Raw genomic sequence first — 109,906 nt, 5'->3', positions numbered from 1 at the left:
CGCTGACCCCTGCCTCAAATGAAGAGACCTGAACGGGAAGGGAGACACAGAACTCAGAAATAGGGGGTGGGTGCTGATCAGCACTGCTGGGATTTGAAACCCTGAATGTTGCTGTTCTTTATAATGTATAAATACAGCGTAGTGTGATGGGGCCTTTGGCGGGAAGTTCCCTGCTTCGTGCAAACGAATAAAACACAGAAATCCCTCGGGGTGGTGTGAAAATTGAAGGCACCAGGACCAGCCCGTGATGGGAACAACACAGGTCTAACACAGCCCCCGGGGAGGAAAGAAGAGGCTGAGCAGAGTGAGGCTTTTTTCAAAATCAGTAAAACTTTATTCTATTTCCATTCTTTGCCATTAACAGAAAAAAAAAAATTGGAGAAAGCAATGTTTTGTTTTACAAAGATAATGCATCTCCCAGAGAAGAAAACCCTAAATTGAGAATAGAGGTAACATGAAAAAAAAAAAAAACCAAAAAAAAAAAAAGGGGGGGGGGGGGGGGGGGGGGGAAATGAACCAAAGGAAAAAAAAACAAACCAAACCAAACCAAAAAAAAAAAAAAAAAAAAAAAAAGACCAAAAAAACGAAAAGCCAAACCACAGTACTGCCCTCTATTCCGAAAAGTAACTCCTGATCTTTTTGGTTAAAGTAATACTTAGACCAATCATTCAGTTTTCTTGCTAGATAAAGTGTGACTGAGGAAATGGAGGAGGGGGGGCAGGGGAGGGGGAAAAAAAAAAAAAACCACAGAAAAACGCAAAACAAAACAAAAACCAAAAACAAAAAAAAAAAAGAAAAAAAAACCAAAAAAAAAAGCACACAGACATCAACTATTCACCTTGATGAAAGTCTCAATACAGCTATGGAAAGCCTAAGTATTTATTCTCTTACAGTACACTGGGTGCCGGCTGCAAAAAGAACAAAAAAAAAATGTATCCACTTCAGGCACAACTTCTTTCTTTTTAAATTTAAATCAGTAAAAGAAACTGGGTTTAGAAGCTGCAGTGTTCTAAGCAGCAGCAGATTTGTGCATTGTTTTAAATATATTTAAATTACCACACTGATGGCACACCTCAGCCTTATGAAATTCTGCACTGTCTGTTCCAGAACACTACAAAATCCACCGACCCTGGGAGAGACTTGCACCGAGCTCTAAGGGCTGGCTAAAGGAGTCAAGTTAAATGAACTAGGAAAACACTGTAACATTTGGCCATCAACTCCAGGTATCCGAATGTCTGCGGAGATCTGATAGAAACTGAACTTATTCCACCCTCACATGGTCCTCAGAATTTGAGCAGAGTGAGCTGAAGTGAGTCTTTCCTTCCACTTGGGAAGGAAGATAATGCAACTGAGCACTAAGGCATAATAAACCTTGGCCAAAAACAAGGATAAAGCATAATAACTGTAGTGCAGAATTCCACAAGGTCTGCCCGAGCAGAGCTGTCTATGTTTACTCACAGAGGCAATGGAGATTGCAGTTACCAGTTGCGTTAAATGCACCATTCAAAACAAGCTTCTAAAATGTGATACTATAAGGCGCCACCTTAAAGTTCTCCAGAATGCAACTGTGCAGAAATTTAAAATGGTTTCGTAAATTTAATTTTAAACATAACATGAGAAGGTGTTAAAACTGGTGGAATAGCTTCTGAGAATTTGGAGGAAGGGGTGAACAGGGAGATATTCAGTACCCTTCGCCAGCCCCACCGCGCGGCCCAACGTCGCCGTGGGGTTGGGATCAGTCTATAACACCAGCCTGGCGGATCTTTCTCTCTGCACCAAATCCCTGCAAGGAAAACAGAACAAACTCTGAGCTCCAGCATCGCACAGTCATGCAATCATTTCCACTGGAAAAGGGCTTGAAGATCATCAAGTCCAACCGTGAACCTGGCACTGCCACTGGGCTTTGAGGCAGAGCCTGGGCTGTTCCACCCAAGCAGCACCTTTCTAATTAGTCATGTTTGTCTTCAGAAACAGAGACAAAAACAAAACAGGTTCTGTGGGGTGTTCTTTGTAGTCCAAAACACCGCAGAGATCCCAGACACTTTTCTCCTGCTTATCAAGAAGTGGCAGAACGTTGTGTGAAAGTCACATCTAGGTAAATGGACTTCACTTGCTACCTCTGAGGTTTATAACTGAAGAGCAAACTAAGACAGCCAAGACAAACCACGACAGAAGGGCTCCAACACAGGCAGCAGTGGGTTGCTTCTCTCCTGTGTGCTCCTCTGAAAGCACAGCGTGACACAGGGCACAGCACTGTGCACAAACACAACCCACCCTGACACGGCAGAGCACGCTGCACAACAGGCACCAGGTGCCGACAGAGGCAGCAGCGCTGTGCTCCTGAGAGAGGCAGCAGTGCTGTGCTGTGCTGTGCTCCTGAGAGAGGCAGCAGCGCTGTGCTGTGCTCCTCAGAGAGGCAGCAGCGCTGTGCTGTGCTCCTCAGAGAGGCAGCAGCGCTGTGCTGTGCTCCTCAGAGAGGCAGCAGCGCTGTGCTGTGCTCCTCAGAGAGGCAGCAGTGCTGTGCTGCGCTGCTCAGAGAGGCAGCAGCGCTGTGCTGTGCTCCTCAGAGAGGCAGCAGCGCTGTGCTGTGCTCCTCAGAGAGGCAGCAGCGCTGTGCTGTGCTCCTCAGAGAGGCAGCAGCGCTGTGCTGTGCTCCTCAGAGGCAGCAGCGCTGTGCTGTGCTCCTCAGAGAGGCAGCAGCGCTGTGCTGTGCTCCTCAGAGAGGCAGCAGCGCTGTGCTGTGCTCTTCAGAGAGGCAGCAGCGCTGTGCTGTGCTCCTCAGAGAGGCAGCAGCGCTGTGCTGTGCTCCTCAGAGAGGCAGCAGCGCTGTGCTGTGCTCCTCAGAGAGGCAGCAGCGCTGTGCTGTGCTCCTCAGAGAGGCAGCAGCGCTGTGCTGTGCTGCTCAGAGAGGCAGCAGCGCTGTGCTGTGCTCCTCAGAGAGGCAGCAGCGCTGTGCTGTGCTCCTCAGAGAGGCAGCAGTGCTGTGCTGCGCTGCGCTGCTCAGAGAGGCAGCAGCGCTGTGCTGCGCTCCTCAGAGAGGCAGCAGCGCTGTGCTGTGCTCCTGTGAGGCAGCAGCGCTGTGCTGTGCTCCTCAGAGAGGCAGCAGCGCTGTGCTGTGCTCCTCAGAGAGGCAGCAGCGCTGTGCTGTGCTCCTCAGAGAGGCAGCAGCGCTGTGCTGTGCTCCTGTGAGGCAGCAGCGCTGTGCTGTGCTCCTCAGAGAGGCAGCAGCGCTGTGCTGTGCTCCTCAGAGAGGCAGCAGCGCTGTGCTGTGCTCCTCAGAGAGGCAGCAGCGCTGTGCTGTGCTCCTCAGAGAGGCAGCAGCGCTGTGCTGTGCTCCTCAGAGAGGCAGCAGCGCTGTTCCCAGCCCTGCAGTGCTGCTGCCCCGCTGTCAGTACCTTTGAGTTGTCGGGGCCGCGGGGCTGGCGGAGCACCGTGAGCCGCGGGGCGTTGGCATCGTCCAGGTTGATGCTCTTTAAACGGTTCACGAGTCTATCGGGACGCGGAGCAGCCACGGCCTTGGCGCCTTCGCTGCAAGAGAGCACACGCAGGGCAGGGTCAGCCCCGGGCTGGGCAAGGCGGCCCAGGCCTTCACAGGCCTTGAGCATGGTCACCCACCGCAGTTCCAGGCTGCAGAACGGGTGCTGTGTGACAGCAGGCACGGCTGGTGGCCTGGCCCTGCCCCAAACCTTGCTGTCCACACTGCACTAGCAGGAGCTCAGTGCTCTCCAGAGGGTGTTCTTTAGGGAGCAGAGGTCTTGTATTTACTCTCATGCACACCTAACCAGTGTTTCCTGCATTTCTACTGCCCAGAGAAGCTGTGGCTGCCCCTGGATCCCTGGAAGTGTCCAAGGCCAGGCAGGAATTGAGACTTGGAGCAACCTGGGATAGTGGAAGGTGTTCCTGCCCAGGGCAGGGGTGGAACGAGATGGTTTTTTAAGTTCCCTTCCAACCCAACCCATTCTGTGACTCTGTAATTTAACTGAAATAATGAAGGCTTGCAAGTTGCCAGCATATCATGGCAGAGCATTAACATCTCTGAAGATGATGGCGACACAGAATTTTGAGACAAGAACATTAGCTTTCTCTTACTGCTAAAGTGCTATCCCAAGCTTAAACAAAATACAAATTATGCAGTTTTCAAGTGTATATATATTTCAAGTTTTCAAGTGTATATATAGTTAAAAAAAGACCTCAAACCCATCTCTTGTAAGAAATGCCATGCCAAAAAGAAGAGGCTCTGAAACACAAGTTTTCTATTTAAAAATTAAAGCTGCTCCTCAAGAAAGAGGTGGCAGCACTGTGGAGTGTGCTGCACCCACACAGGAAAGCATCGGTTTCCTTATCATTAACTTCCACTTGCAAGGCTGTATCCAAATTCCTGCTACAGGGGGAGTTTAAGAATAGGTTCAGAAGAGAACAAGGCATCTGTAATTAGGAAGAGCTGGGAGTGCTGCTGCTGCCTGCACTGGATCCCCTGGAAGAGCTGGGAGCGCTCAGGTGCGGCTCTCCCTGCAGGCAGCTGCAACCCAGAGCTCCTGTTCCAGGAACATGCAGCTGAGGCAGGCCCAGCCTGCAGGGCTCTGCTGGGATGCAGACACCGTGCCAGGGTCAATCCCTTCAACCCCAAAGGCTCACCAGACACGCCACACGTTACAGGCACTGCATTTTCCTGTGCGCTGGTTCAGGATTACGGAGAACTCCACTTCATCCCCAGCCTGGAGCTCCACACCATCCTGGACTTCTTTGACGTGGAAGAAGAGCTTTTTGCTGTCACCAACTTCATAGTTAATGAAACCAAACTGAAAAGCAACACATCACAAGGTTATTGATTTGCTCTGCATCCGGACAGATGCAGTAATTTACTTGACACTGGAGTTTAACTACCTTTAAATAAAACTTCAAAACTTTGGTGCCTAATGGAAGCGGAAATGCAATTTCTGCAGTAATCAAAACATTCTGTCTGGAAACAACACTTCTGGAAATCCAGGCATTCTTCCTGGCATTGTAAAGTCACATTTAAATCCTGAAGTCTATAGAACAAGTTCTGAAAATTGCCCCCAAGTCCTGGCAGCTGTATTAAACACAGAACAGCAGTGCCCCGAGCTCTGAGACTCCATCCTGAAGTTACAAATCAGCAACCACTCCGACCTGTCACTGGGGTAAGAAGCCATTTATTTCTATTTTCCATCCTACTCATGTATAAACCAGGAATACTCATCCAGCCTCTCCATTAATGACTGGAGATTAGTGCTGTATGGTATCTGTGAAAACAGAAAGTGTTTGCAGTATTTAACTTTTTAATCATTCCAAAATGCAATGAGGGCACAGATCAGCATTTCCATTTCAGGTGAGCTGTAATCACTGGCTGCTTAATGCTGTCAAGAAGCTTCTTCCAGAAGCAACGTACGTGCATGTTTTGTTTGTTTTTCTGAACGTTTTTTAAATACTCTGTGCAGCAGAAATCAGTCAGAGTAATTTCTAGGACATCTCAACCCCAAATCTTCAGAATTATCTGCTACCTAGCAGCTCTGATGGTTCAGCACCAAACCAGGCTCTGAGCTCACCTTTACTCAAGTCACACCAATTGCATAACCTGGGTTACCACACCTGCTCCCTAGAGCTGGAGTCCAGAGCGATCTGTTTGGGCACAACTCCCTGAATTCCAGTGCTGAAGTGCTTCTCAGCTGCTCAGTGCCAGCTGGGGCAGTTATTTCCCATCCCCTGGTGCTCACAGTGCCTCACCTGGTCCTTGACGCACTCCACGGTGGCCCTGCGGAACGGGGTGATGTTCACAGCCATCGTCTGCCCGTTCTGACCCAGCACACACAGCTGGAACTTTACTGTCTCCCCCTTCTGCAGGCAGTCACCTTTGTTTGCCATGCCAACAATTCCAAAGGGATAGACCTCTCCTTTCATCTCACCTAAGGGGGAAAGTAGGAGACAGAACTGAGAGGCCTTTGCCACCTGATTTCAGATTTCCAGTATTATAAATGCTGCTTTTACAGTCAGCTTAGCAGTGTGGATGCATTCTGTACCGTGAATAAAATCATCAACAGCTCTATTTACAGTGCATTCAACTCGTGCACTTGTGAAAAGAACACTTAATTAAAAGGAATCAATCTTACCATCCTCCATGACTTCAATCATGCCCTGGTACTCTGTCTGTGTGGGATCTACACTCCTCAAGGGACGAATTACTTTACCAGAGTAAACAGTTGGATCAGCTTCTTCAGTGATACCATTCACTGAAAAGAGACAGAATAGAAGAATAGAATGTTTTAATCATAATTTGTTTTAAAACTGATTTAACTAAGTGATTCAGACTGACCAAAAATCAACATTTTGCACTGCATGACACCAAATCAAAATCACACTGACATTTCATATGTGGAGTAGAAAATTTTTTCTCAAGAAACTTAAGGTCAGGAAGCTTGAAAAGCAATTAAAAGTGTTTCACTTCTCTTCCACTGCCTTCCCTACTCATATTAATCATCAATAATCTTGAAGTATGCATTCCTCCCACCCCCAAATCCTTAATACCCTCCCTCACCTGCCCTGCTCCTGCCACCTTTCCCCTGAGAGGTACAGCACAGTGCAGGTACTGATCTGGCCAGTGCTGCCTCTCCTGTAACCCCCAAGCGAGGAGGGCTGAGGACACTAAAGGTCCACAGAACTGCTGCTGTGCACAGAACTGTTGGTCTGTGCTTGTCTGTTCTCTGCAAACACAGGCAGCAGCTTTCAGGGAACCAATGACCACCCCACACTGAGCATCTTCTGCTCTCAGCTCCAATTGTAAATGGATCATTAACAAACTTTACCCCTCAGCACACGCCAAGAGCCCTGCAGGCAGAAAGCACCAGGTACAGCCTTACCTGCATGTGTTTTGTTTACTTTCTCTGCACTAACTTTGTTTCCTTTGCCTTTTGACAAGCTGTATTCCACAGTGTCTCCAAGTTCCAGGCTATCGATATCACCACAATATTCACTACAGGAACAGAATGATAAACAGTTCTCTTTTATTTACATGACAGTAGAGATGCTCACCCAACATCCACGTCAGTTATTGGAAATTATTTCAATCCCTCATCACTTCACAAGGAATCTCCATTGAGGAAAGTGAGCATTTACAAATATGTAACACAACTGGATTTCTTGGCCTGGGAATTAGAGGCACAGAACACCAGCACTGCTGACTAACAGAAAAGCCTGAACCAGTCCAGCAGAGATGACAAAACTGGAGATACCTAAGCATATATATATATATATATATATATATTCTACGTGTGTGTGTAAAGTGCAAATGGATTCAACCCTCAACCCAACAGAACTCCACACCCTCCCACTCCCCCCAGACAGACACACAGTCAAATAATGAAACTGCCATTCACCTGTAGTGGAAGAAGATCTCCTTATCATGATTGGCTGTTTCAATAAACCCAAAGTTATCTTTCAGGGCTGCCACGTATCCCAAGAGCCTCTTGGAGCTGTAGTTACGTCCCAGCATCCTGACAGAAACAGCCGTCTGCAGCCCGGTTCTCTTCACTTCACACACACAGAACTCAACCTGGTAGAGAGATGGGGATCAATACCAGACAGAAAAATGCAAATCAAACCACGACCATCAACAAAAAAACCCCACCCAAACTAATTTTGAAGCAGTGCAGCTCTGCAGCAGCACCAGGGCTCTCCAGGAAAGCCATTTCCTTGTCACTGTGTTCCCAAAACCACGTCAGTCGTTGACATTTCCTACATTCCAGGGAGCAGCACCACACCTGGGATACCTGCAAGGCAAGCCAGCCCCCAGCACTCAGCTTTTCACCCCTCAAACACGAGAGCCTTTCTCTCCCTAGAGATCACCTCCTTTCCCTACACTGCTCACCAGGGGCCCACAGTGGGATGTGCCTCACTTCACACATTCTGGTTTTTAGAGACAATAACCAGTAACTAGAATGGCTCCTGAGGGTTTTGCTGCTCTTCCCAATCTCCAAGCTTTTCCCCTTTCCATTGTCTCTCAGGCTAATATGCTCAGGAGGGAATATTCTCCCTCTTCAATATCCATCTTGGTCTCTATGCTAATTAACTTCCTCTTGACAAGGAGTGCTCACTTAGTGATAAAAATTCTTTGTTTAAAAAGCATCATTTACACAGTAAGACACTATTTCCATCTATATACCACCAGCTTGGAGGGTATTTTTCACTTACAGAAGATTGACTCCTTTAAACACAACATTCCAGGTGGTATCACAGAGATGCCTTGTCCTCAGTTTGTTCCAAGTAAAGGCAAAGAGGAGCTCACATCCCCACAATGCCCAGAACAGCATTTCCCAAGAGTACACTTAATTCTCTTACCTTATCTCCTATCTGGGGATTAGTAGATCCTTCCACATCCTTGGCCTGGTAAGGAATGGTCAGTTTTACTCCACAGTCATCATACACAATTATTCCATCCTCAGCTTCCTGAAAACAAGAGGTCAGAATTCAGCAATCAGTGTCTCTTTATGAAGAGTTTCCTACACACAGTTCAAGCACAGCTCATTGGATTCTCAGTGGTTTTGCAATAACTGCTCAAAACCAAACCAAACTCTGGGGAAGGAGCTTGAAATTGTAACAGACAGTATTTTAAAAGGCAATGAAAGTATTGCCACCAGTTCCAGGAAGCTTTTATTGGAACTTTGAAGTACTCTGGCATTGATTCAAAACAGCAGAACAAAATAATAAGAGATTCCCCTCATGAAACTTAATCTTAAATAATTCTATCTAAAATCTTACGTAGTGGGACTCTCCATCAAGTTCCTGGAAATTATCCTCAACAATATGATCATTAATGACTATTAACAATACTTTTATTATCTTGTTCAGAGCAGCTGGTTTTCACTGACTGCTCACATCAGCTGTAGTTCACATCGATACAGAGTGAACAGTGCTCCAAACCCAGCTGAATTAGAGATTTTAAGGAAGCAGCCTCAGTCTGCAATGGCAGGAATGCAGAAGGGAGATTCACAAGCAGAAGAGCAGCATTACCTTCTCTTTGCCTTTATTTGGGCTAGTGGCTTTGGCTGGAGTGGCTTCTTTGTCTATAGTGCCCACAAAGCGATGTTCTGACTGGGTGTGGAAGGAAACCGTGCCCTTGGGAAGCTTTTTAATCCTTATGGCGTGGTTCCTTTGGGCAGACAGCATATCCTGGGAAAGAAATCCATCAGGTTACAGACAGACTGTGCATCATTTCTTTAAATGCTGAGATTTTATAGGAGTTTTAACCCCACTTACAGGAACGACGGTGAACTCTACTTCATCAGAAATATGGAGCTGATTTCCATCCATGATCTCACTGAAGTGGAAGAACATCCGAGCATCCCTGTCCACACACTTAATGAAGCCAAAGCCATCCCTCATTGCTGCAATCACACCCTGGAACAGCCAAACCAACAATTACAGTTTAATCCCTGGTGGGTGACAGCTGTCTGCAGCTGCTCCACGTGTCAGGACTGGGCAGGAGGGCCTGAATCCTGGGAAAACACTTGGTTTAAGCAATGTCCTTCCTTGCAAACCCTGGTCAACCTGAAATGCAGACAAGTTCTTCCCACCTCATTCCTAAAGTTAACTCGTGATGAAGAGTGAAGGATATTAATTTAAGCCACTACCAAGGACTGAAGTTAAAGAACCTGCCAGTACCACAACACAAAGAACACAGTGGGGCAGCTCTACAAACATTTATCATCTACAGGAGCGTATAAAACATATAAACACACACTAAATGTACAACCATCTAGAAAAACAGGAAATAAAATCAGTGTTCAGAGGAAAGTTTTAGAGAATAACCATCAGATTTCCAGTCACAAACTAAGGAATTATAAAGAAGCTGTTAAACAAGACTCCCATGCCCGTGGGTGTGTGTTATGGGAACACACTCCCATGTGACAGGAGTTTAGTGGCCTTCCTGATAACCACTAGAAATGGAATGCTGAGTGATAAACAGAACATACTGACAAAAACCCAAACCCTAGTGCCAGATCCTGCCAGAACTAAGGCACAATTCATCAACATACTGCCTTCAACCCAGTTAATACAGAGTGTAGCAAGTCTCAGGACAAGCTCAGAGGATCTGAATGACAGTGCAAAGGTACCTTCCACCTTTAGGAACATTCTTCTGTTAAACAGCTTCCACAAACCCCAGCAATCCAACCAACTTTCCTAGAAGCTGCCAGCACTTATCACGCCCATGACAGCTCAACTCAGGCAGGTGTACGTAGCCAGAGCAGAAATACAAGAAGTCTATAGGATAGGAACCCAACATCTCAAAGGATGAAATCAAAACTCAGGGTTTTTTAAAGCCAAGGGACAATAATCCACAGCACACTGATGTGACAAGACTGTAACTGCACCCCAAATTGCAAAGCAAAGCTACAGTCTAGTTGGAACAGAATCAACATTCCAAGTTCCAGGAATGAAAGATATTCTGTAATACTCGTTAGCACATCCATCTTAGTCCCTGTAATCCACAAAGAGTTTCTTGTACTGAGAGAACTCTGCTCTTTACCATCATTCTGCTTGACCCTCAGATAGAGATTGGCCAAAAAACTGGAAATACAAAAGTTGCTCACAGTCTCTCCTCCAATTATTTACACTTTTCACTACCTGAACCAGGGTAGTGCCAGGATCTTTCAGTTTTCCTAAGGCAGATGAGTAGTTACATCTTTAGACTCCAGTATGTGAATTTAAAACTGGCAATTCAAGACTACATTACTTCTGTCTCCTACAACCAGCCAGCAATCCCATCTAAGAGGGCCAGTTAAGGTGTAATTTCCTAATATAATTTCATTTAAATGTTAAAAAAAGCTAGGATTTTATTCTTTTAAGGCAAAGATGCAGAGCATTAATTCTGAATTTTCTACTTTCCTTGCACCCCAGGCCCGAGAGCAGGATTTCAGAGCAGGCAACGGAAGACACGAGTGATTTTTCTATCTATTGTAGACAGCCCCCAACTCATGCTTTAGTTTCACTTCCCCTCAAGAATTAGAAATGTTTAGAGACAGATACTTGCCATTTCTCTGGTTTCATTAGTAAACTGGAAAGTGTTGGGGAGAACCTCAATGTTGGTGGCGCGCTCCAGTTTGTCGCGCCTGTCCGTGGAAATGTTGAACCGAACGTGGTCACTCTCCAGCAAGGTCACCTTGGATTTTGTATCCTTGTCTCCAAAGGGAAGCTCTTTAGGAATCACGAAGTCCACTTTGATGCGGCCGGGTAACGGATCGCTCTGGGGACACAAAAGCCAGGGGAAAGCTGAGTTCACCTGCAAGCTCAGCACAGCTGCCAACGGCTCCCGCCAAATCCTGCTGGACTCAGGCTCTGCTCCACTTCCACCACTCCTCATCTGCAATTTGCCCAATGCAAGGTGGCTTTTGGGGCTGTTGGTCAGCCTGGAAGTTTTTTAAGTCCCAGCCATGTCCTGCCAATGGAATTCTCTCTATTTTAAGAACGAAATTTATAACCGTATTTTAACACTCCTAAAAGGGAAGTTCTTTCTTATTAAGTCTTCGAAACACCCCAAACCTTCCCACACTAACAGAGACTCACCTAAATCCTTAGTGGAAGTGCTCAAGAACACTCCTTCAAGTCAAACATTACAGCCCAAAAGCCTCATTAATTGTTAATGCTCACAAGAATCCATAGATCTGGCTTATCCCAGCAAATATTTTTCCCTTTTTCCTGTGTCTTTCACTTTAAGGGTATGTCCTAACCCCACAAAAACTTATAGCAAGCATTTGAAACATTAAAGAAAACAGACTCCATCATGTACCACTACCCTAACTCTTTCCCTTTGGATTTGAAATGAAGAAAAAAAGAGTAAATCTTTAGTGTGACATGATGCTTATTCAGCAAACAGGTACTGGGAAATGGGAACCACCATTTGACCAGAATGCAATACAATCAAACCAGGATTACACAAAGTTATTTAACTACTGAAACTCACCTGGTTTTTGCTGGGTACTTTTGGAATTACTTTGGTTACAGTTCCTTCAAAATGTTCAATGCTGATATCTTCAAAAATGACAGTTCCTTGAGGCAGCAGTCTAACATCTGTTGCAACTTCTTTACCCTAAGAGCACAAAATCAGTCAAACACCCAAAGAGAAGAGAGAAAGTAACAGACATTTCCCAATGAACCGCAAGGAACCTCCTCCCCCCTTTTTTGAAGCTGGGGAAAGCAGAGAGCTGTGCAGTTATTCCCCAGGACCTTGGCTTCCGTTTTACTGGATTTCGTCTTACATTTCTGTCTTTGATTGTAAACTCCACATCATCACCAGGCTGTAAGGTTTCTAGGTCACCTTTAAATTCACTATAATGAAAGAATATCTCCTTCACGACATCACCTCTCTCAATAAATCCAAAGGCTTCCTGTGAACAGAATAAAAAAGGTATTTAATTGTCCATTATTGGAACATAACAATAAAACATTTGACAGGTTCTGTTAAACACAAAACAGACTCTGAATTCCAGCATAGCACTTACAGGTGTACACAGCTGACTGCCACAAGAAATAAAGAAACAGAAATAAATGGAACTTTCTTTGTTAAGAAGAGCAACAGTATCAAAGACGTGTTTAAACCAGTTCACACAATTTACACCCACAGCCCAAGCTGTTAACAGCTTTAACATTAGTTTGAACAGCACTCTACAAAACAGCATTTCATTTTCAAAGTAAAGTTAAAATCACTTACTTTCATGGCACAGACTACTCCTTGACAGCGGGCTTGTTTCTTTTTTAATAGCATAATGTTACGAGCACTTACAGCACCAGTACTAGAGAAAAATAAAAACAAAGTGTAAACTCAAAACTGAAACAAAAATTAAGATTGTATTTCATATAACAGTTCTTGGAATAGGTATAAATTCTGCTTAACTACTAAATTAAAATACGAAGCCAGAAAAGCAGTACCAACTTACTGTTTATTTGTATCAATTATAAAGTTTATTTTATCTCCTGTTTCCAGCTGTACATTTCCTTCAACATCCTCTGGGGTGTAAGTCAGGTAAAATACTTCCTGTAAATTAACATTAACTAAAGTTACTCTATTTGTAGAATAGTTGTTCCAAAGAAAGATGAGCACAATTTTAATAACAGTATCTGTTTAATTTAGTGAGAAAAACAAAAAGAACAAACATGGCATGCAAAACATTCTTTTTCCATCGTGCTGTTTTGGAGAGTATGTAACAAGCAGATTAACTTGTAAGGTTTTGTACATGACGACCTTTAAAGGCCAATTTCTAAATGTTAAAATTCAAGCTAAAGATACATGAACTTCATCAAGTTTAGAAGAGAACATCTATCTGGCTCTAGGAAGTTCTCCACAGATACAAGCAAGCAAACTGTCTAAATAACATTATTTTTTGTAGCAATTACCAAAGCATGCTCTTTTTTTGGCCAAAAACTGCACAGTTCAGTGCAGCGTCAATTGTCTACATTAAACTGCTTTTTTTGTTGTTGTTTTTTTTTTTTTTTTTCTAATAGACCACAGTGATGGATCAGTGAAGAGTTCAAGTAAAATACACAAGCTTTACCCCATTACGTTCGTAGCAAACACTCCCTGTTGGACTTTGACCCGGGGCAGCTGGAGATTTACTCTCTAAATTGTGAGGAACAGCACACACAACCTACCAGTCAAAAAAAAAAAAAAAAAAAATCCATTGCTAGTCATTTCAGGAGTGGCATTGTTGTACACAAAATGAATCTCAGTATCCTCCACTATACACTCAGCAGGGAATGCCACACTGCAACTTTTCAATCTCACAGAACCCCTCTTGGCTCTAAGGAGTGTTTGGAGCCAAGTAAGAGGCTGAATTGAGCCAGAGTAAAGTGAAACTCTGAATTTTTACCAGAGCACACTGAAATATATTTCAGTGTAATTATACTGAAGGTAGTTAATATCCATGCTAAATTAACCCAGTTTTCTGTACTGGAGTAAAGGATGGGAATGATGCAGGTATAGAAAATAGGCACTAACTTGTCCATTTATTCGTTCTTCAGGTAATATTTCTGGTTTTATCTTCACCAGTTTAATAGCAATGGGTTTTCCAGTTCGGCGATCAGAAGACACTTCAAACTCAACATCATCTGCAAGACAACCAAACATTGCAACGCTGTCAGAGTTCTGGCTGGGACTGGGGTTTTTTACATTAATCACTAAATGGATGAGTTTAATTCACTGCTTGTAGCCAAACACAATCACGTACAACGCAGGTCCTTTTGTTACCAAGGAAGAACAAACGATTTGCAAAACTTTTCTGGTTATTCTGCTTATTATCTCCTGTTGCCCATGAACTAGTCTGGTGTAATTCCACAGCAATTCCCTCCCCCTGCCTTGTTTGCTGTACAGCAGACTCCACACTGAAGTTCAGACAACACAACAAAGGCCAGGAAACAGTTTAGAAACTTCACTCTCACGGTAGTTATCAGCATGAAGCTGCAGCCTCCTCATGCCGAAAAAAACTTGGCTAAAAATCCTCAAACTAATTCAAAACAAAGAAATAGGGAGCACAAGAGGCAAATTCTCCCACAGTCTGTGTACTTGCCTCCATCTCAGCTAGCCAAGTTTGACCTAACACTGCACCTTCTCCTTTTCCACAAGTTTGTACCACAGGCCGCACAAAGCGCTGGGAAGGGCTCCCTCCAGGAGCAGCGAATCATTCACTGCTTTAGCCCCAGAAGCAGCAGAGGGTATTTCCTGACAAGTGAGACACTGGTGCCAAAGCTCAGGTACCTCCTACTTTGAGCTCCTGCAGGTTGCCGTTGTACTGGGAGCAGTGGAAGAAGAGCCGGGCCTGCCGCTCCGAGCACTGGATGAAGCCGTACGAGGTCAGCAGCTTCTCGATGACCCCGGTCTCGCGCAGCGCTGCCGAAGTACCGTTGGGGTACCCGTTGTGTCCATTGTTGTGGAGCAGGTTTGGATCAAAGCTCATCTGGGCCGCACAAAGCACAGGCAAAGAACAGCACTGAGCGACAGCTTCCTCCCTTCGCGTCCCCGCAACGCAGTAACACGAAGAGCTTGTGTGAGTTACTGACCCTTAAGTTCGTTTTTAGGTTTTACTCTGTTCTTAAAGCAGAGTTAAAACCAGCAAAAGAGCTGAGCTTTTTTAACACGGTAATTCTTAATATTTATACAGGCAACGTATTTATAAAACAAGCCAGATTTGTAGCACCAAAACAAAGCTTGCTCAGAACAAAACAGAGTTCTGGCATTTTTCAAGTATTACACCTCAAAGTACTCCCACATTCACTGTTTCACACCAGAGCCTGAAAACATCTGAAGTATCTGCTCTTCCAAATTAAACAGGCGATTAGGAAAATGCAACAGTTCTGAATCGACACAATTAAGTTCAAATCCCTGCATAGTTTCTCCCTAGTTCATGAGTCCAGTCTTTCATACTAAAAAGTGGTATTAAGTAATTAAACAGTTTTGCACAGTTATGGAATTAATAACCGGAATTTAACATTCCTGTGGCATAGAAGCTCAAGAGCTAGAAAGACATAGAAAATTTGAAAATAGCACTAAAGGTGTAATGAACTGCTCAACTAACTGACATCTCTTAAAATATTTTATTTTACGGGGTGTTTTTTCTTTTCAAGTCACAGATTCACCCTTGAAACATTCTCAATTCCTTTATCAACTCATTGGCTTTTTTGATGTACAAGTCTCCTTTTTAAAGCAGGGCATTTGGACTTAAAGGTTAGCAATTAAATCAGATGAAATGTATTACACCTCACTAAACACTGCAATTCAAGAGAGACAACTGAAGCGACCCTCTTCCCTCCAGTCAATATGCATCTTAAAATATACAGGATTATTTGTTAGTTTCCAGAGGTTTTAATTTGGAAACAGAATGAGATCGTATCGGTTCTCTGCTTTCTTGCTGCAACAAGCAGAGAGATTAAAAATTACTCAGCAACGTGTTTAGTGGAGATAAAAAGACACCTGAGCAACTTGTAAAAGGGTCATGTTTCTCATTTTAACACAGCCAGTGAGTTACTCAATGTATTAGAAGGCACAGCATTCTTATTCTGGTGTTTGGAAATCAGTTTAAAAGTGATCAAAGAGCACCAAAAACCACCTGCTGTGAAGTTCTTGGGCAGAAATCTTTGGTCTTGGAGACCGACATTAAAAAAATAAATTGGAAACAAGCACACAGAGTAAAGATTGACAGTATTTTACCTCCAAGAGGAGGAGGTCTTGTCCCCTCTTCTGGTTCAGACCCACATGGGGTAGATGCAGATGAAGAAAAACACAAATAACAGAAGGTGGGGGAGTGATTTGAGGGGGCAAAAGGATCCCAGGACACTGTGTAATGGTCTCCATCCCAGAGCACTGGTCAGCACTTCCACAGCACAGTGGTACCGCCCAAAGCTCTCTAAGAATTCACTGAACTGCTAAATCTGCTGTGATATCACTTCTGGAACACGCATTGCTTATTTCCTTGCTCTACATCTCACTTTTCTTTCCCTTAAAAAATTAGTAACAATCTCTTAAGTTCAATCAATGCTGCTCTCTTATTCTTAACCAACCAATCTGCAATAAGTGGCACGGAACAATCTCTTTAACATGCTCAAGACATGAAATACTGCCATGCCAGAAAATAATGAATCAGAAACAATTAGAGACCCCATTAGAGACACACAGAGAACTCCAGCCCATCCCTCCTCAAAAGCCTCTTGCCAACAAAGGCAGCCATGGCTTTGTCCAGTCCTGGACACCTCCAAGCACTGAGGTTCCACCACCTTTCTGGGGTACCTGCTGCCTCAACAAAGATCTCTTTCTCCTCCTGTCCAGCCTAAGATGCTCGAAGGACAAAAGCCACAACAGTCACATCTTTTTTATGCACTGGATTATGTTTAAAGGACGCAATTTCCGAGGATTTAACAAAAAGCACTTGATAAAGCTGCTAAGTATATTGACTAGCTCCTGTCAGCATCATCCCAAGATAACAATCCTCATCTTTTGTGGAAGGCAACCCCAGGACACTCCACACAAGAAAATGTCCTTGTGGGAACACAACAACTAAAGTGTTTTAAGCTATCCTAGAGTTTGAAATACTTTTCAAAAATAAACTGGTCCTGCAAGTAGGGTGGCTGGGGGAAGAGAAAATGATATGTTATTATACCTTCTCCCAGGAGAATTACAGGCCAGAGCATTAACCCGTTCTGGAAGCTGGAATGAGCCTGCCAAAGGCTTCTGTGAGTCACCAAATGGCCACCTCACCTCCGATAAAGGGGAACAACAAACAGACATCCTGCCTCAAACATGAGCTAAAGGTACACCAGAGAGAGAAAATGACAAAAATCTAGCTTAAAACTCAGCTCAGAATAGCCTCTCTTAGGGTTAGAAAGCCACAGAGCTTCACCCCCTGCTCAGACCACCACTGCATGACGTGGTTTGAACAGTCTGAGTTTAAAGGAGCATTAGCAGCACAGCACAAAGAACTCCTCATCAATCCTCTAAAGCCTGACAACTTCAGTTCAAACAAAGATCCCTCAGGTGGCACTAAAATTTGCTGAACAAAGATACTATAAAGTATCAGCAGCTTTTCCAGATAATTGTCAAATTCCTACATCTTCTAACTGGAATATGAAATATTAACCCCACCAAAAAAAAAACCATTTAGAGGAAGGGAAAAAAAAAAACAACCCTGTGCTGTAAGATTAACAGACTAAAGATAGGTTATTTGAGGAAAGAGATTGGAACCAGAAACTTACTGCTACTAGAAGAAAGAAACACCAATAATCAGCTCTCGAGGGTTATAAATATTGTGTAATAGAACTACATTGCTGGTACTATGAATTCACCATACTAAATTAACATAACAGCAAAGAGTCATGGAACCACTGAATGGTTTGGGTGGGAAGGGGCCTAAAGATCAGTGTGTTCCACCTCCTGCCATGGGCAGCGACAGCTTCCACCATCCCAGGTTGCTCCAAGCCCTTTCCAGCCCAGCCTTGGGCACTTCCAGGGATCCAGGGGCAGTCACAGCTGCTCTGGGCACCCTGTGCCAGGGCCTCACTATTAAATGAATTTATTATTAAGAAAAAAAACCCTAACCAACCCAACCCCTTTCTGTTAAAAACTTAGTAAGAACCAAGTTCAAAAAATACACATATAACTTTCTCCACCATGTGCACCAACCTCGCAGTGATATTCAAATATTGCACTTTCAGTAGTATTTGCCGATTCTTCTGTTTCAGCACAAGTTTCTAAGGATGAAGACTGCTATTATTTTAAAAAAGGGAACAAAAGGAAGAGAGACAAAAAAGAGAAAGAAAAAGATAGCAAAAGAAGGTGATCTATCAAGCTCTAGAGAATACAAGTGCTGCTGCCCTGGGCAGTTTCACTACAGCACTGGAGAAAACAAAGACTACTATAGCAGCGTCGGGACGTGCTCTTTTGAAGCTGTTGAGTAGGCACAAACTTCTTGTTTCAGATCAAGCCTTGTATCTTCTTCAGTGTAAGTTGCCTCTTCTTTGGTCTTGAGTTGTTACAATGTGGTATACTTATATTCTTTTCCTGATCTGAACTTGAAGCAGCAGTTTCAGGTGGTAAATTCTGTTCTGTTCCACTTCATACTGGAGAAAGGAGAAAGACACACACACTAAGTATCACTTTGAAGGAAATTCTCATCAAATCACAGAACGGATTGGTTTGCAAGGGACAATAAAGACCATCTACTTCCAAACGCCCTCACACATCAGTTCGAGGTCTTACTAGCAACAGGTGCATTTCCTCTACCTTAATACAGTAGGTTTAATCCACGAAAAGCAGGTTTACAGACATATTTGGCATTCCCACTTCCAGTTTTATTTTCCAAAAGACTGGTAGACTCCAAGCCAGTGGGTTGGCATTTCCAATTTTGAACTCTTCAGACACATTTAGGCATCTCAGGGAAGGTCCCCGTGTGTACCATTAAAACACAACTTCATTTTGATCCTTAGGATTTGACCCATTAGCAAGCCTTAGTCCTGCTATCAATAACTTTGTAGGGGTGCTTATTAAATGATGCCATAATTTATATAAGTGCTCACACACAACCTCAGAGGGGCAACAGGATGTATATACACATGGGATTAAAATTTCCTGATTACTTCTGTTCCAAAGATTAAGTTAAAGACTAGTGATACTTGAAACACGTTTAGAATTGTAAAAATATTAACAAACTACTCAAGGGTACAGACGCTGCATGTAAAATAACACAGAGCCATTCTCTCGACTTCTGAAATGGCTTTTGCAAAATGTTGATTACATGAGATGATATTTGTGTAGCTAACACCAGGGAGAAGCCTTTCTTCACCAGCAACTGGTTAGGAGCTAATTCCCTCCTAAAGTTTTCCAGTGCCACTTTGTCTTTTCATGAAAAAAGCAGTTTCAGCAAACTGCCACCTACCACACAAAACCTTACTGAAATAGAAGCCTTCCTTGAGAAGAAAGCAAGTTTTGAGTTTGTTGCTTATCCAGTAGGTAGGGGGAAAAAAAAAGGGGAGGATATTTTTGTGGACAAAAGCGGGTGAGAAGCAACACAGCTCTGACCTCACAGATACACTGGCAGTCCTGCAGTAATCTAATGGTATGAAGCATCAGAAAACAACTCTCCCCCAAATCATTCCAGAAGATCCACGCCAAAAGAGAAAAAATATGGACAAAGCCTATTTCTCCAGTGTAGCAGGAAAGTGAATTTCACAACTTATACTGAGCTTTGAGTACCCTCTGGTGATTTGAGTCAGTCTAAGTGACTGAAACCTGAATACAAAGACACTTCAAACTCTCACCCTCACCCCAGTGAAAATGCTGAGTGAAGGCAGCTATTGCAAGAAGCCCAAGCATGCAAACTCATCTCCAGTTTTACAGAAGTTTGTATTTCAGTGATTTCCCCCAGCTGAAGCACCTCCTTCAGCCACCACTGAGAATTTCCAGCTGAAATGAGTTTTGCTGTCAGACCATTAAACACATGTGAAATAGATTGACTAAACTGGGTGAAGGCTGGTCACCCAGTTTGTGAATCTGGTGTGAAAGATTTGCCCTGAAAGATTCGATTATAAAATAACATAAATCAGAAAACACAAAGCTATGGCAAAGATAACAGTATCACTGCTTTTCCCTCACCCCAGCATTACACTGGGGCAACTGTTACCACAATCTCTTTCAGGACAGTGTTATTTTGGGGCAGCATTTCAGCTCTCAAATGAGCACACTGCATCCCAGGAACTGCACAGACACACTTGGAATCCTCTCACGTACTTCTCTCTCATTTAATTAGACTGATATTATTAGAGCTCTCCTAGAGATGTAACTCATATCATATTACATTTATCATTTTTCTGGCCATAAAATATATCACTTTTTCATTCAATAATCAAAACACTTCATCTGATCAAGTAAGACTAAAGCTGATTTTATCAGTCATGGGAGTAAAGGCATAAACCTTTCCATTAAAACCCAATCTGATTAGATAAGAAGATGGGTTTACTACACTTAAGTTCTTAGGAAAAAAAAAAAAGCTCTTCAAGAAAACATAACTCAAGCAAAAAGAAATCTCACTGTGCTCATCTGCCTCAAATTCTTTACTTTTTAATTCAGCTACTATAAATACTCCTCCAAATGGTAAACACCCTGAGCAGCTGCCCAGCTCCCAAGTCTCACTGCCTCCTGCATTTGTGTGTTTACAGCTGAAAGGTTTAATGCAAAGACAGGGAAGAGCTGGGCCCTGCTCTTGAGGTTTTTCATGTGCAGATCTTGCTAAATGACAGCAGGTCACATGAAGCTGTTCAGAGCCAGCAAGCACCTACAGAGCCCCACATGGAACCTGCCCGATGACAGCATTGTTCTGCTTCCCATTTTCTTCACAAAAAGAGGCAACTGCAAGGACATGCATTCTGTGGATCAGAGCACGTGTTTCCAGAAACAGCCCTCTATGACGTGACCAAGGTACAATTTAATAAAGATTAAACTTCGTCTTTTTAGTGGGCACGTACGACACAGATCCGTGGAGATCGGGCTCCTCCATCTCTTTTCAGATGGATTTTGGAAAGCAGCGCTGAGCACCGGCTCTTGGGCACCCCAGCCAGCACGTGACAGCTATGAGACGAGCCACCACCACAGCAGTGAAGTCCTTTTCATGTCAGGAAAATATATATGTATGGGGGGAAAAAAGCATTAAAGAACCACCAAGGACATCTGTAAAGAACGTGTGGAGAAAACCCCCCAAAAAGTCGTTAAAAGAAAAATCGGGATTTTTTAATTGTTGTGTAGTGCGGAGACGAGCCCCGCGCTGGATATCGGTGCGGACAGCAGAGAACCGGCCCCGGACCGACGGAGCCGCCCAGGCCCGGTCCCTCCCGCGGCCCCGCTCGCTGCGCTGCACCAAGATGGAGGCGGCGGAGCGAGGGGCGGCCGCGCCGAGGGGCGGCGCCGGGGCCGCCGCCAGCGGGGCCGCCGTGCGCGGGGGCGGGCGGCTCCGGCCGGTGACAGCGCCAGGGCCGCGCGGGCAGGACGGGCCGGGGGGAGCGCCCGGCCCGCACACAAAGGGGGGCGATGGCGGCCGCTCCCCGCACACAAAGGGCCGCGGCCGCGCTGCGCCGGGCGGGGCCGCGCGCGGCACGCCGGGAGCCGCCGCCGCCCCTCCGCCCGCACGGCCCCGCCGCCCGCCGGGGCCCGGAGCCCCCGCGGCGCCGCCCCCTCCCGGCGCGGCCCGTAAGCCCCGGCGGCTCCCATCCCGGACGGCCGGTCCCAGCGCGGTCTCGTCCGCCGCGGCCCCCGGAGCCCCGCGGAGCGCACCCCGCGCCCCGCGGCCGCCGCTCCATCCCCGCACCGCCGGCCTAGTAGGCCGCAGCCCCCCCAACCACCCCCCCCACAACGCCGCGCGCAACCCCGGCGGGGCTCCCGGCGCTGCGCCCCGGTGCGGGCGGAGATGCACGGGCGCGGGTCCCGCGGCGCCCGGAGCCCGCCGGGGCGGGCGAGGGTGGCGGCGGCGCCCGGCCCGCACTCACCCCAACAGCTCAGCGCCCCCGCTCCAGCGCCGCCATGAGCAGCACGGCACGGCACGTAGGAGAGAAATCACGGCGCTCTCGCGAGAGCCGCCCGCGGACGGGGGGGGGCGGGGGAGAAGGGGCGGGGCCGCGCGTGCGCGCCCGGAGCCCGGCGGGTGGCGCTCGCGGGCACGCGCCAGAGGGCATTGGGGGGGCGCAGAGGGTGGCAGCGCCCCCTTGCGGCCCCGGGAGGGAGAAACGGCTGAGGGGAGACACGAAACCCTGGGAGGGGAGAGGGGGAACCTCGAAAAAGGGGAGAGAAGCACAGGGAGGAGAGAGAGAACCCCGGCTGATGGCACAGAGCCCCGGCCGAAGGGCAGAGAACCCCGACTGAGGGAGGGAGAGCTTGGCCAGGGCAGCGGGCGCTCCAGGCCCTCAGTGCTGGGCAGGCAGAGCTCGAGGGAAGGACTCGAGCGTCGCACTCGCTGAGGCTCCCACTGAGCTGAAGGATCGAAGGATCAGGGGTAGACGCTTTGCGGACAAGACAGAGCATTTCCAGCCCTGAAGCTCCAGTCCAGTTTCCACACAAGTGGATCAAGTTCTGAAAATGCCCAGCAGCCCTCGGGAACCACGTACAACCGGCCATTCACAATCACAGATTCCAGCTCCAGAATGGGACAGGAGCAAAAGGAACACGGAGCTGTAGCAGAGGTGTTTAGGGTGGATATCGGGGAAAGGTTCCTCCCCAGAGGGTGCTGGGCACTGCCCAGGCTCCCCAGGGAATGGGCACAGCCCTGAGGCTGCCAGAGCTCCAGGAGAGTTTGGACACCGCTCCAGGGATTGTTGGGGTCGGATTGTTGGGGTCGGATTGTTGGGGTGTCTGTGCAGGGACAGGGGTTGGACAGGGGTGGGTCCCTTCCAACACAGGATATTCTGTGAACATATTTGAACTTCCCTTGCCAATTTTCTCCTGCTACTAATTAACAACAAACTCATTCAAAGCAACTGCACTTTAGTTTCTGGTTTTTTCTGGCTGCCCAGCAAGGACCCAGTCGGAGGGATGTTACTCTGCACTGAGAGAGTGAAGATAAAAATGCATCAGGCATTCCAGATGATGTCAATTTAAAAAAGAGAAAATCCAACATTTTGGTCATTGTAGTATTTCACTCAGGTGCAAAAAGGTTGGGAATATATAGAATACATGGAATTCCCCCAGCGCTCACAAAACAGAAAACACTTGAGAAAGTATTTCCCATTGGGCTTTTTTATTCCCTCCTGAACAATTTCTAATAGAAAAGGATTGTATACAAGAGCACTCCTGTACAGAAATCCCTTATATGTACCAGTCTTGATGGGTATTCCAAATGTTCACAACGTCTCCAGCGTTCACTGTCTCTCAGTAAGCACAGCAACTAGTCACCTTCTGCATCTATCAGAAGTCTCACTTGGGAAAAAGTGGCATTAAAAATTTAAGCTAATAGTGGAAATGAGATGTTTACCATTCTTGGAAGATTATTCTTTGATCACAGGTAGGACAGAAATCTTTTATATAAAAGTGTAATTAAAAATACCACCCTACTGAGAAACTCCACTGCATCTCTAATTCCACTCAACACAGGACCTGCAGTAACTATGGAACACGTGTCACCAGACTCACCTGTGACATTAAAATTCTGTGTGTATGGGGGTGGTTTGGTTTGGTTTTGAGGCAGACCTGAACTCCCTCTGCCCGAACCCAAACCTGTGGGAGGCCAAAGAGCTTTCTTTGATCCGCAGGTGCTGCGCTCTGGCAGGCTCTGAGCACACCAACAGAGCAGGGCTGACTGGGAACTGGGAGCACTGGGAAGGCTGGGACAGATCTCTTTATCAAAAACGATTAATCCTTCAAAAATGTGCACGTCAGGAAGGGTCGTTAACTTCAACCTTCACCCCTAAAACAAGGTAAAGTTTGCTCTGAACAGGAGTGACTCCTTCAAGTGCTCTGCTGTTCTCTCAGCCGCTCTCAGCAGCGGCCAGGTGACAAAGTCAGGCCAGGCAGCCACTCTGTCACCCACTCTGCAGAGCCCAGCTGCCCTGTGCAGCCAGAGCAAACCACATCCCTGCCTCTCACACTCTGCTTTCTCAATCATCTCCTATTCCTTCTATCAAGCACAATAATCACAACCCGCATTATGGTCTCTAGCTACAGACAAGGTGGATTTCAGAGCCACCTGCACAGCTGGAATTATTAACTAAAGCTCATAAAAAATAACAAAGGGAGAGGAAACGAACCATCACAAGGGAGGACACATCAAATACTTCAGTGTTAAGCATCCGAGTGCTGCGGGTACTAAGACAGGGAAGGCTGCAAGTTTTTGCCATCAACACTTCAGAAAAATGCAGAGAAAACAGCCCACACATTTCAAAAGATAAAACAAATATACAAGGAAACACCTGAAACAACAAATCCTTGTCAGGTAGTTTCGTAACAGTCTCTGAAGGCTTGGATATGAGGTTTTTGTAGCCTAGGCTTCACAGTCTGGCAGATCTTCTCTCCCCACCTCGAAGGACTCTTTGCTAATCGACAGCAGCTCACGCAGCTCCTTGTTTTCAAGCTGCAAAATCAACATTTTTGCTGAAACAGAAATGAGCTAATTCACAACTAAAGGACTATCACAGAAAGGTGCTAATTTGTAGTTAAAAGATGCTAATCTTTAAACAGTCCAACTACATCACAGATACATAAAGTCTGTACATTACAGTTTGTAATGGAAGCATTAATACAGTGCTGGCAAACCGGAACCACATAATTTAAAGCTTATCTTCTTCTGGCTTTATTTATTTATATAGCTAGATATATAAACAATACATGAAGGGCTTGAAAATAAACAATCATGTTCTGCATTTCCTGACCCCATCCCCTAATTTTAAGTGTTGTAAGTCCTTGACACAAACACAGAAAATCCAGAGGAAGTCTAGAAACCCCCAAAGCTCGATTTATCTTCAGCAACTGGCTCTGTTCTTACCTCCAACTGAGCCAGTTTCTCCTGAACTTTAAAGAACTGCTCATCATCCACTTGAACAGCTTTTCTCATCACCGCGCCCATCTCACATATTCTGTCTATTTGACTTTCAATTTCCTGAAAGACATAAAATTAATACAATCATTAAGTTCAGGCAAAAGCAACAGTCATAAAATTTATCCCTTCTAAATCACTTACTTCCATTTTGCTGATTTTGGATTCTCTTTCTGTTTTGAATTTTAATCCTTTCCTCCCAAGCACTTGCAAGCCTTTCTACCTTGTATACTTAAGGATAACAACTTGTACCTTTTATCCTTTATCAGCAGTCCTTTATCAGTAAAAACAGTGAATAGAGACAGCAGCCAGCAAGATAAGGAAACCTGACTTAAAGGGAAATCATTTCAAGTGTGGCAAAGTCTGAGATAGCAGATTCAGGTTCATGTGAACATGATTAGTAGGCAGCAAATTTTATATTGCTTTATTAGAAAAGCCTGACTGAATTTATAAAGACACCAAAAATAAAAGCAGAGAAGATTTCAAGTGTGGAGTAAACACCCTAATCTCAGAAAGACATCACACAATAAAACTAAAGCAAGTAAGACCAGAGCCTCCTGAGGCAGAATTTACAGAATCTGTCTAGACACAGCAATAATCCTCGGGAAGATGCATTTTGCTGAAGCTCAAGAAATCACATGGAGTAAACACTGACAAATTCCAATATGGTGCAACAGCTCCTGCTTGAAGAGCAACACAGCAAATAACATGACAGGGTGGAGTCTCTTTAAATGCTCCTACTTGTTCTAGTGCCTCTGGAAGACAAATGTTTCACAAAGCAGAAAATTCAGTTTGGAACTCCATTATTCAGAAAGTATGTTAACAAATCAGAGCATCCAGAAGAGAGCTGGAGAACACAAAAGACTTCTGGGAATAAAGAATATTATTTTTCTGAACTATTATTTTTATAAACAGGAAGCTGGTTATACTAAGAATATAACTCTTTTAAAGACATTAAAAGTTTGTTACCGTTCTCCAAATGGTGGGGACGAAAAAAACTCAAGGACTTAATCTGAAGTACAGAAGACTTTGCCTAGGGATTTCCCTCACAGGGTTCCTTCAGAGCCTTTTTGGCTTCGCATTGTCAAGTTTTGTTCAAATGCAAAACCTTGATAAACAGCAATTCATGCACTCAGGGAGGCACTGGAAACCAAACGTAGCTACACCACTTACCTTCAGAGGAGTTAAGCAACCCAGAAAAGAGAACCAGTGAGCTGCCACATATCAGTGCAAAGAAACACATGAGAAGAGCTAGGCTGGCTCCACTTCCAATGAAAAAACTACAAGATCTGAGATGGCACCAGGCTGAACCAGCCTGCTGTTTTCTTATCAGATAAAAATGCATTTTAAAAAATGCTTAACACAATTCCTAGATTTTAAATGGAAATTTAACGTTATTCTATTGTTAATAGATACCAAAATATTAAACAGGCAGCAGCTAGCAGCAGCCACATCTCAGAGTTCTGAAGCCACTGAGCCCAATGTGTACAAAGGGACCCTTTAAACCACAGAGTATCTGGATTTAAAAACACTAAGGAGAGAAATATCTTAAGAACTAAACATGTACAGCTCACAGAGTTTAGGAGGCTTTTTTGCCCTTTGTTACAGCTACTGAACACGAATGACAACAACTTGGACATCTTTGATTTTACTACAGGGGATCAGATACACTAAATTTAACCCAGGGAAGTCACCACCTGGTTGAAAGAAAAAGCTGTGAAGGGGTTGTGCCTTTCAGTGCCCTCTGGGACAGCTGTTACAACCTGGGTGCTCTGAAAGGAACAGAGGGGAAAACACCAGCAAAGAGAGTCAGGATTTGGGAAAAAAAAAATGTATTTTGGAACACAGACATTGCAGGAACAGAAACAAAGATTGCATGACAGCGAGCAGGGGACAAGCGGTCTTGAGCACTCTCCTGTCCCCATCCCATCTTACCCCAGAATTAGCCTGATGCACTTTCAAGACTGGTTCTGCCTCTTCACGTTTTCTCCCTTCCAGCAGCTGTAACATCTGCTTCCTGTACTTGCTCATGATGAGTTCTAGCGCATCCTGGTGCTCCTCCAGTGAGACCCAGAGCTCTGCAGAACACGGCACGTCACGGCCACGACCGGCAGCCGGAGCGGGAGCCCCGAGGGCTGGCTGGGTACCAGCGGCCCCATCGCTCCCCGCTCCTGGCGCTGCGGCGGGGCTGCCTGGATCCCCTCGGCCGAGGAGACTCCCGGACCCGGGGCCCCTCGGCACATCCCCCGCCAGGATCCGCCCCCGACTCCCAGCACCGCCCCCGGCTGCTCTCACCCCTGTTCTCCTGCTGCAGGTCGCGGATCTGCGTGTTCTCCTGCGCCAGCACCACGTGCGGCCGCAGCCGGGACGGGTCGGGTGGCTCCGCCGCGGGGCCCGGGCCCTGCGAGGAGACGCGGGGGTCGGTGCGGCCGCCTCGGGCCTACCGAGACACGGGGGTCGGTCCGTCCGCCCCGCCCGGGCCCTGCCGAGACGCGGGGGTCGGTGCGGCCGCGCTCACCTGGTCGGCGCAGCCCGCGCCCGCCTCCCGCATGGCGGCCACGCGCCGGTGCAGCACGGCCGACTGGTCGATGAGCGACTCGGCCGCCGTGTCGTGCTCCTTCAGCCGTTCCAGCAGCGTCCGCGCGTCCGTCAGGATCTTATCGATGGTGCAGCTCATGGCGGGCGGCGCTGCTCAGCCCCGCGGCGGGCCCATGCCCCTCGCGGCCCCGCCGCCGCTCTCCCCTCTCGGCCCCGCTCCGGCCCCGCCGCCGGGCGCGGGCGGACGCGAACCCGCGGGGCCGGGACGCCGCTTCCGCCCGCGGCCACAGCGCCGCCAGTGCGCAGGCGCGGGCCGGCGCGAGCCCGCCGAGCTGCCAAGGGCTCGCCTGGCGGCGCCAGAGCGCCACGGCCGGGCCGGGGGGCGTGGCCCGGGGCGTGGCTGAAGGGCAAGCGGGCGGGGCCAGGGGCGGGGCCAGGGCTGCCCCAGCGGTGCCGCGGGGAGCTCGGAGCCCTGGGGCCGTCGCTGGTTTGGGGGGTTTGTTTGGGGCGAGGGGACACCGGGGTCCTCCGGAACACAGCGTCCCAAAGCCGCCTGCCCCAGGTGGATGTGCCCCCCACCACGAGCCGCCCACGCCGCGGTCCCGCGTGTCCGAGCCCCCCGTGCCCCGAGAGCCCGGGCGCGGCCGCAGCGGCCCGGCCCCAGCACGGTCGGGGGAGCCCGGGACAAGGCCGGCTCCGAGCGGGCGCTGCTCGGCACGGGCTGTTTGCGGAGGGCCCGCGGCCCTGACCCCGGGTCCCGCTTATCTCTGCGGCTGCTCCCTCCCAGCGCGATCAATCCCGGCTGGGATCTGCGGGGCTCCCATCTTATCTGATCCTGCTGTTTGTCCCTTTCAACAGTAAACATCCGCCACTCAAAATAACAAGCTGTGCAATGCTGACTCGCTGCTTTGATTCTTATTTGCTAACTGAAGCTCCTGTGGGTGATCCGCACTGTCCTTGAGGCTTTCTGCCACAAAGCTTTGTTCAGTAGCAGCATTAACTTCATTAACACTTTACATAACACTTCATTAACAATGTTTTCAACAATAATATTTTAGCAGGACTGCCTTTGATTTGAATCATCTTTCAAGTTTAAATCCCTACTCGCACAGACACATGAGAAAACTCCAGGATGCTTTATTAGATGAAGGTTCTTTATGATCCCAGAGATAATCAAGCCTGATGGAGAAGTGCTGAACGAGATAATTTTATAAAAGCAACAGCCTCAAAATATGTGCACAATGCAAAAGAGAACAGGATGCGCAGCTGCAGTTGGAATATTTCATCAGAATCAGATTAATTAGTAAAGTATGAGAGCTATTCTGCAAATCTGGGAAATGTAATCCTTCGACTAGTTTGGAAACAAAAGTCCAGACCATGGTTATAGCATACTTCACCTTCTGGTCCTTCCCTATTTTTCATCTTATTAGAGAATACTAGGAAGTTAAGATAATTTATCAGAATTCCTTTTTCCTAATAGGCAAGTCATGAACACTTGGAAAACTGATAAATATTGCTGTGTGGACAATCCTGGTTTTGGAACAAGCTGGATAAAGATTGTCCTGTCCCAAAATGGACGCATCATCTTTAAGCCATAGGCAGTGCTGGTTTCCCCTGTCCCACTCTCACATCCTCACATGACCCCTCGTGCAGCTCAGCACCTGCTGCTGCCTCCCTCTGCTCCCATTCCCAGCTCTGTGCCTGCCTCCAAAGCCTCTCCCAGAGCAGCCGTTTCCACAGAGCCTCTGGCCAGGCTCACAGAGCAGGCCTGACAGCTCCATGGAATGAGCTCTGGGTGCCAGAGCCATCTTTCCCTTTTTCACTTTATCCAACATTTCTGTGAAACCAAACTTGCAGTCCCTCAGGTTCCACTTAATTCAGGCACTCAACGAGCCATTAAGAGATATGGCACTGGGAATTCCAGTTGACATCGGTAGGAGATGAGCTGAGGGAGCCCATGGTCTGGGCAGGGTGAAGGATCATTTCACCTCTGCAGGAGCTACACTGGGATGTGTCTGAACTGCGGGTCTGTTCTGCTCTTGTGTTTATAATTACGATTTAACACTCACTTCTCCCTGGTGTCAGAGGTGCCATCCTGGCCTTCCCTGCTAATAGGGACAAGCAGGGGTAGGTGAGGGCCAGCACTGCTGTACCAGACTGTCATTTCAAGATCAATTTATTTCCTCTGTGGCTTTCTGGCTTCCAGGAATAAAATTCCAGGATGAGGGAGATGAGAGTCTACGACACCACTGCCACACTGCACTGAGCCCATGCTCCCACTTGGGGGTGGGGCTCAGCCCCTCTCCAGCAGATCTGGACATGGAATCATTTGTCCAGCTCCAAGGGACAGCAGAGTGAGTTTCTGTGGCGCCAGGACACTGAGCGGATCCCAGCAGGACAAAGCTCCTTGGTTTAAATCCTGGGAATGCTTTTCACCAAAACTTCGAGTGTGTAGCAACAGAGCTTAAACAAATCAACAGATGAGCATTTCTGAGTAGGGGTGCCTTGTAATTCCTTTGGCTTATCGCATCAATTCTGTGTAAACTAAATAGAATGTATAAATTTGGCCTCTCAAACTTTTTAGTGTTTAACTTCGATTTGATTAAACACTTATGTGTGTGTACAAAGTGAAAAATGGGGTTACAAGAGGTTAATGTTTTAATGCTTTTAATAACTCTTAACCACATGGCTGTATTTTGTCAAACAGAACACAGGGTTGTTGTAGCAGAAGTGAAGGCTGGATAGCAGAGTACTGGGACACTCAGAACAACAACGCTGCTGCAGAGCCCAAACTGCTTCCAGGCCATCTTTGGAAAATCAGAAATAGTATTTCTGTGGTGGGATAAACGCATAACAGTTCTGAGTGCAGCTGAGGAGGCTCTTGCTAACAGCAGGAAAATCACAAGGAAAGAAATCTGGATGGACCAAAAGTGAACAAAATTGCCCAGAGGACAGGAACACCTCCCCTATGGATACAGGCTGAGAGAGCAGGGGCTGTTCATCCAGGAGAGGACAAAGTTGTGTGGAGACCTCACAGCCCTTTCCAGGGTCTGAAGGGGCTACAGAGAAGCTGGAGAGGGACCCCTCATCAGGAACTGGAGGGACATGACAAGGGGAAATGGGTTCAAGCTGAAAGAGCCGAAATTCAAGTTATATATTGGTAAGGAATTCTTCTCTGTGAGGGTGGTGAGGCCCTGGCACAGGGTGCCCAGAGAAGCTGTGGCTGCCCCTGGATCCCTGGAAGTGTCCAAGGCCAGGCTGGGCAGGGCTTGGAGCAGCCTGGGATAGTGGGAAGTGCCCCTGCCATGACAGGGGGTGGAACAGGATGGGATTTAAGGTCTCTTCACACCCAAACCATTCTGGGATTCTATGAACAGACTGGTATCAAATGGCAACCTCTGTGACAGATGGAGTGACATCTAGATATTGGAAGTAGAGAAGAGAATAAAAGGCAAATTTCTAGGAAACTTCTTGGATTTTCAGTAAAATTATATTAATTTTAAGTGTGATCAGCACAGATAGAAACATTGTGGCTAAATGTCTGAAAGCTTAAGTCTCTCATGGTGATGAAGCGGGGCACAAGCTTTTTAAAAATGGAATGTCACAATTCTCATTTCCATTACAAGCCCTTCCTTCAAACCCAACTATTTCAGCAGCTATAGCTGTTTAAAAAGCAAACCAGCCCCATGTCTTACCACACACCCCAACACTTTCTGACTGCTTACTTTTAAAATTAAGTGGTAGTGTTCAGACAGCTCTCAGCTACTGTCACAGTTTCACTGGTATGGCCTTCAACAAAAGTGTAGCTCAGAGACTCACAGGCCAGGAGCCCAAAGGAATCCTGCTCTTGCACTTCCCAGCCCATACTTCAAGGTAGATTAACGTGGCATAATGCAGAGTTGTCCTGTGGCAAAAATTACTACCAAGAAACTCAGTCTTATTGTTCATCCTAATTATCTTGCTTTGATAAATCTTGAGGAGTCACCCACTGCACTGCAGCACTCACATTTATGAGTCTAATATTCTTTCTACTGTTAAAACAAATGTCCTCAAGATGGAATCCAGGCTGGAAAAAAGGAAAAACATTATCATTGATAAATGAATACATCCAGTTAGTTCAGTCTCTCAGCAGCAAGACCACTTCTGACAAAATGCTGAGCAAGGGATTCCACAATAATTATTTTATAATGCTTAATACTGAGTGTCAAGATGTGCTTTATGGAAATCAGGTCTTGGCTTCCCTTTGCTGTACCTACAAACAAAGGTCACTGCAGTGCCTGTAGTTGAGTATTCTCTGTGAACGACCAACTCTTGAGATTGTAATCAGACTTGATTGATAGCTTTGCTTTCTTCCACATTGTGCCTTGCTGGAGCATTTTATTAGCAAATCTTGGTTTTCCAGCCAAGGGGAAACAGATTTGGCAGAGGGTACTGAAAGGGGGAGGTGTCAGGGTACCCAGGAACTTTGTGAAGGTTGAATGGATAGGTTTATTGTACCTACTCTACCTTCAGGCGCTGCAGATTAATCTCAAGAGAATAAAAAGGAGAAACAGCAACACTTTGTGGGCTGTCCTGAGGTTTTCAGGTGAGTTTAAGGCAGCGTGGCTCTTGGACTGAAATTTGACATAATGTTTAGTTTTTCAAGATTGGCCTTACCAAGCCTGTAAGAAAATGCAAGGTGAAACTATCCAACAACTTCATGATTAAGAAAAAAATCAGTCTTAAAAAGATCAAACCTGTTCTTCCTCTCTGGTCTGATACTTCATCATTTAATCCCATGAAAGCATGTAAGAACTTAACAAGAACTTCCATCTTCTGAGTTATTTCTCGTCCAATTTGATCGTGAGGATTTATCTGATACATTTGATGCAAAACAAAGAGTGTTTCTGTTATCTCACACCAATGAACACTTCTCTGCAGTGCTAAATGGGAGCTGTTCACTGTGCCAGGTAACACCAACAGGCAAAATCGGTACTCACCAGGCTTTGTACTGCTTCCCACCCGGGACTGAGAGGTTCATCCTCACCCATGAAGAACAATCCCAACAGTGTCAGCATTCCCAAATCTTTGGGAGATCTATAAATAACAGAAGAGAGGGGGAACAGAAAACTGGTGTTTTTTTCATGAGTTCCTCAACAAATTGGACAGGAAATCCGTGGTCTCAGATCACAAAACATTTGGCATGAATGTGTCTGCCAGTGTATTTTATGCCTCTGAACCATTTTATTTCTCTGATACAAAAATAGGTAAAGATTAGATTAGATAATTTTGATATATGGTCTGTATTGTTAACGTTCATCTTTCTTTAATGTTGCTCAGAGCAGTTTACCAACAAGAGAGGTTTAATCCATTAATTAAATAATCATTATTTTAATATAACCTTTAACTCACATAGAACAACAATTACTGTAATTAGCAATTAGTTTTCTGAGGGCTTTAGTCGTTTAGTATTTGACTCTTGCTTTCATCATTTAATGATTTACAGTAATGAGCTGGAACATCAGTATTTTGTACTGAAATGGCCAAAATAGTTGTCCAGGCATCCTTGCCCTCATGTGACAGATCTCAGATGCCTTGGGGAGAAGTTAGCCAAGAGCAATAGACAATGCCATCACTTCTGCTTCAGTTCTACTGAAAAACAACAACAAAGTGGCTGCTGTGCCTTGCAGTCAGGGCTCAGTAGCTCTTGGAGGACTTACTTTGCTGAGATTCTGCCCTTTGTTTGAGTTTTGTTTGACAAATGCTTTATAAATGAACAGAAGAGGTGGTTTATGTTTCATTAATGAGGCTGATAGTGGTTAATTACTGAAGTTACGTAAACAATCCAATACCAGATCAAGCCAAACGGGTCATTTATGTAGAGAAGATCCAGCTGGAGTAGATGCGATTTCCTTTAACTATTCAGATACCAAAGGAGTCACAGACATCTGAAATCTCCAGTCCAGTTGAACAAAGAATTGTGCTGAACTTGAAAACGGGTTCTCTCAGCAGGTATGGACCCAGGGAAGCTCTTCCTTCAGCTTCCTCACCCACCAGACTCTTGGAGGCAGCTGCCCAATCTCCACGGGGATTCTGCTGCCCACAACTCCCAGTTTGCGGTGGTGGCAGTGAGGCTGCACAAGTGCTGCAGCAGTGTCCAGGTCAGCCTGCTGTCACCAGATCTGCTTGTTTTCTGTGGAAAACGTGTATCCCTTATTCCCCACTTCAGTGCCACTTCTGGATGTCGGCTCATGGCATGAACTCCTTCAGCTCCTATTTTCAGGCTGTATCTACGAGTGACACTTTGTTTACTTACCGCTAAGAAAACAAGCTCGGAGTCTGGCATAATTTCCTTTGCCACTGAAGTGGCTCTGGGCATGTTGCTGACCAGAGACTTCAGCAGTGTTTTAAAATATTGATGCATGTATAGAAAAATAACAGAAAACAAAGCTGGAAGAAAGCTTAAAAGTCCTTTACAAGAAGTCCTCTTTACAAATCGACTCAGAGAAAACAATTTTTGAATTCAATCTGGTTGCCCAAACTGGTCTTCAAAACAGCCAGCGGAGACTGTACAAGGAACTCACTCCAGTGCTATTTTTACTACAGTAATTGTTTTCTCTAGTTTGTAATTTAAATCTCCCTTACTCCTAAATAACCTTTCTGGGTTTTGATTATTTATAAGCATGGAAGAGAGTTTATTTTCCTCATCTTTGCAGCAGTATTTTAGGTGACTCAAGTGTGCCCTCCAGTCTCTCATTTTTGTCATGCTAAGTTTTGAATAGGAACAGTGATTTCTTAAAATAATGTAAATATCTGTATTTACATAAATATATGTATTTAGCCAGTCACCTGGTCTGAATCGCTTCATGATTATGCAAAATAGTTTCATTACTACAGTGTGGGAGTTAATTAACCTTGGGCTAATACTTAATTACTGCAATTCATTTCTACTACAACTATGTTTTATATAGTTATTTTATGAACTTATTAATATACTGATTTTAGAAACTGAATTTACCCTGAATCCAGCAAGCTTTATAAACTGAGTAGAATGGGGATCTTATGCTTTTTAAAAACATGGGCTCCAGGCTTAAGTCCCCTGGAGTCAACAGGCTCTAAATATGCACATCCTACAGCTAATTTGAACAGCTTATCAGTAAGGTTCCTTCTATCAGAAAAAATGCTAAAAATAAAAGTCAGTAGCATTTAAAAGCCAGCCACAATATTTCACAGACCTCTGCTTGTTTTTCCAACTTTCATGAGAAGGCTGGATGAAAAAGTCAATGGGATATTGTGAAAGAGATACTTCTGGGAAAAAAATAAATTGTTTTTATCAATTGTAAAACCTTCAGTTTTACTATTCAAGTTTTTTTTGACAATTTGGCAAGTTTCTGTATGAGGCTGCTATTACCAGAAAGATAAGTGCTGATGATAATTAAACTTAGAACATCATTATCTTCATCTCTGCCGCATAATCGCTGTGCTCCAGCCCCCGATCACCACACACGATCAATGCAGGACATCTGAAAACTTAAAAAACCCGTAATGTGCTCAAATAACATTTATCAGTCAATGCTGTTTGTTCTTGAACGACTCAACCATTCCACTCCACAGACAGATTACTAAATGGCACATGGAAATTAGCAGCCTTAGGGCTGCTCGTCTCTGGAGCCCGTGGAATATAAATGTGTCCCTCCTTCGAAGGGGGATGGCAGTGTATCCATGAAAACCTACTGTCCCAAAAGAGTATTTTAAGTGACTTTGCTGTAAGTTACCCAACAGGAAATTGTATTTTCCTTTTCCCATCTCATTCCACGCAGCATCCAACAGAAGCAGTTTTTCCTGAGCTGAATGGATAATCAGTCTTACACAGAAGGCAGGTGAGCTCCTCCTGGAATGATATTTGCAACCTGCTGGGAGCACTGGAACAGCATGATACCGAACAAGGAAATTCCCTATCCAAGAGGTCATATCTACCCAGGAAACAAAGAAAACATCAAATTGCAATATTAATTCATTAGAAGGTACTAGTAATGGAAATGCTCGGGGTTTTAAGAAGGAAATTTTGCTGAGTTACTGGCAACATGAACTTAAGTTCATTGAGGTTGCCAATGAACTGAACGTGAGCCTGGTGTGTGCTGCATCACCACAGGGGTGTCTGGATCAGAACACGGAGGACAAGGTAAGTGTTTGGTGTTTGGAGGTCCTGGCCTGATCCACCCTTTCCAAATCAAATTACTATGTCACGTAAAAATCTCCAAATAACACTACTGCAACATTTTCCCCGCTTGGGAATTGAACGTTTTCCATCACCGCCCCGACATGTCACCGTGGAGCAATCAAAATGGGAGAATTTCAAATTCTAGCAAGAAAGCAGAATCTTTCTGCCGGGCAGGGAGGACTCTGGGAAGCAGTGACGTGAGGGTCCCCATGGCCTCTGTCCCTGATGACCCAGTTCTGCTGTGATTTATGTGGGCTCGCAGCTGCCCTTGCTCCGACCCCAGAGGAGCTGTGTGGGAAGTTGGTGTCTCGGAGCCGCAGCGTGGCTCTGCCGAGTGTCTGGAGCCCGGGGTGTGCACACAGCTGATAAATAGGGAAAGGCCTGCTTGGCTCCAGCTGGAGCAGAGCTGGGACCGGCGCTGCAGCCCCACGGACCCCGTGGAGAGGAGAGGAGCTCCCTGCAGCCACCGTGAGTATTTAATTCCCTTCTCTGCATGCTCTGCGGTTATAACTTGCTGCTCAAGGCAGACATCAAGGTGCTGTGTGAAAGTGTTCCAGGTGTTGGGCTTTTTTCTTCTTTTTCGCCTTTTCTTCTTTCTTTTTAAACATCCGACTAAATGAAAACGGCAAGCATGCGCTTTTAAATCTGGGATTCTGCTGCCAAGGGTTTGTTCCAACAGTACTTCATTTGACACACAGAGTGAAGAAAAACAACTTTTAAATTCAATTATTTGTTTCCCTTCCCGAAAGTACCCGGAAAACTGTGAGTTTCAAACAATCTCTAACCTCTTATTTTTCATTGTATAAAAATTATGCCTTTGAAATAATTATTGATGGAATAACAATTCCAAAGGAAAATTTTAAGATACTTGCAATGCAGTTCATTGGTGAAATAAGCCAGTTCCTATTATGGTTATCATATGACCAGAAAGGAACACATTTAATAAGAAGAAAAGTGGAATTTCTTCAAAGAGCAACTTTGAGGAACTTCTTGGCACATTAAAATGAGGAGGAGCAGAAAAACCTTTAATAATGCATGTAAGCTGCATACAGGATCAATCAAGTGATCCTACAATTTCCCCTGCAAAGTCATTCTTTAATTAAGCAGAGATTACTGAATTGCTTGAGTGAAATTGAATAGATCAGCTGGCATCACACCCACTTGGCACTGATTATGCTCAGTTTTTTGGTGTTTTTTTCAGGTTTTGGTTAAATTTTCAAATTAAAAAAAAAAAAAAAAAAACAAGCTTTGCCTTCCAGCTGCAAGCAAAGTACAGTGATTAAACCCAAGCCTGAAACATGCTGAGTTCCCCTACGTGACCACTAACGTGCCCCAAGGTGTGCTAAGTAGATGGTGAAGACATTCAGCCAGAGTTCCTAAAATTCCCTGTAAACAAGAAATTTCCCCATGACTCAACTGTCAAAATATTTACGATAGCAGCTAAAGCACTGTCAGTACCGACCTCTGAAAGGGCTCCCTGTGGCCCTGCTCCATGAGGGATGTTTTGCATCCCAATAAATTTGATAAGTTGATGATATGTTGCTTTATGATATGGGGTTTTATAGCAATAAAAATGATAAACCCCACATCTTTCACCATAAATAGAAATAAATACATGTACAGTTCAGATGCTAATCTGAATGTGTACATTCTATTTATGGTTCTACATTATTTTATCAATCAATGGCTTTTTCTTTTCTTTTTTTCTTTAGTGGATTCCATTTTTGATAAATGGTCAAGTCCTTCGGTTGGGACTAAGAACTAAATTTCTGCGTGAGGTGGATAACCAAGCCCTTGAATCAACATGATCTGGTTTATACTGAATGTTTGTAGTTCAGAAGATGAGCACTGGCAAAACTGAGCCTGTAAAAGCACAACATTTTCAAATGTGCTTAAGCCACCTTGAGTGTAGGTCAGCTCTTCCAAAAAACACCTGGTCAGGACTTCACACATGAAAATGCCCAGTAGAAGAATGAAAAGCAGGAACAGCGCCCGCTTTATGCAGATGGCGTTTTCTGTCAGCTCAGTCTGTGTGACTGAGGACTGAGCTTGTGATGCTACAAAATATGTTTTAACAAATTCATCTTTTGTTCCCAGTTATTTCCACTTTTCAGGCTAAAGATCTTTCTGCATTCTCTCTGGGAATGTATTTAGGTTTTTGCTTCCTCTGAAAGCACTCATGCACAAACATGAGGTTATGCTGGGAATACACGGAAAAGAGAAAAAAGGGCCCAAAACATTTTGTTTTGGGAAAGGTGCAGCTGCAACTGCCCCAAACATCCAAATCCATTGCTCCATTCTTATTTCAACTTTGTTCCAGTTACTGCTTTGGACATTACACCTGGGCATGTCTGGTACCCTCTGTCAGGAGCTTCACCGTGCTGGGCACGTGCAGAATTCCCGTGCCTGGCGAAGGGTTAACGAGTGTCTGTGTGGGCTGGGGAAGAACCCCGAAGGTCATGGCTCAGTCCCATGAGGTGTGAGGGGTCTGGGATGGTCACAGAGCCTTGGGGAGAGCAGCACATGGATCACGGAATCCCTGGGACTGCTGCAGTTTGGAGGAGGCCTCCTGGCTGCTGCCTCACTCACCAAGGGGGAGGCAAAGGTTGGAAAACACGATTCCCACAGTCACTCATAAATAATCCAAACTTGCCTGGCCTAGGAAATGAAGTTCCTTCCTTACATATCTTATTCTCTTTTTTTTTTTTTTTTTCTTTTTTTGCTTTAAAAAGCCCGGTGCTTTGTTTGATCAGAAGAACAAGCTGCTTGTCAACTCTAAATTCTCAAATGTCAGAAAATGAAACTCTTAATGTTTATGCATGTCTCATTCTAAGACAGTAGAGCATTCCTCAGATAACCATTGGATTTACTATTCCCACTGTTCTAACATCCTCCTAAATTAAGATTTCAGTTTACAAAGTCTCAGTCTAAGCTGGAAATTTTGTAGGTGCAAGTAGTTACTGTTATTAGCCATAAAAATCAATAAGAAGGGCTGAATCCTTTCTCCTACAATACCTAAGCTGAGGAAACTTTGCCTAAGGAAAATCTGCTTCCAAGACTTAGAACGTTTAAGCAATCGACCACCTTACATTTGGTACTTCCTACTCCCAATATACTGTTTTTATTAGACTGGATCGTTGTAAAATTTTTATCTACTATTCCATTATGACTTTTATTTAAAGAAACCACGGGAATTCAGAAACACATTTCTTCAGCAAACACACATTTTTGGGAAAAAATGTAGACTTTGCTCAGGCCAAATTGATCTAACTGATAAGACCTCATGATTCAGTGACTTATTTTGCTCTCAAACAAATATTTACTAGCAGAGATAACAAACCCCCAGCATTCCAGCCTCACTGCATCCTTTCACCTTCTGCTGACAACACAAAGCGAAAGTGGTCAGCCCCAAAGCTCTGTCCTGTTTGGGGGAAGGGATGTGTGTTTTTCCAGTCAGGACTTCAGATTCCCTGGGGTCATCCATTCATTGTCTCAGCTGCAGCAAGGTTCAGGTATAGCCCAAACCCCTTCCTTCAGGGAAGGTCTTTAAACCCAACTTGCTGTAAATTCAGCAGAGAATCCTGTTGCAGGAGTTGGATTTGCTGTATTTTCCAAATCCTTCCGTGCCTTTTTCATCTTTTCTATCCCTCCTGTCTGCTCAGGGAAAGCCTGTGAGTAGTTCATGGGCAAGTTTTCTCTTACAGCCCTTGCTCAGTGGGCATCAGGCTCAGCAAAGGTTTAACCTGTGGCCACATCCCACTCATGCAAGGAGACAAGGGTGCAAAAAAAATATTCCTACTTACTCCTCTAATGGCTACTCTGTTAGCTCTCAGTTCTGAGCAATACCAGAGGTTTGCTGTAGATGCGTAAACTCAAACCCAGCTCGTGCCCCTGTCCATACACTTTTTTTTTCTAAAACTTTTTAAAGAGCTTTTAGAGCACACTTTTTCAGAACCTCTCTCTAAATTTGAATTTTTAAGTCAAATGACTGAAAAATGAGGTAAGTTTTGAACTCCAAGCACAGCAGCTCTCAGTGCACTTTCTTACTGGGAATGTCAGTGAAACCAGCCAGGAGCCCAGGCTCCCTCAATGACCAAGGGACAGTGGAAAGCTCTTTAGAGGCAGCACATCCTATAGAAAATCGATATTTTGGTCTTCACTGAAAGCTTTACACCATTAAAGGAACACAGGAAGTGTAATTCAGGCAGTGCTTAAGCAAGGCAAAGTTGAGTTTTACTGCATAAACGAGTACTTACATGTCCAAGAACAGATATTCCATGCTGGCCCTTCTGTGTTATTTTCCTTGCTTCAACTCTGCACAAAAAGTGAATGAAACAAACTCATTAAAAGCCCATCTTTGTGCACAAGCCCCACGTCTACACTAGAGCAAATGCTCCAATTCATGCCCAAAGCAAGTTAATTCTATCCAGCGAAGCTACTTTTAACCTTTTCTGTACTAGAGACTTTACCAGTGATTAATCCAATTCCCCAACGTGGTTTTGCGTAAAACTCAGAGCAAAACATTTCTAACTATAACTCAGAAATTTAGGAAAGAGTTTTACCCTGAATCTGTAATATCACAACACTCTAACATTTTGTAGCCTCATTGAGGGTGCTGTGTGACTTCACACAGACATCTGATTTTCTTATGATCTGAAAACTCTGCCGTATTCTGGAGTTTTCTGGCTCTGTGTCTAACCTTACCCCGCAATTCTTTCCCATGGGATGTTTTCCTTCCTTTCCCCATTCCCCAGGTTGCTGTTTAAAGGCTGACCTCAGGGCAGAGTGGATGAAGCAGTGCAGCTGGGAGCAGAGCATGGCCAACACGTTTGTCACCGTCCCTGACGGGTACGGCCTTCCCGAGCCCATCCAGTACTACGGTGAGTAAAGCAAGTTTTATACTCTGGAAATACGGCAAAATGAACTCCTGTGGGAATTTATTTTTTCCCTTCATTTTAATTTATCTTTAAAACACTCGAAAGCTTTTACCAAGCTCATACTGAAAGTCTATTGAAATCTATTATTGTGTGCTCATACAGACTTTTGAGCACAATGTGATTATTTTGACTGAGCATTCCATATGAACATCCCCAGTACTCTCTCTCTTTGACCTGCATGGAGAAGACACATGTTTTATTACAGTATTCCAGATATATTATAAATCGATAATGCCTGTTCTATATCTTATGTAACTATAATTGCAATAACTAATTTGATTCTGGAAGACTAAAGGCAGGACCCAAAGCCCACTAAAAGGAAAAAAAAAAACAACCCTCCAAACTGTTTTAAAAAATCTTTCCAATTTGTTTTTATAGAGATTTTAATAATCTCAAAGGAAGAATGAAACACGATGCATGTTGCACAGGCTTTCTTCGGTATAGCTGTGTGTATTTAAGGGAGGCCAGATAAAATTAAAACTCAACAGACAGAAAGGCAGGAAGAAACACTCTTTTTAATTCTGTACCTACCTTTTACTAAACTAAAATCTCATAACTGTAAAGACATGTGGGAAAATACTAAACAAAACAAATCTCTGCTTTTTACTCATCCGAAGTTCAATTTTAAGACTCTTGTCACAGTAATTTTTAGCCCATAATTTCTACGCAATTTTTCTTCGACCCTTGTGCAACATTTTCTAAATGACGCCTGAGATATGTATCAGTGACAAACATTTCATTCGTTAAAAAATTCATTTCTGGGAAATATTTGACTGTAGTGTGGACAACTAATAAAAACAACCTCTAAGTGTAAGATCTGAAGGCAGCTGTGCCAACAGTTGGCAAGCGATATTCAATTATCTACTAACACTAATCCAGTGGTACTTACATGATATTGCCCAAACCATTACTGAGCCATTTTTGCTACATTTAATATTTCACCTAAGAACATTACAGGTTTAAATTTAAATAGAATGCATCAGATTGCCCCTCTGAAAATGTGTTCCTCGAATATTTATGCTACTATATTTATAAAATATTTTTAAACTTTGGAGCAGCTGATTCCGAGATATTCTCCAGGCTTTTATTCCACTTTCGGTTTCCCCCGGAACAGATGTTTTACCAGAGCACATCAACTACCAGCTGCAGGAGGCGGATTTCCAGGCTGCCCCGTACTGCCAGTACTCAGCAGTGCCAGTGCCAGCCCTGCAGCCCCAGCCTGCCCCGAGCCCCTACGGCTCCTACAGCCTGGACCCCCCGTACGGCGACGGGCCCTGCGTTGGCAGCAGCTGCGAGCTCAGCAAGGGCCCCTTCCTGGCTCCCCACGTGGAGGACGGGGGGTACCAGGGGCTCAAGAGGCCCAGGTTGAACCACTCGGTGAGGCTGAAGGGGCAGGAGGAGCTGTGCGTGGTGTGTGGGGACAAGGCCTCGGGATACCACTACAACGCACTGACCTGCGAGGGCTGCAAAGGTGAGCGAGGACACGGGGCCTCGGTGCAACCGGCCACAGCTGGCATTGAGGCAAAGGGATTTGGCTGGGCTTTGAGCTGCTGTTACTACAGTGGCTTTGAATTTATCTAATGAACCCCCTATCTAACATGCTTCACTTACTCCAAATTCACATTTTTACAACATTCTTTGAGGAAATATTTTCATAGTCTGTATTTAATACGAGCACTTCAGGCATCTCATTTTTGCACTGATGACTTGCTAGAATAGCGTCAGCGTAGGCAGGTGCTGGTTTGCTCATGAACATTCCTTAGATATTTACTTCAGTGTTATTAATTTCACTTACTATTAAAATTGAATAAAAGCAAGTAGTAATTACTTGCCAATTGTATTTTAACTTGTTGGTACGGGAGCTGTTTCAGAGAGGCAGCTCTGACCTGTGCTCCCTGTGACCAGGCACAGGACTTGAGGGAAGGGCTGGAGCTGTGTCAGGGAGTTTAGGTCGGAGACCAAGGAAGTTTCTTCCCCCAGAGGGTGCTGGGGCACTGCCCAGGCTCCCCAGGGAATGGGCAGGGCCCCAAGGAGCGTTTGAACACTGCTCTCAGGGATGCACAGGGTGGGATTGTTGGGGTGCATGTGCAGGGCCAGGGGATGGACTTGGTGATTTTTGTGGGTCCCTTCCAAATCAGCATATTCTGTGATTCTACATATGGAAAATGTCAGTTTATATCAGTCAGAAAGAACCAGACATAACTTTTTTAAAAAGAGATTTAAAATCAAGGTAAAGCTTCCATTTAAAAAACCCAACCATTCAAACCCAGAGGACACTTTTAAATCCCTGTGAGAAAAAGCTCCTTAGACTGCTCCAGCCATCACCTGGTGCTCGTTCCCAGGCTTCTTCCGGCGCAGCATCACCAAGAACGCCGTGTACCGCTGCAAGAGCGGGGGGCACTGCGAGATGGACATGTACATGAGGAGAAAGTGCCAGGAGTGCCGCCTCAAGAAGTGCAGAGCTGTGGGAATGCTGGCAGAATGTAAGTGCTGGATTCTTTACTAATCACCGCAGATAAAACCTTCTCCAAAGTCAATCCCTTCCCAGTGATACTGGTCTAAGCTTCATTTGGCTGTAGGAAAATTAACTTTGGGGATGGTGGCACCATCTTGGTGTGCAGAAGCCAGCAATGCTGGGGAAGTTTCCCCTCACCTTAAGGGAACTGTTGCTCAAAGACAGTACAAGGAAAAAAAAAGGAAGTACTAACAGAAGCTAAATATCCTGAGCCTTGTCAAGACAGCAGTGAGCAGATCATATGAGCTTTAGGGCTTGAGGGAAAAAAAAAAAAATGGCATGATGGGCTTTGATGAAAAATTCTGATGCCTGTGTGTCACAGAGCCACAAGGACAAAGATGATTTCAGACCCTCAGGCCTTTGGTGGCTACTGAACATCAGCTCACCTGATAGGAAACACACGGCCATATTCTCTAGGAAACACAGTTCATTATAGGCAATAGCTTCTGTGGTGCAAGACTGGAGTTATCTCTAATAAAAGTGATGACTTCATGCTGTAATTAATTTAAAATACAAGCATTGATGGCCACTTCACACCTCACAGGTTTGCTGACTGAAGTCCAGTGCAAGTCAAAGCGACTCAGGAAGAATTTCAAGCAGAAGAGCAGTTTCCTTTGCAACATAAAGCTGGAAGATGAGGGACTGAATAGTAAGCAAGTATCATCTACAACAAGATCCGGAAAAGTGGTATATTTTTCTATTTAAAATATCTCTTTTTATCACTTATTTGTACTACAAGTCATTGTGACTTCACTGGTTTCTTTTTTTTAGCAGATCCCAGAGAAGATGGAACTTACTCCAGGAGAACATCAGCTTCTTGACCACATTGTAGCAGCACACCAAAAATACACAATTCCCCTTGAGGAAGCCAAGAAGTTTGTAGGTATCCAGCACACCCAGCCTGCATTGCTAAGTCATTGCTGTCAGGTATCTTGGCTACATCCAATGTCCAAACGCTCTTTTGTGCAGCTACACGAAACTGCAAGTCCCGAGGAAAGTTTCCTCCACCTGTCTGAGACAGCCGTTGTCCATGTCCAGGTGTTGGTGGATTTCACAAAAAGACTCCCAGGTGAGTTTCTTCCTTTGGGGAACATTAGAGCAACCAAATCAAACCGATGGCATGAACCAGAGAAAAATACAGGATTTTAAGAAAATGCTTTAAACTGATTATTTCGTTACTTCTAACTTGCCATTTACGTGTCATGGGAACAACCTAGAAGCTTTCAGTTCAAAACTTTGCTATGATTAGATTTCTTCTCCATTTCTGAGATGGAGACATTTTCTGGAAGCACATGGACCTCAAAATACCACCTTGAGGGAATTACTATCTCACCACATTCTCTGAGATCCAGTTGAGTCTGCAATTTATCATAATCACCAAAGGAAAAAGCAGATGTTCCTTCAAAGGAAAAGGCAGCACAGAAGGGACTAACCAGGTGTTCTTATTCATATTTTCCTTTGATAAAGAACAAGGGAACAAGCACTTAAATTCACTGCATTTCAGCGTAAAGTTGACAAAGTAACATTTGACAGGGAGGGTGGTAACTTTTCTTTGTAAAACTCACTGACAAAGGTCAATCACCATATCTAAAGCAGGTATTTGATGTAATTTAGCATCTCTGTGGGGCAGAGCTGAAGGAAGGGGTGAGCTGTCTGTTTTCTTGTCTTAGATATCCTGCTTTGATCAGGTTTAAGGAAAGAAATCACTGAAATATTTTTGCTCTTGTATTACAAGTGCAGACAATGAGCTTGTCAAAAGATGGATACAACTTCTAAAAAGAAAATAATATAATAATGAAAGTAGTATCCACAGTAACTAAACAATGCAGCAAATTTTTCACGTGTTAGGCCATGTGATATTTATCAGATATTAGGAAGAATGTTTTGATAACATCTTGCTTAATCCCCAAATTTTTACTTGTATCTTCCTGCGAATCTTTTAACACAGAAAACTGCTCCCTCCTTTTTTTTTTTTTTTTTTTTTTTTTTTTTTTTTTTTTTTTTTTTTTTTTTTTTTTTTTTTGATTGTCTAACCTGCAAACTAGCAAGAAAGATCTCAAGACTTTAGCACACGCATCATAAATTATGGTTCCTCCTTTCCAGTAAAGGCACTTATTAAAAAAAAAAATATATTTTTTCCATGTCATGTTGGGGGCTTAAAGGGAGCCCCAGTCTTCCCTGATTCTGAACATGCACCTTTCTCTGCAGGGTTTGAGAGTTTAGCCAGTGAGGACCAGATTGCTCTGCTGAAAGGGTCCACAGTGGAGGCGATGTTCTTGAGATCAGCCCAAATTTACAACCAAAGAATGAGTGAGTGCCAGCCATCAACCAGTGAAAGTAGGTCTGAAATACCTGACTTGCATCATTGTGGGGTTGGGTGGATAATATCAGCTATATTAATTACATTTTATATGTTGTGTCAAATTTAACACAAGAGACTTTGACCAATAAAAATGCTACCAAAGAACTTGGAGCCAGATGCCAAAAAGGATTTTATACCTTCATGGGTCTGTGAAAAATTCACACATTTTCAGCAATGACACAGACAGTTATTTAAGATCACTCTAAGCTTGACTGGGAACTGTCATCTCCCTTGTTCCAGGTCATGTAAGACTTTCTGATCACGGGACATGTTGTCATGTTCAAAACCTTGATAAAAACAGTATTTATTCCATGGAAATGTGTCATAATAAAGACAGGCCAACTTCTACTACTTCCACAGGTAATGAAGGTCTCAGAATCTAAATACTGTGAATCTTTTGCTTTACTGGCTCTGTTTTTATTGCACCGAGCTACACAGTCCCTATGGCCATTGCTCCAGCTCCTTTCCTCTCTTCCTCTCTTCTCCTCTCCCTTTCCTTCTCCTCTCCCTCTCCCTTGAGCTGCTCTGGCATTACCTCCTCAGGCACTACACACTGGCATTACATCCTCATGGCAGGAAGAGATGTGTTCAGGACTTCTTATATCCCTTGAGTTATATATACATTCAAAGCTCCACAGTACAACTGCCATAAAACTTTCGTTATTATTTTAGCAATTAACATTCTTTTCACAAAGTTAGTTAACTATTTCATGCAATGGAACAGCCCTGAGCCTTAAAAGATTCACTGAATCACAGAATCATGGAAGGGATGATGTTGGAAGGGGTAACAGTGGGTCACCTGGTGTCACCCTCCAGCAGGGTCACCCCAGAGCACATGGCACCGGCTCGTGTCCAAATGGGTCTGGAATATCCCCAGTGTGGGAGACTCCACTCCCTTTCTGGGCAATCTGTTCCCTCACAGGACGGAACCCCTTCCTCATGTTCAGGTGGAACTTCCTGAGCATCAGTCCCTGCCAGTTCCTCTGGTGCCATTGCTGATCCCTGCTCAGAGCCCATCCCTGCAGACAGGGCTAAAGGCCCCTCTCACCCGGGGCTCCTCTCAAGGCTGAACAGCTCCAGCTCCCTCAGCCTTTCACAGAATCATGGAATCACTTAGCTCGGAAAAGTCCTCTAAGATCACGGGGTCCAACCATTCACCATTTCCTCATAAGAGAGCTGCCCCAGTCCCCTCATGACCTCCACAGCCTTGGCTGGATCTGCTCCAGGAGCTCCATGTCCCCTGTCCTGGGGTGCCCAGAGGTGGACACCGTGATCCAGGTGGATCCAGGGAGGGTCACCTCACACACCTCATGCAAAGATGATTTGCAACTGTTTCAGCACTGAAATAACATCCTCATCATTCTGCCTTTTTTTTTTTTTTTTTTTTTTTAACCAAAAAATGTTGCTTTTTTTCCCACTTTCAAGGCATAACTGAGGAGTTCATCACCGCCCTGTTCTACTTCTACAGAACCATGGGGGAACTCAAAGTGACCGAGACCGAATACGCTCTGCTCGTAGCAACAACAGTGTTCTTTTCAGGTAAGTTGGGAAGGTGACGACGAGCTGTCACTTGCCCCGGGGGACCTCCCGTTTGTCCCCTCAGGGGCCGCGGCGCCGACCGGACCCTGAGGGGCGGCGGCGCCCAGAGCATCCCGCTCACCCCGCTCTCCGTTCCGCCGCTCTCCCGCAGACCGCCCGCTGCTGAGGGACAAGCGCCACGTGGAGGAGCTGCAGGAGCCGCTGCTGGGGATCCTGTACAAGCACTCGAAGCTGCAGCACCCACGGGATCCGCAGCGCTTCGCGCGGCTGCTGGGCCGCCTCACGGAGCTGCGCTCGCTCCGCCACGCCCACGCGGGGGCGCTGCGCGCGCGGGACCCGCGCCTGGCCGCGCCGCTGCGCGACCTGTGGGACCTCCACTAGGCGGCGCCAACGCCGCCGGCCCGCGCGCCCCTTCCCACCTCGGGCGCGCGCCGTCGTTTCCCGCCCTTTTCGCCCTCCCTCAGCGGCCGTGCTGAGGTGTCGGTGCCGGTGTCAGTACAAGCCTTGGCGTCGGTACCAAGTGTCAGGGCCGGTGCTGGCATCGGTTTGGGTGCTACGCTCAGTGCCGGTGTAGGGGGTAGCGGCGATGTCGGTACGAGCGTTGATGTCGGTACCGGTGTCGGTGCTGGTATCGGTTTGGTGCCACGCTCAGTGCCGGCATCACTGGTGGCATCGATGGCGGTGCCAGTGCTGGTGCTGGTTGTCGCTGCTGGTGTCATTGTTGGTGCCGGTACCGGTACCGGTGCTGGTGTCGGTACCGGCGTTGGTGCTGGTGTTGGTTTCGGTGCCGGTACCCGTACTGGCAGCGATGTCGGTGCTAGTGCCAAGTGTTGGTGTCGCCGCTTTTCTCTGGGCCCACCGAGAAAAAACCCGCTCACGCTGCTCGTGCGGCTGCTCGCAGGGCCTGCAGCCAAAGCCCGGCGAGCGCTGGGGCCGCTCAATGTCAATGTCATCCTGTCAATGGTGCCACTGGCTGCCCCCGCGCTGGGGCTCGGAGACACCGACAGGAACACGGGGACAGAGCTGGGAGCCCCCAGGCAGAGTCTCCTGAACCGAGCACACACATCCCGCCCCATCCCTGGAAGTGTCCAAGGCCAGGCTGGACAAGACCTGCAGCAAGCTGGGATAGAGGAAAGTGTCCCTGTCCATGGCAGGGGGTGGATGAGCTTCAAGGTCCCTTCCAACACAACCCATTCCATGGGTCTGTGGGTGTGTGAAATTCACTGAACTCATCTCTCTGCAGACTGCCAAGATTGGTGCTGGAGAGAACACCTTTGACTTTGATTTCGAAGACTTCTGTTGTTATTCTCCATCAAGACTGAAGGAAATCATCATCTTGATCATCTGCTCTGTGTTGTAACTGCACATCACTGATGATAAATCCACGTTTGATGTGGGTGAATCAGCAGTGAGCAGTGCCCCACTTGGATGCTTGCACTGGCTTTGAAGTCCTGCTTACACCAGACCAAATGTGCAGTGAAAACGTTCTGTCACCACACTGAGTTATGTGAATTAACCAAATTATTGTTTCATGTTGAGGTTCCTTATGCAGTATGTTTAGATTCAAATGTGATATTCTGACGGGAGATGAGTTACACTATTTATCCTATTTTTTGTGACTTGAAAACTGTGTAAAATGGCATTTTCATACTAAAACATAGTCAGATGTGGTGTTTAGAACTACCCACGAGAGTAAAGAAAAAAATAAATATCAACTACTGGACTTTAAAGAAATCGTTTTGCTTCCTGAATCCTTTATCATGCACCTGTGCACAGACAGGCAGCAGCCAATGAGTTCTCCTCATGAGAACCTTCCACTCTGGCCACAGCCTATAAAGCAAACTACAAAACACCAGGGGCGTGAAAAGCCACTGTGAAGTACGAAATAAGTGAGTTCCAAAGCCATTACCAATTTTGGTAATTTTGAAAATTGCAGGCAGTTGATTTATTAATTAAAAATCCTATTTTCACGTTAGCTGTCATTTTTTTTTTCCTTATGGATTTTATAACCCTTCTTTACAAATCTACCCATAGGAAATCTAACTCTTAAGTTTGTGCAGGGGTTAACAAATGCCCAGGTGAGGATTTAAATTTTCCATTCACTCCCTGTACTGTGGCAAAATCACTGATTCACATAAAATGAAAGTAAATTTTACCTTGCACATTCTTTAATATTTTTTAATATTGTCATCTTTCATTTCTTATTGTCATGAGTAGTCTAACATTTTCATAGTTGTAAATGTTAAATAGAGTTTCACTGTTTTTTAAAAAATACGTTGATCACAATCACTTCATAGTTCAGATATGATTTCACAGCAAGTAAAACTTTGCTCTGAAGCAGATGAAGAAGTCAGCTATGCATAAACTCTGCTTATCTAAAATCTTAGGGCCTCTTAATTTGTTCACAAACAGTTCCTGAAGCATTATTCAATGGATATTTCAAGGCTTAATAAGAAGGCAAAGGGGAATAATAATTCTCTGTTTCCTGTTTACAGCTGAATCACTTAGAGGAGATATTTGTGATTCAGGGAACAGACAAACCTTTAAAAATGAAGGGGTTTTTTTGTGTGTATGTGTGTGGTTTTTTGTTTCTTTTTTTAAGTGCCTGGGAAGTCTGTAAATTTTAATCAGAATAAGATTTAGGCACTTAAATATCTTTGTGAAACTGGCTCTGAATAGTCTGTTGAAAGGTAGAAGGATTGAAGTCCAAGTATTCTTTGGAAAAATGAAATAGATTATCCCAATTGCACTGTCTGGCTTTATTTTATCTATAAAACATTATTTTAGTGGAGCGGTTTCCTCAAGAATTTAATTCTTCTCACATTGTCTTCACCAACATTTTCCTGCCTCAGTACAACTCAGCAAAGCTCTTTTTTTTCAGTAGCTTCTGTGCTTCCCAGATACAAAATGTTGTTTGCTGCCACAAAATGGAACTTATTTCTTGCCATTCTCCTACTGATTTTCACGACCCTGAGGACAGAATTTCTCCTCCTTGTCCTGCAACGTCTGTTCATGCAGACACAGCAGGTGCACAAAGATTTAAACTTTGGCTCCTAATCATGTACGTAAGCTTGCGTCTGTGGAAAAGAATTTATTCCTGTGATGTTTCTAAGAGATAAATAGGTATTTATAACTTTATTAATTAAATAGCATTTGAGGTTAAATGTTGGGATTTGTTTTAATAGAATATAGAAACAATGAATGGGTTGTACTCAAAACTCTACAAAGAGCCTGAGAAGATCAAGCAGTGGAAATTGACTGTGGAATCAGAACTAAACCAGAAAGAAACTGCAAGAAAATAGAAAGGTTATTGAAGCACAGCATAAAGCTATTCAAGAACTGCAGGCCAGGATTGTACAGCATACATTGAATAGATAAAGAGAAAATGCTTCTTGATTTAGCACGACAATATTACTAATACAACTAAATATTAAAGAATGTTGCAAGTTTATTTTTGCATTGAGAAAATGATTATTCTGAGCAGAGGTGTGCACCTGTCCTGTGTGAATGTGTGGATGAAGAACCTGCAAGTGTTTCAGTTGCTGGTAAATTATTGTTTATTTCCTGCAAAAGATGACTTGGCATGGAATACCAGATAAAACAGACTTCTGATGAACGAAATTACTTTTCCATGCGAGATTTGAAAAACAAAAGTGTACTTCTAGTATATTTTTCAATAATGATGTGGTTTCCTATTTGTTCCCTGTGAAATTAGTTTGAAAACAAAAAACTCGGTTTGACTGGAAGATGAGATATGTGAAAAGAGAGATCTCTTGAAAGAGTAAGTAATACAGACAAACTTTTTTTTTTGTGAAACATTTTTTGTGCTGTGAACTGTGCTGGTGTAAACAGGTATGTTCTAACTGTTAAATTGTAAAGGTCATTACATTGTTAATCTTCAGGCCCATGAAGTTTGTGCATTCCTGTGACACATTTTATGGGGGTTTTCTCTCTTTTAGAAGCAACACTTTGAGATTTCAAGGAAACCTGTAGTCACTTCACAGAGAAGTCCAGCAAATGTAAATGCTCTTTAATTCTGCTTTTAATTCTGTTGGAATTTGTGTATTGGTTTTGGGAAACTTTCCCAAAACTTAATCAATATTTGCCTAGGACCAACCACCTTATTCAACTCGAATGTCTGGTCATCAGACACAGGGAAAAATGAAAGTAGAATCTGTCCTTTTCCCTTCATTATCATATTATTCTCATTCTGTTAGATTTCAGCTCTGACCATAAAGAGTGATGAAAAAGATGATTAAATGAGCCATCAAGGCCCAGCTGCAGGACTCACAATATCAGTTTGCTGACTTAATAGAATCAAAAAGTAAGAGCTCACATTGCTATAGTAAAATGTAATTGTTTATAGAGGTATAGAAAACAGGATCATGATAATTTTACTCTGTTACTAGTCAGCAGCAGAATTTCGGGGATTGCAGGCCCTGTTTTTGTCTGGAACAGACAAATGATGTTGGGTTCAGGACTGGCAGGGTAATTTTTAGGAGAAGTCAAGCAGTGAGAACTTTTGAAGCTTACAAGAGGAAAAGACATTACTTGACATTACAAGACATTGCACATTTACAGTCGGGTGCCGCTGAGGAAATTTACTTTTCAGAACCTGATTTTCAATATTTTAAGCAATTTATATGACAAAGAATTATAGAATATAATGCAAGTACATTTGATCTTTGTTAAAATCTATGCATATATATAATATTACATTTTAGTAGCATTTTTTAGTAAATATCCTATTTTTCTTAAACATACATATGAAGTTGAAAATTCAGTTCTGAAAAGACAGATATTGAGCATTTGCCTCTCCTATTCTAATGCTTGTCTTGGTGCTCATAAAATACTCAAATGACAAGTTGGCATCATTTGTCCATCGTGGTTTTATTGAGCACAGGAAATTTCAAAATTTTCAGCCTTTTATTTCATTAGTACACAGTGTTGGGGGGTTTTACTCTGAAGGTGAACTTTTAAAATTAAGGTTCCAATCCCTGTTAACACCCAGTACTTTAGAGTTAACGTCTGTACTGCATAATCCTGAGAGATTCAGCAAGAGTCTCAAACTCTGTGGCAGCCCTGTGCGAAGAGAGGCCTTTCCCCAGCAAGGGAGCCCAAATCCCTCTCTTTGGTCTGTTTTCTTTGCTGTTAAATGCACAGCACCTTCTAGTGACAGTGTGGGTTGGAACCTGCTCTGTCTGGGATGCAATTCTGGAAGGGTGACAAAACTTGATGCCATATTACAGGTTATTTCCACTCAAGCTTATTTTGACAACTCGAGAAAACTCACATGTTCTATCTTAGCTGAATGGGAAGAATGTAACCACAGCCAGAATTTAAAACTCCCCTACAGGGAACACATGTACAGGCATTCCCAGGGACATGTAATTGCCACTCCACACCACTGAAAGTATTTTCCCAGCGGTGTTTACAAATCTGTGTTGTCTAAAGCTGCAAAGACAGAGCGTGCAAAATAGAACGTGGAAAATAAGAACAAATCTGCAGAAATCTCACTGTAAGGACTCACCCAGGAGTGACAAGTTGGATGCAGTGTGCCTTGCTTCTACCGGAGCATCTTGGTGAGGAAGAGTTCCTGAGGAAAACCAGCTTTCTCTTTTCCTTCCTTACAGCCATTTTAACTTTGAGTTGGAATCTGAGAGTGGTTCTCCGCTGGGAGGAATTCACCAGGCAGGTCCTAGGTCACACCTGGGGCAGAGTTTTACCTTTAGCACTCTTATGATGCTGGGTTGGTACCGTTCATCCTTGACAATACTGCCCGAGGCTCTGGGTTGTCTTTGGTGATGGTTTGTTGCTGCTTTTTTTTTTTTTTGGTTTGGCTTTGCCCTCAGTGCAGTGATTGTGTATCTCAGGCTAGCAGAAATATCTAGCACTTTCCAAAGAAATGAAACCAAATCCAAAGGGCCCTATTGTCTCCGAGCCGAACAGCAAATAGGATTATGAAGTATTTTCAGACCATAAATGGAGATTGCTGGCATATGATATGCAACAAAGAGATTTGCTGTTTTAATCTGGGCTTGATAGGAAATGCTGCAGCTAATCCTAGGAAAGAAAAAGAAGAGCAGACTGTGAATCTATACATTTCAGAGATGAGAGCTGTGTTTTGGGCTGTTACAGAGACTGGAAATAGGCAGATTAGCTTTGAAAATTCAGCAGCCACAGGCTGTTTAAATGCAAAACCTGGCAAAAACACTTGTTTCTATGGCAGCATATCAGGATCTTATTTCCTTTTATCAGTGGAGGGCTGCAACTGGATGGAGTTGGAAATAATTCCTCTACCAGAATACTCATCTTTCAGAACCTGATTGATTTTGCCTATTTTTCATCAGCAGAGCTTCCAATTATTGGTTGTTTGCAAGTGTGGACATGTTTTTACTTTACTATCTACAGTTGCATATTTCATGGAAATAAGAGTGACCCTGCTCTGTAAGTAACCTGCTCATGAGATCACAATGTTTTCTTTGTGTTGTACCACTACCAGGGGCAGAGTGAGTAGGAATCACATCTGATAACTTCTCATTGTTCCTTCTTTTATTTTAGGCATTAGTCAGTGACAGAGAATCCTATTAAATTAGCTACATATGAGCTTCTGGTATGCACAGAATTTCTGTAGCCCATTACGGAGACTCCTGGGGAATGAACCCAGGGTTTTTATAATTACTAAATTCTATTTACAGATATCACTTGAAGCACTTCCTGTATAACATCAGCACACCATCGTTCACTTAATGAAAGAGTAAAATCACTGATGTCAGGGAATGGATTGGTTTGGTTAACAGAAAGGTTAAAGATAAATAATTAACAGTGTAACTGGCTGTTCCAGAACAGGGCTGCAAAGCTGGGCTATAAAAGCACATTAAAAATTTCTATCACTGTGTCTCTGCAGGTCAGCAGGAGGGCAACCAAAGAAACGGATCCATAAGCATCAGACTGTGGATGATGGATTTTAGGAAACTGTATGGAAGAAGCCTCAGGCACTCACAAATTGTGACACTGGACTTCGTTGTCCTGCCACAGTCTTTTGTCTTGCTGCTCCCTGTAGCTTGTGGGATCTCACTCCCATCAGAGAGGTCAGTAGTGAATGAGGTCCATGGTCATATCCAGGACAATTCAGAATGTTTTTTACCAGCTTGATAGTTTGTGTAAATTACTGAGGATACGTGAATACCACCCTTTCGATGGGCAGGATAACGGTGCCAGCAAGGGAAAGGCAGCAGTCACATTGGTCCCAAGCTCCACCCAGAGTGATTCCTTGCCCTTCCAGATAAATGAATTTTCATCCTTAATACCTGGTCAGGTATTTCTCCCGTGCACTGGGGTGTTCAGAGGCTGGGTAAAAACATTGCAGTGAAAAAAGGCAACGCTGACATTAAACTGACTGCTCCAGAGGCTGATAGTTGCCATCACTCAGTATCCCCACACTGGGCTCTGCCTGACAGCTCTAAACCTTCCTGACAGGAGGGCTCTGCACAGGTGGAACCAAAGACATTGCATCTGTGCAACTGCCTTACTAACCGAATATGTAATCACTGCAAACAATGAAATTGGGTTTGTGTGGCATGACCTATTTTATGTATTATCAGTAATTATGTTTACATCCATTAATTCTTTATTGCTCAAATCCTGTATCAACTTTCTGTTATTTTACCTGGCTGGTGGAGAGTTACCTGGGTCAACACTCTCCTTAAATATTGCCATAGTATTAGAAATTTCTTTTAATGTTTTGAATTTTCCTCAGTATTCCAGGCTTGTTGAAATAAGCATTAGCTAGCTAATCATGGGAAGTTAAAATATTTATTCCTTATATGATTTATTTAATAATTTTTTTGCAAATCTCTGTGTGATTGTTCAGTCACTATGTTTTCAAAAGCACAAATTCTTGCCGAAGCCTTTGCACTTACTCTGCATTAACAGCTTCTCTTTTTCTTGGGATGTTTCCTGACTTTATTATTGGCCTTTAGCCTGACAAAAGTTTATTTCCTACTCTTCAGCTTCCTGTACAAGTTTTCTGCATTTTCTCACCTCTAACAGTTATTGTTGTTGGTTTACCTCTATTTTTATTGCTATAGTTTTTATCGTTGCACTGTTTTTAATCTTCATTATGATTTCAAGCCTTGTTACAATTTGCTCCTGATGTTTTCAGACATTTCCCTAAATCTTGTTAAAGCATATTCTTAAACCTTTTTTTTTAAACTCTAATCCCACCCTCCCACCTCCCCCCCCCCCCCACCCCCTTACTCCCAGTTTTCTCAGCTCCGAGAAATTGGCACTCTGAGGCAGTAAAGAGTACATGAGCTCACACTCTGACCTGTTCTCTGCCTGTGTTCTTATAGGGGGTGTTGAGACACCTTAAACCTGGCTGTGGTGGTCTCCAGGGTGCACAAATGCAGCTCCAACTGCCTAAAGCTGTCAATCTTTAGAGGAAAGAATCAGCTGTGCATGCAAGGACCACATGTGATATTTTTAAGGATGATGGGTTTTAATTCTTATTTTGAGCGGTTTTTGTCCTCGGCAGGTTTTAGTGTTATGGATTGTATTCTTTTTCTTTCAGGTTGTTTGTGTCCTTTGAAACACTCTTTTCTCAAGAACAAACATTATTTTCTGTGGTTAAAGCTTCAAACAGCCAAGCCCATACACGTGTATGTAGTGTCTGTGTATGTGCAGTGTATATATAGACATTTACATTATCTGTGTATGGGTTGTGTAGTGTATACTGAGAGAACCTGAGTGTTTGTATTCCAAATATATCAGAAAAATACAGAGCTAAATAACACACTGGAGTAGTAGCAAAGTGAGTATTACACTCCTGTTGCCAAGTGAGATGGACAGATGTTACAAAGAGTACAATTAATACTCTGCTCATGTCCCTAAGCCAGAAAGAGGTTCAAATATAATTAAATTATTTTTAATTCCTGAGAAATTATATGGTAGAAATTAACCCAGAATTAAAGACTCCATGAAAACAGAAAGCATTTGGCTAGTCTTAATAGAACAAAGCCTCTATTATGTCATCCAAAAAATGCTTGAAAAATTAGCCCAGGACACAGACCTGTGTGGAGCAGTCTGAAACCACAGGAAAAGGAGACACCATTACTCAGGAATTAGCTGAACACCAAGTGGGACCGACTGAATCACTCCTCCATCAGCTTAAAGTGACCACATTTACCACCTCAAACTCCTGTTTTCCATGTTTCTTATGGCTACATAAATGTGATTGACTTGCATAAGACATGCATCAGATCAGATTCCAAATGGGAGTTAGGTGACCAGACCTGCAGGCAGGGAGTTCAGGGAGGGGCTGACAGGGAATAGTGGCTTTATTGACCTCTTCTCCCTCTTGCTCCCCCAAATGTGAGTATTTTCCCCATCTGGGGACACTTTTTCATTAGTACTGATGCAATATTTTGTTTCTTACTCTGCTGTGAGGAGTGGTTTTATTAAGTTTTTTTCCCTATCAATCAGGATTGAGTGAATTGCTTGTTGCTTCAATATTTGCTGAGTAGGTCCCAGGCCAGCCAATTTCTGAGTGTGTTCTGCTTGAGCAGGTCAGTCAGGCTGTGCAGAGCAGGGGGTTTGATTCAGATTTGTTGTTTCATGGGCGTTGCACAGACTTAGGGAACCCCAGAATGATTTGAGTCGGAAGGAACCATCCCATCCCCTGCCATGGGCAAGGGACACCTTCACTATCCCAGGCTGCTCCAACCTGGAACACTTCCAGTGCTGGGACAGCCACAGGTCCCCTGGGCACCCTGTGCCAACATCTCCCAGCTGTGTCTGGTGAGGAGCAAGCAGAGGGAACCAGGCCTCGTTAAACCTTAGCAAAACACAGGTGTAAAACTCATCATTTGTGGTTGCAGCCTTCCTGCCATGGACTTGCTGTCCTGTGGAGCAAATAAATTAATCAATAATAACTTTTTAAAAGCACTGCTTAGTTTAAAAGCCTGAGGAGAGAATGACTGCTAATATAATTAGATTTCCAGCTCCAGTTTCCAGGTTAGGATATTATGGACACGTTTGTTCCTGTCACATTTGCTTTGTGGTTCAGTATGAATTTTCAATAGATGACTTTGTGATAAGAAAGCAGCAATTGAGATGCAATTATATAAACAGTAAGATCAGCCTGGAATTAGCCTGGAGAGTATAAAGCACACACAGTGCTTGTGCTGGGTCACTGCCTCTCCCAGCTCAAGGCAGAATCACGTTCCTGTAATAGGGAAGAATTCTGCTGACAAGAGGTTGGTCTTTGCAGACTGGTGTTGTTGCAGCTACAGGGTAAACCAGCCTGTGTAATGGATGGCTTTTCTATGGGAAACTGGCAGCTGGGAGAGACTAGGGGGTGATGTCCAGATGCTGGTAGACACTGTCATTTAAAGTTTATCATTTAGAGGCTCTAGAGTAGTTCCTGAAATTGTCTTTGAGCTAATCAAGGCTTTGTTCTCAGGATCCCTGCCACAGGTTTGAGAAACCAGATCAGCACAACAGGCAGATAAAGCAGGATTCATTGAGTTGAACTCTTTGTTGATGTTTTTTATTGTAATTTGCTTGAATCTACTATTTAATTCTTGGCTGCGTTCCCATCTCATCACGCCTCTAAGCCACTGGAAATTGAAAAATCCAGTTTTATACCTGATATGCACAGCCTTGTCTTTTTGTCTCTTTAGCATTTTATAAGATGCTTTCTTTAGAAAATTGTTTTAAAGCAGTGAGATTATTGTAATATCTCTGCTTAATTCTAGAGCTCATGTTTTCTTACATGTCACACTTTCAAACTTTCAGCTCCTCTTATTTGTTCTGTCAGGATTTTATCACTGAAAAGTTCCATGTAATATGCTTAAGTTAGGGGTTAAGGGGGGAAAGTAATTTGTTCTATGCTGTTAACAGCCTCTTTGCCCTTGTTCTCTGTTTAACAGTGGGTATTATTTCAATAAGGACTGAGATTGGAAAGAAACTGTCAGGCTGCATTACTCCAGGTCTGTGACTGTCCTGGCTGTTCCTGTCCAATGCCGAGGACAGCGCTGGAAAGCACATCCCATTTTAGCTGTGGTTTGCTCTGTTTGTTCTTCCCCATCCAGCATGAGTCCCTTCTTTGTGATGTCTCTCCTCTTTGGCCTGATTTTCGGACAAACAGCATCACTCTGTGCTCCTTCTGAGTACACAATCCGTGTGGAGAAACGGGAGTGTGCCTATTGCCTGGCCATCAACACCACCATCTGCGCTGGATTCTGCATGACTCGGGTACGGGTTACAGATGTCTCTGCAACAGCCACCACTGCAAACCAAGGCTCTGTTCTCCCAGAAAATAGCGTGCAAATGATTTAATTGTAATAGAGTTTATCACAGGCAAAACAGGAAAAACTGCACCGTCACCATGTTTTCAAGTTAGCTTTTTGCAAATGCCAAGCCTCTGGAACCATGGAGTTGATAACACCAGTGGCACAGCAGAGACCTGAGTGCTGCTGCCACTGCAAAGCCTCTGTGAGCAGTTTGTGAGGGCAGGATGGAACAGGTGAGGGGCAGATTATATTGGGTCACTCTTAATTAATGTAAATAACTCAGGTAACTTCTGCTCTCACTGCTGCTATCTCAGCTGGCTGTGGGCACAGCTGTGCAGCAGCCACACCACTCCACACAACTTCACCGTTCAACACAGCACTTTGAGTTCCAGCTTGGTCAGCAGGGAGCCAGAAGGGATCACAATGCTCAGGGAACACTCTGAGCCATGTGGAATAGTTAAACCACAAAAACAAGGGGAATATGTCTGTGTGGGGAGGGAGCTCCAGTCACAACGAGAGCTCTGAACTCAGTAGTACCACAGCTGGGCTCAGGTATGAGTTTTGGTCTCTGCACCTCACAGGATGTTTCTGACACTTGTGTGCTTCAGTGAAACAACACATTTCTCTTCTCTTTGTAGGACAGCAACAGCAAGAAGCTGCTCCTCAAGAGCGCTCTGTCCCAGAACGTGTGCACATACAAAGAGATGCAGTACCGGACAGCGCTGATCCCGGGCTGCCCTCACCACACCACCCCCTACTACTCCTACCCCGTGGCTGTGAGCTGCCAGTGTGGCAAGTGCAACACTGACTACAGTGACTGTGTCCGTGAGAGGGTCAGGACAAACTACTGCACTAAGCCACAGAAGCTCTGTAACCTGTAAAGCTTTCAATGGGATGCGGTGAAATGTACAGCTCTGCTCGCACCTGAACTGAAATAAAAGTGTATTTCATATTCAGTTTGCAAACTGCTGTGCAAAAAGATTTATTCTGATGGTGCATCATTAGTTGTTTCAATTAGCTGGGTGTTCTGAGACAGGCAGAAAAGAATCACAAGGGCTGCGTGTTTGTATTGAGAACCCACATGAATTTACTTTGGGGAAGGAGACTGTGTGGATGTGTCAGCCTCTGCTCACAAATCCCAGATATTTTGTGAAGAGATGCTCAGAGATTCAATATATTGGCATATTTCAGAATTTGATATTGATTTATTTCAGAGTTCACATACTTGACTTGATGTATTCCAGAGTTAAAAAAGAGACCACACACACTCTTGGTATTGAACATTTTAAATAGATTTTGACAGATAGTTAGAGCCTTCAAATGAGCAGCAGTATTTTTCCATCTATGTAATATTAGTTTAGACTCTGCAGATCTGTGCCCTCCCCGCTGTTGTCCAGACCTGTGTTTATTGGGAATGCTTCTCTACATTAAAATCTCTACGTGAATGGCACAACCCCCCCTTCCCTGCTGAAGTACAGTTTGAAATACACCTGTCTCTGTGAGCACTGAGGAATCACTGCAGCTGCAAAGCTGGCTGCTCTGCTCTCCACAAGGGGACTGTGGTGCCATCAAACTGAAAGCAAAACTCAAAAAAAATTCCCATTTTTCCCAACAGATCCCCTAAGAGTGGAAGGAGAGCTGAGCCCACCCTGTGTGATGAACATGCACAGGTGAGAAGTGCAGAGCCAGGAATAAAGAAAAGTAATGCATGTAATTAATGTAAACAAACAACTGCTTCCTTTCCACTGAGATTGTAGCTCCCAAGAAATTACAGGTACTCCATTGACACATTGCTTGAAATAGTAAATAAAGGAACCAGAATTCACAGGATACAAACATGAAATTTAACATTCTTAGAAAAATCTTCCTTTCAGGATTGCAGTTTTCATGTCTGTTCCTAGAATCTGATTCTCTGTTCCAAATACTTTTATTTTATTTCATCTGCAGCAAAACCTATGAGAAAGCCCAAGGGAAACTGTTGGTGCCCCACTGGAGCAGGGGTTTGGGCAGGATGAGCTCCAAGTTCCCTTCCAACCTCAACCAATCCATGATAATTTGAATATGTCACAGATTCTACACAAACATATGTACTGCAATCATCATGTGCATAATTTGGTGATAAAGAAATACCTTCACAAGCAAGGTTTGAAAATTTAAATTCTCCAAAAACACGTTTGAAATTTACAGAAAATCCAGAGCATCTGCAGGAGCAGCCCTACCTCTGTAAAACTGATTCCTTACACCCATAGTTTAAACAACCCAGTTAATTTTGTACAGGACTATTTCTAAAACTCTTTGGAGCAGGACAGGTTACTGTCTGGCAGTTGAAGAGATGGGGCCGCCATGGTTTGCATCACGAAGCCAATTTCTTGAGCTTTATATACCTTTCAAGCACAACAACAGTATCCATGTTCCTGAGTAACATTGCTAAATTTGGGGTTAGTACAGACTTGTACAGGCCAGTACTGTCTTACACACAGAGATGGACACACACACCTCCATCTCTTACTTCTCAAGGGTCTTACCTCAGCTTGCCAGGGCTTGTAGACCTCTAGTACATCTGCTTCTGTAATGAGTTCAGCAGCACTTTAAGGCCTGCTTCCGAGCTGTATTCCCACAGTATCCAACAAAAAACGCTCTCTGTTCGTGTCTAAGGCCTTTTGCCTGGCACAGGGCTTCTGCCCGCCAGAGTTCTGCACTGATGAGGATTTCTCTCAGATCCAAGCTGCCCCAACTTGAAAACCTGGCTGCCCTCAGAGTGTCAAACACCTCCTACAAACTGACATCAGGAACCTGGGGGTGAGTTTAGTTTCCCATCAGGCGATAGAACATGGTTTGCCTCATGAAGCCAATTTTTTGAGCGCTCTTCTGGTTTATAGACACCTTTCAAGCACAGTAACAGTATCTATGTTTCTTAGTAACACTGGTTAACTATGTCCTAGTACAGACTTGTGCAGGCCTGGACAGTCTTGCACACAAACATGTGTACACACTCCTTGATCTCTTCCTTCTTCAGATTGCCTGTGCTTGTATCCCTCTAGCACATCTAGCTCTGTAATGAGTTCCGCAGTACTTTGATACTGCTTCCAAGCTGTATTCCCACAAGTCACAATTAAGCTACAAATACTTTCTGCTGGTGAGAATCTGGTATTCCCAGCCCTTTCTGTGTATTCCACAGAGCAGCTGTGGTCTCCCAAGCTCTCCAAGAAAGAGCTGCAACGCGAACTGCTCCTCTCTAGCTGGTGAAGAGCACAGGAATGGCAGAAAAAAACTTGCGAAATAGGTATTTTTTGAACAAAGCAGCTCTTATGGTATCTGGTAAATGCCAGAGAAACAAAGAGTTTGGCTTTAAGATTAGCCAGATTTTACTCAAGGTGTTGGGAGTGTTAAAAATGTTACTTAGACCAGGAAAATATAATTCTGTTTACTAATAAGCAGCACTTGTACTTAGCAAAACAAACAAAAAAAGGCCTATTTACAGTATCAGCAGCACTGCTAAGTTATTGTAATGTCCTTTATGGCCTGACAGATTCGTCTGCAGTACAAACACAAACCAAGTCTACTTTTATGGTTAATGCCTATGCAAAATCGTTGAGAGAAAAGTAACTAATGTGCCTCCTTTTACACTTCAGAAAACCCTAAACTGAGACATCTGCGTTGTTCTAACATATCTATTTAACCATACCTCTCCATGCCCTCCGAGGACCGTGTGCCTCTGACCTTTAAGTAGTTTTCATGTTTAAATTTAAGACCCCCAGGTGCAGTGATAAATCCCTGTTCGGGTGATGATTCCTTACAGACGTGTGTTTGTTACTTTCCATTTATCCTAAGACCGTTCCCACATAACTGAGCGATGGATTTGCAGGCGATCCAAACATTCTCACCTTTTGTCCGTATCTCAGGCCGGGTGGGGAGAGCACAGAACGGGCTGGAGCCGCGACTGCTCCCGGTGCTCCGCGGCAGATGCTCGGAGAAGCCGAGACCCGAATGCACGGAGAAGGAAAAGAAAGGAAAAGAAGGAGAAGGAAACGTTCCCCTCCAGCTGCCGGTGGGGGAAGGAGCAGCGGCTGGAAGTGTCCAAGGCCAGGCTGGGAGCAGCCCGTGTGAACGGAACCCGCCTTAAGCTCCCTTCCCGCCCAAACCGGCCTGGGATCGTGGCGCCGCCCGCCCTCAGCGCGAGCGGCCAATGGGGAGCGAGCACCGCCCCCCGCCCCGCCCACAGCGCGCGGGGCCTCCCCGGCACGTGGGCGCCTGAGGGGAATTCGGGTGGACACGGGTTCGAATCCCGGCGGGTCCCGATCCCGATCGGCATCCCCATCCCCATCCCGATCCCGATCCCCGTCCCCGTCCCCAGCCCGGGCCCCTGCCTGCCTCGCTGCCCGAGGGCTGCTCCATCACCCGGGGCCCACCCAGTGTCCTGGATGCAGCGGGCGAAGCGGACGCAGCCCCGCCGTGCCCTCAGGGCCCGGGCGGGGAGAGGAGTGCTCTGGCCGCGCGGATCGAGTTCTCTCCGGGAGTCGTTTATTCCAGGTTATTTTTATTAGGAAGTTGTTTCAAATTTCAAGACACAAAGCCGATAAAACGCCACTTCGGAACACATGATAGGGAAGTGAAAGCTAATTTCAGCCACAGAGTTAAGTTTGTTTGCCTTCAAAGCAAGAGGTAATTCTGCCACAGATTTGGCAGCGTGAACCGAAACACCAGTTCTGTACAAAATCGGAATTTATGCTGTACCTTACACATTATCCTGGAAGTGGTTTGTGTTTTGGAGAACCTCGTGGCTGGAGCACCAATAGAGAGGAAAAAGATTGAAAAGCTTTTTTAATGTACATTTTCTATGAACAGCATCTCATGCTGTTAATCTGTAGCCTGCAAAGGCTGTACAATACAGCATTTGAGGGCTTAAGACAACTCAGTTGCTTTTTCAAGACACATGAAACATGTTTTGTTATAAAACTATCAGTATCAAGACAAGTGAAACAAGACTTTTCACTGTAGGGATGTCACAGGGCTCAGCTTCACCAGCTGCTGTGTGATCTCTGAGATACCAAAACTGGCTGGGGTTTCCCTGTGACAAAGGCAGCTCACACTGAAATCAGTTACTTAGAAAAATTAGACAAGGGAAATGTGAATAAGGATGTTTAGAGACACAATAAGGGCATCAGCAACTTACATCTTTATGCTTTAGAACAAACTGTTTGACAGGAGAACAAGAAAATGTGTGTGATGTGCTTTCAGAATTATATCACCTGGAGGGATCTGATCTTTTGTCACTTTCCTCTGACACAGGTGCAAAGGACGGTATAAATGGGTATTTTTGCTGCCTTATGTGGCAGTAACTCTCAAAAAATACCTCCAGTTACTAAGATGCAGAGAAAACTGCAATTATATTAAGCACCTCACAACAGCAGGAAACTACAAAAGACCTTTATCCCTGGATTCTGTTAAAGGCACTAGTACATGAATAACAAGTTGATTTCCAGCTTAATTTATACCAATAACTTAGAGAACTAAACCAGTAACAGGTATTTTCCTGTTCCTGGTATGCAGTGCAAGTATCCCCTAGACCTAAATAACAGTAACCCTGGAGCTTATGCAGGAACGCTCAGAAAATTAATGCCCTCTTTAGAGGAAGAAAAAAAAAATAAATCACAAACCCAAAACACTTCAGCAGAAAGTTTGGTGGCTCGAGTCTGAATTTACAGAAGGTTTTTTCCTACCACTTTTTCCCGTTTTCCTAAGGCACTGGGGTGGTTTTGTACTTCTGGGGGAGTGAAGGGCTGGGGAAGCAACAGCAGGTTCTGCAAGCTGCCTTGGCTTTCAGTGCATCTCAAAGCAGGAGTGGGCATCTTCCAACTTACTCAAGCAATAATAAATAAAGAGATAAATTCTGGTCCTGTCATTACATTCTGGTGCTACGAATTTGAGGAATGAAACCCAATAATGTGAAGATGTGTTTAAAATGACTAGAATACTGTCATTATGAAGGGGAACGTAACACAAGGAAATTGCTTTATTTGCAATCAGTTTCTTTCCCTGTAAGGCAACAATCCTGGAACCTGAAGCACTGGCTGTGATGCTATTTTTACTGATTTTCTTGGAAAACTGGCTTGCCCTGAGTGGCAAAAATGACGATCTACAAGCGTTTCTTCTTTCTGCCAGTACTACCTTGGGACAACACACCCCAGCTGGGCACTACCCCGTCATCTCTTCAGAGCACAACCGTTGTAGTGACAGTGAGGTGCACCTGGGAGCCAGGAAATTGCTTTGCTGGCTGCTGTCTTAAACTGATTTCTAAGTTTCAGCTTGAGAGCCTCATGATTTGCTGCCACTGCTGAGCCCGTTTCAGGAGCAAGCAGCAGATCAGGGCCCTGTTTCCTGTTCTGGTTCCTGCAGAATGAGGTCCCAGGCCCTGTTTTTAATTAAAATCCTTTGCTAATCAGCTATGACGGAGTGAGACAAGCCTGACTCTTTTCTGATGTGTGATCTCATGTGTCCCTGCCAGCCTAAAGCTCAGCCTGGACACAGCTCAGTCAGCAGTGCCTGCCCAGCAGTGCCCAGCCCTTAGTGCAGTGCCACAGCTCGTGGCTGGACAATTGGAAAAGGGAAATCCATGTAAAAGGCAGCAAGATGTGTCAACTAAACCAGAGACTTGCAGCAGCAGCACTACCCCAAGTCCTGAAGTAACAGAAAACTGTTGGAAGTTTGAGTTTCTTTGAGGAATAAGAGATAAAAAAATAAATAATAGATAAAAGGTGGTGTATCTCACACAAACGTGCACTAGAATACACATATTTCCTGAAATCCCATTTTGTGCCACTGTGTTTCATGGAACAAGGACCCCATGACTTGTAAATTCCAAGGCCTCTTGGACAATGGTCTGTTGGAATGTGTAGCTTAACTGAACTTCTCCCCATCATGTGTGGAACAACTGCATCAGGAATCTGAACTAGTGATCACCAGATCTGCTGCTATGGGGGCATAGTTAGCAAAAAGCTGTTCTCTGAAACCGTGAGTTATCTCAAGTAAGCCAAAAATTAGGAGATCCTGGGCTTTTGATGCAATTTACTTTTCTGGGGACAGCCTTTCTCCCTTCTAGGTTGGTTCAAAAGGAACATTCTTTTATGAATAAATATGACAAATAGAAAAAATAAAATATAGAAACAAACTATGTAAACGCAAGCCCTGAGGTATTTCAAGCACACAGTGTAATTTTTATACCTGACATGCAATCTAAAGGTGCCAGTAAGAAAACTTACTTCATGGCTCTGTAAAAATGTCCCATCTTTCCTTCCTGCCTTCCGCCCCCAGGAAGGGGCGAGAGGTTGAGGTAAGAGCCCCGTGGAAGCTGTGATAGTCACAGAAGCAGAAACTGAGGATATTAAAGTGCTGTGTGTCTTTTTCTGACCGCTTTCACTCTTTGTTTGGCTTCCACAGGCCAGTTGGATTCTCCAGAGATGTGACAAAGGGGCTGCTGTTCTGGACCTAGGCTCCACTCCTGCACAGTCTGTAGCCACAGCGAGGCTTTTGGGGCAAAGGGGCTGCTGAATGTGGATTTTAGTGGCCCCTTGAACTCACGGTTGGGTTTTTGGTGTATCTCAGCCTAGCTTGGGAAGCTTAAGAGCACTTTGCACTGCAATTAGTCCCAAATGACTGGTCTTGCCAGCTTCCCACCTCTTTCCCCCCCTCTTCCTTTAGCCTGGATCTCCCTGGATGTGTTTTCTCCCCCAGAGCTTTCTGCATTTGCATGAAGGGTCCAGTCCTACAAAAAATAAATACCCAGTCTCTGTATAAAAATGAAGTCAGTAGGTCTACTCACATGAATTCAAGTTTGCTGGAGCAGGCCCTTAGGCATTAATTATTTTTTAAAATAAAGTCCAATTTTATTAGTTCTACTCTGTTTGGGTGTTGGAAAATAAAGTTACTAAATGGATCACAGGTCTTACTTTTCACAACGGCATTTCTTCTCCCTCTGCTAATTCTTGGCAAACAGGGGCTCAGTGTGAGGGGTTTCGGAGCACTGTGTCCCTGTGGGGTGTGCACATCCTGCACGGGGACACTCTGGATGCACACACAACATGTTCCACCTGCAGATATTTACCTAGACAGGTGCTGCACATCCAGGGACCTGCTCACATCCAGATGTGTTTGGAAGGAGAGAGATACATGTGCTTACACAAAGTCTATACATGTGTAAACCCTTAACTGCACATATACAAACATTAAAAATCAAATTAGTCTTAGATGCACCTTTGCTTTTTTTTTTTTCATTAAAAAGGACATTTTAAACCCCTTTTTTTTGTTCACTTTAGTTTTACTGTAACTAATACAATTCACCTGATCACCTAATGGGATATTTTCCTCTCAGTATGTTAAAACACTGATTAAGATGCATTACAATTATTAAATTGGGTAGAAGAGCACTTCTTGTAAGCTTAGTCTGGAACTCCTGGGGCATAGTTGTGCAGTGACAGTTTTAGATCATTTCTCTCATGTTACGGATCGTACAGCACAGAACCATGCTGAATATCATGCCAAAGATCTAGAAGAGAAGGGATGTGATTTAGGGATCCACTTACAAAACAGTTATAAAACAATTTGCATAACAGACAATCTGAAGGTCCCTATGGCAGAGCAGTGACTGCCTCCACCTACAAACCCCAAAACATCAGACAGCAAACACGGAAGAAGTTTCACTGATTTTATCAGCTCACACTGGTTTCACGGTTCTTTGTTCTAAATGTCCAGGCAAGCACAGCTGCCCCAAACATTAATGTCATTAACATCAATTTAAGTCACCCAATAACTGACTATTGGCAGTATCCTGGTATTGCACCGGAGCGTTCTGAGTTTCAGAGTGCTTCTACGTGGAATATGACACACATTGGAGTACGAGCAGAGGGTGATTCCAGAGCCCCTGGAGCTGGTGCTGAGCTCTGAACGGTTCCTGTGCTCAAGAGCAAGGCTACACATTAAATCCAAACCTCCACTCGTGTCAGGGAACTTGCTCACTAGAGGGAATGACAGAAGCAGAGAACAGTGGGTGTTGCCAGAGGCTCTGCCTCCGTGCCACACGTCAGCTCTCCAAAGCAGCTGCCTCCAGAGGCTGCAGTGCTCCGGGTGGGAGATGGGCACTTAAAGCCCTGGGTTCATGTCCCCTCCCCACACATCTCCCTAGGGACGGGCACAGCTGAGTCCCACAGCCCAGCAAGCGGCACAAACAGGCACAGAAAAAGGTGCAGGTGCATCTCTCTTGCTGAAGAGCTTGTGGTCACTTCAGGACCTTTGCTGTGTCTGAGGTGGGGATCCAGGGGAGATGATCCCCGTTCTGGTGTGTCCTTGATGCTATTGATCTCTGTCCACCTCTGCTGCCTGGCTGTATTTTTGAGTCCCTTCATGTTTCATACAAAGCCCAGGACTGTTTAATATGCACACCATGGTTTCTATTACCTGCAGAAACCCTTCAGCTGCTTTTCAGTGTCCACATAAATCTGTGAACATGCTGCTCTTCCCAACAGCTAAAGGAGCGTTTCTTTACTAATATCCTCATGCTGCTGGTGTCTGAGTCTGAGAGTGCTGGAAAAAGCTTTGTGCTAAAGCCCGGTGAGCCCCAGGCTGCTGGTGCTGCCGTGTCCTTGGGACAGGGTGACATCTATTGGTCACAGCTCTAGTGGGTACTCTCCATTCCTCATGGAAGCTAAGGAATGCATCCTAAAGGATTTAAAGCATCAGACTGCCGTTCTTTTGGCATACATTAAGTACTGCTACAGCCTTTTGCTTTTCAGTTTGGTTCATGTGCACTCTGCTCTCCTACTCTTACAACAAAAGAAGATTACTATTACTTTGGACCCTGTCTAAGGACACAAAACGAACTTGAAAAGCGCAGTCACACAGCTCTGCTTGCACTGATGGGGCCAGTTCCCAGGGAGAAGACACACTGGAAGCAATAAGAATTGAGGAATCTCACCAGCTGCTGCGAAACACTTTCCACAAAGCTTTGAGTAAGGGACAGGGTACTGGGCTCAAGGAGAGATTGGAGAACATGGATTTACTCACTGTGATGCTAGCAATTGCAATTCCAACAATTCCAACTAAGTGCAGATGAGTATCAATTACATTCTGAATTTCAACCAGGCAGTTCTGTTAAAAAAAAAAATAAAATAAAATGAGATTTATGCCTGGAAACCTGTATTTCAATCAATTCTATCAGCTGTTTGCACTGAACAACAGATAAACACAAAAATATTAGTGCAGTCACCATCCTAATTCCTGCATCTAAACCTTGGGTTTTGCTGGATAATTTTCCCAGCATCTTCCCTTTTCTGGTGAGGCATCTGTACCTTTTGCCTGAAAAGGCTGACATATGCAAGCAATTTTCTTACACTTAGCTTTTTCCCCTAAATTTAAACTCCTTTATATAACAAGCCATGCTATATCAGGAGGTTTGGTGCTTCGTTTTGACATTGAACTCACAAGCAGATTCCAGAAAAGACAAAAATTACAGAAATATCTTTCTTAACATCAATGAAGTTTCTAGTCAGGAGGCTCCATGCAAGACTAAGGTGGGCATTTGCCAAAATTTATCCTCCATGGGGAATCTGGGGTCCAGTTCTGTTCCCTCCTTCTCCCTTTTCCTTTCACGTGATGCAATATTGTCTCAGCTACCATGGGATGCCACAGACAGGTGTCAGGACTGAGGGCAAGATCACCTCCAGCTTAATTCTGCCTCCACTCTGCTCCATTCCATAAGGAATTTCACGCTGGAATTTGCAAGGTAAAAACAAACTTCTTCCTTTCTTTTACTTACAGATGTAAAGTCTCCAATTTTACTAAAGAACTGACATGAAGAAGTGATTAGAACAAGCAGGACAGAGGACACTTGCCTTTGGCAGCTGGATGTTCTCTGGACAGGGTAATCCTGTTTGTTCCACATTACCTTTACCACAGCACTGGAGCTGAAGGAGAGAGAGAGACGAAGGATCAAAGAGGGGGAAACCACAGACATTTTCATACTGAAAGTCAGTTATTACTTTCATACTGAAAGTGAGACAAAAAATAACTAAAAAGAAAAGAATCAAGATCAAGAAATAACCTTAAATTACCAAGAATTACAGATCAAGTAATAACTTTATTTTCTATATTGAAACTGCTGCTTCTGGTAGAGTTCCAACTGCAGGGGACAAAATTCACAAAAATTAGTTTCAATTGTCTGAGGCCACAGCAAACAGCCACATTTGTATTTACAAAAATGTCCAGAAGAGACTTTTATTACAGTATTTCATAAAAAAGCAAACAAGTGGATTTGGGAAAAGCACATTCCTGGCTTACAAGAAAACAGGAGCTGTTAAAGGGAGAGTGCAGAAAGTTCAAATATCACATACAGAATTATGGGCAATGCACAAAAGCTACAGCAGAGAATGCTGGAATTTTATTTCTGACACAACATTGTGCTGGGTTTGGAGACAGTAATAAATCAGTTTCAGAGGGTTTGTTTTTCCTGTTTGCCTATCTCCCACAAAATGCTTGGAATTCCTCCTTGGGTCAGAAATAAGAGCTATGGGAGAAGGACAAAAGGGTCTGAGGTTGTGAAATGTTTTCTCTAAAGAACGTGGGAATTGCTGTAAGAAGCAACAAAGCTTGGGCTCGCTCTCCATGGGAGGCAGTGTAGATCCAGGATGGACACAAAGAGGATTAAAGAAGTCCCAGGTTGTAACTCTGATTCAGACATTCACTTTTTGGGTGGCCTGAACTGTGTCACACACGTGCTTTTGGCCTTTCACCGACTTGGTTCAGCCACACTGCATGTCCCGGGACACAGGTCACGTCAATGCAGAGGGATGCAGGCATTTCTCCCTCTCTCTGCATTTGTGAGTATTTGTCTGTGGATTTCAGTATCCAGAAGGGCCATAACACTCATTTCTTCTGCACACAAAGAACACCATAAGCATCGGAAATTTCAAAGCCTGGCTAATTGCACTCTCAAACGTAGAGATCCAAAACCCAGAATTCTGACAGAGCTCTCAGGAAACTCTCAGGGTTGTGAGCCTCTGACTGGATTTTAAGTCCCTTCAGTTCTCTTTTGCTGTACGTCAGAGGGAGGAATTCTGGATTGCAATGGGCAGGGTGCCAGTGGAGCAGTGGATGGGGTGTGAAGGTGGAGGGGTACTCACAGCCACGTGGAAGCGGTAGATGGTACTGTTGACCTTCCCCACTGGGTTTTTCATGTAGTCCTCATAAGCATCTTCGTAGATTTTCTGGGCTTCCTGTATTGCCTGCAGAAATCAGACTAAGTGAGCTGCCAATCAGTCTCACCCCCAATCCAAGACTTTCACCTTGTGTCCTCAGCCTCCAGGGCAAAAAGCTGTGCCAGGTAAACAGGTGTGGTGACTCAAAAGCCAGGAGGGTTTGTGGCCTGTGTCAGAATGTTCATAGGCTCTATTCTGTGCTTTGGTTAAACACTGAGCTGGGGAAGGTCGGTGCCTAAATTTGTTTGCCCTTCTCCCAGGCAATATCCTCTTTTCATACAGTTCCCCTTGATGTTCCTTTGAGGCTGAACCACACCTCCACATTTTCTTGAACAGAGAAAGCAAAAACTTCATCCTATTCCAAACTTGTGATAACACAAGCTGTCATTGGTTCCAGATAAGAATGTCAGAGAGTCTTCCAAGGAAAAGTTTCTTGGAAAGCTTTCCTCTGGAAGAGCCAGGTCAGTGTGCACTGGAATTCCATAACTACCCCATCAGTACATCAGAGGCTGTTTGCTACTTACCACTTTCTTGCCTATGAAGGCAAAGACTCCAGCAGTGACCTCACCTGCAAATATCACCAACAGGCAAGCAAAGAACTGCAGAGGAAGGAGAGAATCTCACATGAGTGTAGCTTGTTCATGGGCACTGCCAGCCAGCCCCTCGTCCTCCCCAAACCTCAAGAGCCCACCCTGAACCAAAGCTCCTGAGGCGGCTCTGCACAGGGCTGCCAAGGCGGATTTCTTGTCACATTCAAACCAAGGGGAAATGGCAAAGATGTGGCTCAGAGGGAGTTTCAGGGAAATCAGAGGGAAAACCCTGGGAATCCATCACAAGGGACAAGCCAGGGCACCTCTACACGTACGCCAGCCCTGCAGTAGCACGGTGGCTGCTGAGTCCAGACAAACTGGATCAGCCGGTAAAAGGACATAAGGGGTGTTGGACTGTAAAGATCTTTCCATTGATGACACCAAGCACTGAAGGCTTTGGATGGTTTTCCTGCACAGCCCAGGCCCTGGAAACCTTTTACTCACTGTTCCAATTAAGCACTGGGACTCCCGTGCTGCTCCACAGCACCCGAAAAATCCAACTGCTGACATGATGGCCCCTGCTCCCACCAGTACATAGAGTCCTGTGGAAATCAGAGCCAGGCAACAATTTCAGAAGGTTTCTCTTCCTAAAGCCAGGCAACAATTTCAGAAAGTTTCTCTTCCTAAAGCCTGCTACCTGTTTCATCAGCCTCACCCATTTACAGATACAACAAGGTCTCTGGCTCTCACAAAACTGGTTACACCGAGAAGGTTCTCTGATCACGGCAGGAGAGCAAAGCTTTCTTCAGAATTCTTGGAGAGTTAAATAAGACAATTTGAGATTAACTCAGCTGGTTAGAGCATGGTGCTAAAAACCTTTGCAGGTTTGATTCCTGGATGGGCCATTCACCTGATGATCCTTGTTGGTCCATCCCTTCCAACTGAGAATATTCTGTGATGAGAACCTGTGACGTCCCCCTGCCAAGTTTGCTGTCCCAGGGACAGCTCAGTGCAGGAAGAACAAGCCTGGGAGCATCCAGAACCCCCTTACACCTCTGCAATAAGCGATGTAAGGCAAAAAACCCCCCAGCTTTGCTAGAGGGGTTATTTCTGGGAAGCCTGGGGCTGGAAATGTGCTGTCCTGTTCTGCAGGGGGGGAATGGAAAGGAACCTGGGAGATGGCAGCACAGCCCCATACAGATCCAGGACCCCAGCTGTGGGCTGACACTTAGAAATACTCTTACTCAACAGGTGTTTTGGGTTTTTTAATTTTTTTTTTTTTTTTAAATGGGCTTTATCTAGGAAGGAAATCGGAGCGCAGAATTTTTCTTTCCTCACTTGTGAACGTACATTTTTTTTTATTCTGTGCTTAGGCAACACACGGATTCCTATGGGGGTCAGCTCCCAGCAGACCACAACCACGGGGCTGTGCCTTGGCTCTGGTACCGTGCTGGTGTAATTCCAGTCCTTGCCCTGTGCAGAACGCACAGAAATCTGCCGTGCTTCATCTTCCTTCTCCTCGCGTCCCGGCGAGGGACAGCGGAGCTGCAGGCGGAGCGCACTAGAGGGCACAGCGAGCCTTGCTCCCAGCCTGGACTTCCCAAGCTCCCAATGAGAGCCTTTAGTGTGCTCAGTACCCAGTGTAAACATTATTATAAAATCCGAGCCGGGGTTAGCAGAGCTGCTGGAATTTGCTGTTAGCAGGCCTTGTGTAACCTGGACTAGAAAATCCTACAGATGACAATTTGCAATTGCTAGGAAGATGTGAAACCAGTCAACGTTTGAGTGCAGAGCTTCCACGCAGCTGCTCTGCCTCGCTGGTGCAGCCTGCTCCGGGAAGAAAAACTCCTTCCTGCTGCCCTTTCTGTGCCACATCACCCTCCAGCGTCTGTGTCTATCCCAGTTCTTGTGATGCTTCTCCCCTCCCTCCCTCCTTCTGTCCCAGCTCCTGCTGAGAGGTACATTCTGCTAAATAGCAATAAAGCAATTACAATGGCTTTGCCCTGTTAATAGTAACACACACGGTGCTGGGGGGATGCTGTTTGCTGTCTCTGTTGGCAGTTCTTATTCCATGTTTTCTGGATTTTTAGTACTCAGCCACCTGGGACTTACTGGGACAGAGCATTCTCCAGGCTATACTTGTACACACATTCACAGCACTGGTTTTTACTGAGGTATAAATATATTTATGGCTCAGGGGAGAAAGGTCAGCCAGCCCTGATGGAAGATGAATTGGAAAAGACAAAAAAAACCCCTCGCTCAGGTGCAGAACCTGGTGCTCAACAGCCAAACACCAACACTGCCATTTCCTGGGATCTCCATGGTAACAAACACAGCGTAATTACAAAGAAGTTTCCTGGACGTATTCAGTGTGTCACTCCCTGCTCCCGTCCCGGTGCTCATCAGGCCACTTAGCAAAGATAAATTTGAGCAAGGAGACAGGAAAGGAGTCTTCCCATTTCTTTTTGTTATTTGCAGCTAGGAAAGACAAAGCTCGGTGAGTCTCGGGGCTGGGACCACTTTCAGGAATTCGGATTTGCATTTGTCAGAGAAACAGCCTGAGCATTTCACTCGCATGACTCAGAGCTAAACCACTACCTCAATGAGAACTTCCCTTTTAAGGCGTGTTACAGGAAGAGCTCACACCACTCACTAAACAAAGCTGAGCCCCACAGCTGAGCCAGCCAAGAGTTAAAATCCACCTTCTTCCATCTTCTGCTCAGGAGAGTTCATCCCACTCCGTCCTTTCTCAGCCTGGGACTACCACTAGCTAATACCCAGCTATTTCTAGATGGAAAATAATGTTGGCACTTAAAATTTCCACGAAAATAAATCTATTTTTACTTTTCTACTATATATATATACACACACGTGTAATCTTTCGCACGGGGATGAAACTTGTGATTTTGGGGTTGTCCTGAGGCCAGGACTTGGCCTCGATGATCCTTGTGGATCTCTTCTGATTCTGAATATTCCATGATGTAGAAATATGCCTCTTGCTGCTGAGGACTCCAGGACGGTGTAGATGGATGTAGACGAGAGATCTCTGAAGTTGGGTTTTAGAAGAAGGGGTTTATTGTATAAGATGGGAGGCCTTGCTCAGAGCCGCCAGGCGCAGCTGAAGCATGGCCTTGGAAGGTGGGGGTAATGAGAGATAAGGAAATTCCAAGAGCAAGATGCAAGAGGTAAACAAAGAGATAAGAGGAGAGAAGAAACAGAAGAGACAGAAGAAACAGAAGAAGGAAGGCCCACTCTCACAGCCCCCTGATAAGGGGTCTCAAGGTGGGCTGTAACAGGGTTGTGCCAATGGGGTTACAGATACTTGATACTTCAGGGGGGTGTTACAAGTGTGGGATAAATCATACACTGGGGGTTGTTTTCCTAGGCATCCAGCAGCTAGGACATCTCAAACATCAAAACTTACTTTCAATTCTATCTCAGTTACAGGTTTCACATTCTCAGAATCTAAGCAATCATATTTATAGGGCTTTCTGGCTTCGTCCTTCCCAACACCATGAGACACATGAAGATTTTCAAGGGGGCCAAGTGACTTCTCAGCTTGCACTGAGAGCTTTCCCAGCACCCACGACCAGGGATGCCCAGTGGAGGATGACTTCCAGGAAGGATGGAAATGTTATAATTTATGGCTTAAACATCTCCATGAAGGACTTTTGCCTATTGTAGCAGAATTATATTCCAAAAGCTGCGGAAAAGACCACCACGCCCTGACTGAGGCCCTGCTCACTGCTGGAGATAAGAGGCTCAGTTCAGGTTTGGGGACACATTCACAGAGGGATCGAGCTTTGCCACCCCCGGGGTGGAGACCGCAGCCCCGGGCTATCAGCGGCCAGGCTGGCACAGCCCCTGGCACCACAGGGAGGGAGGAAGAGAGGTTTTGGATGTGTGGTGAAAATAAACCTCTGCTCAGAGGCGGTGGGACAGCAGAGTCAGAGCCCATCAAAAGCCCCCCAAAAAGGGTCCCCAGACCGTGCACCAGAGCACCGCACACGGTGCAACAGCTCCAGAGCCTTGCAAGGGACAGTGGCAAACCCAACCTTCCCTCAGGGGGCACGGGGGCGTTCCCACCTGCCCAAAAAATGTTTATTAATCCACTGGATTCTACACTTGGCGGCGGAGGACCCTCACCACGCAGAAGAGCAGGTGGAGGGGGTGTCACTGAGACACACAAAGCAGTCACACACGGACAAGAGATTTTCGCAGAGGTCCTTCCGATCCAGCTCCCAGCTGAGAGAGCGGAGAGAAGAAGAGAAACCCCTTTGTTTATTTTTACTTTTTATGCATTTGTGGGTCTAGCAGAAGATTGGCTTTTTGGGGTTTCCACCCCTCAGCCTCAGTGGCCAGACCAATTGTCAGTAACAATTGTTTTCAGGTTAGAAATATGCAAACAAAGGACAGAGAATGAAAAACAAAGGATTTGTTTATATTACTTCTGTGGGAAAGGTAGAAAACTGCTCTTAATATTGTACAATAACTAAAATGATCTGACTCCATTGATGAAAATCAAAAGGCTAATAAAGAAACTCAGAAAAACCAGGGTAACAAGGGGAGACATCGTTGGGACCCTGGGATGGGGGATAATGCTTCCACCTAACCCCTGTCACTCTCTCCATGTCTGCACCTCCCCTCCCCTTTTCTTTTGCTATTTCTTTCTTTTCTCTTTGCCTCTTTTACTATTAAATAAAATATATCCATTTTTTTTTGGCGCCAACATCTAACCTCGTTTGGTTTTAATAATGTTTTTTGGGTAGATTTTGAACCTTTCTGGGTTCCATCCATTTTATTCGCGGACTGGGTTTTCTTTGTTCTCCTGTGTTCAAGCCGGTTTGTAACAGTGTCAAAGCTGTAGCTGCAGAAATATCCTGGATGGTGTAAGAATGTAAGATAAGGATCTGGCATTTCTTTTCTTAGTGGGCTGTACACAACAATTTAGGCAGGATCACCTCAAATTCTTGATAATAATAAACCTAAATTTAAGTGAGACTCTCCAGAGAGAAAAAAAAAAAAAGAGCAAAGGGTGGCAATATCTGGCACAGAGCCCTTGGAATCCCAACCTCACCTAAAGCCATCAAGCACTGAGAGCTGTCAGTGTCAGCACTGCAAATCCTGACGTTAGGGTATTAATATCACACCTCTCCTTGCAAGAGTATCTAGTGTCACAAGTGCCTCAGCTTCAGGAAAACCCATTCCTTCCCAAAAAGCAGGATGGAAAGCTTTAATCAGCTTCTATTCATCAGCACTTCCATTGTAAAATACAAAGCCTTGGCATGGCCTCCAACTTGGCATCTACAGCACAGCGGGGAAACAACAAAAAAGTCAGTTTATAGCTGCAAAATGGAACAAGTTTGAGAGCTACAAACTGACAGCAAAAAATTCACCACAAAGCTCAACATGGCAAAAAGAAGTGTGTGAGTCAGGTCAGGGTAGAGAGCTTGTTTCGGTGAGTGGAAAATGATGAGAAGACTGTCCAGCTGCAGCTTTTTGTGCAGCAGAAGGAAAAAAAAAAAGGTTGAAAGGAAGCAAAGGTTTGTGGCCTTTGTGAATTTTTTCCTCTCACCTCTGTTCACGTCCTGTAATTCTGCTCTTTGGTCTGTGTTTGCTCATGAAGAGAGAAGGTTTGGCACCTAAACAGAGAGCAGGAACGCTGCTGTGGCATCGAGGAGAGCCGAAGTGGCCCCGGTGACAAGAGCTCTGCCATCTGTGATTGCCCATACCTGGAATATTTATTCCACCTGCATTTAGGACCCACAAACAGGTCATGCAAAGGGATGAAGAGGCACATCCCAAAGATTAAAATCCATGTGCAAATCTGTCAGAAAATTGATTGATTTAGGCAGACACAGCCAGTGCACTGATTACTGAGGGGCTTCTGGAGTCTGGAGGAAAAAGGGGCTTCTTTATAATCACAAGAGGATGAAAAACAACGTGTCACAGGACTGGGGATTTTTGGACAGAGCCTATTCTCTTCAAATTTTTTTTTTTTTTTTTTTTTTTTTAGATGAGGAAATATTGAGGTTTTGGGGTGTGGTGTTTTGCTGTACTGACACCCTCCCACCCCCCAGTTTTTTATAGATGTGAAGAGAAATGGAGACTTCTCCTTTTAGCAGTGAGTCAAGTGATAGAACACCTGATAACAAAATGATTTCCCTTCCAGCTGTAACGTAGTGAGTGTAAAGGGGAAAGCCCTTTCTGCCATTGTTTTATTTTGCAAAGGCAAATTTGGAAAGCCATAAAGCAGCAGCTTTTCTGTATATTTGATTTTTTGATTCATCCCATGGGGAAAATCTTTCTTTCCTGAAAGGAAATTGTCAAATGGGGGTATTCCCTGTGAAAATTCCAACGGGAGGGATTCCCATTTTCTAGCAGACTCTGCTTTGCAATTACAAGGAGAATGAAAATGTTATCTGGCAGTCTCAGAGCATCCTGAGGCTCCCAGCGGTGAAGAATGGCAAATCCACAACCCAGCAGATCTCTGGATCAGCCTCAGTGCTCGTGGCACAGAGCTCTTCCCTAAGATACTGGATAGAAGGACACATCCCTTCTTGGGTTGCACTTGGAGACAGGAGATCTGCAAGTCTGAAAAAGCACCTTAAAAAGGATCAAGGGATTCTGTGTGTTACTTCTGAGTGAACAAAACCTCTGTGATTAGCAATGATACAGAATTCCATCTCTTTAGACCAGGTAGAAGAGGAGGATGGAATTTTATAGCTGCTGGCTGCAATATATTTTTTATGTATATCAAGAGTGAGGGAAGGATCAGCCGGGGCTGGAAGAGGTGTAATTTCAGACTCTGGAAGAGAACCCACTCCCAGAGCTACTTTTGTTTGTTTGTTTGTTTTTCCCCAAGTCTTACGGAAGGTTTGAGGCACAAATCCCTGCCTGGAGCCTACTGCAAGGAGCAGGAGCAGACAAACACACCCTTGTGTCTGTCTGGCTTTATTTCACATGGGTTTCTTGTTTACCTGGCTGCTATGGGCACTTTCCATTTGAAATAATTCTCCTTTTTTTTTTTTTTTTTTTCCCTTCTCTTTTGGGCTGAGTAAATAACACTGAACAAACCCCCAACTGTTCCTACTCCACGGAGAGAACAAGCAGCTCTGTTCTGGGGGTGAGGGACCCAGCAGCAGCAACAGCAGAGCCCGGGACCCAGACAGGGCTTGAAGGCATTTTCCTGGGGTTGTTTGTTCCTTGCAGCCCAGGAGGCAGATGTCCTCCTCCACGGAAGGACTGAGGCTCTCCAGCCCTTAGGAGAGCACCAAGGAACCTCTAGTGCAGACACACTCCTGGAAAATATGAGAAACACACGTAGGAGTTGGGAAAAAAAGCAGCCAGACAGGGACAGTTGTGTGTGTGGCACCAGAGTCCTGAAACAGGCTTGTTACTAGAAATTTCCATTGTATATTTATTTATAAAATACATTTACAGAACTGGAGAAAAGCTGCAGAGGCCTCTAAAGTGACATGAATTTCTGGAGAAGGGGAACATACCCTTAATTTGAGCATAATGGATGTAACTGATTAAGTGTCTTGTGTGAATTCAGCAGGGATTTCGTGGTTAATCTTCCTGGAACCACAAAAGCTCTACAGACACCAGCCAGTTTGGAGGCTTCTGCCAATGCACAAATCCTGCATTTCAATTTAAAAGCAGCCTCGCTCTAATGTAACATCCCAGTCCAGTTCCTCCCTTTCCCCCAGAACACCAGCCCTTGTCACATATCTTGCTCACGTGCATCCCAGAACCCTAAAGAATTATGGCCCAGATTGCCTGGAGGCAGCGTGTTCCCAAAGCTGCTCCCAAAGGCTCTGGCAGTGTCTGTCACCCCCACAGACCGCTCTGAACTCAGGTGTCACCAACACCTGTGCCAGCTGGAGCTGCTCTACCCTGGCTGAACTTCGCACACGCCGTGGCAATGGATTCCACAATTTAATGATGTGAATAGCGTGGGAAAGCTTCCTCCCATGGGAGCTGCTCAGAGCACACACTCTGGTCAGAACCATATGGCCAAATGTCTTGGTTTTTTCTAGTTTTGTTGCATTCTTTTTGGCTAGAACCACGGAGAGTTCAGGACGCTGAGTGCACTGGAAATGTACACAATGACGTAAAGATTTTTCAGTTGGGTTCCCATTTCCTTTCTTCATAATTCCTGACATTTATATGCCTGTTTGACTGCAGTGAGCAAAGCACTTTGTTGTCAAGAGCAACTGATAGTGAGTCTAAGATCATGTTCATGTGTAGTTGTAGGTAATTTAAAGTCTGTCAGTGTTTGTACTGCTTACATTATCTGTTCCTACTTGCATCACTTTGTTGATACTGTATTTCTTCTGCCTTTGTAATACTCAGTCATCTGGTATTCTGAAATCCTCTTGTGATTCTCTGCAATCCCCTCTAGATTAGGACACTCTGGATAATCCTGTGTGTGCACGAGCCAGCTCAATCCAAACCCTCCTGAAGATGTTTTCGAACTGGCACACCCCAAAAAGGATCCTGGGGGCTTTTTGGTTGCTGGTTTGTTTGTTGGTTCTTTGGTTTTTTTTTCCAGCAGACAAAACACTTTCCTCTTAATATCTTCAAAGTGAACAGTCCAAATGTATTTACAGCTGTGTCAGAGTGAAACACAGCACAAGACATTTCCTTTATGGGAGTTATAATGGGTTATACTGGTTTGCTTGTTATGAAGAAACTGCTTCAGAGCATTTAGAGCTCCTTTTAAAGAGACTGTATGAAAAAGGAGCCTGAGCAACCCTGGAGTGTGAGGTGCTGCTCCAACAAGAGGAATCATGGAACCATGGAAGGGTCTGGGTTGGAAGGGCCCTTAAAGATGATGTAGTTCCAGCTCCCTGCCATGGCAGGGACACCTTCCACTGTCCCAGGCTGCTCCAAGCCCTGTCCAACCTGGCCTTGGAAACTTCCAGGGGCAGCCACAGCTTCTCTAGGCACCCTGTGCCAGGGCTTCACCACCCTGTGAGGTTAATAAATGAATGTACCCAGTCCTGGGGGCATCCAGGGATGGGAAGCACCTTGATGCCCTTTTACTCCCCGCAGGACCAGGGCAGGTTTATCCCCAGCCACCTCCTGCAGGTGGCTCTTTCCAGAGAGCTCCGAGTGTGGCTGTGGTGAGCTCTGGGCTGGCCCTGGGCAGCCTGACCAGAACAGGGATTTCTGGAGCCCTCCCGGGGCTCAGGGCACCCTGGGCACTCGGTGCTGCCAGGGCTCAGCGGTCACAGCAGTGAGCAGGAACCAGGGTGCAGAAGGAAATGGGGTAACTGTGGGTTCGGCTGCTGCTGTGAGCTGGGACTGGTCGGCTTTTACACAGCTCCAGCAGGGACAGGAGGGTGGGAGAAGTCACCCAGGAGGACAATTTAATGGGCAAAAAGCATAAAGTGCATTATCATGCTTAAGTGATTACAGGAAAAAAAGCCTCCTGAACCTCAGCAGCTTGTAAATATACAGCAGTCACCCTGAGGCAGATGGACAGATTGTTCCATTAGACTAAATTAACTTGCTTGGTCAGAATTGCCTTTATTCTTGTCTTTATTCTTGCCTTTATTCTGTCAGGGGGAATACTGACTCTTAGGAACTGCTGCAAGGTTTTGTGATCAGAGACTGAGGCCTTCAGAACAACTTTCATTTCAAGCAAGGTTTTCTCAGGGGGTGGCAGTGGTGGTGGCATATTTTTAAAGCCAATTTCCAGTGCAGCAGGAAAGGGCCACTATCAGCTTTTTCTAAAACACCCTTCCTGAGTGGCAGAAAATGAACGCTGTACACAAGATGATAGGAAGAAAGACAAATTCATTGCTTAAGTCTTAACTACAGACTAAAAGCCTCTCCAATACATGATGGCAGGATCATTTAATGCTCTTCTTGTGGTTTCACATCTCTACACAAGGGCTGCTTTGCCAGCAGCTCTCATTTTAAAGGCTGGTAGAGTTTGAGAGGTGGTGGATTTAGGAGAGAAAATCCTGTTGACTAAGGGCATAGTGCTTGACTCCAAAATACATGAGTAGAACTTGAACGAAGTGAGGCACAGGAGCAGAGCACTGCAGTTCACATGGACGGAACTCCAGCCAACTCCTGCTTGTACGGGCATCCACTGCTACGGAGAAAAACTACTAATATCCTTCAGCTGCAGACATGACTTCATATCCTAAGGCACGCTCCATCTAACTGTACCTTTCAAAGCCAGCAGTATCACTCCTGCTCTCACTGACCCCAAGAAAAAGCCACAGTCACCCTAAAACTTTTGAGCACAGCTCTTTTGGCCCTGATGGATCCACAGATTGGATCATGGGACTGAAACAAAGAGAACAGAGCAGGAGGGTTGTGAAGCTCTGGCTATGAAGAGGAAGCAACATTTCAGGGCTGAGAAAGAGCCACCCAGACTGATTTGTTTGCATTCATCGGGTTTTGTTACCATTCCTGAGAGGGTTTGTTGAGTACATACACTTCACTTTTATTGGTGCTGGCAGGGATGGGACCCTCTGCACTTCATTCCTGAGGAATACAGAGTTTGTTCTGCTTGTTGCCCTTTGTCCACCAAAAGCAGAGATGGAGAATGGGAGTCTTAAGAAGTCCCCGTGTCAGTTTTTGCTTCACAAGCGCTCTACTTGCACTCAGCAGCACTTGGTCTGTACTACTGTGCTTTAGTTATTCTTAAAATTAAGAACAGCACTACTGCAAGGAATTAATTAAGGACCAATTAATTGTGAGACAGCAGTGCTGACACCTTGAGTTCCCACAAGCATTTTATTTCCTTCTGACTGCTGCAGACCTTCCTGCCCAGTAAAAAATTTCCCAGTCTTGCTACAGGAGTCTCCATAAGGATGAGCAATCCGAGGGAATTCCCTTCATTCTACAGGTCTTTCCTCCATTTGATCGGTGCAGTGTCACAGACAACTCAGATAAAAAGGCATCTGCCAGCTATGGACCTTTGCTGAAATTATCCTTTTTTCTTTCATTTTTTCTCTCTCAAGTGCAGCTAAGAGAGGGATCTGTGAATTCCACCAGAGCTGAACTGCAGCTGAACAGGGAAGCCACAGTTTTGCTTCACCACTTGAAGCACAGGCACAAAAACTGTACTGTGAGATGGAATAACATAAAAATATATCCCATTGTAGAGGGAACTCCAAAAGCTGTGGAGCTGCAGGGAGAGGATGTCCAGTTTTAGGAGCCTGCTCCAGTGTAAGATATGTCTGGTAAAATGGTTGGAGCCTGCGTGGGTCAAAGAGTTCCGATTCCAACCTTTCCTGTTTCAGGCTTTTCACTGCAAACTGCAGTGGGGAATATGGATCACCAAACACAAAACCACAAGCAGCAGAAAGCTAGGAACACATATGTGCTTGCCCACAGCACTGCTGCCTGTAAGCTGTTCTCCAACCAACAAAAACATCTCAGTGGCTGGAAAAGATGAACAGGCCTGGTTGCCAAGTCATGGCCCGAACTATTCCAGGGGCAGGACAGACAGCTGGACTGCTGGTAAAGAACAGGGCTATTTAAGGAGACTCACTCTGGCCTAATGGAAAATGCAAGGATAGAATTATCAATTATTTTACACTAACCCGACATTTCGGATCCAGGAAAAAAACAATCACAAGGAAGCAGAAGAGAGAAGCTGGTTAGATTCGGCTGGCAGCTCAGTCCAGGTACAGAAAGAGCAGAATGTGCTGCCCTTTAGAAGAAAGAAAATTAACTGTTTTTCAGAAGATGGTGATTCTGGAGCGTTTCAACCCACAAAGCAAACTCCAAGTGCACCTGCACTGTTGTTCCAGGCACTGACACAAAGCTGATGTGATGACAGGGCCTTGGGTTATCACAGGAGCCACAAAAGCCATCAGTGTCACAGAGATAAAGAAATTATTTTTGGATGTATAGCTATATGCTGATATCTTAAGTCTTACTGCTGATCTGCTTTCTCTTTCAGCCCTCAGGGCAGCTGCTCCTGGTGTGCTGCACAGTGTTCCATATTAAGAATTCCTATGCAAAACCCTGGCTGCCACCCAGAAGGCATGTTAGAGAGCAAACACACAGAGCCAAATAAACAACAGCCCCAGAGACTCTGAGAAAGGCCCAATACACAACCTCCAAGGGGGACTCTGAGCTGAAATCTCCTAGAGAGGGAAAGCTCTTCAGCATGACTCAAACACAGCTCTGTCTGCTGCAAACCCCACTGTAACTGAACTTCTCACAGCCCTTTTACCACGGCCCTGGTCCCAGACTGTTGAGAGCCTCAGCACGGCTGTGCCATCAGATGCTCAGGAGTCACAACAGCGTTCAGCAGGATTTGTAATGAGGGAGGGAGGGAGGGCAGCAGAAAACTCGTTGGTTTTCTTTCACAGGAATGCTCTGTTCAGTGCTTATTACAAAAAAGGGCAAAACCTTTGCTTTAGAATTCAGTCCAAAGTGCGAGTTTAAACGATTTCTGAACATCTCTGTGCCCTGTTCATCAGCACTTCCTCTCACAGTTACATATTTCAACAGGCAGCTCTATAAATACGTGTGGCAGCCCAAGAGCTGAATGTCATGGTGTCTGATGAAACTTTTACAAGAACGTTCCCTAGGACTTCCCAAAATTAACAACTCTGAACAACTTTTGTAATTTCTATACAGGGCAGAAGCAGACTACATCTTTTGGAGATTTAAATACGCATGCACCAAAGAATATCTTGTTTACACTGCGTGTTCCAGCTGTACTGGGGCTGTGGTGCTTATTCACAGCACAGGATGTAGCACTTTCTGCCTTCCAATAAACCAGCAGAACTTGATTTTGAAGGCCAGAACATCCTTCTGCCTTGTTTGCTCTCCTGGGACAAACATAAGTGGATCAGGCAAGGAAGCATTCCAATCTACAGCACGGGGAATTCAGCAGGTATAAACTGGATCTGGAAATGAAGTTGGTGATCTAATGTGCTGCTGTCATAGCGGCTCAAATGTAAGAGAAAAAGTAAATCATACTTCCTGGCTCTCTGTGGAGGTGCTGCAGGGTGTTTTACAATAACCCTCAGGTCCCAAACAATGGTTTTATTCAGCCTCACAAAACCCCATGGAAACATTGCTGGACATAACATTCCCCCCATCTATTCCCACAGCCAGTTCTGTGCCTCTAGCCTGGCTGCAGATGTTAAAAAAACCCGGGCCTGAGGTAGATCTGAGTCAAAGTCTCCGCTGAGAGAACTGGGGTATTTAAGGTAACTGCACAGTCTTGGAGCGATGGTTAACTGCTGCAGGACACCTCTGGTCAACTCCCAGTCCTTCCACCCTGTCACACTGGCTTGATGGCCAGGGCAGGAGCGGGTATTCACTCACACTTGACATTTGTAGATGGCAAAAATGTTTGCACCAATGGGGTTTTTTTTTTGGGTCCATCTCCAGGGGTAATATAATAAACAGAAAAAAATCCGACTTTTTCTGGTGTAAAGGTATGTTACAGTTGCCAGTAACAGAGAGCTACAGTTGCTGGCAATCCCAGACAGCTGCTGTTTAACGGTATCTGTAGATATGAAATTCAGGTGGCATTTCCCAAAAAACCCACCTGGAAATCCCAGGGAGAAAAAAGTTATCTTAAATTCTAAAATTAGACATGACTAATCCTAGTTCTGTGGGCACAGGAACTATCTGATTCCTGCCCAGGTTGGACAAACAGCTCCTGAGATGACTGAACACCAGGTAGGTTCACGTTTCAGCTGTGGAAGGATTTGCTCTGACACTTTGGTCCCACTGAAGCCTCCACAGGGAGAACTGCTGAGCAGAATTTTGCTGCTGTCCGGGTTCTGGGAACATTCTGAAAGGACGCTTGTTTTGTTGGCTGGCAGCTGCACAGAAAACTCTGGAGGGATATATTGGTGAGCCTCACAAGTCTCTGACCTGTCTTACCTTCTATTCTGAGAGTATTAGCACAATTCACTTAGGATATGTGGGGACTGGATCTAATCCAGGAGAAGAGATTAGTTAGGTCTAAGGAAGTGGATGCCAAGCTGAGAAAGGTCAAAAGCCATCACACCCATGGCACACAGCACCAGAATATCCAGTTTTGTGTAGGTCAGCCCAGGAACTGTTGACCTTCCTATAATACAATGTGTAAGGTGTGTCACCTGCCCCAGGATGCAACCAAGGCTGGAGGCTGCTGCCCTCCCAGCACTGGAACTTACCCATGAAGAAAAGCTCCGGGGATTTTTTGTCTGTAGCAAACTCTGCCATGGGCCCACCAAACCGCAGCCACAGCCCAAAGGCAACGACAGCCAGTCCAGCCAGCTGCAACACAAACAGAGCAGTCAGGGCTGCAGTGACAAACGGATGGAGAGCATCACAGGGCTGTCTTGGCACCTTGTGCTTTCTTGAAATCCCACAGCTCAGAGTTGCACTGTCAGAAAATTCATGCAGCACTTGTCAGGGTCTGATAGCAATAAATTCCTATTGCAGTGCAATGTACTTCTTTCTTTCAGCTCTTCAGTGTAGTAGTGCTTCTAAACTTACCAGTGACTCTCAAACCTTGTCAGTCATTTGATCATCAAAACTGAGCCTGAATTGTCATGAGACACGGAGTGGGGCAGGGGACCCCCACCAAAACTAGGACGTACAAGGATTGTTACTGGGTAGATGTCTTGGATCACAGAAATTACACACCAATCATAAATGCTGTCAAGTGCAAGGAAAAATTCCCTTGAATGTGAACAAGATTAGGTCACAAAGGAGTGTCACAGCATGTTGTTTGAGGGGAAAGATCTACAGCTCTTTCCTCAGGTCTCGGCCTCACCACGTGCCAGACGGATCATCAGCCTGCCAGGCAGTGCTGTGTGTCCTGCAGGCAGCTCCAGCATCCCACAGGAGCAGGCACAGTGTCCTGCTGCTGCCCAGGTCCAGAGCTCTCAGTGGCACCTGCAGAACCTGGACAAGGCTCACAAACACCTGCTGCTTCCCATGTGGGTGCCAGCCTGGCACGGTGCTCCCCTAACTTGTCCTGCATTCCTTGGCACTTGATCCATTGGCACAGCTCCACAAGCCGAGAGAGAAGGCAATTGTGCAGCTGGCGAGCTCGGGATCCCGGCTTTCCTCACAGATGTGTCCTAGCAGAGGGTGAGGGTCCCCTGCCACCCTGTCACAGCATGGGGACCTCCCTGCTGGCAGCCTTGGGCTGCCAGGGCCTCTCCAGGCTGTGGAGTGCCCCTGGCAGTTGGGGGTGAATGTCCCAGCCAGCTGAGGAGATGGTTCCTTCCATCTCAGCAAGAAGGCAGATAACAAAACACAGTAGCTGTCACTTTTGAGAAACAAATAACACAAAGCTTTGTCCTTCTGCTGCCTTGCAGCTGCAGCTGGGCAGCATCACTCTGCCCCTCCAGCTTGAGCACAGCAGCACTGTGTCCCCGGAGCGCGCTGCGCTGTCACCGCGAGGGAACAGCCTTTGGTTTAACTGTGCTTCAAGCATAAAGGAGACAAAAGCCCAAAACTGCTTGGTCCAGAGAGGCTGAACAGGATGACTTTGTGACTTCTTTTAAAAAGACTCCAGTGAATCAGAAGGAAAGAAAAAGACATTTAAGAAGATAACATTGCTGATTGTTTTCTGGAAAGCTGAAGGGAGAACAGAGCACGAGGGAAAGTGAGAGAAGAGAAAGAAGTGAATTCAGCTGCGTGGAACTGTGAGACTATTGAAAAGGTGCAATGAGGGAAGAATGGACACAGCATCATCTAACTCTCTTGGGGGTGGTGCAAGGACTTTGTCTTAGGATGAACTTGTAGCAGCTGTTGGCTCCCTATTTGCAATGACATTAGTAAAAAGCACCGTGATGCTGTGAAATGTTCTGCTCACTGCATTGCACTGGGGGAACCTCTCCCAGCCTCCTCCTGCAGCAGCGTGGTTGCCGGGGAAATGATCGCTACTTTAAATCAGTAGATCGCTACTCAGATCAGTTTCGACAGAAGCTGTCTCTGCTCAGCAATGTCATCTTACACCGAGCCGGTGCTTTCCCAGGCAGAGCTGCATCTCCCTAGGAGCGAGCCGGGAGCTCCGGCAGCTCGGGCAGGCGATCCCGCAGGGCTGCCCGGAGGGAGCCGCGCCCGTGCCACCCCCCCGACCCCTGGCACTCCGGGCACCCCCCGCACCCCGCACCCGCAGCAGGTGCCCCTGCCCCGCCCGGCCCCGCTCCGCCCGGCGCGGCGCTCACCCAGAAGGTCAGGTTGAAGATGAAGAGCAGGATCTTGATGCAGCGCATCCCCCCATAGCCCACGCCCATGGCGGGCGCCGGCTCCAGCAGCAGCTCCCGCGGCGGCTCGGCCCGACTCCGGCGGGGCGGCCCCGGGGGCAGGTGCGGGGCCGGGCGGGGCCGGCGCTGCCCGGGCGGATCCGCCGACCTGCTCCCGCCCCGGGGCGGACTTTGTGCCCGGCGCCGTGCCCGGGGCTTCCCGCGGCCGCGGCTGCCGGGCGGGGCGCGGGCGGCGCCGGGTGCCCCCTTTGCGCTGGACGAAATCCCTCTCGGCGCCCCGCGTGTCTCTAAAAGACTCTCGGATCTTGCGGATGCTGCCCACAAACTTGCAGCAGGATCAAGAGTGAGATGTCGTTAAACTTGTCTTGGGTTCACAGCCATAGCTAAGAGCCCCTGAAGTTCATTTTCCAGTCATTAATTTGTTCTCTAATTTGAGCCAAAATGCTGGCTCTGCTATCAAAGTCTTACAGCTTTCTCATCTTAGGATTTTTTTTTTTTTTTAGCTGCTCTTTCGAGGTCTCCGGGAACTCTGAGTCCAAAGTTCCCTGTGGAGCTTTGACAGGGGAGCACGAGGCAAGGCTGTGTCTGTGGAAAAGTGGGATTTCTACGTTAAACATTTCTTCTCCTTATTTAACGAATAAAGGACTTTTTTCTTAATTAATTAATTATTATTATTATTATTTTCTCTAGTCATAACTGTAGAGTCTTACCAATTCAGATTTTTTTTCAGGTTTTGAATAAATTTTCCCTGAGGTAAATGTTTGGTGTTGTTATTTCAAATGTTTGGTGTTGTTATTTCAAATCACACTCATCTAATGATGCTATAAGACCAAAGCGTGTTGGAGGTGGTTTCCTTTTTCACCCACTTTGCTCTTCATTTTCAGTTTCGTTAAAGCCTGGCTGCATTTTGGAAAAAGAATCCCAAACAGTCTATTTGAATTGCAATGACAGAGTTTAATTAGGAACATTTTATTCCATTTGCAATGAAATACACTTTATTGGTTTCGTTGTTTGGGTTTTTTTTTTAAGAAACATTGAGTCTACCTTATAACTTCAAGTAAAAGCCCACAATTTCCCTTTTTTTTTTTTTTTTTTTCTTCTGTGATGCTCTGCTAGATGGTGTTGACCAGGTCCACTGTATTCCCTCTAAAATAACAAAAGCATGATTGCATTTGAATAATCAAAATAACTTCATGACAATGAGATGCATCAAACAGTAACAAAAGTCTTCATTATCCTCTGATACATTTGAAGCAGAGTAAAAACAAGGGAGCGATTTTGCCTTGGATTGTGATGGCAACATAAATTTTTTTTAAAAAAAATCCTTTATTAGGCTTCTCTATTTCTCTAGTAATTTTCATGCTGATTTTCTCTGAAAGTGCAGGAATGGAGCATTCGGCCTTCATAAGTAGTAGGTCTCCTTCCCACATAATTCTTGAATTAATCCCAAGGTGCTGCTTTTCAGCACGTGGTTCTTGGCATCTCCAGGAGGCACCTCACAGCTTCCCCTGGCACTGCTCAGGGCTCACACAGGTGCTGGTACCCGGGGCTTTAGGCAGGGTTTGGGGGCACAGGGGCTACGGGAGGTGGCAAAAAGTCACCCGTGGGGCTCTGCTGGGCTCGGTTTTAGGGCTGCAATGTCTTCATAAACGACTCGGATCAGGACTTGAAAGGATACTGAGGAGTTTTGCTGACAACATGAAACTGGGAGGAGCTGTTGGCTCCCTCGGAGGCAGAGAGATCTTGATAAATGCGCGGGTTAGGCAGTCACCAACCATGTGGAGTTTAACGAGGGCAAGTGCTGAATTCTGCACCTGAAGAGCCGCAGGACCTGGTAACCCTGGATGTACGGACAGACAGGGGAATGAGAGTCTGGAAGGCGGTGGAAAGGCACCTGGGGGTCCCGGCGATGGCAGGTTGGATGTGGGTCGGTGTGCCCTGGAGCCAGGAGGGACATCCCTGTCCTGGGGGCACCAGGCACGGCATCGCAGCCTGCTGAGGGAGGGCTTGTGCCGCTCTGCTCTGCGCTGGGGCTGCCTCGCCTCCAGGGCTGCGGTCAGTTTTGAGTGTCACAGCATGAGAAGGATCTAGAGTTGTCGGAGAGTGTTCAAAAGAGGGGCAGGAGGATGGTGAAGGGTCTGGAGAGGCCACACGAGGAGCGGCTGAGGGCTCTTGGTTTGTTCAGCATGAACGAGCCTGAGGTCTGAGCTCATCGCGGGCTGCAGCTCCTCCCGAGGGGCAGCGGAGGGACAGCTCCGATCTCTGCGACAAGGACAGGACCCAGGGAAGGGCTGGAGCTGGGTCAGGGCAGAGTTAGGTTGGATATCAGGGAAAGGTTCCTTCACCCTGAAGATGTTGGGCACTGCCCAGACTCCTCAGGGAACGGGCACAGCCCCGAGGCTGCCAGAGCTTCAGCAGCGTTTGGACAGGGATGCCCAGGGTGGGATGTGGGCTGTCCGTGCTGTCGCTGGCCCTCACGGCCCTCAGGACGCTCCGCAGCCCCGCGAAGGTTCCGCCATTCCCGCTCGGGCCCTCACGGCCCTCAGGACGCTCCGCAGCCCCGCGAAGGTTCCGCCATTCCCGCTCGGGCCCTCACGGCCCGGCCGTGCCGCGGGCGGCAGCGCCCCCTGCCGGCCGGGCGCGCCCGTGCTGCCGTCTCCATGGTGAGGGCGGCTCCGATGGCCGCCAGGCCGGCCTGGGGCCGGGGCCTCTGGGGAAAGGACAAACCGGAGTTTGGGCATGCCCGGCTGGAATTTCGGGACTCGCAGCCGGGATTTCGGGATTTCCAGCCGGGATTTCGGGATTTCCAGCCGGAATTTTGGGGTGTTCCAGCCGGAATTTTGGGGTATCCCAGCTGGAATTTTGGGGTATCCCAGCCGGAATTTTGGTACTCCCGGCTGGAATTGAGCTCCTGGAGAAATCTGGCGTTCCTGACTGTGTTTCGGGGCTCCCAGCTGGAATTTTGGGGCTCTCAGCTGGAATTTTGGGGCTCACCGGCAGCAAAGAGGTTGAGGTTGGGATGCGCTGCCAGCACCCAGGATCGGTTGTGGTCGTGCCGGAGTGTTTGGACACTGGTCCTGACAAAGGTCATCATCAGTGTTTTTGTTTCATAGTCTGTTTGGAACAAATCAATACCGTTAAAGGAAGAAGAGAGGCATTGGATCTTTGTCAGTAGGATTACCAGATTGTGAAGGAGGCACCTGCTTTTAGACGATTCACAGTATTATTCCATGAGCTTCTGTGGTTAGTCCTGTTTGTTGGGAAGAGTGATAGTCCCACCTTGAACATGTCCAGCTTCAAAATCCATGGATTTTATTGCTTTTTATATTAAAGACCCTTCTGTTATCAAAGTGTCCTTTCCCCCTGACATTCTTAGATGAAACAAGCATGTGGATATTTGTAACAGGCTTCAAAACTGGAAATGTCTTTGCAGTTAGATATAAATTATGCAGATCCTGGGGCAAAGACTGTTTGGGTTTGGTTATTTACGGATTGCAGACCATGCTAGGAAACTTTTCAGGGAAGTGTTATCTAGCTGTGGCACTAGGTGTTCAGATACTGCTAAACACATGGATTTACTTGTACTTCTAGGGACAGATGGATAAGAAACTGTTCCTGCTAGAGCAAGTGCTGTTTAGTTTCAACTACAAGAAGAAAGCCTGAGTTTTTATTCCCATAAATTTCACCCTGACTTGAGAATTAAAATATTTAAAAATGTATTTGTGTGAGGGAGTGGTGAATTTTACCATTTTCCTTCCCTGTCTGACCTACCCTTCCTCTGTTTTTCAGTGTTCCAAATGGTTCTCTGGTAACCCATTAACCTTTCAGATATCAGGAGAGCACAATATTTTTTTTTCCTTTCCGGTGTTTGACTGTTTCTTAAGTGGTTTACAATTCCAGTTTTATACTTTATGAACAGCAAAACTCCTATGAGTATTTCTTAGCTCTGCAGAGGATTGTTCAGTTTTCACAGAACGAAAGAATAAAATTATAGAAGGGTTTGGATTGGAAGGGACCTTAAAGCCCTCCCAGCAGCACCTCCTGCCATGGCAGGGACACCTTCCACTGTCCCAGGCTGCTCCAAGCCCTGTCCAACCTGACCTTGGAAACTTCCAGGGGCAGCCACAGCTTCTCTGGGTACGTGTGCCAGGGCCTCCCCACCCTCACAGGGAAGGATTTATCCCCAATATCCCATCTAACCCTGCCTTCTGGCAGTTTAAAGCCATTCCCCCTTGTCCTAGCTGTTTCCTGTTTCTCAGCTGCTTCTGTGCATGATAAGCTCAAATTCCCTGTTCAGGATCCAAAACAGCCCTTCAGAGAAACATCATCCAGGGAGCGAGGAGGAGCTTCCTCAATAAAAATAATCTTATTCCCTGACTTAAATATTTAATTTATGTGGAACTACAACTGATTTTAAATTCCAAGCAAACAGCCCCAAACCCATACTGGACTCCCATTCTTCCAGGGACAATGAAGCTTGCATCATACCTTTGGCATCTCTGTTGCTGTTTCCATTTCCACTGAGTAATTGCCGGAATTCTGGGCCTGGCAACTCTGTCTCTGTCTCTGAATGCAGCTCAGGAGTTGCTCCCTGGAATACAAAGGAGGTCAGAAGGGACTGCACTTCTCCAAGTGTCTGGGCAAATCATCTGCTGCTTTGTTTCCTTCCACGCTTTTAAAATTTTTTTTCAATATATTTACTTCTTTGTATCAGGCACTTGCGTGCTGGGTCAGTCTGCAAAGTTCATACAGGGCTGCTGAGAACTGGTTGGATGCCCTGGCAAATGCACTGGCCTTGTTTGCTTTTTTCAGGAGTGTTGAGAATACGCTGTGCTTCAAATCCCGGCCTGTCTCTGAATGCTGCTTCTCAGAAAATGCATTGCAAGGGTGTAAAATCCCAGAATCCTGTCATTTCTACAGCAAGCATGACCTGGATATTATTTCTAGCGTCACCCCTTAAAGGCCAAAGTGGGAAGGAAGATAGAACACCACGTTTTCTTTTCTGTTGTGTTCCAGCAAGCCTTTCCCAGTCCCACCTTGGCATTTTGAGTCCTCTCACAGCTTTCCACTAAACAAATGAGAGGGGTTCATCCAATTACCAGTTATATTCTCTCATTTCTTATTCCTTTTGCTCTTAGGCCTGGTTTCTCTCTTCTCAGGTAAACGTGAGCCGCACAATCCCACTTGGATTCAGCAGCTCTTCCTGCTGAGTCCCTCTGCAAGGTGCAGGTGAGTGGTGCCTGACACACCCGGATGATCACTGTGTGTGTGGTTTTGGTGGGCAGGAGCAGAGGATGACCTGGTTTGCAGGCTCTTGTAACAGGCACAGCTGTGAGTGTTCCGAAGGAACGTTCCCATTAAATCTTCCCTTGCCAAGGGAAAGAAGCTTTGATATCACAGTTCAGCATCTGTGCCCCGCTCAGGTGAGAGCTGCCTCCAGCCCTGGGGCCCAGCACAGGAGGGACCTGGAGCTGCTGGAGCCACTCCAGAGGAGGCACCAGGATGATCAGAAGGATGGAGCAGCTCTGCTGAGGGGAAAGGCTGAGATTTGGGATTGTTCAGGCTGGGTAAGAGAAGATTTGGGGTGACCTCATTGTGGCCTTCCAGGCCCTGAAGGGCTGGAGAAGAAAGGTGGAGAGAGACAAAGTCCTGGAGGGATGAGACAAGGTCCTGGAGGGATGAGACAAGGTCATGGATGGACAAGACAAGGGGAATGGCTTCCCACTGCCAGAGGGCAGGGATGGATAGGATATTGGGAAGGAATTCCTCCCTGTGAGGGTGGTGAGGCCCTGGCACAGGGTGCCCAGAGCAGCTGTGGCTGTTCCATCCCTGGGAGTGTCCGAGGCCAGGCTGAACAAGGCTTGGAGCAGCCTGGGCTAGTGGAAGGTGTCCCTGCCCGTGTCAGGGGTTGAAGGGGAATGACATTAAGGTCCTTTCCCACCCAAACCATTCTGGGATTCTGTGATGTGGTGGGAGCTGGAGTTGGTGTCCATAGGAAGAGCCCCTTTCACACATTTTTGCTGTAGCAACTTCCCACGCTCAGCAGTGGAGTTTCCTTGACCAAAACACAGAACTGCCAGAGAGGAACTTTTGTCCCTGGTTGCCTCTGGACATGAAGTGGACTTTGAAAAAGCAAGCTTAGTTGTTTCTGCTCCCCATTAATCAGTAGCACATTCTGGGCAGTTGATGCTGATTTATCCATGAACCATCTCTGACAAAATGTAATGAATGCTCATGAAATGTTTTAATTTGGCATCATTTCCCTGGAAGGATCAGAAAAGTAAGAAGATGCTTTGTTTCCCAGGAAACCTGGCCTAGAAGATAATAACATGATCTGTCAAACTGTGAAAAACCCTAAGGAAAAACAGGTTATCAGAACTGTTGCTCAAGTTTAATTAGAAGGAATTCTTCTGTTATGTGTGATGGCTGAGGTCCTTTTGAGCCAATCTGGCTGTTTGGGTCAGCATGGAAAATGAGGTATGGAACTGATTCCATGATGAGTCACAGGGGGTCTGGGACAGCTGGACAGGGATTAATTTATTTTGCCCAGGCCAAAGAGTCTCTGCTGTGGATTACAGTGGGAGCAGTTCCCAGGAGAGGGGGGGTCCCTACTTGCACATGGATATTTCTCCTGTATTTACAGCCTTCCCAGTGAGAAGGATTGACACTCTAATCCTCGTTCTTACAGACTGAACACCTTGAGACACTGCCTGCTCTCAAAGCCCAGTGAAAGAAGAAAAGGCTGTTTTTCCAGAACCTCAGTGTGTTTATTGCCTCTGGGCTCAGGAGGCTTCCACAGGTCCAGGGGACATATATCACAACCAGTGTGGAGTTGAGATTTTCTGCAGAGATTGGGCTGCTGGAGAGATCCCAGAACTACGAGTTCTTGAGTCTTGTCCTAGCTCAGCCTTGTGGTTTACTCCCATATAATCTGTCGTTCTCTTTAGGGAATTAAAATCTAATACATATAAAAGGGTCTAAGAGTGACTTATTTCATAGTGCTCTAGGACTGTTTATTACAGAAAGCCTATTAAAAAGCTCTGCTAATCTCTGAGCTGTATTCCATCATCTTTTCCAACCTTAATGATTCTAGGAGCTAGAGGAGGGTGTGCAGCTCTGCCCTTAGCCTGGAAATTAGCAACAGCAGAAGGCCGGGGTTTGCTGCACAGAGCTCCAAACATTGTCAGCCATTCCAGGAATACCCCTGGGGCAATCCCCTGGGGGCACGTGGAATTTCATGCAGTCAGCACGGAGGTCCCAAAGGCCCTGACTCACAATCTGCATCACAGGAGGGAACAAGCTGTTGCTGCTGTCGCTGCTGTCTTGACTTGAAAATTGTTCGAGCCAAGTAGGAAAAGGAAACGGCTCCAAAGGGCAGTGGAAAAAAAGAAAGTTACTCAAATTCAAAGCTTATGCCTCAGGATCAAGGAAGTTTACTAGACAGGTTTTAAACTGCACATTTCTGTGGTCCTCCAAAAATGCATCACGGCTGGAATGTGAAATCAGAGAAGTGAGTGGTGAAACGTGCCACGTCCTCTCTGCTTTCGCTTGACTGCCATCGGGGACTGGGCTGATTTGCAACACCATGAGAAATACCAGTTCCACCAGTGAGGTCTGGGAGCTGGGTCAGCTCCCGGGGAGGGAGGGATGCCTTGCTGGGTGTGCTCCCTCCAGCAGAGCCTGGCTGCAGTTCAGAGCTGCCTCCAGCTGGCAGGAGATGAAGATCTCACTGACAGCAGGGGCTGAGTGGCACTTGCAGGGTTTGCAGCCCGTAGTGGTGGTGCAGAGGGTACCCAGCAGACAGCGGAAATCCTTACAGAGAATTGTCTGCTTCCACAAAACCACTTTATGCTGGGAACTGATGGAGCTTTAGGCATTTTTTTCAAGTTTCAGGGGGAGAGCGGCAGCAGATGATGTATGAACTGTAGCAGGTGCTCGGTATCACAGGGAAATACTCCCTGACACCCAAGGCAAAAGGAAACCTGAACGCGTTTATGGTCTTTGAGGATGTACCTTTGTTTGTTGCTTAAACAGAAGAGAACAAGGGAACTGAAGAAGCCTAGAAAGCCCATTTATTTTCCTGTTTCTGGGAATATTGATGGCTTTCCATCAAGAAGGGCAGCTTTTAAAACAAACTGACAAATAACACTATGGAGTTTAAAAGCTTCATCATTATTAACATTTGGTTATTGTTATATCTGGGGCACTACCATGCTGCCTGCTCTTACTATGAAATGTGATTTTCTCTTGGCACAGAAAAACTCTGCCTGTGTTGTATCAGATGAATATTTGGACACAGCATTCAGTTATCTGGGGGAAGTTTTGGTTTCTGTTCAAAGAAATCATCAGTCCAACATGTTTATGATAAACGCTTTTGTTAATTTTTTGGGAAGATTTCTCTGCTATTTAATTTGTCCTGCAGGCTACAGGATGGCAAGGGCTCCACTCAAGTTAAACTGGCAGCAGCAGTGCCTTTCTCCTGCTCCTCCTCCTCACTCCAGGAGTAAATTTCTTTGCTGGGCTGCCCCTTGAATTCGATGGTTTTAACTCAGCTCCTTCACATCCGCCATCAGAGTTGGGAGGATTTTGGGGTCCAGAGCCTCAGCACTGATTAAATGTAAAATTATCCCTGCAGGATGAGCTGCTGCTCAGGACAAAATCTCAGTCAATGACTGAGGAGTACAAAGAGCTTTTTTTGAATTTTACCCCGAGTTACTCCTTTGCAAGGACAAAACAGGAGGGAAAATGAACTTTGTTGTGTGAATGGTTGCTTCTCAAATAAACAGAAATGCTGCTGAGTTTTCGACCTTCCATGGAAATTTGCTAGAAAGCAGAGGAGCTGAGGAGAGGGGGAACTTTTAAAAATTATGTATCCAAAGCTATTCTTGTGCTATTTATACAAAGCCTTTGCATCTGTAACTGCATGTCAGAGAGGTACAAAATGTCCTTCCAGAGCAAATGTACTCAGACTAATTCAGACATATTTGGCAACTCATAAAGGTGTTTAACTGTTTGTGAATCTGGGTAGAAAAGTCAAGGGCTTTTGACTTTAAGACTGAAATCAGATGCTAATAGTGACCGATGTTTATCTCAAGAACCTGCCACTAAGACCAAAATGTCCATTTTCATGCTAAGTCAAATCACCCCATGTCTAAAATCACTATTTATTGCTTGTTAACTACAGAAAATTTCACTGAGTTTTATAGCTCTCCGCCCCTTCCTCAGTTCCTATTAACCCCTGTGAGAAACACTCATCAGGACTGTTAAAATATTTGCAGTGTGGAAAAATATTTGCAAGTGTGGAAAGCAAAATCATGGCAGTACGAGGACATAATTCCTTTTTCACACGGATCCCTATGTCAATCATGAGATAATCTCATTTTCTGTCCCATTCACATGAGTGCTTCTTTTCTGCTTCTGGCTGGAACACTTGAAGGAAATACATTGATGTGATCGTGGTGTGATGATGTTTGGGTACAAGAAGAGAAAATTTCCATCAGGGAGAGCTGATCTGAGCACAGCTGCTGCTGCTGCTGCTTGGAAAGTCGCCAATGATTTAAATAGACTTCTCCATTTTCCCAGGTCTAAGAAGTCATAGAAAAGGCTGTTAAAAGTGGAGTAGGATTAAGTGTTTAGGAAAAATTAGGGGAAAGGTATTGGAGTCTTCGTGCCTGGCTGTGAAGTGCAGAGGGGAATTGGAGAGACCCATTTGCAGTGCTCCAATCTGTGTGACCACGAGCCAAGGGACAGGACTCTTCCTTTGAAATCATCCCACAGCTCAGCCTGCCCTTATTTCCATTATTCTTACTCTAAATTTTCTTCTGATCTTAAAACAAACACCACTGAATTCCAGCAGGTCAAACTGGGACTGTGCTCCTCCTATTCCTACCCTTTCATTCCCAAGCTGTTTCCTTTAGCATTTACTGGCAGCTGCCCATCAAGAGGACAGGCCCTCGGTGCCACCAGAACATACATTTATTTCTCCGGCATTTCTTTCAAGTCAGCTCTGAGAATTTCACCGCTATGCAAGATGTCTGAAACAATATCAGTCCCCAGCCTGTGCTCTTCCCATTTCCACCTTCAGCCTGGAAAAAAACAAACCCATTTGGTGCCTGAGTCTGTTCGCTCACATGGTGCGCACACGACTGGAGCTAAATCAGAATTAGCTAAAACAGGAAGCTTATTTCAAAGCCTGTGCAGCCCAGCCAGGAAAGCTTCCAGAAACATGTGCTCTGAGATGATCTCAGCACGTTCATTATTCAGACTGTGAATAGCTTAAAAAGGGCCAAATTTCTTCGGGTTGAATCAGCTAGGAAAGTAATTCAAATGGAGCAGCAAGGATCGCTTGAGCAGTTCAGGAGATGTTTGTTGGCGCCACTAAAAATGCAGGAGGTAGAAAAATAAAATCGGCTTTGATAAATACGTATTAAAAATTTGGGCTTGTAAGAAACTGGAAAAGTAAATAGAAGTACCTTTTTTTTTTTTTTTTTGGTAGAATGCTCTAAAGCCTTTCATATCAGGAAAAACAATCCAAAAACAGCAGCACTCCACAAGCAGATATAATGGTCATTAAAATATCAGACATGTCGAGTAAGTTTTGCTGTTTTGGGGATAAAGTGAAAGTAGCCATAACTATCATTCAGCAATTTTATTAAAAAATCACCATCACCATCAATTTTGCAGTCAACCTGTTTTTCACGGTCATGAAATTCTACGGATCTACAGAAATGCTTCAAACCAAAGACAAACCCTCTCATTTCATACCAAAAACTTGGGAAAAGCATGGACTGGATGTTCTGAAACCACACTAGAGGGCACTTGAGCTGCTTCTTCCTGAGTGGATAAAGGTCAGAGCAGTAGGATGCTTATCCAGGAGCAGCAGTGGACTGAACTGAACATGAGAATTATCTGAATTTCCCTGTGTAAATTTTGCTTGTAGGTACTGTAAGCAATTAGGAGGGAATAATGTAAAAATTGCTGATTGCTTGCAGTAGTGTTTTGTCTTTGTACGTGGATCAGCCACAGAAACGTGGGATATTTTGGGAGTTTCAAGGAAAATCTAGATTCGAACAGAGCAAATGCCTGGAGAGCTGAGCTGCTCCTTGCTCCCACTGTAATGGTTTTGCTCCTGTCCCTTCCCCATTTGGAATGTGAGGCCCTAAAATGATTGATTTTGTGGGAATGGAACCAACAGCACTTGACAGCCTTTCTGCGAAGTATCCACAATAAATACTGAGGGCTAGGAAGGTAGGGAAGACCCCACTGCTTATAACCCACTTTCAGAGGTTTGGTTAAAGAAAAAAAGAGTATGTTGTTCTGGTTCCCAATGTGGAAAACACCCACAGAAGTTTGAGTGTGTTTAGCTGGAGAAAAGGAGGCTCAGGGGGAATTTCTGTCTCAGCACAACTCCCTGATAGGAGGGGACAGCCAGGGGATGGGAGTCTGGGAACAGGGAACAGGGACAGGAGGAGAGGGAACGGCCTCAGACTGTGCCAGGGGAGGTTTAGTTTGGATATTGAGGAACGTTTTTTCACTGAAAGAGTGATCAGACACTGGCACAGCTGCCCAAGGCAGTGGTGGAATCACCATCCCTGGAAGCGTTCCAAAGCCACGTGGATGTGGCACCTGGGGACAGGGGTTGGTGATGAGCACAGCAGTGCTGGGGGAACGGCTGGACTTGATAATCATAAAAGGCTTTTCCAGCTCAATGATTCCATGATTCTCTGATCTCTCAGGGATTAAGGCCTCCCCACCTTCGGTGCTGGACCCCACATTTCAAGGTCCTGGAGCTCCTGAGAACCTTCTCTGCCTTTGCAGAGCTCAGGTGCTGCTGCACAGCCCCGCTGACAATTCATTTCCTGCAGATGACCACGATGTGTTTGTAAAACAAACTCTGCTCGAGAACTGGCTGCCTCTGAAGCAGGAGGCACTGGAATGGCTGAGTTTCAAACAATTCTCCTTTTGCCCTGACAGGCACAACCAAACTCCAGCTCTCTGCAGCTTCAGTCTGTCATCGCTGAATTAGATTTCTGGGTAATTTCTGGTAAGTCAGGTTTCTGATGAAGGACGTGGACTCTTTGTAGGTACTGTGGAACTCCCATTTTTTGTGGATCACACTCCCCCAGTCACAGGGAATTGCTGGCCAGTTTTGTGACCTTTCTGTCCGTGTTTGCTGTTCCTCAGCCTCTCATTTTCCCCTTCCCGTGCCCTCGTGAGACCCCACCTGCAGCAACTCCTATAAAAACGACAGTTGGATTGCTCTCCTACCAATTCTGCCTTTCAGTACATGTTTCCTCATGAGAATCCAGGCACAGTTGGAGTTTTCCTGCTCCCAGCAGTGAGGTGAGGACACGTTTGTTGACGGGCTGACACGTGCAGCACGTCCTTGCAGCGAGGACAAGCTCTGCGCAGAGGAAAAACCCTTGGGAGAGCTGGACAAGCCCTCACAGGATCCAGGAGCCATCTCAGACCTCTCTGCATTCCATTCGGATGCCAGGTGCGCTCTTTTGATCTGGCTCCAGGAGCAAGGAGGCACGGAGCGAGGCGGGAGCACCTCCATCCGTGTTCCATGGGTGGGGAGAGGAGCAGGATGCCTCGTGGCAGATGCTGGCTTCGCTCCTTGGGAGCACTGCTGGGTTACGTTTGGAACCCGTTAATGAGATTAATGCAAAAGCTGAGTGGGATGGAGTGGATGGAGACACAGATCTGGTTTTTACTGCTGATATATTGATCTAATCCTTCCGTGCTTTCCATGTATATCCTGGGTATTTATGGCGTAGGAACACACCGCTGGAAACGCTGAGCACCCAGATCCTCCAGTTTTTATCACTTTGTAAAGCTCCTCTTTGAAGTATCTTGAAGGGGATTTTTTGCAGTTTAGTAATAATCAGAATTTGGAGCACATGGGTAATAAAAGGAGTTATTCTGTAATAACCTTCCTGAATGGAAACAGTGCTGTGTACAGGGGAACTTGCCTGTCTAAAAGGAGCATATCCTTTAAAACTGAATAAATTTTATCTCCCTAGGAGGAGCTTTCTATGCCTGGAATAAGAAGAAATTACCTTCCTTCTGCTGAGGTTTTGAAAATATCTTTTGTTGTTGTTGGGTTTTTAAATTAATTTTATGTTTGTTTGTTTTTTTTTTAAGTAAATACCATGACTTGAAGTTTTTGGTGAACTCCCTTCCTGAGTATTTTTGGGTGGAATAGAGAACAGAAATGAAAGTTTAGTGAAATTCTGAGGCTAATGACTTTGCTCTTTAGCTTAAATTAAATTGTTTCCATGACAATCCTTCAGTTAATTGCACTTAAGCCACGCAATACCACAGTTTCTTCTGGGCTTCCTGCGCTGCTGCATGTGTGGCCTGACAGGAGCTTTCTTAGCAAAACAGCTGAAATTGCATCAGAGAGGACTCAGAATACGGAAAGGAAAAGAGAAGTGAGGAAGAACAACAGAACAATGGACAATAAGTGTGAGTCTGACCCAAACTGCTGGGATGCACATGGAGCTGGAGGTTGATTGAGGCAGAAAGGAAAGAATGAGAACAAAACCTTCTCCCCTGGGTTCAAAGTTCTTGGTAAAAGCAGAGGAGCCCCTCCAGTTGCTGAGGTCAAACACGGAGGGCACGACTGTGTGGAGATTTAGGGCGTCTGGAACTGTCAACTTTCCAATTAAATTGCAAAACAGTGCTCTGAACATAGAAAAATATGCAGGAAGAAAGCCTGTGTGATGCCATATGACTTGATTTGGACAAGAGGTAAATTTTAAAAATAGTGCATGGGCAGAGTTGGCAACAGAGCTGGACTCAGAATTTTGACCTGTTACTGAAAAAGCAGCATTTCAGATTTTAGATATGGAGTTGTTTCTCCGAGATGTGTGGCTGAATAAATCACGATAAATGTGAGTAAAAGGTCTGTGAGACTCTTCTGGAAGTCAGTCCTTTTCCATGGATGTTTTTGGTAATGTAACCTGCACCACTTCCCTGTGCTTCTTAGGGCCTATCAAGTGAAGCTGGGTGATGCCGTGTTGGCCAATATTTTCCTTTGCAGAACCTGGGTAATGTCATGGGAACTCTGTCAGGAATTTCTGAATGACAACAAAGCTGTAAAATGCTGCCAGCATGGGGGAGGGCAGAACTCAAATTATAAATGACAGATTGAGGAAAACCCCTAAAAGAGTAGTTATAACCTAATCATTCGGAAGATCATGGATTTGTGCAGGAATAATCATCACAGGGGCAGCACTGGGAGCGAATGGCCAGGTAAGGTCTGCAGTGAGGAATTTGGGAGATGCTGTGAGCTGAGCAGAAAATGCTGCAGGGAAGGAGGTGAACGTGGACAGGTCTCAGTTTGGGGGTGACCGTGACAATCAGCACTCAGAGCCCCTGCAGGGTTCTGCTCCCCAGGAGGGGTGGGGACCACTAGGGGACAACCCAGACCAACTTTCAGCTCTCTGATCCCTCTCGAGCTGTAAACATGAGATCATTCCAGGATATCTCCTGCATATGTCCTACATATGTCTCAAGTCTTCACTGTGAACTCTGCAAATGCTGCAAAGAATAATGTAAAAGCACATCCCAGATGAGGTGGTACCAGAATATAGGGAAAAAAAAAAGCTTGGAATGTAGGGAAAAGAAAATCCAAGTGACGAAAGCTGGATGAATCTGGAACCTTGCTGCTTCGTAGCTTTGTGATTAGAATCCTGCTTTCTGTTTTTCTTTGGGCTGTCCTGTTTGAATGCTCAGAAACGGGGGAAGTCTGAACCCATTGCCTTGATTCTCTCAGTCAGTAGCTGAGTGTCATTCTCCCAGCCCTCCCCTGCACTTGCAGGCCAGGTAGGGAACTTCTCACGGATGCTTGTGGTCATTAAGGACACCTTGCAAAGTTGCTGGTGCTGCCCAAAAGCTGTTGGGAATCACAGGATTTCTGGTGCCTCTGATGTTGGCTTATATCTGGCTTTCTTCTGTGACTTTTCACAGGTCCTTGAGAATTAAGCACTTCTGCTGGAGTTGAGGTGATGTGGGAGGGTCACCATGCCCAGATCTTTTTTTCTTTCCACCCACACCTCTTGGGTTTTTCTGTGTCACAGTCGTGCCCTGTTGCAAACACTTGGGGAGACAGAGATTTGTTCTGCCTCAGGATGTTTTAATGCTTTATATATATATATATACATATATTTAGTGTAAAAATGGGACCATCCACAAACCTTTCCTGCCATGATGACTGCCAGCTTCTCCTGATCCTGCAGAGGGAGGGACACAGATAGGGTGTGTTTAGACCAGAGGTTAGGAAGGAATTGTTCCCTGGGAGGGTGGTGAAGCCCTGGCACAGGTGCCCAGAGAAGCTGTGGCTGCCCCTGGATCCCTGGAAATGCCCAAGGCCAGTTTGGGCAGGGCTTGGAGCACCCTGGGATAGGGAAGGTGTCCCTGCCACGGCAGGGGTGGCACTGGATGGGCTTTAAGGTCCCTTCCAGCCCAAACCATTCTGTGGTTCTACAATTTTGCGACCCCATCAAAACAATACTTATTATTGAAGATTTCATTTATTTTTTTTTTTTCTCTGAGCATTAACTTCCCCGTCATTTTTTTGTGGATGAAGTGAATTCTGGGCTGAACTCAGATATCAGGGTGCTCTTGGTCCTGTATTCCTGGTGAGATGTCGACCAACTTGTAGATGTGTATTGAGTCCTGTCTGATAAACCTGACAATTTGCAGCTTCCCTATAAATGCCACTTTGCATCGCAAATACTTTTCAATCGGTATCATCTGTCTTGCAGGTTTTGTTTCTTCCAGGATAACAAACCCCTCCTCTGTTTGCAAGGGTTTTTTTGCTCTTTCCAAGAGTTGCAAACTATTTACTGAGGACACAGCCTCGGTAAAAAGAACCATACGGCCGAGTTAAGATCCTCCAAGGAGGAATATGGCTGGAAGCAGCTCAGGTCTCTGCACTGAGCTGTTAAGGCTGAGCTTCCAAGTTTCTAATCAAAAGCTGAAACCAGATGGAAGTAAAATGTGAGCAATAATATGAAAAATATGTTGCTGAGGAGATCAAATGGAAGAAAGAAAATGAAAATGTTCTCAATTGACTGCAGGGTCCCTTCAGAAGCAGCTTTGGAGGAGTCACCTCGTTCGTCCTACACCTTTATTTTGTCCCCAGGTGCACCCAGGTGGGGCCAAGTGGAACCTGTGGAGCTGGGGCTTTGTCACAGTGCTCTGCCAGCACCGAGCAGCTCAGGTTTTCTGTGCTACTAAATCAGATTTCGGAACCAAACGGGTTTTCTGTGCTCTCCAAAGGCTCTCCCTGCAGTGCCCAGCTGAAGGGACAATAACTGAAGGTGTGTGCTCTGTTAAACTCTGTTCTTGTTTCTTTATTTGAGGCAGTTAGGATGGCTTCCTCTGAAGAGCAAGATTCAGAAGGACCTGATCTTTAGAAACCTCCTGATCTGAAGATCCAACAATTCAAGAAGGGGAGGGGAAAATAAATAATTAAATCTCTCTGACAAGCAAGATGTGTCCTTATTCAGAGAACAGGAATACCATTCTTTCCTTCTTTGGGGAATACATGAACAGAAAAATGAACCCAGAGACAATAACATAAGAGTGTTGTCAAAGTATTCCAAAAAATAACTGAGACTTGTGCAGATGCCAAGTCTAACTTTGGCTGATTCTCTTTTTTAGGAATGTTGTAGAGCAATTTTCTGAATTCTATTAATATAACAAGCAAACAGACTTGGGATGCTCTGGATCTATGTTGTGGGAAGTAAAGGTGATTTCTTGGAGATTTTATAGAGGCCAAGAGGCTGCATGCTTTTGAAATACGAACTTAAATGTTATTAATAAATTAAAAGTTGGTAAAAAGTTTAGGGAGGGGAAAGAGGGATGCAAGGCCTATGGAATATGCTGGTAATGGTACAGCGTATGTGCAGCCCGTGATGAGGGATGATTACAACAATAAATTCTGTTTATTCCAGCCATGGCAGGGAGGATGGAGAGGGGAGGTCTGTCTGTGGCTCTGAGCTGATTCCTTGCTGTAGTACTTGGCCTACTTTTTTGGCTACTTTTCTGTAGCAGCTTTGTTTGAACGTACATTATGTGTCCTTCTGCAAAATTAGGGTGGGAGCGAACTGCTGAACCTTCCACCACCACTGAAGTGCATTTGTCTTTCCCTGATGTGGTTTCCCAGACTCCTGGTGACACTGGGGTGTCCTCAAGCTCCCTGCAGAGCTGACAGTTTGGGTGCTGAGCTCCAAAACAGGAGGCTGAAATGTTGATTTGATTCCTTGCTCATTCCCAGCTCATTCACATTTATAATGGAAGAGCCTAAGCAGAGGCACAGATACTTCTATAGTAATACCAAAATCCTGTTTAGGTGCTAAAAGCAGCTGGTTTTGACAAGGTTAAGAAGGCTTTGGGGGTTGCTGCTGTTGGCTCAGGGGTCCTGGATTTCCCATCTCTTGTTTTTCTTCCTGTTTTCTTTTTCTACCTTGATAAAATGAACAAAGAGCCCTGAAGTTTTCCCCCTTTTTCGGGGACCAGCCTGTCCCAAAGGCACCACAATTCCCAAGCTGAGAGCAGTGGGCTCAGCTTTCCTCTGTTACTGCTCCCAAACACCCCTCAGCTGGAGCCTGAGCCTCTGTCTGCAGTGTCAGAGCTGTCACAGAGGAGCACCACCACGTTCTGCTGCTTCCATCACACTGGGAAAATAAATAAAAGAAATTTCACTTTGACCTCTGGCTTAGAGAGGAAGGCAATTTAAACACAAAGGATAAACATAAAATGGAGGACGTACAGTTGAAGCACTACCAAGTCACTCCTACATATTCTGTTTATCTTTGGCTGTTGATAGACTCTGCTTGACAAAGGATCTTCTGTCTTCACAGCAAAGATGTGAATGAAAGTAACAGGAATTTAACAACAACGGGGAATTAGTTCTTGCAATGTTACCTGTCAGCAGTGGCAGACAAGAAGCTGTCTCCAGATGATTTCAATTTCTCACATCTTCTATCATCTAAACAGCTTTAGGTGATATTCCAGCAATCAAAGAGGGTAGGAAAAGCTGAGTAACGGTGTCACCTGAGTCAGGAAATGTATTCCTGAGCATGCTGTCACAATATGACTGCAGGAACGCAGGCTCAGTGAGCTTTTAACAGGATGTGTGTCAGATTTCCAGGCATAATTCAACATTTTGGTGTTGTGTGGATGTGTGCAGAAAGTACTCAGAGCAACCTGCTGGAGCAGTGAGGAATGAAAATTAATAAAACTCATTGGAAGGGGCTAAAAAGGCAAGGCAGTGCAGGTTGCACAGTCTTCATTCAAAGGGAAGGCAAAGGCAAAAATGCCTTTGAGAGTAGAAATGTTTTGAATGAGAAGCACAGCCTTGAGTGGAATCTGCAAATTGAACGAGTCCAAACAACTCTCACAGAAGAAGAAAGGGGAAACCAGTAGGGAGAAAAAAAACCCCCGAGCAAGTATTAGGAAATGTTGCCCCAAAGTAGCTGATGGGGAGAAATGAGTAGGGGCTTAAGTTTTTAAGGCCTCAGAGGCTACTGAAGCTCTGGCTGATGAGGCACAGTGGAGGTGCTAAGACCATGCTCCTGCTTCCAATTTCATGCTGCATTTGCACTTTCTAATTCTCAGTCCTGGTGTGCTTATCTCTCCTGCTGGATCACTGAATTAAGAGTAGTCTTCAGCTAAATATTTCCTAAAGCTCTTGAAACCTAATGTCTAGTGGGTCAGGAGAGTGTTTGAAGAGAGGGTTGAGCGATACCTTCCTTTTCTGATCTCCCCATGTTTCTCCTTCTTCTTTCTGGTTTCCATTTCATGATGTTTGAGTCATAGGAGCTGAACCAAAGGGTTGGTATTGCAGATCTTAGAACTCCAAAGTGGTTTAGGTTGGGAGAAACCTTAAAGCTCATCCACTTCCAACCCCAACACCTTCCACTGTCCCAGCTTGCTCCAGCCTGGCCTTGGACACTTCCAGGGATGGAGCAGCCTCAGCTTCTCCGGGCAGCCAGGGCTTCTCCACCCTCCCAGGGAAGAACATGAACGTGGCTGCACTTCTTCCAGATGCTCCAATTTTTTTTTTTTTGCTCCCTATGAACAGGCAGAGCACTCCAAGACACCTCCCTGCAGCATTTCTCCAGGCCTGGCTGTAACCTTGCCTCCTGTCCTAGGCAGACCACATCTCTCAGGAGTGTTCTTTGCTGCAGGACTTTGTCTAAACATTTTCCCACTGGATCTAATCCAGTCTGGGATCGCAACTGTCGTGAGAATGCAACAAATCATTCCGGGAAGTATCTAATTTTGCCCCAATTGGTCAAAGCAATGTTTATGCACAGCCAGAGCCACATGACAGAGGAGGAGAGGGTACTCTTGAACCCTGTTAGCAATGTGTACTAAAAAAATACCAGAGCTCCCAAGTTTTTGTACGAGTAAATGGCAAAACTACTGTTTCCTAGTCTGAACAACCCCTGATTTGAACATCACTGGAAAAAAGCCAGGAAAGGAACTGGAGTCAGCCCAGAAACGTTTTTTTATCCTTGTGGGTGCTTTCTTTAATCAATAAACAAACAAACAAACCAACCCGCTCAATAAATCAACAAAAAAGCATTTTCAAAAATGTACTTTTTCTCTGAAAGCGTGTTTTAGGGCTTTACAATGATGCTTGAGATGTGGTACCCGCACAGAGGCTGCCAGGGAAATGTGAAACATAAAATAAATGCCAAAAGTGCGTGCGGTTTTGCTCATTTTCGGTCCTGCCTCCAATAAATAATCGAATAAATAAAACATTGTTCAGTTCCTCTATGGGAACTTCTTCACATTTCCCAGGTGTCTGCAAGGCCCAGCCTAGCAGAGAGCTCTCTTTATCAGTTTTCCAGTGGAGAGAACTGCAGAGCTCTCACACACCCAGGGCAAATGGCCAAGAAATGGATTATTTCCATGAGTTGCTCTGAATCCCCTGGAGGAGTGGGTTTACCTCCAGCTCCAACTGATGCTTGAGCTGAACAGCAGAGCATTTAATAGGTACCTGAGGGGAAGGTCTGAGTGGCAGAGGCTGTGTCAGGGAAGGGGGAAGCAGCCTGGCAGGAGCACTGGTGCTCTTGCAGTGTGGTCTGCAGGAGCTCTGCAGGGTGAAATGTCTTTGTTCCCACAGCCACCACCTCAACAGAAGCACCGAAAGTGCCCGGGGTGCTCCTGCCTCCAGCTGCCATTTCACTTCAGGCTATTGACAGGGAAGATCCTTTGGGAAGGAATAAAACCTGGTTTGAGGGCTCAGACTGATAGAGCACCCACCTGCTCGGGAGGAGCCACAGCATCTCCTGGGCGACAATTGGAGAAACAGATGAAGGTTTGTGGCACAAGGTGCAAAGCAGGTAAGTGAAATATATTGCAAAAAAAAAAAAAAAAAAGGAAAAACAGAATGAGAGCTGCTGCTGTTGAGGAGCATTTTAAAATAATATTAATAACCAAGATCCTGGGCACAAAAAAAAATGTCCATGAAATAAAAGAGAAACAAGAATGGAATGAAGAAAATTGGCTAAAACAAATCAGAAACTGGGCAACGCTGAGAAAGTGACAGTGTGAAATGTTTGTTGAATCACCTTTGATGCTCAAACACGAGATCCTGTTACAACTGGTTAACACAAACTCAGGGCTGGTTGATGGATGGGATGATAAGTGTTGTACACTCTGTCTGAAGAGTGATGGGTTGTTATGAAAATTAAGAATTAACTATTACAATCAACATCATTATTCAGCCCAGCGCTGATGGAGCCAGAGCTGATCCAGTCTGCAAAAATCTCATTTATTAATTTGATTCTTCCTGTTTGCCCTCTCATGGCTTTGATGTTCCAAAGTCGGTGTTGAAGCCTTGCTGCCGATGGCAGCTGTATTGGGAGTTATTAATCACCAAATGAATCACCTCGCCACTCACATCAGACAATGTTTAAGCAGTTTGATAAAGCTGAAGGAGTTTAGGGAAGATGAGATAAATAATTCTTTTTTTTTTTCTATTTGTCTCAAATCCATTGTAGATAAGGTAATCTGTATCTTAAATTCTCCAAATAAATGTCTGGCTATTTTTAAGCAGATCAAAAAATTAGGACCTGTCTTTAATACATCGGTGAAATAGAAGCAATTTAATATTTCACGTGCAAATTTCAAGGAAGTTTTTGGGTTGGTTATACTTGAGGTGCTGGGGATCCCATCTTGCATTTTCAGAAAGAAAAATCTCGATGTAATTTAGTTGGATGGTTCTAAAGTGACAGAGAGTAGGTTTAGATTAGATGTTAGGAAGGAGTTCTTCCCTGTAAAGGTGGTGTGGGGCTGAAATGAATTTTCCAGAGAAGCTGTGGCTGCTCCTGGATCCCTGGGAGTGCCCAAGGCCAGGATGGGCAGGGCTTGGAGCAGCCTGGGACAGTGGAAGGTGTCCCTGCCATGGCAGGGGTGGGATTGGCCTGAAGGTCCCTTCCCACCCAAACCATTCCATGATTCCATGATCGTATGAAAATGGGGGTTTGTCAGCAGTGCTGAGCTTATACAGGATCTGCTGCTCCTGAAACGTGTGGCCTTAATTTTCACAGTTCCACTCTCCTCCCTGTGCTGGCTGTAGAAATTGCAATCAGAGTAACTGGTTCCACTCAGGGCACAGCAGAAAGCCTTTGGCTTCTCCCAGAAGCTTTATTGCCACCCTTCTCCTGGCTCTGAGCTCTCTCTCACTGCAGCAGCACGGAGGAAGCATGAAAACTCCAACAGAAGGTCATCAACAACAAGTAACCCAAATGTTTGGGGTTTTTTCTTTCCTACGTCAGCAATTAGTCACTAATTGTATCAGTCCCTTCGATGCATAATGAGCTGCATTCTGTGCAGGTCACTGTGCTGATGTGGCCAGGGTGGAGCAAGGAGACGCTGCGAGTTAGACGTGGCTGTTCTGCATCCTGCCTCGTGGCAAAAAGGGTTTCTGCAGTTCAGTGGCAGAGCTGTGCGTGGCAATTCTGAGCCTGCAGCTGGCAGATAACGCTGCAGGAGCTGCCTGGTGCGGATGGGCTTGGGATGGGTTGGGGATGAGTTTGGGGATGGGTTGGGGATGGGCTTGGGATGGGTTGGGGATGGGTTGGGGATGAGTTTGGGATGGGTTGGGGATGGGTTGGGGATGGGTTTGGGGATGGGTTTGGGGATGGGTTGGGGATGAGTTTGGGGATGGGTTTGGGGATGGGTTTGGGGATGAGTTTGGGGATGGGTTTGGGGATGGGTTTGGGATGGGTTTGGGATGGGTTTGTGAACTATACTTCTCTCTTGCCACCCCCCGTCTCTCGCTACCTCAGTTATTCAGGGGTTTTAGGGAAATATATTTCAGAGAGACAGAATAAAGATTTCAAAAGAGTGGCTCTCACCCCCAGCTTCAGTCCAAGCTTTATTCTCGATGTGATGTTCCTGGAGGCCAAGGAGAGAGAGCGAACCAGGAAGAAACAGGGGTATATCTAGT

At 45.4% G+C, this 109,906-nt stretch overlaps 5 protein-coding genes and 1 long non-coding RNA gene across 11 annotated transcripts; 2 read left to right on the top strand and 4 right to left on the bottom strand.

Annotated features, from left to right (window-relative positions):
* Positions 1-315: 315 nt before the first annotated feature.
* CSDE1 (cold shock domain containing E1) lies at positions 316-22,134 on the bottom strand. The gene is made up of 20 exons (XM_040085801.2): positions 22,024-22,134; positions 18,173-18,609; positions 14,759-14,957; positions 14,003-14,112; positions 13,560-13,652; positions 12,945-13,042; positions 12,719-12,800; positions 12,267-12,395; positions 11,972-12,097; positions 11,042-11,254; positions 9,268-9,408; positions 9,022-9,180; positions 8,350-8,457; positions 7,389-7,564; positions 6,873-6,985; positions 6,126-6,245; positions 5,743-5,921; positions 4,636-4,799; positions 3,396-3,528; positions 316-1,783 (listed from the first exon to the last, which is right to left on the bottom strand). The coding sequence occupies exons 3-20, from the start codon at positions 14,955-14,957 to the stop codon at positions 1,736-1,738; spliced, it is 2,391 nt and encodes a 796-aa protein (XP_039941735.1). The 5' UTR covers positions 18,173-18,609; positions 22,024-22,134; the 3' UTR covers positions 316-1,735.
* A 1,116-nt stretch (positions 22,135-23,250) lies between these two features.
* SIKE1 (suppressor of IKBKE 1) lies at positions 23,251-27,877 on the bottom strand. Of its 2 annotated transcripts, none has more exons than XM_040085803.2 (5): positions 27,577-27,877; positions 27,354-27,459; positions 26,994-27,136; positions 25,008-25,121; positions 23,251-24,596 (listed from the first exon to the last, which is right to left on the bottom strand). In XM_040085803.2, exons 1-5 carry the CDS (start codon positions 27,733-27,735, stop codon positions 24,507-24,509), a joined length of 612 nt encoding a protein of 203 aa, XP_039941737.1. In that variant the 5' UTR covers positions 27,736-27,877; the 3' UTR covers positions 23,251-24,506. The 2 variants fall into 2 exon arrangements, with proteins under 2 accessions (XP_039941737.1, XP_039941738.1); XM_040085804.2 differs by having other exon boundaries at positions 24,477-24,616.
* A 2,662-nt stretch (positions 27,878-30,539) lies between these two features.
* LOC120762756 (uncharacterized) lies at positions 30,540-62,547 on the bottom strand. The gene is made up of 5 exons (XR_005703965.2): positions 62,328-62,547; positions 52,680-53,212; positions 40,053-40,110; positions 32,576-32,672; positions 30,540-31,662 (listed from the first exon to the last, which is right to left on the bottom strand). It is a non-coding gene; the product is annotated as an uncharacterized LOC120762756 (long non-coding RNA).
* Positions 36,226-47,530, top strand: LOC120762754 (bile acid receptor-like). Of its 2 annotated transcripts, none has more exons than XM_040085498.1 (11): positions 36,226-36,264; positions 40,551-40,676; positions 41,848-42,204; positions 43,076-43,216; positions 43,793-43,932; positions 44,023-44,127; positions 44,218-44,317; positions 45,457-45,585; positions 45,851-45,970; positions 47,036-47,149; positions 47,301-47,530. In XM_040085498.1, exons 2-11 carry the CDS (start codon positions 40,586-40,588, stop codon positions 47,528-47,530), a joined length of 1,527 nt encoding a protein of 508 aa, XP_039941432.1. In that variant the 5' UTR covers positions 36,226-36,264; positions 40,551-40,585. The 2 variants fall into 2 exon arrangements, with proteins under 2 accessions (XP_039941432.1, XP_058279426.1); XM_058423443.1 differs by having other exon boundaries at positions 44,020-44,127.
* On the top strand, positions 56,454-59,408 carry TSHB (thyroid stimulating hormone subunit beta). Of its 3 annotated transcripts, XM_040085500.2 has the most exons (4): positions 57,357-57,405; positions 58,081-58,140; positions 58,243-58,405; positions 59,082-59,408. In XM_040085500.2, exons 3-4 carry the CDS (start codon positions 58,244-58,246, stop codon positions 59,322-59,324), a joined length of 405 nt encoding a protein of 134 aa, XP_039941434.1. In that variant the 5' UTR covers positions 57,357-57,405; positions 58,081-58,140; position 58,243; the 3' UTR covers positions 59,325-59,408. The 3 variants fall into 3 exon arrangements, with proteins under 3 accessions (XP_039941436.1, XP_039941433.1, XP_039941434.1); XM_040085502.2 differs by lacking the exons at positions 57,357-57,405; positions 58,081-58,140 and adding an exon at positions 56,454-56,521; XM_040085499.2 differs by lacking the exon at positions 58,081-58,140 and having other exon boundaries at positions 57,299-57,405.
* Positions 62,548-62,960: 413 nt separating the features above from the next.
* Positions 62,961-87,508, bottom strand: TSPAN2 (tetraspanin 2). 2 transcript variants are annotated; one of them, XM_040085688.2, is made up of 8 exons: positions 87,388-87,508; positions 85,378-85,480; positions 71,723-71,820; positions 71,213-71,287; positions 70,614-70,715; positions 69,327-69,398; positions 68,500-68,583; positions 62,961-68,380 (listed from the first exon to the last, which is right to left on the bottom strand). In XM_040085688.2, the coding sequence occupies exons 1-8, from the start codon at positions 87,454-87,456 to the stop codon at positions 68,330-68,332; spliced, it is 654 nt and encodes a 217-aa protein (XP_039941622.1). In that variant the 5' UTR covers positions 87,457-87,508; the 3' UTR covers positions 62,961-68,329. The 2 variants fall into 2 exon arrangements, with proteins under 2 accessions (XP_039941622.1, XP_039941621.1); XM_040085687.2 differs by having other exon boundaries at positions 62,961-66,985.
* Positions 87,509-109,906: the final 22,398 nt, after the last annotated feature.

Source organism: Hirundo rustica, chromosome 24 (genome assembly GCF_015227805.2).
Source record: "Hirundo rustica isolate bHirRus1 chromosome 24, bHirRus1.pri.v3, whole genome shotgun sequence".
Classification (NCBI taxonomy): domain Eukaryota; kingdom Metazoa; phylum Chordata; class Aves; order Passeriformes; family Hirundinidae; genus Hirundo; species Hirundo rustica.
The sequence above is the reverse complement of the archived record's forward strand: the minus strand, read 5'-3'. Positions and strand labels throughout refer to the sequence as shown.

Bases quoted from the DNA above. Each gene is read 5' to 3' on its own strand.
- CSDE1 (XM_040085801.2), bottom strand. From the start codon at position 14,957: ATGAGCTTTGATCCAAACCTGCTCCACAACAATGGACACAACGGGTAC. The intron at 8,458-9,021 runs GTAATGCTGCTC...TCTTGTTTTCAG, and splicing joins CAAATAAAGGCAAAGAGAAG to GAAGCTGAGGATGGAATAAT. The intron at 4,800-5,742 runs GTGAGGCACTGT...GTTGCTTTTCAG, and splicing joins TGGAGTGCGTCAAGGACCAG to TTTGGTTTCATTAACTATGA.
- TSHB (XM_040085502.2), top strand. From the start codon at position 58,244: ATGAGTCCCTTCTTTGTGATGTCTCTCCTCTTTGGCCTGATTTTCGGA. The intron at 58,406-59,081 runs GTACGGGTTACA...TTCTCTTTGTAG, and splicing joins CTGGATTCTGCATGACTCGG to GACAGCAACAGCAAGAAGCT.
- SIKE1 (XM_040085803.2), bottom strand. From the start codon at position 27,735: ATGAGCTGCACCATCGATAAGATCCTGACGGACGCGCGGACGCTGCTG. The intron at 27,137-27,353 runs GTGAGAGCAGCC...CGTGTTCTGCAG, and splicing joins CCTGCAGCAGGAGAACAGGG to AGCTCTGGGTCTCACTGGAG. The intron at 25,122-26,993 runs GTAAGATGGGAT...TATGTCTTTCAG, and splicing joins TGCATCAGGCTAATTCTGGG to GAAATTGAAAGTCAAATAGA.
- LOC120762754 (XM_058423443.1), top strand. From the start codon at position 40,586: ATGAAGCAGTGCAGCTGGGAGCAGAGCATGGCCAACACGTTTGTCACC. The intron at 43,217-43,792 runs GTAAGTGCTGGA...CACACCTCACAG, and splicing joins TGTGGGAATGCTGGCAGAAT to GTTTGCTGACTGAAGTCCAG. The intron at 44,128-44,217 runs GTAGGTATCCAG...TCTTTTGTGCAG, and splicing joins TTGAGGAAGCCAAGAAGTTT to CTACACGAAACTGCAAGTCC.
- TSPAN2 (XM_040085687.2), bottom strand. From the start codon at position 87,456: ATGGGCGTGGGCTATGGGGGGATGCGCTGCATCAAGATCCTGCTCTTC. The intron at 71,821-85,377 runs GTAAGTTCCAGT...TGATTTCCACAG, and splicing joins CCCGGAGCTTTTCTTCATGG to GACTCTATGTACTGGTGGGA. The intron at 66,986-68,499 runs GTGAGTAAATCC...CTTCTCTTCTAG, and splicing joins TTGCAATTGCTAGCATCACA to ATCTTTGGCATGATATTCAG.